At 38.4% G+C, this 127061-nt stretch overlaps 11 protein-coding genes, 2 long non-coding RNA genes and 1 other non-coding gene across 30 annotated transcripts; 9 read left to right on the top strand and 5 right to left on the bottom strand.

The window, feature by feature from the left end:
* Positions 1-12431: 12431 nt before the first annotated feature.
* On the bottom strand, positions 12432-16394 carry LOC121976590 (splicing factor-like protein 1). Of its 2 annotated transcripts, XM_042528814.1 has the most exons (3): positions 16244-16394; positions 16049-16140; positions 12432-15491 (listed from the first exon to the last, which is right to left on the bottom strand). In XM_042528814.1, the coding sequence occupies exon 3, from the start codon at positions 15429-15431 to the stop codon at positions 13134-13136; it is 2298 nt and encodes a 765-aa protein (XP_042384748.1). In that variant the 5' UTR covers positions 15432-15491; positions 16049-16140; positions 16244-16394; the 3' UTR covers positions 12432-13133. The 2 variants fall into 2 exon arrangements, with proteins under 2 accessions (XP_042384748.1, XP_042384749.1); XM_042528815.1 differs by lacking the exon at positions 16049-16140.
* Positions 16395-36145: 19751 nt separating this feature from the next.
* On the top strand, positions 36146-46542 carry LOC121976589. 3 transcript variants are annotated; one of them, XM_042528811.1, is made up of 8 exons: positions 36147-36346; positions 37079-37192; positions 38173-38298; positions 38417-38460; positions 39591-42650; positions 43613-43717; positions 43822-43996; positions 46191-46542. In XM_042528811.1, the coding sequence occupies exons 3-8, from the start codon at positions 38185-38187 to the stop codon at positions 46383-46385; spliced, it is 3693 nt and encodes a 1230-aa protein (XP_042384745.1). In that variant the 5' UTR covers positions 36147-36346; positions 37079-37192; positions 38173-38184; the 3' UTR covers positions 46386-46542. The 3 variants fall into 3 exon arrangements, with proteins under 3 accessions (XP_042384746.1, XP_042384745.1, XP_042384747.1); XM_042528812.1 differs by lacking the exon at positions 37079-37192 and having other exon boundaries at positions 36146-36346; XM_042528813.1 differs by lacking the exons at positions 36147-36346; positions 37079-37192 and adding an exon at positions 36638-36659.
* A 1108-nt stretch (positions 46543-47650) lies between these two features.
* Positions 47651-51552, bottom strand: LOC121976588 (protein EARLY-RESPONSIVE TO DEHYDRATION 7, chloroplastic-like). Its single transcript, XM_042528810.1, has 4 exons — positions 50446-51552; positions 50112-50278; positions 48956-49040; positions 47651-48180 (listed from the first exon to the last, which is right to left on the bottom strand). Exons 1-4 carry the CDS (start codon positions 51420-51422, stop codon positions 47991-47993), a joined length of 1419 nt encoding a protein of 472 aa, XP_042384744.1. The 5' UTR covers positions 51423-51552; the 3' UTR covers positions 47651-47990.
* Positions 51553-55771: 4219 nt separating this feature from the next.
* On the top strand, positions 55772-58577 carry LOC121976587. The gene is made up of 5 exons (XR_006110661.1): positions 55772-55999; positions 57151-57272; positions 57705-57784; positions 57870-58125; positions 58322-58577. It is a non-coding gene; the product is annotated as an uncharacterized LOC121976587 (long non-coding RNA).
* A 598-nt stretch (positions 58578-59175) lies between these two features.
* On the top strand, positions 59176-70273 carry LOC121976586. Of its 4 annotated transcripts, none has more exons than XR_006110658.1 (6): positions 59176-59620; positions 65471-65552; positions 65655-65846; positions 65979-66114; positions 66612-69598; positions 69711-70273. It is a non-coding gene; the product is annotated as an uncharacterized LOC121976586 (long non-coding RNA). The 4 variants fall into 4 exon arrangements; XR_006110659.1 differs by having other exon boundaries at positions 65655-65861; XR_006110657.1 differs by having other exon boundaries at positions 65979-69598.
* A 3285-nt stretch (positions 70274-73558) lies between these two features.
* Positions 73559-74385, top strand: LOC121976585 (mitochondrial import receptor subunit TOM9-2-like). Its single transcript, XM_042528808.1, has 2 exons — positions 73559-74080; positions 74188-74385. The coding sequence occupies exon 1, from the start codon at positions 73715-73717 to the stop codon at positions 74024-74026; it is 312 nt and encodes a 103-aa protein (XP_042384742.1). The 5' UTR covers positions 73559-73714; the 3' UTR covers positions 74027-74080; positions 74188-74385.
* A 379-nt stretch (positions 74386-74764) lies between these two features.
* Positions 74765-76743, bottom strand: LOC121976583 (pentatricopeptide repeat-containing protein At3g12770-like). Its single transcript, XM_042528806.1, has 2 exons — positions 74914-76743; positions 74765-74833 (listed from the first exon to the last, which is right to left on the bottom strand). Exons 1-2 carry the CDS (start codon positions 76355-76357, stop codon positions 74784-74786), a joined length of 1494 nt encoding a protein of 497 aa, XP_042384740.1. The 5' UTR covers positions 76358-76743; the 3' UTR covers positions 74765-74783.
* A 5-nt stretch (positions 76744-76748) lies between these two features.
* Positions 76749-77530, top strand: LOC121976584 (cyclin-dependent protein kinase inhibitor SMR1-like). The gene has a single exon (XM_042528807.1). The coding sequence runs from the start codon at positions 76931-76933 to the stop codon at positions 77360-77362; it is 432 nt and encodes a 143-aa protein (XP_042384741.1). The 5' UTR covers positions 76749-76930; the 3' UTR covers positions 77363-77530.
* A 4868-nt stretch (positions 77531-82398) lies between these two features.
* LOC121976582 (OVARIAN TUMOR DOMAIN-containing deubiquitinating enzyme 12-like) lies at positions 82399-91104 on the top strand. 3 transcript variants are annotated; one of them, XM_042528804.1, is made up of 13 exons: positions 82399-82541; positions 83673-83767; positions 83841-83948; positions 84034-84123; positions 84211-84377; positions 85711-85784; positions 87396-87450; positions 89605-89679; positions 89759-89832; positions 89944-89992; positions 90363-90447; positions 90609-90668; positions 90857-91104. In XM_042528804.1, exons 2-13 carry the CDS (start codon positions 83701-83703, stop codon positions 90916-90918), a joined length of 966 nt encoding a protein of 321 aa, XP_042384738.1. In that variant the 5' UTR covers positions 82399-82541; positions 83673-83700; the 3' UTR covers positions 90919-91104. The 3 variants fall into 3 exon arrangements, with proteins under 3 accessions (XP_042384738.1, XP_042384737.1, XP_042384739.1); XM_042528803.1 differs by having other exon boundaries at positions 84025-84123; XM_042528805.1 differs by having other exon boundaries at positions 82430-82541; positions 83673-83948.
* Positions 88320-88393, top strand: LOC121978979. The gene has a single exon (XR_006111284.1). It is a non-coding gene; the product is annotated as a small nucleolar RNA R12 (small nucleolar RNA).
* Positions 91105-97650: 6546 nt separating the features above from the next.
* Positions 97651-101013, top strand: LOC121976581 (U-box domain-containing protein 12-like). Of its 2 annotated transcripts, XM_042528801.1 has the most exons (5): positions 97651-98045; positions 98223-98339; positions 99240-99653; positions 99759-100377; positions 100444-101013. In XM_042528801.1, the coding sequence occupies exons 1-5, from the start codon at positions 97743-97745 to the stop codon at positions 100842-100844; spliced, it is 1854 nt and encodes a 617-aa protein (XP_042384735.1). In that variant the 5' UTR covers positions 97651-97742; the 3' UTR covers positions 100845-101013. The 2 variants fall into 2 exon arrangements, with proteins under 2 accessions (XP_042384735.1, XP_042384734.1); XM_042528800.1 differs by having other exon boundaries at positions 97652-98045; positions 99759-101013.
* A 932-nt stretch (positions 101014-101945) lies between these two features.
* On the top strand, positions 101946-104922 carry LOC121976579 (SHUGOSHIN 2-like). The gene is made up of 13 exons (XM_042528798.1): positions 101946-102266; positions 102401-102603; positions 102719-102756; positions 102861-102990; positions 103071-103094; positions 103237-103305; positions 103372-103422; positions 103497-103596; positions 103687-103747; positions 103825-104056; positions 104134-104233; positions 104324-104384; positions 104464-104922. The coding sequence occupies exons 1-13, from the start codon at positions 102215-102217 to the stop codon at positions 104783-104785; spliced, it is 1443 nt and encodes a 480-aa protein (XP_042384732.1). The 5' UTR covers positions 101946-102214; the 3' UTR covers positions 104786-104922.
* Positions 104923-105220: 298 nt separating this feature from the next.
* On the bottom strand, positions 105221-108732 carry LOC121976580 (hydroxyethylthiazole kinase-like). The gene is made up of 2 exons (XM_042528799.1): positions 108230-108732; positions 105221-105826 (listed from the first exon to the last, which is right to left on the bottom strand). Exons 1-2 carry the CDS (start codon positions 108695-108697, stop codon positions 105434-105436), a joined length of 861 nt encoding a protein of 286 aa, XP_042384733.1. The 5' UTR covers positions 108698-108732; the 3' UTR covers positions 105221-105433.
* Positions 108733-109826: 1094 nt separating this feature from the next.
* Positions 109827-121560, bottom strand: LOC121976578 (protein transport protein SEC16A homolog). 8 transcript variants are annotated; one of them, XM_042528797.1, is made up of 15 exons: positions 121384-121560; positions 120846-121316; positions 119320-120768; positions 118883-119206; positions 116821-116946; positions 116608-116730; positions 116265-116426; positions 113142-113267; positions 112923-113057; positions 112051-112178; positions 111875-111986; positions 111465-111788; positions 111212-111328; positions 110780-111108; positions 109827-110690 (listed from the first exon to the last, which is right to left on the bottom strand). In XM_042528797.1, exons 2-15 carry the CDS (start codon positions 120927-120929, stop codon positions 110102-110104), a joined length of 4128 nt encoding a protein of 1375 aa, XP_042384731.1. In that variant the 5' UTR covers positions 120930-121316; positions 121384-121560; the 3' UTR covers positions 109827-110101. The 8 variants fall into 8 exon arrangements, with proteins under 8 accessions (XP_042384731.1, XP_042384730.1, XP_042384724.1 ...); XM_042528796.1 differs by having other exon boundaries at positions 119320-120761; XM_042528790.1 differs by having other exon boundaries at positions 119320-121077; positions 121155-121316.
* Between the last annotated feature and the right edge of the window lie 5501 nt (positions 121561-127061).

Genomic DNA, 127061 nt, shown 5'->3' with positions numbered 1-127061 from the left:
ATCTGATAATTTTAAAATGAAAGATTTTGATGAAACATCTTTTATTTTAGGCATACAAATCTGTCGTGATCATTCAAGAGGCATTCTTAGACTTTCACAACATGTCTATCTTGCAAAGATGCTTATAAGATATGACATGCAGAATTGTATACCTGGTGACTCACATGTGTCAAGAGGTTACAAGTTTAGCTGGCAACAGTGTCCATGACTTGAACTTCAAATAAAGAAGATGGAACAATTCTCATATGCATAAGTAGTGGGAAATCTTATGTATGCACAAGTTTTACTCGACCAAATAAAGTATTTGTAGTGATGATTTAGGTAGATATCTAAGCAGCCTAGAACTGTCATTCTCATCCGTCGGTGTATTCTTTCACAGTTCCTTGTCCCTCAGAAGCACCGAGCCCATCAACTCGATTCTCATGACATCCTTCTCGCTTATTGCATCTTCTGTTCGACTTCTTGTATTCTTAAATCCCTACACACTTAGACACAAGGCATCAAAATACAAAATCTAACTTAACTTGGTTGATCACATCAAAACTCATCCAGGGTACTTATAATCTCCTTTTTTTTTATGTGCATCAACTCAAGTTAAGTTAAAGTTAAACCAAAATAATAAAACAATTATAATCAAAATATATTTGTAATTATTACAAAAAATTGCAATCAATTCAATAAAAAAACTATTAAATTTTATACCTCCCCCCTTTAACTTATTCCCTAATTTCTCTCCCTTTGATGATATAAAAAATATATTAGGAAAAATACAAAAAAAGGTTAGAAAAATATTAGAACTTTTCTAGGGGGTTTAAACAGAATTTTTAGTTATATATATTTTTACTAAAATGATTTTTTTTAAAAAAATAATTTGTATCAAATAATCCATAGTTTAGCAAAAATAATTTAAAAATTATTTTAAAGTTCTAAAAATCTTGAAAATTTTTGTCAATAACAATCATAAGCATTTGAACCATAATAAATATTTTCAATAAAAATAATCATTTTGGAAATTAACTGAATAAAAATAGAGTTTGTTATCTAAAAATCTTGCTAATTTTTATTAGTATTCAAAATATAACAATTTTTAACTGAAAAATTAGTTATCTCAAAATTAATTTTCTAAAAATTTTAAATTTTAAAATTATATTTTTTGATAAAAAAATACATAAAAAATTATATGATAGTCATAAAATCTCAAAAAAAATTAATCTAATGAAAACTATAACTCATTACACAGAAAATTGAGTTTTTCAAAAATTAATTTTTAAAATATTTTAAAATTCATTGTTTGAAAGAAAATTCACAAAAAAGTTATATAAGAGTGAAAAATTTTGAAAATTTTTATACTAACAGATAATCTATTTGTACATCAAAGAAAAATTAAACTAAGAATCATACAGAAGGTATCCAAAAATATTTATTTTTTGATAAATCAATATAATTCAAATTTCTTACAAAAAAACTAATATGACAAGATGGATTTTGGAACAAAATATAAATTTCTACCTACCGAATGTATTAAATATTTTCTAGGAATATAATTTTTAGACACTTTTGCTATTTGGCCCCTATGATACCTTAAATACAACTAAGTCCTCCAGTATTTTTAGAATATGAAATTCATGAGAAATTAAAATTTAGACATGCAGAGTCCTTTTTCAATAATTCAATTTTCTCGTTTAGTTTTGCATTTTCATGCTTAACTTTTTAAAATTTCTACTAGGGAAGCAAAGTTCTTTTTTTGACTTTGAATATTTGACCTAGTTTTGTATAGAGATTTACTTAACATTTTTATACACTCATATAGTTGATTGGAAGGAAGGTTACGTACCTTACTCACCGTGTCGGGCTCGTAGGTAGATGCTCCCCCTTCATCATTGATCACTTTCGAAGTGGCTTTGTCTTCTTCAGGAAGGTATTCGACTATTAGTGTTGTTCCTATAATATCTTCGGTCATGGAGTCTTCTTAAAATGAATCAATATCCATCGAGAAGTCAGATTCTGCCTCTTTTGGTTCTTTGTAGAGTTCCAAGAAATTTTATCGAAGTTCTTTGGCAGATTCATAGGCACCGATTCTCTCAAGTTCTTGAGCAGGTAGCACACTCAGAAGATGGAACTCAGTCTTACCATTTGCCATAAATTCGTCATGCTGCTTGTTAGTCCAACAATGCTCCTCAAGTTCATTTCCATCTTTGCTTTTAGATACTTCAAAACCTTATTTAATTGCTAATAAAATATTGAAATCAGTTTTGTAAAATACCTCCATACGGCCCTTCCAAAATGTGAAATCTCCCTCGAACACTGGTGGGCAGATGCTAGATCCGACCATCTTTCTTTTACTTTAGCTAGAGGTTAGTTCTTCTAAAGTCGTTAGGGTTTAATACCACTTGTAGGTATGGTAAGGCCTGTAGGATTGAAACGTACGTGGGAAGGGGGGTGAATCATGTGATTTTAAAAAACTTGTTCTTTCTCGGTTTTAAAAACTGAGTTCGTAGCGGAATTAAATAAAATGTGAGAAAACAAAAGCATACGAAGAGTTACTTAGTTTGGAGCCTTTAGCAACTCCTACTCCAAGACCGACGATCCCTCAACACATATGGATGAGCAATCCACTATAAACCTCTTTTAGAACCACTGGAAGAGGGAATCGAGTACAATAGAATAATAAGGACAAGTGTAACAAACTACACTTTCCTTTGTGCAATAATCAAGGATAAAAGGAAATTTCTTTACCCAACACTTGTAGATTATCGAAATGATCTCGGTGTCAGGCATCTTTTCAGTAGTAGTAGGGCGTAGCAGTGTCACAGCACAATGGAAGAACGAAGTTGGAGAAGCTAGAATTTGAAGGATCGTGTATACGAGTTGTGTTTCAAGAGGTGGTCGAACAGTCCTTTTAAAAGAGGACTAGAGGTGCCTCCAATGCCACGCCTTCAACCTAAAAATATATCTCTAAAAATATGGCTCTTATCATCAGCGAAGTTTTCTGTCTTATCCAACCGAAGGTGCCTTCAAAGCTCTCCGAAGCATCTTCATCACCAAGCTCCAAGGTGCCTTCCTTCGCACGAAAGGCACCTCTGTGGCCTTCTGCTCTGGGCCTTTGACCAATGCTTCCAAGGCGCCTCCAACAGCACAGGAGACACCTTGAGCACTATTCACCAGAGGTTTCTTGATCATTTTGCTCCTACAAACTATGTTAGTTCAACAAGAAAATATCTAACTTGCAAAATATAGTTAGTACAATTATAAAATAATAGTATTAATTAGACCCTGTCTTCCTGAGACCAGGATCTAGTCACGGTCTTAATTTAGGTTTCCAAAATGGACTTAAATTGGACATGTGCCTAAAATCCCTAATTGAGACTCGTCCTCACTACAACACTCACCTCCAGTGACTTACCTTACTTACCATGTAGAATCGCTTGATTCTGCCTTAGTCCATTAGGTCTTCTTGTCAATTGCCAGATCCGCAGACCCAATTGGACTTCGACCAGCTGTCAGGTTCCGCAGTCGGACTTCTTGCCAGATATCGGGTCACTCCTTGACCTATCTAGACTTCTACACCAGCTATTATGTCCTCCTGACCTAGCTGAATTTCAATCTGGTGTTAGACCAGTTAAGTCCTGCACACTTAGTAGAAAGGTTAGATCACAATACATCTAACTTTAATTTATTTATCATTTATCGAAACATAGATTTAAATATTGGTGCCAACTGCACCAACAATCTTTCCTTTTTTGATGCAATGATAACCTAGGTTAAAGGTAGAAAAATAATGCAACAAGAAATAGCAAAAAATGATTTAAGAGAAATCATTTTGAGAGTTAAGTCTTTTTCAAAATTTCTTAGTTTTATTACTTTTTCTTACTTAAACCCGTACTCTTCTCCTTTTACATTCATAAAAAAATATGCATATAAGCATACCAAAAGTATGAAATGTGTAAATAAACCAGTAAATTTTTAAAACACTAAAGTTTTATAAGGGAAGGGTGAAAGACTTTAAGAAAATTTTTAAAGTATTTTTCAAAATAATTTTGAAGCTATTAAGGGGTTTTTCAAGTTTTTAAAATAATTTGCAAAATGCATTTTAAAGTATTTTTTAAAAAAAAATTGCAAAACATTTTCAAGTATTTTTCAAAAATATTTAAAAAGTAATCACGTTTATAAAAAGGTGCTTTTCAAAAGCATTTTTAGAAAATTTGTAAGTATTTTGTAAAATAATTTTCAAAGAAATTAAGCAATTTAGATTTGAAAATATTTTCAAAATATTTTTAAAAATGAAATTTGATAAAGTTAAAAATTGTGAAAAAAATATTTTTCAAGGGTTTTTCAAAGCAATTTTGAAGCAAGTTTTCAAATAAGCTTTTCAAATATCTTTAAGGATTTTTTGCAAGTTGTTTTCAAAGTGTTTTCAAAACAGATTTCAGATCCTCCCCCTTAATCTGATATTACTTTAAAAATAATAATTATCTAAAAATTATCCTTAAATGTCTAACCTTTAGTTACTAGCTAACTATTAGAAGATAGTAGCGTTCACTTGGTTAGTCAAGTTAAGTACATGTATCCAGTTAGTTATCTACTAAGAAGCACTACTTAACTTGATCACTGTATTTTTATATTTTTTTGCCTAGATTTATGTTAATGCACTAATATAAGCATATGAAGTTCAAGCAAAAGGCCTACGTATCTCACGTCATTCTAAGCTTTTGGATGCACAATCAAGGTAGACCTGGTATGTTTGTGAGATGCTCGTTATCTAGATCTATATAATCATACTTTTCTAGGGGTTTGTCCTAAACTAAGGCCAAAATATATTTTGAAACACTAGGGAAATAGAAATATTTAAAGGAATAAAAAAATAAGAGTAGCCTAGAATTTACAAATCACTTGAAATTTTATTTGATAATAAGAGTCCTAGTCTATTATGCACATTCCTAGTCTTCTTTATAAGTTACTAAATTCATATTCCGGCAGTAGTTTAGTAAAGATGTCAGCCAGATTTGACTTAGACTCAAGATAGTTGTGTTTAATATCTTCTTTGACGACGTGATCTCTAATAAAGTGATGTTTAATTTCAATATATATTTGGTTCTTTAATGATGTACTGGATTCTTAGTTAGGTTAATTGAACTTAGATTATCAATAAAGATTTTTATATTTTTATATTCTAAGTTAAAGTCTTTTAATACGTGTATCATCTATAATAATTGTATTACACACTCGCTTATTGCTATGTATTCTGCTTCAGTAGTAGATAACGCAATATAATATTATTTTCTACTAAACCAGCTAACTAGTAATGGTCCAAGTAGTTGACATCCATCACTTGTACTTTTCTGATCTAATTTACAGTCGATATAATCTGAGTCAGAGTAACTTATCAGTTCAAAATTAGGTGTTCTAGGATACCAAATTCCCACATTTGGTGTGTCTTTCAAGTATCTAAAGATTCTTTTTACATTAGTTAGGTGTGATTCTTTAACACAAGTTTGGTATCTAGCACATATACTAACTGCAATAAAATATCAGGTCAACTTGCAGTTAAGTATAAGAGGTTGCCTATGATACTCCTATAATATTTTAGATTTACTAGTTTTCTATTTAGATCACTATCTAAAGTTGTGTTAGTTGCCATTGATATTTTTATTTCTTTAGAATTTTCCATTCTAATTTTTTTTAAGTAATTCTTTTGTGCATTTTTTTTATAGATATAATTTCTTTCATTTATTTGTTTAATTTGTAAACCTAAGAAAAATTTTAGTTTACCCACTAGACTCATTTTAAATTTTTGTTCCATTAAGGTCATAAATTCTTGCAAAAATTTTGAATTTGTTGAACCAAAAATAATATGGTCTACATATACTTGGACTATAAAAATATCATGGTTAAGTGATTTTATAAATAGAGTTGGATCAATTCAACCTTGGTTGAATCCTTTGAAAATTAGATAGGATCTTAACCTTTCATACCAGGACCTAGGTGCTTGTTTAAAATCATATAATACTTTCTTTAGTTTAAACACATGGTCAGGATAATCTAAACTTTCAAACCCATGTGATTAACCTATATATACTTTTTTTTTATTAGCCCATTTAAAAAAGTGGATTTAACACCCATTTGATAAAATTTAAATCCTTTATGAGCTGCAAAGCTACGTGACATCCTAATGCATTCAAGTCTAATTACTGGGGCATAAGTTTCATCATAGTCAAGTCTCTCTACTTGACTGAATTCTTTAGCTACTAATCTAGCTTTATTTCTAATAATTTCCCCATTTTTATTTAATTTGTTCATAAATACCCATTTTGTCTCAATAAATTTATTGCCTATGGGTAAGGATACTAAATCTCATACTTTATTTCTTTCAAATTGGGTCAGTTCTTCCTGTATGGCTATAATCCAGTCTGGGTCAAGTAGAGATTCTTCTATTATTTTGGATGCAATCTTAGAGATTAAGGATATCTGACTTAGGGTTCTCATTGACGATCTAGTTTGAACTCTTAGGTCTGGGTCACATATTATTTGTTCAGCTGGGTGGGTCTAAGCTAACTCTTATTGTTCTAGATTCAATTTATCTTTGTTCATTTTCTTGTGGTTTATTACTTATGTATACACAAGAGATCTCATTCCAAGTATTGAAAATGCTACAACAAACCAAGAAAAAAAAAATATTTTTTTTATTATTATTATCAGGCTATAGAACTTGATCTTGAAGTTAACGGACTCTCACTTAATCCAAGAACAGTCATGAAAGGTAGAGTATAACAGTATAGCATGCCATCGGTATAAAATCTGAATCCATTCAGGGAGATCTCTTCTGAGTCCTCTCTGCGGCCAAAATGAAGGACTTATTCTATTTTAAAGTCGATCTCTTTAGTGTGATGATCAAGGGATTTGTTGCAGTCCTCTAACATTCAAGTTAGTCGCCAATGTTAGAATGCTAGCTAAAGATTAGGTAAATACTAATATTTTAATTTTAGTTTCCTGTTATCATGATTTTATTAGTTTCACTTCGGTCTAACTTTGACCGGACAAAGACTAAGTCTTCGGTTGAGCTTCCCATTGACAGACTTTTTTACCCAATACTGATCAAAATAACATGATTGCATACTTTTTACCAATCATCTCTTCTTCAAATAGCTCTGATTAACTTTCAGATGAGCAATAAGTGAAAGTCCAAGTCCAAGTCCAAGTATAAAATTCAGACCAACTTTTAAACAATGATCTTACTACGTTTAAGATCTTCTAAAATTCAGTCCAAGTCCAAGTATTAACTAAGCAAAATTATTGTTAGACAATACGCAGATCTTAAACTTTTTTTTTGTCTTCAATGCCTTGCTGTAACAGAATAAAGAAAACAGAAACCATGAGTTTTGTTTTTATCATGAAACAAAGATCAAGTAATATAGGTCCCTAGTATACTTTGTCATGTATCATCTTTCACTACATCCATTTCTGTTTGATCCAACTCATCTAACCCATCTTGGATGAACGGTCCAAATCGCTCCAAGGTTTGATCATCTCGTTTAGCCCTAGATTTGAGCCCAAATGATCTGATGTGATCGGGTTCATGATCCTTTTGATACCTACAAAGAATATATCAACTATTAGCATCAAATACCATGATTGTAGGCTAATTTATAATTAAATCCAAGATCAAATGTAATTATGAAATGTAATGTAAATATGAATTCAATCTATGAGAAGATCATTAAAAACTTGCATTATGAATCAAGATAATGTAGCAAAATCATGGTTATCACTTACCTTTCCTCCGAGATTCGTGAGTCTGGTGATGAGTTCCTTTATTCTTGCATGGAGGTGTGTGATAGCTTCGCTTTCTTCTAACTAGAGGTTGCTAATTTGGTTCCAGAGCAGGTTCCATCTCACTAGTTTTGCCTCCGAGGTACGTCCGTGTAGTTCCAAAAATTTCTCCAGAGCTCCTTAGATGACTCATAGGCTCCAATCCGGTTGACTTCTTGTGACAGTAAGATGCTCAGCAGATGGAACTCTGTTTTTCTATTTGCCACGAAGTCAGCTTGTTCCTTCTTCATCCATTGGTATTCTTCTTTACCTTCAGGTGCTACAAAACCAAATTTCATTATTAAAAGTAAATCAAAATCTATTTTAAAGAAAACCTCCATCCTTTTCTTCTAACTCGCGAATTCCTCCTCGAACTTTGGTGGGTAGATGTTCGATCCAGCCATCTCTTGTGCTTCATTCGATGATTAGTCCTCCTGAAGTTGTTGGGCTGTAATACCACTTATTGGTCCCTTTTGTGACCAGTTAGAGAGGGTGAATAGCGTGCACAATAAAAAGATTAAAAAAAACCTTCCTCGAACTTTTACAATTTTATTAAATCAAACACTTGCATAAGAAAACAAGAAACTAAATGAAGAAAGAAAGAGATACAAAGGATTTACTTGGTTACAACTAGGGAGGTTGTTAATCCAAGGAAGATGAAAGCTCACTGATGTTTCTTTTAGGCAGAGAAGTCTCTTACAGTATTTAAAGCACTCAAAATTCAAAGCTAGACAAAAGAAATCGTTTACAAGTATTATGTCTAAGCTTCTAGGACCAGGGTTGTATTTATAACCCTGGTAGGGGTACCTAGAAGGGTTTCAGGTGCCTGAGAGGGGATAAACTTTTATCCCCGTCACAATGGAACATGCCATGTGGCGTTCTGGATAATTTTCTACTCCGGGTGCCCGGAAGGGTTCCGGGCGCCCCGGACCAAAAAATCAGCTTTTGTTGATTTTTCGGTCCCGATCTTCCGCTCCATTTCCACTCATCTTGGTCCGGGTCTTCCGCTCTAGCTCCACTCACAATGATCTGGGTCTTCCACTCTGGCTCTGCTAGCTTGGGTGATCTCGGCCATCCAAAATAGGGGTCACCTAAACCCAACTTCCGGCCTTCTCGAGCAATCTTCCGCTCCAGCTTCTAGTCCCTCGGAAATGTCATGGGTCTCATTCTTGTCCACCTGCGTACTCTTCCACAGTAACTCGTACCTCGGATGCACCGAGCCCGTCGTCTCTCTCCCGTACCATCCTTCTCAGTAGTTGCGTATTTCGCTCGACTTTCTGTTCTCCTAAGTTCCTGCACACTTAGACATAGAGGTTAAATACCAACAGGATCTAACCTGACTTAGTTGATCACATCAAACTACCTTGGGGTACTTACACTTTTAAATCTTATTTTTTGGTTGAAATTGAATTGAAATTATTAAGCAAGAATGAGCATAGTGATGTTTAAGAGGAATACTTTTGAACAGTGATACCATGAAAAGGATTGTGAGTGTTCTTGACTAAGATGGTAGCCCGGTGAGTCAACAAAAGCTAGTAACTATAGTGAAGGGAAGTCCTACAACTCTGGTGATGAAGAGAACTTTAAGGATCCCTGCAACACTTCAGCCGAAGGCTAGAATGGGTGTCAAGGTTGACTACTTTGACACTCAAATTAACACAAGCGCTAGTTGGAGGGAAAATAGAGAAAACAGTAGAGAAGGGTTTGGATGCGTATATGCGTGTGTACTTGTGCCCACTGAGATGAGCCTCCATTTATACCTTGGCCCACGTTCGCATCATGGGTTGCCACATAAATCCTCACTCCACTATCCACGTCCCTCATACTTTCACATTCTCTGCTTATCTCAGAACCCACGTAAATCTTGAGGAGCTCTCGCAAATGTAGGATCGGAGGAGTTGGGAGACGAGAGTGATCGAGTTGAGGGAGCCAGTGAACCAAACCGGAGGTAGTTAGGTGAATCAGATTGGAGGAGTTTGTGGCACAAGGTGAGGGAGCCCGGGTGATCAGGACTAGAGGGACCAAGCTCAACTGGGGTAGAGTTTTCAAACTTCGACTTAGTTTTGTCTTGACTCAATCCAATCTTTTCAACTTACACCTTGGCTTGACTTTTGACAGAGAGACTTGACTTCTGACTTGACCTTACCATGTGGAGGCTTTACTATCTGCCACATTATAAGCCTCCCCATTGAGTTTATTCAAAGGAGGTTCGAGTGTGACTAATTGGACTAAAGTGTTGTTTCACCCACCTGTCGACTTGAACATTAGGGTTGATGTGGCCGAGTCACTTCACCACCATATCGTTGGATGACTCAAGAAATCTACGAGTTATGCATCATTAAAACTGATGATACGCGACATCGCATATCAAGGTTATGATCGGCTTATCACATCCGACCATCGATGTTACTGTGGTATGCCATTGACACATGTTGAGGTCATGCCGAGAGATCGGAGACAGTTGAGATTTTGTAGATCCAGAAGGCTGATCTGACAGTGGATCTGACTAATCTGCCTTGCTACCTTCGGATCAGACGACTAAAATTTTGCAATGCAACTTTATTAGGGTTGGTGACAGAAGAATGTTGTCGCATTCGACATCTTCTTCACTCTCTTATTCTCTTTGGTGATTCACAGTGTAAGTCTTCATTCCTGTACGCTTACTTATCTCATTGCCTTTCATTTCCATTTCTTCTTATCTCAAGTCTAGCCATGGCCTCCAAAAGCCCCTCCACTTTCTGGTATGAATCCATAGTATCCGATTTTAATAGAGGCGATTGGGACCAATTGCGATTTGAGATACCTACCGACCACCATCTTGTCATCCCAAATTCTCTTGACCAACCAACTTCATCACCTTCTTTGAGATTCAACTGTTAGGCGGCCTTCGATTTTCCATCCCGGGCTTCTTTTTTCAAGATCTCCTAGTACTTTCATATTCCTCTCCAGCAATTGGCTCATAACTCTTTTCGATTACTCTACAAGGTAGTCATCATATTTTACCTGTATGGAGTGCCCCTCACACCCTATGTCTTTCATTATTTCTTATATCCAAAGAAAGTGGAGGTCGGGGTCTTTAACTTCATGACAAGACCTTCTTGTAGCTTCTTAAGGAAGATCCTAACCTGACACAAGGGATGGAAGTCTCATTACGTATTTGTCCAACCTCTCACCCCTTTCATGAGGCCAACTGATTTAGAAATGCGAGTCCCCTAGGTCCATCAATGGATTTGGATTAAAATTCACTGATGGATTTAGAGAACTCCTATTGGACTCATTCCAACTCATGTAGGTTTCTGTAGTGTCCAGGAATCTAAATATGTCCTCTATTATCATCTTAAAGGAATGTTAATATTGCTCAAAAGGTTTAGAAAGTTACAAACTTTGTGCAAATTGGCACAGGGCTATAACTTTATGTAGGAAATTGAGGATTAGGATTGCTCATCATATTTACCTTCTACATAGTCCACATTTCATCTCATTATAAAATTTTAGAAATTCAAATCCCTTTGGTTTATAAATGGGTTTCAGTCAAAACTTATTGATGGATCTAGAGAGCTCCGATCGGATTCATTCTGAGTTATGTAGGTTTATGCAGTGCCCAAAAGTCTAAATATACCGTCCATTATCATCTTAAAGGAATCTCAACATTGCTCAAAAGGCTTATAAAGTTTTAGGCTTTGTGCCAATTGGCACAGGCCTATTACTTTGTGTAGAATGCTCAACTCTAGGATTTCTTACCATATTATCCCTTCTACGTATTTCACACTTCCATTTCATTATAAAATTTCAGAAATTTGAGTCTCTTAGGTCCATTAATAGGTTTCGATCAAAACTCATTGATAGACCTAGAGAGCCTTGATCGGACTCATTCTTACTCTTATGGATTTATTAGGTGAATCTGAGTCCAAATATAAGCTCTCATTTACTCTTTTAAATCTTTCCCGACGGTGCTTAAAATGATTTGAAATCTTCATAACACTGTGGTACTGGTTTCTAAAGATTAGCACCACAGTGTGATCAGAACCAATAATATAATGCTAGTTTCTGAAAACTAGCATCATTATGGTGTTGATATTTGAAAACTAGCACTACTGTGGTGTCGATCTTCAAAAACCAGCACCAACGTCTATTCGAGTTGACACATGACCATAATTTTACATGTCTTAGGACCAATATTGGACAGCATATATACTTTCTACACATTAACCTCTCCCATCTTATTTTAAGTTTTAGAAAATTCAAGTCCCCTAGATTCATCAATGGATTTCAATCAAAACTCATTAATGAACTTAGAGAGCTCCAATTTGACTCATTCTAACTCATGTAAGTTTTTGTAGTACCAAGCCGTCCAAATATGTCCTCTATTATCATTATAAAGGATTCTCAATATTGCTCAAAAGGTTTAGAAAGTTTCATATTTTGTACATAAGGGTAAAATTGAAAATAGATGCACTTTTGATCATTCTAAAAATTAGGTGTGTTTTCTTTTTTTAAGGTAAAATTAAACTTAAAGTACGCCCTTTAAAAAATTACCAGTATATCTATATAGACACAAAAGGCCTCCTTCACTAAGGATCTAGTGAATATTAAAAGGTATCTAGCCTGAATAACTTTTTTTTTTGTTATGAATAACAAAGGGATTCATCCACGTTTTTTTAAAAAGAAATGTACAGCTATCTTTTCTCTCTCAATACACACCCACACACAATCTCTCTTCCACTCAAGATCTATGAAGAGCTTCTTCCATGTAGCATGCACGAAGTTTAAGGCATACAATTTGACATAATTGTAAGCTAAAGGGGGAGACATCTAGTCAAATTGCTTCAATCTATGTTTAAATCTTTCATTTGCCTAATTCTTCCAAAAAAAAAAATTAACAGCAAGTCAATAACTAGCTAGAAAGCAAGCAACATGCACGTTGCTACCAAAAGAAGGGCATCGGATATGGTTGTTTTCTCCCTAAACCAAGAAATGGCAGGCATCTCTCAAACCAACAGGATTACAATAGAGCACCATGGATGATTTTAGAGGATTAGTCTTTTCCATCCGTTCTCATGTCCAATATACTCATCATTGTGCAAACAACATTATTGAGTTGATCATATTGAGATAAGCTTAAACAGACAATCACAAGCTTGTGTTGCCTTTGCTTCCAGGGAACTGGGTGCTCATGGTGGTGGAGGGATTAAGTTTATTTCACGAGTCAATGCTCTTTAGATAACCAGGAAACTGCTTGAGTTCTCTCATCTCGGCCATAGCATGAGGAGTCACAGGGGTTGGTATATTTTTCAATGAGATACCAGTAGCTGATTGGGAAGGTCCAGTTAAAACATGGTATTGTGATGCAAGACTGTTTTTTTGGAGGGAAAGATGGTGTGCACTTCACGCATAGATCCAGGAAGATCAGGCCAGTTAATAACACTAGGTTCTCCTTGGGAAATAGCTGCAGGAGGATAACTGGGTACATCAACCTTAGACAAAAAATTGATTTTCAGAGGTAAAGATGCATTAGTTTCAGGAAACATAGATGCAGGAGGACCTTGTGTGTTCAAAGGATCAAGCTTTTCCTGAGAAATGGTTGCAATTGGATAGCTTAGTAAATTGACATTTGGTATAAAGCTATGTTTTGGAGGAAAAGACACATGAGATCTGGGACTAATAGACACTGGAGGACCTACTGATCTCATAACAACAGTTTGTCCCTGAGAAATAGCTGTGGTTGAATAGCTCAGTAAATCTGCATACGATGGAAAGTTGGTTTTTAGCGGGAGAGATGCATGAGACTTAGGAAGAACAGATACTGTAGGATCAGTCCTTATAACACTAGATACACATTGGGAAATGGTTGCAGCTGGATAGCTTGGTAAATTAGCATGTGACCTATAGCTGCTTTTTGGAGAACAAGATGCATGACATTTGGGAAGAAGAGATCCTAGAGGAGCTATCCAGCTCGCCGCACTAGGTCCTCCCTGAGAACTGGCTGTGATTGGATTGTCTAGCAGCTTGTTAAAATTTGTGTTGACCTCTGGTAAAACACTTGTGTTGGTATTAGATGGTCCAACAGCAACCCTGACTGAAAGACTCTTTCCGTTGATCCTATACCCATTCATTCGGGTCATAGCTGCAGCAGCGCAGGCAGGATCAGTGTAGTGGACAAAACCATACCCCTTGCTTAAACCTGTGGTCTTATCTTTGATCACTGTTGCTTTGGATATGCATCCAAATGGCAAAAAGAGTTCTATTAGTTTATCTTCATTCACAGAGTGGGGAAGATAGCCTACAAATAGATTTGATAAACCATTCTCTTCTGAAGGCTTGTTGTCTGAACATGCCAAAGCATTGGATTGTTGATTGCCTATCAAGATTGGAATGGAACTAGGAATTGGGGGATGGATAAAAGGGGGAACTCCAATACAGCCTGCATCACCTAGGAAATTTTCACTTTTGCTTGTTCCAGGATTTGAAGCAGACAAGGGACAAGATGTAGTAGAATGCCCAGCTTGTCCACAGATGTCACACAGATGTGTTGTCTTTTGATCCTTTCCGTCAATTCTACGCTTATCCTTCATTTCTGCAAGCAGCCTCAAATTATCCATCTTCTGTTCATTCTTTGAGTCTTCCACAGGAACTAGCAACTTTTCTACAATCTTAACTGCAGCGTTGAGTGACAACTCTGTATGTGCCTCTATGTAGACATGCAAATCCTCATCCTTATCTGCCTCTGTCCTGATCTCATTATATCTCGAGGCTCTTCCTTCTCTAACAGAACCTTTACCTCTCATTGAAATCTTGGCTCCTGTTTCCATCTCCATTTTTTTTCTTGTGCTCCCCATGGGACCAATTAAAAGTCCAAGAAAATTGTAGTCAGGGTATTCTTTTTCTGGTATATAGATCTTCTTGTTAAATTTTTTAGAAAGAAAACTAAATGTAGGATTCTTCTTAATCAGCCGTGAAATGATCAGCTGTCGACTCTTAATGAGTTTTTTCCACACTTTGCTCTTACTTTGAAGCATTTGCTTATCTAAATCTTTGGGAAGAAGTAGGTTGTTGACGGGTACAAGATCATTCAACTTCTGGTTTATTTCAAGAAGCTGAGAGTTCAACTCCTCAATTTCTGGATCGGCAGAAGTAGCACCCGCAAAAACTTTGACAAAATTGGTAAAGTTTAGAAGATCCAGTGATCTTGATACAAGATCCTCATTAGACCATCTTGTCTTCCGTCTTTTAACTTTAGCAGCAGGATGATTATCGAGTAGCACATCATAGTCTTTATCCCATCTGCTGTGCCTTTCATTATCATAACTTCCCCTGTTCCCTTTTTCATAAGATAGCATCTCTAAATGTGACTCCTCGTTGAGTTTCTGCATCTTTTCCAAATTATCTAGGGTATTGTCCATTGATCTTATCCTCTTCTTGGAAAAGGAAAGGTTAGAGCCCATCTTATGCTTCTCATCAGCACCCTCTGCAGAAGTTTTAGGCTCAAATCTTTCTTGGTCGTAATCTTCAATGTGTAGCTCAATGTGTTCATCCTCCATCCCTTCTTCTTTATCACTCTCATTCTTTTCATCAGTTTCTGTGTCAATATACAAGTTACCATCATCTGTACCGATCTGACTTCCCATACTCGTGCTGGCTTTCAGAAGTTGCAGATCCTTTCTTAAAGCACCAACATAATAGAATGCCTGTCAAAATTAATCATGAATGTCAAAGCCATATTCTAACTCTACATATCAAGTTCTACATATTAAGTAAAGAACAAACACATTTACTGTATATCAGGAGACAAAAACAAACACACTACACTAATCAAGTAATCAATTTAGCTTGCACGCTGATTCAAACTAAACTTTACTAATTTTTTAGATCATAGACTACTCCATCATATCCTCCGCGTTTCTTCAACGAGAAACCTTAGACTTGTACCAATCTCAAGTAAAAGAGAAACAGTGTACATCTATACGGTGTTTGGCGCTAATGCAGTAAAACAGTTAGCATACTGAAATGGAAACAAAAGAAAAGATAAAGAGCTACGAAATGGAAAATATTAGTTCCCTTCAGAAATCAAATTACATGTAATCAATATAGTTTACTTACTGATTAGAAACAATATCCATCTATATAGATTTTTGCGCTAATTGAAATGGAGGCGAAAGCAAGGAAGAGATAAAGAGCTATGAAGCGGAAGATACTAGTTCTCTCTAGAAATCAAATAACAATGTGCCATAATCAGTTGCCGCACCTAAAAACAGTTTTTTCCCCCTTCTTCGACTGATTTGTACCAGCATCCGTAACGATGAATCGCCAAGAGCGATCAGCCGGCCGAGAAAAGCCCTAGAAACCGAGCGAGCAGCAAAAAGAAACGGAAAATACTTCAAGCAATCTTCGTAATCTATGCCAGAATAGTGCTGAACAAGCAAGAAGGAAAGCTAATTACTTCAATCGAAAGCTCTCCGCCTCCAGGATTCGCTCATCCCTCCATGAACCGGCAATAGCGCCCGGCCGAGTCGAGGCGATCGATGCGGCTGCTTCAACGTTAGGGCATCATCGGGGTTTGGATTTTTGGTTTAAATAAAAAATTTGATTCCAAAGTTAAGAACTAGGGGGCGCTTGGTACCTTGGTATATATTTGGTAATGAGAATGATAATATATTTTGATTGAGAGGTTAATGGTAATTGAAATAATTAGTAGATTAACAGTGCTTGGTATAGATATTAGTATGAATATTATTCTGATTAATGTTATTTGGTTTGACTTAAATTATGGAATGAGAATCAATTAAAATTTTCATTTTACAGTGAAATATAAAAATAATCACGAGTCATAGACAGAACCATTTTATTAAAAAAACGTAATATTGTAGCAACAACTCTGTCAATAGTCTTGCATAATCAAAACATCTACCACAATATCAAAAATGATAGAAGAAAAAAAGTATTCATCAAATTCAACGACATCACAAACACGTTATTCCAAGCAACTGAGTATAAAATCTTCAACTTTAGAGGGATTCAAACTGAACAATAACTCAACCTTCACAGGATATTTACAAATTACTTGAGCAACCTTGTATTTGTTCTTACCAACAAAACCATACTTATCCAACATCTCAAAAACTTGTGGCATTTTTGAGAATTTACCTTGAACCCAAGATGACATTGACTCAAAGTGTGAGCTAACAGTTTGCATAAATCCCTCAACCTAAGCACCAAGTAACTTAAAGTTAGAATCGACATTTTGCACAGCTGAAATCTTTGCCCTCTTCGAAACTTTTTGAACTTTGTCAACGGATGATTTCTTTTTCTCCTTAGAGTGAGATCATGAATACACTCCTGAGGATCATGGCTCATGAATTTATGGATCAAGTTATGAAGCAAGCAACAGGCAATGATAATACGAACTTGGGTTTGCATTGGAAAAATGAATGGGAAGCTAAGATTTTCCAACGACCCTTCAACACTCCAAAACACCTCTCAATAGCATTCCTTGTTCAAGAGTGCTTCATATTAAAATATTCTTCGGCTATCTCGGGACGACAACCTTCCCATTCATTGAGGTGATACCTATGCCCTTGATAAGGTGCGAGAAATCCATCTTAGTTGCAATATCTAGCATTGACCAAATAATAACAGCCTAAACTAAGGATACTAGTTAAATTAATAAATGCAAGTATTCCGGAAATCTGAAACTCTGTCATAATTCCAACTTCAAATAAAAAGTATTTGTTATTTACCTTGGGGGACTTTAAGACCCGATGATCTACTGATGGTATCACGAAATACCCAACCATCATGGGCGGAACCTTCCCACTCAGGTAACACATATGAATTGCATTTGTAGGCAACACACTCCTAACACATTTGTTGCAATCTCCCCTTTCTTGTGCAATAACGTTGATTTTCTTCTTTAGGGGGTGTCACTTGGATAAAAGTACCATCTAAAGCACCTAAGCAACCCTATAATAATTTTTAATTATAAGAATTATATAATGAAGAATTATAAGCAATTAAAAAATACTTACGTTAAATGGTTTCCATCTATCTTCTTCGTAGTCATCGCGTATCGGTTCAGGTTTCTTGAGCAATATGTTGTGCAGTTGTAAAATTGCTCGAAGATATAGATTGAAATGACGACTCACTGTCTCCCGACTTCATTTAAAAAAGGAGACTCATCATTCAATTTTTTTTTATGATGTGCCAATACGTAGACAAATAAGGTCACAATTTCATCAATGGTGGCATTTTTTGTGGCTTTTAAACCTCCAACATCTTGAACCATATCACACAATTGTTGGTGCAATCAACCTCTAGGGGTTCGATGTTTGACAATATGACCAAGGGTTGACCCAAACATGACTTGATATTTAGGAGAGAGAGAGAAGTCTAGTCAGGACTAGATGACTAGCAAAGGTAAGTCCTAACCAAAGGTTAGGCAAAGTGGAAGTCCCGGTGAGTGAAGTCGAGCCATGGTGAGTGAAGCTAGGTGATGGAAGTCCCGGTAAGTGAAGCAGGACCCTAGTGAGTGAAGTTAGGTGGTGGAAGTCCCGGTGAGTGAAGTCGGGCCCTAGTGAGTGAAGCTAGATGAAGGAAGTCCTAGTGAGTGAAGTCGGACCCTAATGAGTGAAGTTAGGTGGAGGAAGTCCTGGTGAGTGAAGTCAGGCTCTAGTGAGTGGAGCTAGATGGATGAAGTCCTGGTGAGTGAAGCTAGGCACTGGGAGTCCTAGTGAGTGAAGTTAGGCAATCCTAGAGAGGTAACTCTAGGTTTACTGTACTATTTTTTATCTACTGTGCTAACTCAGTGTTGCTAGGTCGACGGGCTGACCGGGTAGCTGGCATAAAGTCCAGACGGGTCGACAGGCTGACCGGACGTCTGGCAGGTAAGTTGAGGTAAGTCACTGGAGAGAAGTAACTGTGAGGATGCGCTCCCGGGAAGGGAACTTAGGCGCCGATTCAACTTAGAACCATTTCGGAACTCTAAGTTGAGATCCTAACTAGATTCCGGTCTCGGTGAGACGGAATCTAATTACTATTCTTTTTTAACTGTGCTAACACTTTGTTTTGTAAAGTAGGTTTGCATTTTTCCTTGGACTAACGTGTTCTTGCAGATTGCTGGAAAACAGAGGTCCGGGCGCCTGAAAGGGATCCGGGCGCTCGGAGTGCAAACTTTATCCCTGTCGCACGTCACCAAGTGGAGCACTTTGGTTGGCCGAGCTACGTGATACTCCAGGCACCCGGAAGGGATCCGAGCTCCCGAAGCCTCCTATATAAGGAGGATGCACCCTGGAGCAAAGAATCAACTCACGACTATATCTTCTAACGCTTGTGATTCTGCGCTGTGCTCCTGCGACGAAGCTTCTCCAACAACGCGCTAATTTCTTCTTCCTTACTGGTTGTCGGTATTTCATTTATTTTAGCGTTTCTGTACTTCAAATTTTGTAATCATCTTTTCGAACTGCTAGTGGATTGCCCAACGAAAGCACTTGACGAGTGCGGGCTTTGGAGTAGGAGTCGACCAAGGCTCCGAACCAAGTAAAACGATTTTTGTTAGCGTTGTGATTCTACTTTTCCGCTGCTTACTCTACGATAACTTTTTTTGATCGATATTCACCCCTCCCCTCCTCTATCGAATTTCATGATCCAACAAGTGGTATCAGAGCAGGTACCACTCTGAATTGGTGCAACCACCAATCGAGCAAGGGGGGTTCTTTTTAAAAGTAAAATAGATATCGTTTGGGTTTAAAAAATATCCTTACGCCTTTCGTTTTTTCTCTCCAAAACCGTGTTTGAAAATTTTATTTTTATCTTTTCACCATTGGTCGGTATTAGTGAAATATCGTATTCTCAAAAATCTGTAATAATATTTTTTAAAAAATATTTTATTATCTTTTTTAAAAATAAATAAATATTTTCCCCCACGCATATTTCTTTATCTCCCGCATTGCTTACCCCAAGACCAATCTTGGAAATTGTTTCTTATCTATTTTGTTTGCATATACCAATGTCTATTAAAAAAGGACAGAGCATCCAGAACCACCACCATATGATCAAGAAGATTTCAACTACTGGAGGCGAGGAATGAAATGTTTCTTAGGAAGTCTGAATTTTGATAATTGACTGATATTGAGAAAATCTTCTCAGGACTTAGAATTGAACGAAAATGTAAGTAAACTTATTTTTAATATTTTACCTAACAATGTTTTATGCAGACTAGAAAAGTACAAGAATGCATATGAGCTTTGGACCCAGTTGATCAAGCTTCACGAGGAGCCGATGAAACTAGAGGATCAAGTCGAACTAGAGTTCGGATCTGAGTCCGAATCCTCAGAGTCATCTCAGAATCAGACCAAATAAGCTTTATAGCCTTAATGGCACAAGAAGAGGTGGAAGGATCTGAATCAGAGTTAGAACAAAGTCAGAATTCGAATCTGAATTGACGGTGGACAAGGAGGAGAATCCTAACAAGGATTCTAAAGGTAAATTTGAAAATTCAAAATTTAAATATCATTTAATATGTTTTAAATGCAGTGAAAGAGACATTACAAAAGTAAATGCCCCACCTATAAGACTCGAACAACACAACCAAAGGTAAAGGAGAAGTAGACACCTAAAGTTCAAAAAAGGAAGGAGCAGATTTAATGCTTTAATTGCAAAAAGATAGATCACTACAAACTTCAATGCCCAGAAAGAAGACCCAAGGATCCAGGAGGAACAAAGGTTAGTAAGTTTACTATACACGACAATCCAATTTTTTCTACACATATTAGTAAATTAGATAATTATCATTACTTTAGGTTGGATTTATCTCAACAATTAGATATGCATGCTGAACCAAATAAATTAACTAATAAAAATCTAAACAATAATTTAGAATATAATTCTTTAATCTTTAAAATTTCATATTCAAGGTTTAGAAAATTAGAAAACAAATCAATCTTTTGAAAAATAAAATTTATAAATAAGAACAGATAATTAAATCATTAAATCTAGACTTGAATTATAAGTCTAAACCAAATCTAAGATATAATCAAGTATCTTTTGATTATGAAATTAATCAATAGATATAATTCAAACAATTTAATCAATTTAAATTTTAAATTAATAAAAACTTAAACATGAAATACACTCATTTAAAGAAGGGCAATTTGACCAATTTAATTAATTCAAAATTAAATTAAAACTTAAATTGACTTAAAAATAAAACTTAAATTGAATTAAAATTAAAACTTAAAGCTTAAATTTAAATTAAAAATTAAACATTAAATCTTAACTAAAACCAATCTTAATTATACAAAAATATTAAAAGAAAAATCAATAATTTAGGAGGATACTTCAGAATAATTTGCACCTCCAAAACTAATTTACCCGATAGGGTAACCAAAAACTAACCTACCCGGCAGGGTAATTAGGACTAATTTAAAAAGGGACAATAGTTTAACTTGACCTATGGTACTGGTGAAGTTTTGGATGATAGTACGTTAGGGAAACTATGTCTATGCATGTCTAGGAAGATATTGCTTCGACCTGGTGCATTTGACTTAGTGAAACTAACCGAAGGTACCCCTTACAGATCCTAACTAGTTGAACCAAAGTTTTGCACTAAATTCAGTGGATAGGACTATTTGGAAAACCTCAAAGGCATGGTTATTCTAATGATGTTCAAGTGACTCACCATAGCGCAGAAGTTTATCCAGAGAATACCTATTTGTTGAATCCAAAACTAAACCTGAATCTAACACAAAGTTAAACCAAACCCTGAAACTGAATCTAACTCATCTCACAAAAATTATAGGTTTCCCTGATTGAAAATCTAGATCGGGTGAGATGACTAAGGACTTCGAATCGAATCAAACCAAATTGAATCGAATCGAACCAAATTAAATCTAATAAAATCTAACTAAAATTGAATTAAAATTAAACTAAATCAAATTGAAAGTTCAATTTCAAATTATTTTAAAATTAACTTATTTTAAAAATTAACTTTAACTTTAAAAAAAATTATCTTAAAAATCATCTTAAAAATTATTTTAAAAATTATCATAAAAATCATCTTAAAAATTATTTTAAAAATTATCCTAAAAATTATCTTAAAAATTATTTTAAAAAATAACTTAAATTTTTTAAAAAAAATATTATCTTAAAAATTATTTTAAATATTATTTTAAAATTTATTTTAAAAATTATTTTATTTTAAAAAATATTTAAAAAATTATCTTAAAAATTAAATTTAATTTAAAATTATTTTAAAAATTATCTTAAAAGTTATTTCAAAAATTATTTTTAAAATTAATTTAACTTAAAAATTAGTTTAATCGAAAAGGTATTTTAAAAAATTATAAAATTAACTTAAAAGTATATTATATAAATTATTTAAAAAATTAAATTAAATTTAAAAACTATTTTAAAAATTATTTTTAGTTTAACTTAAAAACTATATTAAAAATTATTTTAAACTAACTTAATCAAAACAAAAACAAAAATTAAAAATCAAACTTAAAAACAACTTAACTAAAAATTAAATTAAATTTAATTTAATTTAATTTAAAATTTACTAAATTAAATTAAATTAAAATAATTAAATTATGTTAAACTTAAAACTTAAATTAAGTTAAAAATTAATTAAATTTTTTTTAATCTACTAATTTGTTAACTTTGTTTTTAAAAAAACCTAAATAAATTTAACTTCGAATCAATACTGACTTCAAACTTAATTAATCCTACTTAAATTAAACAAAAAAATGAAATAAATATTATGACTAAGAATGTCATTAAATTAACTCAATCAATTAATACAAAATTTAAGTTGTTTTAATCAAATAAGTATTAAATTGAGTTAATAAAAAATTATTGCATTTAACTTGAAACTTAAATGAAAATTATAATAAGGATGTAGAATTAATACTTATGAAAATAGTATACTAAACATTAGTGTTATTGATCCCAATCTCTTTAACACACTTACGTAGACACATGTGCTAAAGCCTTGAAATTGACTTCAGGGGGAATGTTGACTTTAGGAGGAGTGTTGATTTCAGGGGCAGTGTTAACGTTAGGGGAGGTGCTTTTGAAATCTTTTGACAAATTATTTTTATAAATTTTTTTTGAAAAACCCTCTCACACTTTATTTGAAAAATATTCTTAAAATATTTTCAAAACTTTTTTAATCATTTTGAAAACTATTTTACAAATTACTTTCTAATTTGTTTATATAAAAAAAAACACTCTATGTTTTTCAAAAATTATTTTGAATTAACATATTTTGAAAAATTATTTTGTTATTTAGCAAACATTTTAAAACTTAAGTTGACAATATCTTCTTAAAAGGTTTTGGTGCACAATCACTTTTAAATTTTTTTTATTGGAAAATATTTTGAAAACTCACCTTCAAACTTTGTGTTCTTTTAATTTGGATCAACCGCCTAGACACATAGGAAGTTTTACTTGTGGTTAACAAGAAATCCTAAGAATGTGTCAAGTTAAGGGGGAACTCTAATTGAAAGACTAAAAGTAATCTTTAAAAATTACTTTTGCAAATCTTTGAAACTAAGTTTGAAAAATTATTTTCATAATATTTTACAAAATTTCTCTTTGCTTTACAATTTTTTGTGAAAACACATTGAAAAATAGTTTGAAAATGCACTATCAAAAGGTTACTTAAACTTTCAAAAGTTATTAATTGTGAAAACTCACTTTTGTCACTTAGAAAATTTGTTTAAAAGTTACTTAGAAGTTTTTTTTTAAGCCTTAATTTTAAAAATTCTCTTTACTTAAGTTTTCTTTGATGTTTACTTAGAAATTTTTTCCTCAGTCATTTTAAAATATACGTTGAAAGATATTTTTGCAAAAACTTTGGAAAGTTTTTCACACATTGTTGGTGCAAAACCTAATAGAAACTAACCTTAAGTTCATATCCTTTAAATGTGTGCCAAAGGGGGAGAGTGATATCTTAAGTTAGAAAATTCTTAAGTTAGAAAAGTTAAAACATTCCTAAACTCTCTCAAACTTTTTCAAATTTCTTAAATCTTGAGAATTAACCCTTAAAGACCCAAGCCTAACTTAAGAAAATTATCAAACATCAAAAAGGGAGGAGATTATTGGTGCAATCGACTTCTAGGGTTTCGATGTTTGATAATATGACCAAAGGTTGACCCAAATAGGACTTGATGTTTGGGAGAGAGAGAGAAGACTATTCAGGACTAAATGGACTAGCAAAGGTTGTTGGAACCCCAAGGTTGTTTTGGTGTGATCAACATGTTAGCGGAAGATTGCTCGGAGAGCAAGAGACGCAGCTAGCGAGAAGGTCGACGACCGAGGGACGTAGACTGCGGATGAGTACGCTGGCGGACGAGAAGGAAACACGCGGCAATTTCGAGGGACGAGAAGCCGGAGGGAAGCCCGCTCGAGAAGACCGGAAGTTGGGTTCGGGTGAGCCCTTTTCCGGATGGCAAAGATCACCCAAGTGAGCGGATCCTGAGGAGAAGAACCGGACCGAGGCGGGACTGAACCAGATAAGAGGTCCCGGACGAAAAAGTCAACGGCTGTTGACTTTGGGCTCCGGGGCACCCAGAACAGTCCGGGGCGCCCGGAGCAGCCCGGGGCGCCCGGAACCCTTCCGGGCGCCCGGACCCAGTATTTTCGCCAAATCGAGTCAAAACTCGATCTGAACGTTGGGGGATAAGATTTATCCCCCCCAGGGCGCCCGAAACCCTTCCAGGCACCCCGACCAAGGCTATAAATATAGCCTTGGTCCAGAAGCTTTTCAAAAAATCAGAACTCACGCTTTTCTTTCAAACACTTGTACGCTTTCTGTAGTTAGCTTCTATTGTGCGCTTCAACTTTGTAAGAGGCTTCTTCGCCTGAAGGAGAAATTCTAGTGCGATCATCTTTCTTGGATTAACAACCTTCCCGGTTGTAACCAAGTCAAAACCTGGTGCCTCGTTTTCTGTTTTGATCTTAGTTTATTGCTTTGATTATTTTTACAAGTGTCAGTTTAAGAGTTCGAGAAGGGTTGGTTTGTGTTTTGATTTCTGCAGGGCTATTCAACCCCCCTTCTAGCCGGCCCAACGGTCCTACAAGTGGTATCAGAGCCAAGACGCTTCAGGAGGACTAACCGCCGAACGAAGCAACGCGATGACCGGACCAAGCATCCACCCGCAGAAATATGAAGGGGACTTCGCTACCTGGAAAAAACTGATGCAGGTATTTCTTACTACAGATATTGAATTATTTTTAACAATGAAATTTGTCTTTGAAGCTCCAGAGGACAAGGAAATAGATAAATGGACAAAAAAGGAGCAGGCTGACTTCGTGGCGAACGGCAAAGCAGAGTACCATCTGCTAAGTGTCCTTCCGCCTCAAGAAGTCAACATGATCGGTAAATATAACTCCGCAAAGGAACTTTGGGAGAAGTTCCTCGAGCTGCATGAAGGTACGTCCGAAGCCAAGCTCGCTAGACGAGATCTGCTTCGCAATCAGCTCACCAGCCTGCGACTTGGGGAAGACGAGACAGTCGTACATCTGCACTCCAGAATAAAAGAAATCATCACCGGACTCACGAATCTCGGAGAAGAGGTAAGTAACCGAGATTCGCTCAGGTACGCTTTAAATTCCTTCCCTAGAAATTCAAAATGGGCATCACTAGTAGATACATTTTACATTTCTAAAGATTTAGAAAAGACTTCATTAGAAGAATTCTTTTCAACATTTGAAGTGCATGAGTCAAGATGTGCAGGAATGAAGGAGCCTAAAAACAACGTCGCCCTCAAAGCCTCAAGAGACGAACCAGAATCTGAATCCTCTCTCGACGACGAGGAAATGGTAATGATGGTAAGAAGATTCAAGAAACTTTGTAAATCCAGATCTACTAACCATCCGCAGGGAAAGAAGAGAAGAACGATCCGCTGCTACCACTGCGACGAAGAAGGGAACGTCAAGGACAACTGCCCCAAGCTGAAGAACAAGGACAAGGAGAAGGGTAAGAAGTCTATCCAAAAGCGAAAAGCCCTAAAGGCGACGTGAGACGATACATCGTCCGAATCGAAAGTCGAAGCTTTCTCCGGACTCGCACTGATGGCGAGTCATCAAGACGACGACTGCTATTCAAGCTCTTCCGAAATGAGCATTGAGAGCATCGATGAAGGGGGAGACACGTCAGAAGAAAGCAGCAGCTCAGGGGGAGAAACGGACAACGAGATCGACAAGGTAAGTCAGGTACGATCTCTTCCTCCCGATAAAATGTTTAAATTCGTTAAACTTTTAACAAAAGATTGCTGCAAGTTAGAAAGTGAAAATAAAAATTTAAAAGTAATTCTAGCTAAATCTTGTCCCTTAGAAGAATTAGATAAATTAAAACTAGCAAATGAACAATTGAAACTTGAAAATGATGATTTGAAAATTCAAGTAGATAACTTGAAAAACTATGCATGTTCATCTAAAACTAATTTTAGAAGATTTAATAATTTAAATTGGTACTTTAAATATCACCCGAGACAAATTAAGAATATTTCAAGAAAATATATCCCTAAAAATTTTTTGGTTAATCCAGTAGGTTGGAACCTATATTGGGTTCCGAAGTCATGCTTAAATTAATTTTAAAATTAAAATTAGCGCTTTAAGTGAGAAAATTAAACAAAGAATTTCTTTATGAGGCTTTGTCAAGGAAGTGGTTGTTGCTCCAATAACCAAGAAGGCCTAGTGCCTCGCCACGACCTGGAAGCCAAAATATTGAAATAAATGTTTAATTAACTTACTAATAAAGCATTAATACAAGAATTTATTAGTGCTTTAAAAAGGATTTTTCAAAATATTTTATTTCAATTTAGAAATTTTTTAATTGACTTAGTCATTTGTTTTAAAAAAAATATATGCTTAAATATTCTCAAAAATCATTCTTTCTTAAGTTAAAAGATTTTCTGAAATTAGAAATTTATGCTCAAATTACTTAGAAATTTTTTCCTAAATCAGAAACTTAGAAAAAAATTTTTAAGTTAGAAATATTTCTCAAAATAATTCTTGCAAAAAGCTTAAAATTATTTTTATGAATTTATTTTAAATATTTTTTCAAATTTACTAAATCTTTAATCCTTAGATTATTTTTCTTGGAACCCCATTTTTTGTGATCAAAGGGGGAGAAGGGAAAGTATAAGTCTAGGGGGAGGTAGATAGATTTAATTTTTTCTATCTTTTTGTACTTAAATTGCATATTAAGTTAAGTTACTTAATTTTATTTAAAGTCTATTTTACCCTATCTTAACTTGGGTTGATCACACCAAAAAGGGGGAGATTGTTGGAACCCCAAGGTTATTTTGGTGTGATCAACATGTTAAGTTAGGTCCTGTGTGTCTCTAACCTTGTGTCTAAGTGTGCAGGAGCTTAGGAACACAGGTAGTCGAGCGGAAGACGCAGCTAGCGAGAAGGACGGCAGTCCGAGGGACGAGGTGCTGCGGAAGAGTACTCCGGCGGACGAGAAGGAAGCGCGCGGTGGTTCCGAGGGACGAAAGCCGGAGCGGAAGATTGCTCGGAGAGCAAGAGACGCAGCTAGCGAGAAGATCGACGACCGAGGGACGTAGACTGCGGATGAGTACGCTGGCGGACGAGAAGGAAACACGCGGCAATTCCGAGGGACAAGAAGCCGGAGGGAAGCCCACTCGAGAAGACCGGAAGTTGGGTTCGGGTGAGCCCTTTTCCGGATGGCAAAGATCACCCAAGTGAGCGGATCCGGAGGAGAAGAACCGGACCGAGGCGGGATTGAACCAGATAAGAGGTCCCGGACGAAAAAGTCAACGACTGTTGACTTTGGGCTCTGGGGCGCTCGGAACAGTCCGGGGCGCCCGGAGCAGCCCGGGGCGCCCGGAGCAGCCCGGGGCGCCCGGAGCCCTTCCGGGCGCCCGGAACCCTTCCGGGCGCTCGGACCCAGTATTTTCGCCAGATCGAGTCAAAACTCGATCTGAACGTTGGGGGATAAGATTTATCCCCCCAGGGCACCCGGAACCCTTCCAGGCGCCCCGACCAAGGCTATAAATATAACCTTGGTCCAGAAGCTTTTCAAAAAATCAGAACTCACGCTTTTCTTTCAAACACTTGTACGCTTTCTGTAGTTAGCTTCTATTGTGCGCTTCAACTTTGTAAGATGCTTCTCCGCCTGAAGGAGAAATTCTAGTGCGATCATCTTTCTTGGATTAACAACCTTCCCGGTTGTAACCAAGTCAAAACCTGGTGCCTCGTTTTCTGTTCTGATCTTAGTTTATTGCTTTGATTATTTTTACAAGTGTCAGTTTAAGAGTTCGAGAAGGGTTGGTTTGTATTTTGATTTCTGCAGGGCTATTCAACCCCCCCTTCTAGCCGGCCCAACGGTCCTACAAAGGTAAGTCATAACCAAAGGTTAGGCAAAGTGAAAGTCCCGGCGAGTGAAGTCGGGCGCTAGTGAATGAAGCTAGGTGGTGGAAGTCCCGGTGAATGAAGTCGGGCCCTAGTGAGTGAAGCTAGGTGGAGGAAGTCCTAGTGAGTGAAGTCGGGCCCTAGTGAGTGAAGCTAGGTGGAGGAAGTCCTGGTGAGTAAAGCCAGACCCTAGTGAGTGAAGCTAGGTGGATGAAGTCATAGTGAGTGAAGCCAGGCAATGGAAGTCCTAGTGAGTGAAGCTAGGCAATGGAAGTCCTAGTGAGTGAAGCTAGGCAATGCTAGGGAGGTAACCCTAGGTTTACTATACTATTTTTATCTACTGTGCTAACTCTGTGTTGCTAGGTCGACGGGCTGACCGGGTAGTTGGCACAAAGTCCAGACGGGTCAACGGACTGACCGGACATCAGATAGATAAGTTGAGGTAAGTCACTAGAGGAGAGTGGTTGTGAGGACGTGTTCCCGGGAAGGGAACTTAGGCGTCGATCTAACTTAGAACCATTTCGGAACTCTAAGTTGAGATCCTGACTAGATTCCAGTCTTGGCGAGACGGAATCTAATTATTATTCTTTTTTAACTGTGCTAACACTTTATTTTGCAAGGTAGATTTGCATTTTATCTTGGACTAACTTTTTCTTACAAGTTGCTGGAAAATAGAGGTCTGAGCGCTCGGAAGGGATCCGGGCGTCCGGAGTGCAAACTTTATCCCCGTCTCACATCGCCACGTGGAACACTCTGGTTGGTCGAGCTACGTCACACTCCAGACGCTCGGAAGGGATTCGGGCACCCGGAGCCTCCTATATAAGGAGGATGCGCCCTGGAGCAAAGAATCAACTCACGACTACATCTTCTTACGCTTGCGATTCTGCGCTGTGCTCCTGCGACGAAGCTTTTCCGACAACGCGCTGATTTCTTCTTCCTTACTTGTTGTCGGTATTTTATTTATTTTAGCGTTTCTATACTTCAAATTTTGTAATCATCTTTTCGAACTGCTAGTGGATTGCCCAACGAAAGCACTCGACGAGTGCGGGTCTTAGAGTAGAAGTCGACCAAGGCTCCGAACCAAGTAAAACAGTTCTTGTTAGTGTTGTGATTCTACTTTTCCACTGCTTACTCTATGATAACTTTTTTCGATCGATATTCACCCCCCCTATCGACTTTCATGATCCAACAACAATATCCTGAATGTTCTCCTATCCATTCAAAGTTCACTAATACTTATTTCATCGCTCTCTTTTGTAAGGTTGAATATCCATTTTACACGTGCAATTGATTTGTCCTCCCTACTTTTTATTTGACAAATCCTACTTTGACGATATGCAAGTATTGCAATTTGATAAAGTATGGCAACCAAACAACCCATGAGCATTCCATACATATTCCACAAAGTGCATAATAATCTACGTCTTCTATAGTTTAACAGTGGTCGTGCCATGTTTATTTACATCATATAACAACTAATGTCACTAATAATAAGTCAGAACTGAAACCATACATGAATAAATATCAAACAGCTCATGCATACAAGAATAAATATGGAACCAAATCATAACAATGCTCAACATTTCAGATAAAAACATATAACCTCATTGACTCATGTCTCCTACCTAGAAAATTGGGTTTAAACAGTGGCTTATGTTAAACCAAGGTATAGAAAAGTGGTATAAATTTAGGCCATAATTAAATAGTTTGTATGTTTTTTTCTTTTTCTTCTGTGATTTCTTTACTTTTTTGCATTATTAGAATTTACTGGATTATGTATTTATAATTCTTGGTCTAAATTTGTTCACCACTGTCCTAAATATCAGGCCTTAGAAATTCAATTGAAATGATCTATTTCACAAAGGCAATTAGAAATCAAATAAAGAGAAGAGAACTTCTTGTCCATTTGTTCATCAGGAATAGGCAAGTACTGTGAAACATTGATTCATCGTCGTAGATTACTAGAAGCAAGAGTATGTTATCTAATGCTTTCTCAAATAGATCCATAGATGGATCTTTCAATCCTAATGCTTTATCCGAATTATCAGTATTTATCAAATTTCTTTCTTATATAACTGAACATTATCAGATCAAATGGCAAAGGTAGTTTAAGGTAGCCTATTTGTATGAATTGTGAACATACCAGACAACGAAAGCACTTACACTTTTTAAAAAAAGAAGCAACTATTATTTATTTGTCAACAACTACTTTTGAAGGCTAGACAACTCCACTGTAACAACCAAACAATGCACCTATCAATAAGAGCAACTTTAGAATATTCAGTTAAAAAGATTTTTGCAGTAAAAGCATAAGCAATGAAGAAAATTAACTAATTGTTAAATATGACATAGAGAAAAGAAACTTGCCACAACTTACAAGGGTTGGCTGAGAGGAAGAGGCGTGGGCGGCCGAGCAGGAGGAGGAGGAGGAGGAGGAGAGGGGGGTCGGCCGAGCAGAAGGGGGAGAAGAAAGGGGGTGGCCAAGAGGTAGAGGCGTGGGTGGCCGGGGAAGAAGAAGCACGAGCCAGCGGTCAGTTGGGGAAGCAGGGTCGTGAGTGGGGGGGGGGGGGGGGGGCAACTACCGGGGAAACAGACCCGCGGGCAGGGTTGGGGAAGAAGAAGCGCAGGCGGCCGGTCGGCCGACCGGGGAAACAGAGTCGTGGGCGGGGTTGGGGAAGAAGAAGCGCGGGTGGGGTCGGAGAAGAAGAAGCACCGACGATCGGGCGAGCATCCCGGGAAGCAGAATCGTGGGTGGGTCGACAAACGGAGCAGAGACTCGGCGGCGAGCGAGGAAGAAAGGCGCTGAGATGAAACACGAAAAGCAAAAGAAAAGAAAAAGAAGGAAAAACTCGGAGGAGAGGGGCTAGGCCGTCTAAAAAAACCACACAAATAGGGAGGAATGAGTTTAACGATAACCTAGGGGGTGGGTTATGAAATTAGGGGTATCAAATCCATATTTTGATTCTGATTCCCATCTACCAAACATCAAGAATGGGAATGAAACAAATTTCATTCCTATTCCAGCATCCTAAACCCATCTACCAAGTGTAGGGACCTTTGTGCCCGTTAGAGGGGGGTGAATAGCGGCTCGTCGCGCTTGCGTCGGTTTGCTTCGTCTTAATAATGTGCAGCGGAATACAAAGAGACAAATACTCACAACGTTAACAACTAGGATTTACTTGGTATCCGCCTCAAAATGAGGTGATTAATCCAAGGATCCACACACGACATGCTATCTCCACTATGAAACACTCCTTCTCGATCGCAGCCGGAGGCGGAGAAGCTTCGTACAAACTCACACACAACACAAACACAAATACAAGAAGAAACCCTAGGAATACAAGTGAATACCCTTTCTTCTTGCTACTTGTTGTTGTCTCTTGAACCTTGAAGATGCTCCTCAAGTGCCTTCAAGAACTGGCGTGAGTGTTGGAGAAATCGCCGTGAGAATCGCTGTAAGCTCGCAGGAGAAGAACGCAAAGTTCTGCGGAGAAAACGCTCCGCCCAGGCTTTAAACAATGCTCCCAATCGATCCAATCCATCCCCAATCGATTGTCATGTCAGCACCACTCCATCGCGGTCGTCCATCACCTGCATCCTGCCCAACGGTCGAATCCCAATTGATCGATCGATCGATTGGGAACATCTGAATCGATCGGTGGATCGATTCAGAAGCTTTCTGTGTTCTCACAATCGCGCGAGAACTCCCCTGCCCAATCTATCGGTTGATCGATCGGCAGCTCCCAATCGATTGACCGATTGATTGGGAAAGCCTCTCCTTCGCAGCACACTTCAATCGATCAGCTGATCGATTGGACCCTGGTTCAATCGATTGCCCGATCGATTGACCAGCCTGGACTTGACTCAAACTCAAGTCCAAAGTCTCTAACCCAACTTCCGGTCAACCGTGACTTGTTGAATCTCCATGCCTAGTATTTGGCCACACCCGACCAACCTTGAACTAGCTTTCTAGCCTCCTCCATCAACCTTACGTCCCTCGGATATCTCCCCATCCTTCACGCCCTGCCTTCAAGAGCTTCTTTCGGCCTCATCCTAGTTGTCGAGTTCTTCTTGCCAAGTCACACTAGGACTTACCTTGTCAAGACCACATGCATGGACTTACACTCTTTGCCAAGATCACACTTAGACTTTCCAATTATCTGGCTCCTCACCAAGACTTTCCAATTGCCTGGCTCCGCGCCAGGACTTTCTTATGCCTAGCTCCTCACTAGGACTTTCTCGTTGCCTGGCTCCTCACCAGGACTTTCCCCTGCCTAGCTCCTCACTAGGACTTTACTACTACCTAACTTCCAGTTAGGACTTCCAAACGCCTAACCTCCAGTTATGACTTACCCAATCAAGTCTCCTGTCATCCCTGACTTACTTGACTTGTCTTCTTATCAACCTGGTCAACCCTTTGACCATCTCCATAACCGGACGATTGCTCCAGCAATCTCCTTATATTGTCAATCTCCTTATATTGTCAAACATCAAAACTCAAATCCCGACTCAAGCTTGACTCAACTCAAGCTTAGTCAAATTGGTCAAACTTGACCACAGGGAATTGCCCCAACACCAAGCACTTCCTAAATTTTTATGACCCATTGATATTTAGCCTTTTATCTATATATATTTACCGTAGCAATACCCCGTCAGAATTAAAGAAATCACAAATTTATCCCTCTAGTAGAGGCAGAGTGTAATCGAACTAAGATAAGCCAAATAGTAAGAGACTTGAGTTAGGGCTCGGTTCGTTATCTCTAAGCTAGAGCTCAGCTCGAGTTTGATTCGAGTTTTAGTTCTTAAGCTCGAGCTCGACTCGTAATAAAATTAAATACCTCGAGTTCGGTTCGAAAAAAGCTTTTTTAAAATTTAAACGAACTTAGTTCGAGCTCGTTTAAGATAATTAGCTATAATAATTAATAAATATTATTATATTTATTATTTATATGATATTTAATTTTTTTATATATAAAATAAGATAAATGTGCCTCTTATCGAACACATTCACAAGCCTCTAAATGAACATGTTCACAAACTCATGAACCAAATACTGTTAAGCTTGAACTTGGCTCGATAATATTTTCAAGCTCGAAATTAGGCTCGAGCTCAGCTTGTTATCTTAATCGAACGAACTTTTTTTTTTAGCCAAGACCCAAAGAGCTTGCAAGTGGCATGTCTTGACTCATTTACACCTCTAAGTACAGTATGCATGCATTATCTCTCTCTTCTGACACATACATGTATCTGATACATACATTACCTCCTACATAATTATAGTAGCTACAGTTTCATAGTCGTTACAGCTATAATTATTTTTCATGTTGTACAACAACAGTTTCATAGCTGCTATAACTATAATTGTTTCTCATGTTGTAGTAGCTATAATTGCATAGCTGCTATAATTACTACAAACCTATAGTTGCTATTATTGTGTAGTAAACTTCCAAAGACCATAACTTTGACTTAAATATCAGAATGCGACGTTTTTTTTAATTATAGATTTTTGAATGAACTTCGATCTAAAAAAAATATCGTCTCATTATGATATCCGAGTCAAAAGTTATGACATCTAAGGAATGATACCATACCCGACCTTATGTGAGAGACCGTGGGTGACATATGATGTGAGGGATTTGATGTGGTCAAAATCCAATTTTTTATCCAAATATTATAATGAGACGATCTTTTTTTTTAATCAAAGCTCGTTTAAAGATCTATAATTAAAAAAAAATATCTCATTCTGATATCCAAGTTAAAAGTTATGGTCTTAGGAAGTTTAATATACTGTTGTAGCAGTTATAGGTTCGTAGTAGTTATAGCAGCTACGCAACTATAATTGCTACAATATGAAAAACAATTATAGTTGTAACAACTATGAAAGTGTAGCTACTATAATTGCGTAGGAGGTAATGCATGTGTAAGATACATGTATGTGTCAGAAGAGAGAAACAATTAGAGCTGTCAATTTGGGTTGAATATGTCGGATTGGCTCGTCCCGCCAAATAATTTAAGTGAATTCGGTTGAAATTTTATCAACCCAAGTCAATCGCAGCCGACTTACCTATGCTCACGACAGGCTTGGGTTGACCCGTAGGTTGAGAAACACATGTAAGTCAAGTTTTATGTCAATTTATTATCTTTCTTTATAATAATTTTGAAATAGAATAGTATTTTTCATCAAACATGAGTACTTATTTGTATCCATTTATATTTAAAATACCTGTTTATGAATTTATTTGATTGATGAAATATTTCTAAAGTGAAACATTGAAGATATGAATTTTTTTTTTATTATTTTTTAAAAATTTTAATGGGTCTGTGGGGTTAGCCCGCCTAACTCACAACATGCCTTAGATTGGATTAGGTCAGAGATTTCATAACCCGTCAAGATGATAGACCGGTCTATCTCGCCCGACCACGGGTTAGCTCGTCTAATAGCTCTAGAGACAATACATGCATACTATACAAGAGAGACATATATATAATTTCTTTAATTCTGACGATGCACTACTACGCTAAAAAAATATTAAAAAAGATGATGGGGCGTGACTATAGTGAAATCGTGCACTCGTCATGCAAGAATCGTCAAACATGGTGTGTGTATATATATATAATAATAGTGGGCTTATACATTTATTTTTTAGGTTTATCATTGGTATCTCCTCAGTATATCTATAATAACTCTTGATGTGCAGGTGATGTGAAAAAAAAAAAAAATCTGTTTTTTATTTACCATTGGATGCCCTTATTAGTTATGTTTAACGCCTTTTTTTGCAAAATGATCCCCCAGTTTCTATTTGAGAAAATTCCACTTTAGCCCAAAATTTGTTAAACTTCAGAAATCATCCTTAATTTTGTTTCTACTTTTGATCTAAAGAACAATTATTGTTTTACTATTAGAATCAAAGAACCATTATTATGTCCATTTAATGTTAAAATCTATTCAATTAAATTAATTGAGTTTGGTGCCACTAAACCATCAAAGCTTCTTTTTAAAACATTTGATTTTTTGTTTTTGTGGTACACAAATTATTTTAATTAATATTTTAATCACATATTGATTTAAAAATCAATTTCAATAACTTGCACAAGGTTTCTTTTATTATTTTTAAATTTAAAATATTTCTTTTAAAATATAAAATAATCTGAATATTTGATATTATGCATTTATTAGACAGGGAAATTTATTTTATCTACACTGATGAACGGACGTGTTTAAAATTATAAAATTTTTAAAAGACATAATTAACTGTTAGATTTTTTCTTAAAAATATATTTATTTTTAATTTTATCCTTCCAATCGACTACTGTGTCACAAGCTAAGTTAAAGAAAATGTTGGTTTTTAAAATTCACTATGTTATGCTGTTCTTGAACAGAAAGGGTAAAATAAAAATAAAAATATATATTTTTAAAAATTTTGAAAATTAATTGTATTGTTTGAAAATTAATAATTTTAGTTTATTTTCATAAATTGTGCAGTGTTTTAACTTGGGATGATTATTGGATTAATCCAATATATAAATTAATTGAATTAATCAAAAACTAATTTAATATTTGTTAATTGAATCGAATTGAATTAAAATTTTAATAAAATCAAATTTAAAATTTATTATTTCAATTAACACAATTAGCTCAATTTATTTAAAAAATAATTTAAAAATTTATATTAAATTAATATTAAATTTCTGAATTAACTGAATTAATCGAAACCGATTTTTACTTTTCCTTTGCTAAATTTACTCTTACTACTGATTCTACCCGTAGGTTTACCTCAGATCATTGTCTGTGGTGGGGCCATATAAAGTGGCGTCGACGTAGGTCCAATTGTAACGTAGGTATCATTTGAGTAATAGTAAACGGGTGAGTTTAGTGATACTCGTTCACTGTCATCCCCTGTGTCCCTTTGAAGTTTGTTCCCTTATAATATCCGCTACTATTCGTCTTTTCCGGGAATCGGCGATCGCGGAACTGCGCCTAAATCGCTCGAGAAGAAGGTAAAACTTTTCGTTCTCTTTCGAAGGTCGTTCGTGATCTCTTGATCGCCGAATCAATCGCCGGAAGCGCAGCTTCGGAGGGAGGGAGGGAGGGAGGGAGGGGCGGGGAGTCATCGGAGGATCGGCCCTCGGGAAGGAGAAGTGCGGCCCGTCGGGTTCGCGCTCCGAGGTATCGTCCTCGCTCTCTTTCCTTTGTCATGGTTTTAATATGGGTTATCCTGCCGAGTATTCCGGCTTTCCTCTGCGCTAATTTCGGTGATGCTTTTCCTATGTGCGGTTCGATGATTCCGATTGCTACTGTTCTTAGTAAAGTCGCACAGCCTGTCCGGGGCTGTCTTTGTTTCTCTTTTTCCTTCTTTTTCTCCGTGTTTCCGTCTCTTTCTACGGAGATTGGAGATGGTTTGTGCTCGCCACGCTGCTTTGTTTGCTGGGCGGATGATTGCCGTGAAGTTGTCTATGGATGTCGTCATCGAGTGTGCACCGTAATTATTTCGATCTGCTCACTTATATGCCCTTCTATTGATTGTTTGACGGATGAACCTTCGATCTATTCAGGCGTTTTTTGGGCAATACGATTAGTGGACTGCTTTTGACTATGGTACTAGGGGAAAGGTTGTGTGGTTGACACGATTGATTCTGACGTTCCTTCTCCAAATTGAATCGGAGTTTTGCTTTAAAAAATATTTCTTTTGATTTTTGCATCTAATCTTCTTTTATTTAAAATTTGGAAAGATGAGTGTCTTAGATGCGGTTATAGGCAAATTTCATCTGCACTGGACTGAGGATAAAGATAAAACATTCTTCTTCAAAGTCCTTGTTGTTTCCCTTTTATGTTACATCAAAAGTAGGGAAGGTACTCCGTTTGGAAGATAATTCTTTCCAGTGTAATTTGGTTGTGCAGATTCACATCCTTCTCCTGCAGGCCTGTGTTTTCTGGAAGTACATCGGATCCTAGGTTCTGCCCGATTTATTATTGATCCGTCCATTTGATGTGGGACAATGTGATGGATAAGAGGTCTTCTGAGGACATGATTTCATCTTTTCAAGGATTTCTTTTTTCAAAAAATCTTCACATTGCATGTTATGATTCGTCTTAATTGAATGTTTCTTTTTTTTACTCATTAAAAGCCATCTCAAGTTTTTCACTGTTTGAATTCGTAGTTACATATTGTTAGTGCAATTCATACATTATCAGCCACGTCAAGGATTATTTGCTAACCAACTAATTCCAATCTGCATTCTATCATATTTCACTCTTCAAGAGATTTTGTTCTGGTTATTTCTTCTAACTTGATTGATATGTTAATGTAATATATTATTTCCCTGCTTATTCCTTGTATGTTGTGCTTTAGATTTCATCTAATTGCTCTCCTTATCCTTGTGTGTTGAGCCTTAGATTCATCTAATTGCTCTCCTTAGAATTCATCTGATTGTCTTGATTTATTATTCTCAATTTGAAAGAATTGTCTGTCTACATAGCTGTTGAAATAGTTATGTACAATCATCTCAAACATTCTAGTTTTTTTTTTCATTGTTTCAGAAGGAATATGTGTTAAAGTATTATGTGTTCATTGAACATTTAGGTTTGATAATCTATTGTGCATGCATTCATTGGAATTTTTCAAAAACAATGTATTTTTTTCGATTTGTGGTTCTTGAAGACACGTCTCATTAGTGCCTTTCACAGATATGTTCCAATGAGCTTGTCTATCTTTCTATTGGATGAATCTTTATGTACTTCCAGTGTTTTATTTAATAGGAAAGATATATTAGGCCAATGAATTAAAATGGAAATCCAACACTATTTTTTGCTGGATATTGTGCTTAAAAAAGCAATAAAGGATTATAAGGTGGTATATTTCCTTTTTCTTCAACGAAAAGATATGCTACTTAGATGCTCCTTTTCTTGCTTCATTTGCGAGTGAATTTCAAAACTGTCATATGGTCCATGTATTTTGTCACTGTGCATTGATTTATTAATTTTTACATATATAGGCATAGCTGGCAATGCCTAATGGACATGGGAGGAGAAATAGTGTTATTGAAAAGTTTGCATATGGGAGAAATACTACATTATCAAGGAGATTAGTAGATCGGATCAATAGCCACACGTGTCCAAAAGTAAATGACTTTTTTCATGGAATACGGAAGCTGATTATCTGAAAGCATGTGCTCATGTAGTAAATTTCTGCTAATGTATAAATACTTTTTCTACTAATGTATAAATACTTTTCTCCAGGATCTTCAACCACTTGGACTTGCCCCATCGGGTTCTGAACTAAGGTAGTCTTTTTTTTCTTATTTATTTTTGACCAGCTTAGCAATTTTCAAGATGTAGTCATTACAATTTTGCAGTTAGCTTTTTGTTTTTATTTGTTCTTTCTAAAATTTCTCTCAGAAGTTCTTTGCCATTTTATTCTCCCAAATTTCAGATGTCCTTTGCAATATTAATAATATTATTTATTTTATCCTCTGGGTTAGGGTGTAGGATGTAGGCTGATGTCTAGTAATAGTGGCTAAAGAGAATTCTGATACTTTGCATTTACTTCATGCTAATATATAAACTGGCAGCATGGTTGGATATACTGGAGCATGTAACTAACTATCATTCTTAAGCGGAACTGACATTGATTTTTTTGCTAGAATTCGTTTTCAGATACATACATAATTGAATTTTTTTCTTCTTTCAGGTGTCTCTTTTCTCTCCTCTCCTCTTCTCTGAACTCCTCTCCCCTTTTCCCTCTCTTTGCTTCTTCCTACTTTCCATTTTCCCATTTTTCCTCTTCTTCTACATTCCTCTTGTCTAACTCATGATATACCGGTTCGACATTAACTGTGGAAACAATGGCTTCATAGACAATGGTAGCAAAAAAAAGGTGGAATCCGCCACCCTAGCGACCCCACATGGTCGGCCACAATGGCTCAATTCTTCTGCAGTAACCAAGTGGAAAACAGAGATAAATTTTTTGACTGATTGCGCTTCCAGCTGAACATTGTGGCTAACTGAGTCCTTGAGTTTGAGAGGGCCTTTCCAGAATATACTTAAATTGGTGTTTGGCAGTCGTACAACAATATTATCTTTGACAAGGAGCTTTTTCTAGGAAGGAATTACTTGATTTTTGTGACTCTATCATTTTTGTTTTTCATTTTTGTACCACTGCTTACTTTTGGTTCATTGCAGTTAAAATGGTATGTGCTACTCTCTTGAGCAAAATAAGGTGCATACACGGTCTAGCTAACTTACTTGATGGAGAACTTGTGTTGTGTTTTCTCAAATATCTTGAATGATTGTGCCTGCACTAGTCTATGTTCGACTGTTCTGTTTTTATTTTTTATTTATATTTATCGGGTTTATTTATTTATTTGCATTTTCTCCTATTCCATAATGCGATCTATCTTTTGTTATTTGTTAGGGTTCCTTTATACACAGTCCTCTTTGTCAGTACTGATGCGTTCAGGAAGGCATCAAATTTTCCTTCCTTTTTGACAGACACTACTGTTCACAGAAAACTTGATTTAGCTTCCCCCTCTAATATGGATGGCCACAGGCCATCATCTCCAAGACTGTTAATAGTTGATCTTCAGGCTGCAAATACAGAATTTTCAAGGTCTATTTCCTCTTGCATTTCCAGTGAAGCAAGTAGTTCAGGCCTAAGCACGAAGAACTTGTCCAGTTCTCTAACCAGTTCAAGTACTCTTTCTTGCCGCTTTACATCGGGTAACTCTTCCACTTCAATATGTGATAACACAAATGAAGTTGGTTCAGACTTCATGGTTAATGACTTTCCAAAGGTGGATAAGAGAGTTAAAAGAAATTCAAGAAGAAAAGGCAAAAAGAAGGGGAAGCAGTATAAACGAGTTGCATCTAGGAAGGTTTCAATCGAGTCAAGTGTTCAATGCAATGGAAACATTTATAGTGCTTCTGCTTCTGAAACATCCACCCCTAGTTCTATTTATTCTTCAAAGAAACATCTCTCAGATAATAATTTGTCGGATGAGGCCACACCACATAATTTATTGGGAAGTGGCATTATTCTAGATAAGGATAATAATGAGTTTGTAATCTGTCCCAATTTGTCATCATGTACATCATACAGCCCTGAGATGGATGATACTGAAATAGTACCTTCACCTGAAAGATTTGCGGGTGACGAAATAGGTTGCGACACCACCACTTCTCTTAATTCATCCTGTATAACTGATGATGCAGAAGCAGTACTTCCTTTTACCTCTGATGGGAGCACAAGAGAAGATCATTGTAAAGAAAACAACATTCGTGATGGTAATCCCTCAAGCATTCCAATTAGTAAAACTTTGAAATGTTGGAATAGTGACATCGATGAGAACTCAAGTGATGATGCTTTAATGCAATTACCTTTGAAAGAGGAACTTAGACCAAGTTCTTCAGAGAGCAAAATAGTTTCACCTTTTGAAGAGATTGCTTGTGGCACCTTGACTGACAATACAACTGCAGGTTTATGTGATTTGGATGCAGGTTTATGTGATTTGGATGCTGAAATATCAAAAGATTGTTATAGAAATGACACATATTTGCCCAATGACGATCTTGATACTTGTAACTGTACTGAAAGAGCTGATTGCAGCAACCAGGCTGGCTGTAGCAATGGCTTCCATGTAGTTGTATCGGGGAGACGAGGTAGAAGAGCTAGAAGAGCTATCAATAATAGTGGTTTGAATGGAGGTAATAGATCTATTGATGCAAATATACATAATCATGGGGGCAAAGATAACTATTGCTCTATGTGGCAGAAGGTTCAGAAGTTTGAAAAGGGCTGTTCTAAGCCTAATAGTGTCAATGTTTTGTCTCCACACAAAGATATATCAACAAAGGATAATAGGATGAAAACAAAAGGCAACAAATTCATTGGGCCAAGGCAACAACAAAGTGGACTAACCTACAAATACCCTTGTTCAGATGCAAATTCTACAATAGAGGGAACCCAAGTTGTTTCTAGAGGGTCTAAGACAGCTAAAATTCTTCCAAAGTCCACAGTTGGAAATTCTGGTAATGGTGTAAAAAGCAAATCTACTTCAATTGTCAAACATGCAAAGCATAGTCATTGGAGTGGACCTTACACTGCTAGAACCGACTCACCCAATGTCCAAAAGCATCATTTCCAGCCAAAAGAAGGCCCACAGAAGGCACCACTTGTACATCTTAACAACCAAAATAATTCAGAAGTAAAGTCACCACGTAATAAATTTTCTGGAAGAAGTTTATCTAACTTGACAGATAGTGATCTGCCAGAAATAGAGAAGGAAATGCAGTTTCGCATGGAGGAGGAAAAAGAGTCAGAAAATGTATGTGATGGAGTGTTTCATAGTGAATTCAGCTATATTCCGACCACATCAAATCAGTTTAGTGTAGGGCACATTCAAGCTAGTTCTGGAAGTGATACCAAATTGTTCTCCAGGGACACACTAGGTCCCTCCAATGCAAGTACTGAAGGCCAAGAATTCGGAAAGCTTGATTTTGGTGGTCACAAAGAATCAAACAATTTGAGCACCATTAGAACTCCAATGCAGAAGTGGGTCCCAGTGGGGAGGAGAGATTCATCTGTTTCAGATGCGGGCACTTTAGACTGCATAAAGATTTTGGTCAACAATAAGGAACTTCATCACCCTGAAGTTGTTGAAATGGATGATTTAGTACCAAATAGTTCACCATCATTGGGTAAGGCTATAGAGTTCTCATATCCTAGAGCTACTGAATCGACTAACAACTTGAATTGCAACCATCATTCAACTGAAGTTCTTGATTCATTTGCTGGGATTGATTGTCAAACACCTGAGATGAAAGACAAGAAATTTCTTGGATCTGAAACTGATTTAGAAAAGATAATAATAGCTGTCAATGATGCCTGTAAATTGCAAACTGCAGTAGAAGACACTCAACTAATGACTGGTAGTATGGTCGCTGACTTTGAAAATTTTCTTTTTTCTGCTTCACCGGTTATTAGACAATCAGAACCTGGCAGAACTTGCAATAGTTGTAAGAAAGAACAACGGATATCTGGTTCTTTATGCTGGCACCATTTTTCTGACATCTCCTTAGAGAAGATTTGGCAGTGGTATGAAGAACCTGGTTGCTTTGGGTTGGAAGTGAAAGCACATGAAAATTGCAATTCTAGAAGGCTGCAAAATAGTGATGTGGAATTTACAACCTATTTTGTGCCTTATCTCTCTGCTGTGCAACTATTTACTATGTCTATGGGTAGCATAAATCGTGATCTAAATTCTCAAGTGGATAACACAGAGAATTCTTCTCATTCTTTTGGTTCTCTTCCAATATTTTCCATGTTACTGCCAAAACCATGTGACAATGCAGATATATCCTTGTCAGAGTTGTCATCCTCTGAAGATTTCTCTGATAAAATTCAGGATCAGGAGGAACTCATATTTGAATATTTTGAATCTGACCAACCTCCTAGGCGTCAGCCATTATTTGAGAAGTTAGTGATGTTCTTGGTTTTTTTCTCACTTAGCTGATCAATCTTATTATAAATCTTTTCTGCTTTTAGAAAAGCTTCCTGCAACTATTTCTCCTTGCAATAACACCCTGGAAACTATGAAGCCGGATTCCAATCATCATGCGACTGGTTAAAATATTATGCTTCAAAATTTGTCAAATTACAACCCTAACTTTACAAAAATACTGTATTTGAACTAGGTGTGACATTGTTTTGGAATTGCATGAATCTAATTTTGGTGAAGAATCTTGTTTCTCAAGGTGACCATTTTCGTCATCTTTCCAAAAGATGCTTGAACATTAAATCATTGAATCTGACCAGGATTTGTTTAACTTCATCTGGGTTTGTATATAGGCATGACTTTATACTCGTCAACAAAATGCACCATGTATAATTTAAGAATGACTGAAAGTAGTGGTTGTTATGTTCAGTTAATCTATAGAACATTTACTTGCTGCAAAGCTGCGTTTGGATAACTGATTGATAAATCATCTGTCCTCTAGTTTTATACCATTTTAGGTTGTCTATGGTCTGTTTTGTAACTATTCCATTAATTCCATGGGAGGGTGTCAGTTTGTTGTTTACTATTGCAGGACATGTTTGAAATGGATATATGGTTATTTTCAACCTGAAATTTCGTAGGCATGATTGATAAGTAATATGTTTATTATGATGTAATTATGCGAAAACTGTATCAGGACAGATTATTGAATACAGGAAGACATTGACCCATGGATATTAACATAATGCCATAAACTAACAGATATACATTCTTTTTGTGGATCTAACTATAATTATCATACATTTCCATATTCATAAATATGCAGTTGGCTCTGTAGGAGATACTGTTTAGTTACTCCCTAATTTTAGTCTTCAAGCGCATGTGCTATATTTAATATTTGCATGATTCTTTTTCCTGAGGCTCTTTCTTTAACTTAACACAGGATCAAAGAATTGGTGACTCTGGGTAAGTTATCTGATAGACGCGTATTTGGAGATCCATTAAAGCTGGAATCTACTAAGCTGCAAGATCTTCATCCTGCTTCTTGGTTTGTCCGAAACAATTATTTTTATATACTTTAACTAGATTTACCAAAGTTTGTGAAATTTTATTCAGGTTAGTATTAATCTGAAGATGCCCTTTTCTTTTCAGGTACTCTGTTGCATGGTACCCTATATATCGTATACCTGAAGCAAATTTTCGTGCTTCTTTTTTAACTTATCACTCGCTTGGAAATTTTGTTTGTCGAAGTAATCCAGAATGTGTTTCTGATGCTTCTAATACTCTGATTTCTCCAGTTGTAGGTCTCCAGACATATAATGATAAGGTACATCTGGTCTTGTTTATATTTTGACCTTGTACTTGTGCAAGATTTCTCTTGTTGATTTAGAAATGAGAACCTGACTTTCTTTTAGATGTCCTCTAGAGTGTTATGCCATTAGTTTGAATTGCTTCATGATTAACCTTCCAAAGCACAGTTTTGACCTACCTTTTCTTAAAGTAGAGCTATTCAAGGAGATTGTCACACACTACTAGGGTCGATCCATCGAATGATAGACTTCACGTGGTGCACGTGATCTGAAGTATTGCTAGACCAAAAAAAAAACATCACTGGTTGACATATGCCAATCAAGAAATAGATCAGCCATGATTATCTAGCTGGATCAGCTCAATAAACATTCTGAAACTAAAAAAAAAGAAACTAGGAAAATAAGGGCATATGAGCAGAATAATACAAGGCTAAATGAATATAGGTAAAATAAGGTTCAATAAACATGGAGGTTTGCAAATAATGCATCATAAAGACCAAATAAATGTTAAAAGGGAAATATGATCTACTGCAACAATCCTCTCAGCATGGTATACACAAATGAAGTGCAATAACAGAAGATACCACATGAGAAAATTTGGTCAAGGTGGTAAGAGGCTGAATTTAAAAGCCTAATTGAATACCGTCAATGCGGGGTGTCATGTCTACCCTTAATCCAAGTGCTTAATTTTAGGCATACAAAAGAGGACCAAGTATAACATTAAAGTGAACAATGTAGCTACCACGATGCCAACCTTGTGAGACTTCTTGGGCAAAACCTGATGCAGCAGGTAATCACCTGTCCAGAAGTTTCTATTGCTCCTAAACCCACTTTTCTTTACTTGCATTCAGTGAGTGAACCTATTGAAATAAAGCATGTTATGATGTCAAGGTACTCAAAGTTTAAGCTATATTTTTTTATTTATTATCAATGTAGCATGGGTTCTAGACTTTTGATGCCGCCAAATAATGCCATACAACAGAGTTATCATTGTGTTAAATTGTCAGTAAACAATACAGATGTGGCACTATATATCTTTTTGGAAATTAATGGAAGACAATAGGATATGCTGGTTAGGTCCGGTCCCTTGTTAACCAAGTACTCAGGTTTGTTATAAAATGGATTAGGTTTGCCTTCCAGTAAAGTCTGGATCCAGTTGGATTAAACTCAGACATGATTCTTGTCAACAGATATATCAAATTAAATTGAGTGCTCATTGTACTTGACATGTGGGATCTTGCATCCTCTGTCCTATACTCATCTATTTCTAGATAATTGTATTTTTACCTGACTAGTTCCAGTACCGTGTAAGCACAGAAGTATACCTAATTATCACAGAAGTATGGTATACTCCAATTTAAATAGCAGTTTCCTATCCTTAATGGCTAATTCATTGATACCCTACATTGCTTTTTTCTTGGGGCATTTTTCTGAAATGATGTGGCACATCCCTGTCCCATTTCTTGTTAAATTTTTCTGTTCCTATTGCCATGGCAATTTTGGCAGGTCGAAATGGCCAATATGACCCACCCATGAATCTTCTTCGTCAGGGGAACCATCAACATATTTGACTGAAGCATACTCTTAAATTGTGCACATTCCCCTTGTCCTCACATACCATCCTTCTTAATCTCCTGTTCTTAACATTATCTACATAGGTTCTGGCAATGTCTTGTTATGGAGGTGAAGTTGTCATACAACGACTCAGATTGACAGAAATGTCAACTAGGGTCCTTGCAACTCCATTAGGTATGATCCTTTTGAAGTGATGGGTAGTTGTAACCATTGGCTCAGTGATCATCTCAATGTCCTTGATCAGTATTGTATTTCTTTGCTGCTAAACATCCCATGTTTGATGATCAATTTCATCATCGAAAACCAATGTTCAACACCAGTTTCTGGAGCCCACCTGTGCAAATTTCTTCTCTCATTTGGAGATGTTCATTTCTATTCTCCGGTTTTTAACATAATTCATCCACTGCTTTTTGGCAAATGCCTTAATAGCTAGTCAGGTTGGCAAAATTCAGAACTGTGAATATAGCTGTCTTCTTTTTGGTCATTATCCGATAGCATTTCATCATCATTGTTTAACGTTGTTCTGAACAATCTTATGCTGGATCACATTTGTGCGAAAATATCTTATCTCTCTCACTTATCTTGGCTTATTGTCTTACAAATCTCTTCTAACTGGCCATGCATGGTTCAATGCAGGGAGAGAATTGGTTTCAACCAAGGGACATGGGCCCAAATTTTAGGTCTGAGTTCAATATCTCAGGATTGATAAAAGAGAGATTGAGGACACTGAAGAAAACTGCATCCGTGATGTCTAAGACTGCAGTAGCAAAAGGCAATAATAGATCTGTGAACCAGCACCCAGACTACGATTTTTTCGTATCACGGAGTTGATAGAGGGTCAAGGTAGTAGTCTTTGATAGTCCTGCAACAACGGTAGAGAAAGTTAACACATGTTTTCTTTTGTAAGTTTTTCTTCCTTCATCCAACTTGGGCAGGTTCTTGGCTTGCTTTTGTTCTTCAGTCTTCGGTAAGAATTGCATTTTAGTTATGTGCTTATTGCAGCCTTGTCACTCGGTTTGATTAGTAGATGTTGCATTATGCTCTGGTTCTAAACGCTTTTAACTGTTACTGCCATTCCTAAAACAGATTATGGATTTGTTTGAACTTGCTGATCCTTCGTTTGAAAAAACCACATGATACTATATTTGATAGGCTATCTCAGGAAATAGGGTGTGTAAGGAACTAGGATAATCATCAGCCTGGTATGGTCAAATTATACTAAATATAGAAATTTGTGACTCTCATGATCTAGTTCGGGTCTCGGATGGAAAAGTTAGCTAGATAAGTTCCGGTTCGAAGGATTTTGTTTCAAAATGCAAGTATGGCTAATGAGAACTAGGTAAGCCTTCAACATGTTAAGGTGGCAATAGTAAGTTGATCCTTAGAAATTGTCCAGATCAGTTGGCAAGCCCAACCAACTTGGTCTGTGTTAACCCATCTATCTTGATCGACTTGATTAGCAACCATCCTTCTCGTCTTAACTGCCCATCTGTTTGTCCCAAGGGCAGAGTGTTATAGTTAGGTCATAGATGAAAGATCTAGGGTTCAAGATTTAATAACTTTATATTATGGGAAAAAAAAATCCTTACTGAATAGTTGATCTGAGAATATTGATTGTCAAAATAAATCTCTATATGTACTTTCTCAATTTAGTTGGTAGGACATTCATCTAAGTATTCGCGGTTCGATCCTAGATATAATGTATTTGTATGAATTTTTTTTCCAAATGAGAGACACAATAAAAGGATGTTGAATTTCTAGACAAATCGTTGCATGCACTTCTTGATTTATTCTGATGGCTGATGAAAAATTTTTGTGAAACCGAACTGATCACATCCAGAGATAGTTAATAAGACTAATTAAGATTATTATTATTTTTATTTTATTCTAACATTCAATGAAAAACTTCGGTGGGAACTGATTGCTTCAAATTCAACTTAATTATTTTTTTAACTGCCCATCTGCACAAACATTAGTGATCAATTCGTCAAAATTGGTTGATCAACCAAATCTGTCCAACCCAATAGTTATTGTAAAGGTTAGCGGGTCAATATATATGCTTTCAAAAAATAAATTTAAAAACATGAATTCTGAAATAATAATAAAAAAGAATCATAGTTTCAATTAATATTTCAAGTTCATTTTTCCGGCTAAATGCACCATACTAGACAACAATATCATACAAGTGATTCTTGTCCTAGCACATGCATGCGATACCTAAATCTCGTTGTAACATATACATGTGACACATAAATCTTGGTTTTGGTAGTTAATATCGACACACGCAAAAGGCCCAAAAACGAAACAACAAATAAAATAGAACACGACCATCACCAACACAAAACCAGCTCGTCAAACCATGGCCAAGAAAGTGAACATCTCGAAAGCGCCATTGCAGGACATTTTCATACCGAATGAAACATGACAGCTCTCTCGTCATTTACCCTTGCTCGTTCTCGCTTCGTTTGCAGCGGCCTTGAGGCCAGACTTGGCTAGCGTTGATGGCTTCATGACGCTCTTAGGATTAAGTGCCTTCCGGATTTTGAAGACTGCCCATGCGGTTCCTAAAGCATGCCCTGCAGCTCCAAGGCCGTCATGTGTGATTTCAGCTGCTTGATCACCATATCTAAAATACCAAGATTCGATAGATAATGAATGACCAAGTAAACTTACAAGAGTCTATCAAAAATGTGTCAAGAACCAAAGGACATGTCGGTGTAGGCAACTTTGATGTTAAAGATGTTTCATACTCATTAGTTCCGCATTGACAAACATCCAAAGAGTGTGTCCTCTTAAATGACTAATCATTTTGGACTGAAATGTGCTCATGATGTGTAGGCAATATAACAGTAGACATGTTGGGGTTAGTAAAATGAAGTTATATAGTGTCGTAACTCATGGTATTAGTAAAATGAAATTGATTCATAACAAGTTTTTCAGTCTACTTGAATTTATCCTAATGGCATGGAAATGAAGTCAACTCGTAATACATTTTTTGGTCCACTTGAATCTAGTATTAACAATGTTTCAGTGACAATAAATGCCGGTCTCCAACTTTCAAAAAGAAAAACACATTAACAATGTTAATAAGATGAAGTGATATGTAAATGGTTTTCTAGTCTACTTGGATTTATCCTACTAACTTGGGCATGCTCAACATATGGTATCAATTTATGTATCCAACACCTCTTTTTTCTTCAAGTTCGTACATTCAGAGTACTAGAATGGCCTAAGATACAGTTGACAAACTCATGCTATGGTAAACTAACAGCAAACTGTGTATCAAAAGAAACTCTACATCCCTAAATCTTAACACAAGGAACAAAAAGACAGATGATAAGATATCTAAGTGAAATTGAAAGTTAAGAAAGCTAACCAATGATTAATATATAAGCTGATACCTGTGTGACACAAGTCCAGTTGTCACAACTGAAGATGTTTGCCAAACATTGCTGCCGGCCAATTCCACAGCATCACAAATTTTCCCTATCGACATATAAATACCAGGACAATACGAGTTAATTTGGTTGGCATAAACAGAGAATTGAGCCATGAGGAAGCCTATAACCTTTGAAGTTAGGCCTTAGTAGTGGACGATTGACAAGACATTATAAACTTGTAAGCATTATTATGCGTAATTGGTGTGATAAAATCAAAGAACCACTACAAAATTTACCGTTTTAATAGTTGACCGCATGTTAAAAATCTTATCCATCATATAGACTGTCTTGTTTCAGTGGTATTTGTGCTAGTAATGTAAAAGAAACCTTCTGCCACAATAAAATCTAATTGTACTACTGCACCTTATCATAGTGCAGTATCTGAGAATTTGATTAAGTGGAAGATAGACCAGGTAATATATAAAAGATTGTTGTTTAGCATTCCTGTTATACTTTGTCCGAAGGGAAAAAGAAACAATGCATTAGACGATCCTATGGAAACAGTTCTCACAAAATCCAGTGGAAATTGGGAAGGCTCACAAATAGAAAAAAACTTATCAGTTAACAAAAAATCACACTCTAGAATTCTTGTGTTAGGAAGACTCAGAGTGAGTCATGGCTAGATGACACTGGAAGAAATCAATCAAATATTCTTCTACAAATCAACACACTAAAGACTGCTAACTTGTTATCAAACCTCATACTGGTGTCAGTTGATATATCATGGCTAGATTGGCAATTTACTGTGACATACTCGTATAGCATAGAAGTAACCTACGATTAAAAAAAAAACTAATCCGATAATCTTGTATTGCTAAGGTAAATGGACATTGCATCCAATTTTCTTGGATGGTAATACTAGCAACCACATTGTGTGCTACAATAAGGGTACACATTCTTTTTTGACAAGAAGATCCGTGTAAAAGAAACAAAGAACATTGATGGAAAAAATGACGATCCAAATGAATACAATATGCTAATCAAGCTAAGAAACAAAACAGCAGCAAGCAACAATTATTAGTTCTAACTATGAGCTGTTTAACATGCTACAGGTTAAATCATTAAACTGAGCTAGAAAATCAAGCAAGCAAATAGAGAAGTAAAAATAGAATCATACCAAAACCATCTAGAGATGCAAGGACGACTTCCCCGGGCAAAAGTCCAAAGAACTTCTTGCCTACTTTTGAATTTACAACAGAGCTCGTGACGAAACCAGAAACCTTCACAACTCCAGAGAGAACTCCAGTAGCAACTTTCTCTGACATTTTTGTGACCCTCTTCGCCCTGGAGGAAGATAGACACATCAGTAAGTGTTTGAGGCCAGGTAAAACACCGTTGCACAATGAAATGAAATGTGGTTAATGGAGTGTGATTTGGTGAGAATCAATTAGAAGAGGTATATTATCGTAAGTTTCCCCCTAAAATAGCAGAAATGAAACAGCAAGCTTAACCTTTTCATCCTCTTCAAGGCGTCTTTGCTGATCTCTGCGGGTTTTGAACCTGGTTCTATTCTTCTCTTCAGAAGATTCTCTCCCCACTTGAGCCGATCAACCGTAACGTCCCCGCACCACAATATGCCCTTGATGAGCTGCGTGGAACCCTTGGCGATCATATTCGCGACCGAGCTGCTATACTCCTCCACGTTCGGCGCGACGGTCGTCCAGTACGCCGCTGATCGCTCCTCCAACATCTGCTTCTTCGGCCCCATCCCCTCCTCCGGCGTCACTTCCTTGGTCACCGACCCATCCAGCACCTCTGCCGAAGGCAGATCCCTGCCCTTGACTTCAATCCTTTGCACGGAAAAGCTACTGTAGGCCTGGAGGTGGCGGTCGAGCTCCTCGAGGAGGCCCTCCTGACCCTTGGCAACGAAGGTGAGGCCATAATTAAGCAGATCACAGCCGCTGCCGTCGTCTTGGTCTCCGACGGAGGTCGGGGGGACGCGGAGGGAGAAGAAGTAGTGGGAGTCGTCGAGCTTGACGGTGGCCTCATCGCGAGCGAGGGGCCACTGGACGAGGCCGTCGCCGACGCGGGCGAGGACGGCGAGGTCGTTGTCGCCCTGGCGGAGGCGGGCGAGGGAGAAGTCACCGGCAGCGAGTTCGACGCTGCGGTGGGGGTCGATGAGGTGGAGGAGCGCGCCGGGGATGCGGATGATGGTTTCCTCGACGGGAGGCGGAAGGAGAGTCTGCTTGTCGTCGTCGACGCCATCGCCGTGGGAGGTATCGGGGAAGAGGTTCTCGACGAGATCGGACATGTCGAGCGAAGGGTAGAGGGAAGGGGCGGAGGGGGGAGGGGAGGGAGTGGGACTGGAAGGGGAGTCGAGGGAGGGATAGAGGGAGTGTTTGGAGGAGGAGGGGAAAGGGGAGTGGATTTGGGGATTGGAGTCGTCAGTGATTTTAGGGTAAAGCGGCGACGGCTTCTGGGAATCCATGGCGGCCTTGGGGCGTTTGGGAGAAGGTGGGTGGCAATAAAAGCAGCGGCGGAGACTTTGCAGAGAAGGCAAGTAGATGGGGATACGCGTTGAGACAGCGTCGAGAAGCTGGTCGAGAGGGATGGCACGGAAGAGCGGCGATTTGTATAAATTTTATAAGGCCTAACCGACATGGATTTTAGTTTTTTCTCTCTCTCTCTTTATTTTTGCTATTGGACTTAAATTATGCCATTTTTATTAGGAAAAAATATCATTAATTATTTAAATTTTCGAAAGTGCGCTGCTCTTTTAAAAAATATCCGATTGTATAAATGGCTAAAATTGATTAAAACAAAAAGGGGTAAAAGTCAGGAGGATAATTGTCACAAGTCACAAGAGTTTTCATTTATGGTCAAATTTTTTTTTTTAAATTATATATTTTTTATATTGTTATAACTGCTACACAATCTGTTACATAATATTATAATATAATATTAATTAAAAATAAATTATATATATTATAACAATTATAATTTTTATCGACCATAATTGATAAGTGTTATTAGTAATGTTTATATTGTAATTTATAATTGGTGCAATATAATATTATTAGTATTACTTATTTATTTATTTTTAATTAATATCTCATGTACGCTGAAGTAAGGATGCTAATTTCATCTAAATTTGATGGAAAATTCGATATCTTATCCGAATGGAAGAGGATATGGAGGGACTATTAATGGTATGGAGACAGAGGATATAGAATCCGACTTGAACCTGACCCATTGTCATCCCTATGCTGAAGTGATCCATATGATTCCACACATATTTTTAATTAATCATCAAAATAAATCAAAAAAATATTTATAACCACTAATCTATTATTTTAAGATTAATCGTTCGTTAAAAAATATCAGTTAATTCATAAAAATAATATTAGTGTTAATTAGAATGGAACTAGGTATGCTGTAGCAAGTACAACGGTTATGATAACGAAGAAAAAATAAGGATTATTTTAAAAATATACTAAAATGGGAAAGAGATGTTATTTTGATAATAAATAAAAAAAATGATGCTCTGTTATTAATCTATAAAAAGATTTTCTACGGTTGGTCCGTTCGCTCTTGTTTTCGAGCAGCGCAGGCTGTGGAAATCGAGCAGAAAAATGAGGACTCGAGAAGCGAAGATCTCAGCGCATCTCCAGTCCAAAATTTTTAAAGAGATTTGTAAAATAAAAAGATTGAAGAAGCCAGATTTGCATTTTATATTTTGAAGAAAAATCATTAATTTTGCATGTAATTCTCATGTTCAAAATTTTTTTTTTTCCATTTTCGACATGTAAAATATTACTTATTTCAACTCCCTAATGTAAATATTAATACCTAAATTGTCTCTCAAATTTTTTAGGTACAAAAAGTTCAAAATTGAATACAAAAAGTCTAAAAATGAGTATAATTCTTCTTAAAGTCAGTATTTTATATTAAAAATCGAGTATATTTTTTATCAAAATTGTCCTTTCCGTTTTAAAAAAAAAGAGACTTTGTTAATTTGTCTTTTTATTCAGTCATCAACACGTATCTCATCTTCTTTTTCATAGGAAAATGTTCACCCGATCGAAAGAGTGTGAGACAAGAAAAAACTGACAAGTACATTGAAATATTTTTTTTAAACAAAATATGAGAATAATAGAAAATAATAGGATGATGGATAAAATATGGATACTCAAAACTCAGATGAATACAAGGATAGATATGAAAGTTAAATAACTGATAGATATAGGATAGATACGAATATAGATATAATAAATAAGGATACGAACAAAAAATATAAAAATTTATTTAAATCTTAAATATTGTCATTGTTGACTTTTAGAATATTGATGTAGCATCATCATTGGAATTAAAAAAATCTTTCGTAGAACTCTAAGGACATCTTCAATTGTTAAAGCTCTAAATAAATTTCTTTTATAATTTCAATATATCATGTCAATATTCTAAAACCTAATTAAAACATCACAATGGTTAAAGTTTAAAATGAATTTTTTTTATGATATAATTCATAATATATAGTTGCATGACTCCATGTATATATATCAATTTAATAAAAAAAAATTTAAATTTTTATTACTGCTCTTGAAGTAAACTTCAAATCTCATATCTACAATGATTTAAATTTTTTTATTTAACTTTTTTATTTTAAAAACCTCTCGTAAATATGCTCTAATCAAGATGCCCTCGGAAGGCAGCGCACCCGAATACAACAACATGGAACTCAGAGCCATGGGAGCAGCTTTGGATGAAGTGTTGCAGTTCTAGGCGCTGCCTCTGAAGTAATTCTTAATTCACAGGTTTTATTTTACTCTTTTCTTCCTATCATAACAGTAAGCTTTACTAAATACCAAATTTATTTTAAATTTTACATTTTACTTAAAAATATATATATATACAACTATTCTATCCATTTTATTTTTAAAAATAATATCTTTCTAAATTTTAAAAATAAAATATATTCATTAAATATTAAAATATTATTTAATTTAAGATAGATATAAAAGAACAAATTGAATAATATTAGATAGAAAGAGAAAAAATAATAATAAGAAAGAGAAAAAAATAATAAATTATAAAAATAAAATAAATTATAAAAAGTTGATATATTATACAGTGAAAATGAATATTTAAATTTAATAAAATTAATTTTTCTATCTTTAATTTTAAATAGAGAATCTGGTACGTATACTGGAACAGCTTATATTGTTGCAGCCTTTTCGCATTGTAATGGGAGTATTCTTAGGAGGGGCTTAAGTCTACTTCGAGCATGAGATTTTATGCTTCTACTCCACTTTCAAACAGTATTGGTGCCAACGATAATAGGAGCTTGGGACTAGAGTACATTGCCTCAAAGTTATTGACAGAAAGTGTGGATACAAACTGAATTGATGCAGGAGAAAAAAGGGCTTTGCAGAGGTTCAAAGACTCATGAAGAGCTCTAATATGACTAAACTTACTGGTTTATAGTTTTGAAATATGATGGTGTTTGTACAACCAGTTTAGTACTCAAACTGGGCCAGATCGTTTGCTGGTTTCAAGTTTGCAATGAGTAGGAAGTGTAAATTTATCATCTATCAACCTGTGTAAACTTAGAAATTTAATGCATTTATAAATTTAACACTATTTTCTTCTTAGAGCTTGCGGTGCCAATGCAATTCATCAATCAATCTCCCCTTCACATTTGCTTTTTATAGAAGGCCCAATGGAGATCTCAAAGGAGCAGATGAAGACTGTTTAAATTGTCATCCGATGAAGTTGGCAGCCATGAATACATTGACAGTTCTTCTTCATCGTCCATTCCTCTATTCTATGGGTGAAGATAAATAAATATTGTTTCTCTATTCAATCTGTGTTTGTTTCTTATCCTCAGTCAAACTGTGTATCCTGGAGAATTCCTTTGGCTGTGTTTTTGTCGCTGTAAACAATCTTCTCTTACTTCTATTTGTTTTCCTATTGCACATTTAGGATTCCCTTTAGTACATATAACCATTCATTCTGAATCCATTTTCAAAAAAACTTAAAAGCTAGTCAGTCAATATATTGATCAGCAATGTATTAAATTGCTAATTCATCACAATTCAAGCGAGTGAAACATACAAATGATTCAAGAAACCAAACTATGTTCCGATGAACAACATTTTCATACTGCTATTGCCGCAACAATTTCAATAAACAAACAGTTTCAACTCCAAAGACATCAGATTGCATCGATCAAACACTTGAAAAGACATAAAACTCCATATAACATTTTGTCAAGCATGGATATCACAAGTATAATGTAGGATGAGACTAGTTTGCAACCAATTTCTAGAAGAAATAATTACATTTTTCTCATGGGAATTTTATCAAATAACACAAGTATATTGTAGGATGAAACTAGTTCAAGTTTGCAACCAACTTTCCTCATGGGAATTTTATCAAACAAGTGAAATGCAAATTCAAAAGTATCTATGATGAAGGAAAACTAAGATGAGACCTGAGGAGATGGAGGCTTCTTCAAGGAGCAAGAAGATTTGAACGCCTCGATCTGCGCCTGGCACTTGACGTAATCGCCCTTGTTTTCCTCCAAGCACTTCTTCAGCGCCTCCACATCGCAAGGAGACGGCCTCTTGGAATCGCTTGAGAGCTTGTCATCCCTGCTGCGATCCATATCGGCCGTCCTCCATCAACTCCCTTTGTGTTCTTATACGACGAAAGTCGGGTCGGATTTAACCAGGTGATCCGCGATTCCCGCTAATAATAAGTTATTATTAGTCGGTTCAGTTTTGTCAGTGGGGATTTAGTCGGGTTCGGATTTATAGATAACCCGTATCGTGTATCCGAAATCTATTAGGGTTTAGAAAAACGAACACGGTGCTTCTCCGGTTCCCCTTCCCTCTCCGCTGCCGTCTACTCCTCCGCTTTCCTCCGACAGCGCCTCCTCCCTCCGTTTGCATCAACGTCGAGCCGACCAGTTTACAAGGCCTACAACCTCTGGTGAAGCTCGTAGTACGTGCATCCCCTCATCCTCTCTTCTGCGTGCGTCTAAGATCATAGGAGGAAGGAGAGGTGTGTTTTCTAACCTAGTTTACATGATACAAACTACAAAGTCGTTTTTTTGGTGTTCTCCTATTTATACTGCCGCTCACATCTCCTCTTCGTCTTCCTCGAGAATACTCCGATGATCGCCGCTTTTCTAAGTTTTCCATCGAAGTTTTCTCTCACCTCCTTCCTATCACCTAGATTCTCCATTCGGCGGCGCACTTATTATCTGTGTGCTGATCTCCCGGTTCTGCGTCGACCAGTCGTCGCCTGCGTCCGCTTCGTATCGATCGATCCGTCAGCGTTACCAGTTGTCTGGGTTCGGACACGTTGAGGTTCTGGTAGATAATGGCCAGATTCGTCAGCGTTAACAGTCGTCGTATATCTGAAATCTATTAGGGTTTAGAAACACGAATACAGGGAGTTTCTCCGGTTCTACCGCTCCCTCTGCCGCCGTCTACTCCTTGTCATTCCTCCTACAGCACCTCCCTCTATTGGCAAAAACGTCGTGTCGACCAGTTTCCAGGGCCGTCCAACCGCTGGTGAAGCTTGTAGTAGGTGCATCTCCTCATCCTCATCTCTGTGCGCAGCTCCTGCAGCCTAACGCTGAAACGTCTAAGATCATAGGAGGGAGGACGGAGGAGGCGTGTTTTCTAACTACATAATTTGATAATACAAAGTCCATGTGATAAAAGATTCATAAACAAACTAAAAAGCATCATCAGCTTGTTCTATACTGGGGCGATGGTGTCTTCTAGTGGTTCTCACCTTCAAGCTTGTATTTGGTGCGGTCTGGATTGGCCTGTATACTTTTATTTGTTTAGACTATATTACTGCCTCGCTAACTATTATTTCTGTGTTTTTGTAAGGTAATTTTCCCTCTCATTGAATCTTAGATAGACATTTTTCCTTCTATTGAACAAAAAAAAATGTGGTGTTGTTTAATACTTATCTATTTCTTTTGTTTAATTCATAATATCATTGTTACCTAAAATGATAATGCTTCACTATTCAAATCAATATAACTAAGGTAGGTTTGAGTAGGGGCTATCGTTGCTTGTGCTTAATTATGTTTTTCCTTTACAATCCCTAATTGGTGTACTAACAGACAAATCAGGCTCTTTATTTGGATAATTAAGATGCTACTGTCTAATACAGTGATGCCATAATCTGAGCAGGTCCTGACACATTATCGAGGGACTAAGAAGGGTCTTTGAGTTTATAAGAAAATAGGATGGGTACCGAACCAAAAGCCAACAAGACACCTAAAGTGGTGAAACTTGACAAAGCACTGAAATTGGTAATGCATTTCGATATTGCCTTTGTTTATCATTAGGTTTATTTCTTAAGTTGTGATGCTTTGTCAATATTCAGTTTATTGTTAGTTGTTAAAATATTAGTGTGATATTTTGAGGCATGGACCAAGCTCTGAAGACTAATAAATGAGATATAGGATCTTGAAAAATAATGTATATCCACATATTTTAATAACCATCTGCAAACATATCTCTATTCTGTTGTGATAAGTAAAAATATTGAACTCCATGATTCCATTAATTGCCTACTTGTTTCCCTTGTTACATTCTGGTTTGCATGTGAGCATATCACTCACACGACCTTTGTTTTTTTTTATATTATTCTTTTTCTTGTCTTTTGGATTATTAAAAATTGAGAAAGCTTAATCTAGAACTATGGGAAACCATATAGATTCTAACGGAGATGTGGATTTCAGGCTGAAACATGGGTTAATAATATGACCACATCAGCAGGCCATGAACAGAGCGAAGTAGAATTTGAGGGTCGACCTTCAAGGTGCCTTGAATGTTGCACAGTTATGCTTATTATTTGTCGGACACTATGTCAGTATGAGACTTGGTTGATTAATATGCTTGTGTAGATTGGGTCTGGGAGCTAAACTCGCACCAAAAGCTAAAGTAGCAGTTTCAGTCGATCAAGCAGAGAGGAGATTGCTTGGGAAGTTAAACTCTAAGAAGAAATTGTCTTCGGAAAATGTAGAGAACAATACCTCAGTTAAAGAGAATGTGTCCAGTGAGGAGGATGAACCGGAGAGCAGAACAAGAGCTTTTGTCAAAAAAAGATCGATACCACTTCCAGCAACTTTACAGTCTACCAAGAAGAGAAGATGACGCATGGTAACTCCTCATCTAGTCACTCATCCATTTCGGATCCTTTTGGAGATTTGCACTTGATGTTAGGCTATTTGTTGCTTTTGTTGTTTGATCGAATGTGGTGTCATTCTCCTAAAAGTATGTCATTTTTATGCACTTATCGTTCTTGTTGCTTTCATTTACTGATTTGAGTTCGCATTCTATGCTTTGTATTTTGCAGTTTGGAGACCAACTAATGGGGAAAAAACGAGTAAAAACTTCCTACTGTGTCATCTTGCAAGCTTGCAGAGGTACCGCCGTGGCATGGGCATAATTTGTGTGTAAAGTTTTTTTGCACTTTATTTATCTTAAAACAAATGATTAATCAGGTCTAACGTCGAATCTGGGGCGAAACTTTGTTTATCTTAAGAAGTTTAGGGTTGTTGCACACTGATCTATAATATTCTGTGATTGCTTTCGCAAATTTGTTTGGTAAATTGGAGTTGCTAATGGATTGTCCGCTTAAGTGGAGGAATAAGACGAATGGGATCAAATTCACTTAATGGGGATGGTTAAATATAATTCCTTCAAAGGTCACGGCCTCTCTGCAGCTATTTATTTTTTATGCTTAATCTATGATCAAATACTTAGATTGGATCAAAGTTCCTTTCCAATCATTGTACATAAATGCCTTGCTTATGTTACATATTTTATGAAAATGCTGTTTATTAAGTCATTTGATTCGATGAATCAGTTTGAAGGATAAAAAAAGTATCAACTCCATATGTTTTTTTGATAAGTAATCATCGTGTCTAAATGTCTTATCATTTTTGATAAGTAGTCATCATCTACTCTTTGATTATTATTTTTTAAAAAATAGCTTGCATTTTAAAAAAATAAAATTAAGCTATTAATAATTTTTAAAAAATTAAACATTTTTTTTTAAAAAAATACCATAGTTGTTTTCTTAACCAAGAATTTAATTCCAAAGCACAAATGATGGATATTTTAACTCCTAAAAAAATCATATACAACATTAGCATCTACTAGTCAATATCATAAGAAAATTGTTTAATTTTATGACCATTCGTGCGAACGCATTAAGGAACAATCAGCGGCTAATTGCCTACACTTTGTGCGATCTCTCTCTCTCTCTCACTCTCTCTCTTTGTTTTCTTTTCTTTTTTTTGTCAATTTTTTTTTTTCACTTCTCCAATTTATACTCCCGCTCACATCCGTCTTCTTCGAGAATGCTCCGTTGATCGCCGCTTTTCTAGGTTTCACCTCGAACTTCTCTCACATCGTCCCTATCCCCTCGATGCTCCGTTCGGCACCGCCCTCGTCTTCTGTATGCTGATCTCCCGGTTGTGCATAGACCAGGCATCGTCTGCCTCCGCTTCGCTCCATATCGATCGATTCGTTCCGTTAGTGTTACCCGTCGTCTGGGTTCGGACACGTTGAGATTCTCGTAAATACTGGTCAGATCGTCGTTTTATGACCCTCGGAATCGCCTCTATCGTTTCTGGGATCGTTGAATTCGGTAAGCGACTGAGTTCCTGTCGTTCGTTTTGAAGAAATTTACTTGAAATATTAAAATTAGTTATGCCATTTTATCACTATATGCTGTTAGATGTCGGATTCATATACGGGTGCCAAATTGGATTGCTAGTTTGTGGCCAATGCGCTGGTTGTGTTTGATGCATCCTTTGTTGGTTGTTACTAATTTCATGGCTTCTGTTGATATGGATCTTTAAATATCCATTAACCTGATATTTTTAGTTGGCTATAACTATAAGCTGAATCTAGTAGACTTTGGATGTTATCTAGGCTATCTAGTTGCCTTAGAATGTTAAGGGTGCGTTTGGTTTGCGTGTTTTCCATTTTCATTTTTCTGAAAAATGCGCGTTTTTTAGAAAATAGAAAATGACTTTTAAACATTCTCTATTTTTCCAAGAAATGCTATCTATTTTTTTAGAAAACGGATATGGAAAATACAAAACAAACATCATTTTTTAGAAACGTGCATTTTCCATAAAATGAAAATGGAAAACACACAAATCAAACACACCCTAATTTTCTAGAGATTTCAATTTTTTGAATCGTACCTGTGATGTAAGAGAACACTGGTATGACAACTTCCAAGTTTCTTATGAGATTTCCGTTATGACCCATGATGGTTGAGATAGGTAATATTCCCCTTTTTGACCTTATGATCGTTTAATGTTTGCATATATGATGTGTATATTTATGTTTGATAGATATTGGAATTTATGATATTTATGATCGGTCTCTAACAAGTTAATTGGGAATGTTGGAGAAACCCAATATTATCAATTGAATACCATTGTCTAAGTCCCAATTAAACAACTTTCAAAATTTTTTAGCTCCATGCTCCACTCGCAATTCTCTAACCCTTGAGCATCATACAATCTCCATAAGTTCCATGTCCACATGCTCTATGAGCTCCACTTTGTCCTTGCCTCTGATTTACAATTTCCACAATTACCACATCTACAAGTACCATGAGTTGCACTTGATTCATGTGTAGGTGCAGTGGAGGCCGGCAAGAGGGGGGTGAATTGCTGAAATCAAAAACAAACTATACCCTCCTCGGATTTCAACTAAAAAAAAAAGCAGCAGTAAAATAATAGCAACTAAATTAAGGAGACAGAAAATAAATCAACAACAGAATTTAACCTGGTTATAACCAAGAGGGTTGTTAATCCAGGACGATGAAAAGCGCACTAACAAAAATCTCCTTCTCTGAAGGCGGAGAAGCCTTTTACACTTTTGGAAGCTCACTAGTTGCTTAGGAATTGCTTGAGTTGTATTGAATTCCTAGCTCCAGGGGCTTTTAAATAGCCTCTGGAAATCTGATCTCGAGGGTCCAAGGCGCCTCCAAGGGGTGAGCGGATAAAACTTTATCCGCAGCTTGAAATGGTCAGTTTGACCTGTTGAAGGCGCCTTCAACAAAGCTAAAGGCGCCTTCAAGCTGGAGGCGCCTCCAAGCTGGCAGCTCGAATTCCAACTTGCTTTCTTCAGCTTCCGACGCTCCGTTCTTTTGAGTGATTTCGGGCAACCGAAATAGGGCTCACCCGAACTCAATTCCCGGCCTTCTCCTCGAGCAGGCTTCCGTCCGGCTTCTCGTCCCTCGAACGCCGCGCACGTTCTTCTCGCTCCACCGGAGTACTCTTCCGCAGCTCTCTCGTCCTTCGGACGTACCGAGCCCGTCAGCTCCCTTCCCGTGCCATCCTTCTCGCTAGCTGCGTCTTCCGCTCGACTTCCTGTGCTCCTAAGCTCCTGCACACTCAGACACAGGGATCAAAAATAGTTTAGAAAAATAATTTTAAAGAAACAGACACAAAAAAATAATTTTAAAGAAAAATTACTAAACTAACATATTTAAGCATAAATTTGCAATAAATAAAATTGCAACACAGTTTAGAAATTTTTTTTAATTTTTAATTTTCCTAACTCCCCCTAAACTTGTACCTTTCTCTCCCCCTTTGATCACAGCAAAAATAGAGTACCAATAATAGAGAATATTAAACAAAATATTAAGGTAGAAAAAATTCTGAGTAAAAATTTCTAAGTTAAATTGGATTTAGAAAAATTTTCTAAGCAAAAATAAATTTTTAGAATTTTACAAAAAAAATTTCTAAGTTAAACTGAATTTTCCAAAAAAAATTTTTAAGTCATTTAATTAAAAAAAATTCTAAGTAAACTAAATTTTTGAATGTTCTAAAAAAAATTTTAAAATGAAGTTTTTTAGAATTTCTCCAGGAAAAAATTTCCAACAAAAAAAAAAATTTAAGTTAGAATTTTCAAGAAAAATTTCTAAGTAAAAGAAATTTTGGTTTATTTAAAAAATGTTTGATAAACTTTCAAAGCATTATTTAATTCTAGTTTTTAATGCTTTTTCAGAAAGTTAATTAAACATTTTATTTCAATATTTCAGCTTCCAGGTCATGGCGAGGCACTAGGCTTTCTTGGTTATTGGAGCAACAACCACTTCCTTAGACAAAGCTTCCATAAAGAATTTCAATGTTTAATTTTCTCACTGTAAGCTTTTAATTAAAAGTGAAATTTAACCTAACAAAGATTTTGGAACCCAATAAAGGTTCCTTTCTGCAGGGTTGGTCAAAAACTTGGGCACTTTTCTAAGTTGACCCTGGTGTTTTCTAATGTACCAATTTAATTTTCCATAAGTTCTTAATTTTGATTTAGGAAATTTATTTAAGCATGCATCAGATTTCAATTTTTCAATTTCTAATTTTAATTTATCATTTTCTGATTTTATATTATCGTACATCTCAAGTGGGCATGCTTTTGCTAATTTCTTTTTCAATTCTTTATTTTCTTTTTCTAATTCGAATAAGTCTTTAGAAAGCGATTTAATAAATCGAAAAGACTGAGTCGGGGTTAGATTTCGTACCTGACTTACCTGACTCGGTGAGGTTCCCCCTTCACTGCAGCTTTCCTCTTCTGATGTTCCTCCCCCTTCATCGATGCTCATCTCTGAGCTAGACGTTTCTTCTGGCTGATGGTTGGCCATCAGTGCTCTTCCCGAGAATTCTTCGACTTCTGATTCGGAGGATGAGTCTGACCAAGTGGCCTTTAGGTTCTTGTGTTTGGAGGAATCTGTTTTCTTGTACTTGGTCTTCGTCTTCTCCTTTTGCTTGCTTTTCAATTTCGGGCAGTCATCCTTGATGTGCCCTTCTTCGTTGCAGTTGTAGCAACGAGTCGTTTTTCTTTTTCTCTCATGCCTCTACGATCTAAATTTGTTAGATTTAAAAAATTTATTGAAGCGTCTTACCAGTAGTGCCGCTTCTGATTCGTCAACCGAGGCTTCGAAGTCAGAACTGTTCATTTTTGCCTTTAAGGCAATGTTCTGACTGGTCTTTTCTACTCCATTGGACTCTGAAACTCGAGATTCGTGAAGTTCAAAAGTGGAAAACAATTGTTCTAAAGTACTTACCTCGAGGTCCTTAGAGATGTAGTACGCATCTACTAAGGAGGCCCACTTTGGAGTTCTGGGGAAGGCGTTGAGCGCGTACCGGATAGAGTCCCGGTTCGTTACCTCTTCTCCAAGATTGGTTAGTTGCGTGATCAGCTCTTTGATCCTTGCTTGGAGCTGTGCTACCTTCTCGCCTTGGTTCATCCGGAGGTTCGTCAACTGATTCCGGAGGATGTCGCGCCTCGCTAGCTTCGCTTCGGAGGTACCTTCGTGGAGCTCTAGGAATTTTTCCCAGAGATCTTTCGTAGAGTCGTAGCTTCCGATTCGATTTACCTCCTGAGGTGGCAGTACACTAAGTAGATGGAACTCAGCCTTTCCGTTGGCGACGAAATCGGCTTGCTCCTTCTTGCTTCATGTGTTTTCTTCTTTATCTTTCGGCGATGCAAAACCATATTTCATTGTAATAAGAATATCAAAATCCGTTTTAAAAAATACCTCCATTTTGCGCTTCCATGTGGCGAAGTCTCCGTCGAACTTTGGGGGATGGATGTTTGCTCCGGCCATCGTCTTGATCGTAGTGCTTCAGTTGGCGGTTAGTCCTTCTGAGGTGATCAGACTCTGATACCAATTGTAGGTGCAGCGGAGGCCGGCAAGAGGAGGGTGAATTGCTGAAATCAAAAACAAACTATACCTTCCTTGGATTTCAACTAAAAAAAAAAGCAGCAGTAAAATAATAGCAACTAAATTAAGGAGACAGAAAATAAATCAGAAACAGAATTTAACCTGGTTACAACCAAGAGGGTTGTTAATCCAGGGCGATAAAAAGCGCACTAACAAAAATCTCCTTCTCTGAAGGCGGAGAAGTCTTTTACACTTTTGGAAGCTCACTAGTTGCTTAGGAATTGCTTACAGTATTGATTGCTTGAGTTGTCATGAATTCCTAGCTCCACGGGCCTTTAAATAGCCTCTGGAAATCTGATCTCGAAGGTCCAAGGCGCCTCCAATAGGGGTCCAAGGCGCCTCCAAGTGGTGAGCGGATAAAACTTTATCCGCAGCTCGAAACGGTCAGTTTGACCTGTTGAAGGCGCCTTCAACAAGGCTGAAGGCGCCTTCAAGCCCAACCGGAATAGGGCTCACCTGAACCCAATTCCCGACTTTCTCCTTGAGCAAGCTTCCGTCCGGCTTCTTGTCCCTCAAACGCCGCGCACATTCTTCTCGCTCCACCAGAGTACTCTTCCGCAGCTCTCTCGTCCTTCAAACGCACCGAGTCCGTCGGCTCCCTTCCCGTGCTGTCCTTCTTGCTAGCTGCGTCTTCCGCTCGACTTCCTGTGCTCCTAAGCTCCTGCACACTCAGACACAAGAATCAAACACAAAACAGGACCTAACCAACTTGGTTGATCACATCAAAACTACCACGGGGTTCAACATCATGTCTCTAATCTTCATTATTATCATGTGCACTATCCAAGTACTTGTACACTTGGTATACGTATCAAAAAATAAAATACATTTAACTTAAAACCACATTGCCAACACATCATATTGGTCTAATCCAGACACCAACACCCAAGTAACATAGGTGACAATGTTAGAGTATTGATAAGTATGATAATATGTATTGATAAATTGGAACACTATTAAGAGAAGAGAGTTTTTTTTTTTAACAAAACTATGTATTCTTTTTTGTGGTCCAAGGTCTGAGGGCGTTTTTTTTTCTTAACATTTTTGCTGGCTGAATCATTTGTTGGGCTAATAGATGGTATTCTTTTATTTTTCATGAGTAAAATTAATTAAATGTTAAAATAAATTAGTCAACACAGTTTTAAAAAATTCAGAAGAGGCTGTAATTATATTGGGTTATGTTATGATATTATTAGTATGAATTGTCTGACTTGATTATTTGGATGGGCTAGGTGGTAGTTCTAAAGCTCTATAGGATTTATGAATTGCTATGATTAATTTTATACATTATATGTTAGATTAAATACTTTTTCATATGGATTGCTTATTTTTTTATTTATAGTTTGTACAGCTTTTATTTGATTTTTTTGGTACTTGTTAATGTAGGATTCACTTTTTAAATATGGACAGTGTATGCACCAATGTTTCACATTTTCTGCCATGACTTGACTATTCAACACATGCATCTGTTTTTGAAAACATTAATTCCAATTTGTCTTCATACGTCCATCTAGCTTTGTATCACACTGCTGGGATTTGTTTGCTGAACAAGATTTGTTTATTTAGTGTTTGTTTGACTTTTTGGTGGGTAAATATTTTTTTTTCTCAGGCTGTGTTGATTAATTAGATTCTTGGACTTCATTGGTCTAAGTATAATTGTATTCTTTTATGACCAGAAGGGTAAAAAACAAATCTTGCTAAGATTTGTGTTTTTGTTACCAAATATATGAGCTTGTGATATCATTTAATCAGATGAAGCCAGATAAGGAAGGGCAGGATTCACCTAGCACTTTCATCAGACAAGTAATTGGGAAGGATCCATTGTCTAGAACTGGTGATCATCTGGTCCAATGGTTAAATATACTCTGTTCATAATACCAGCACTAATGTTTTTGGTTTCAAACTCCTTAAGGTTTAAAGTTGAAAAATTGTGCAGGTGGAAAGCAGATCCCTTTTGAACTATGGAAGGGTGAGCCTACTGATGTGAATGAGGCTAAGGAACCTAGTTGTTCTTCAAATGACAATGAATATGCATTTAAGGGAACAAAAGCATCATCTGAACAAATGCAAGCACTTAGATTTCCTGAAGCTATTTTAGCCTTTGCTCAAGCTGCTGCAAGAGCGAATGGTGAGTCTGAAAAATGTATGTCAACTCTCTAAAACAGGTATTTGGGATGTAACTAGGAGTAGGTTTTGAAGTCTGGCAAAAACAAAGAGTTTGGTCCCAAGTTAATAAATGTGCATTTTCTTCTTTTGCCAGATATTCCAGGATGGCCTTTTCTTTCATCACCTAAGGTTCAGTTTCAGAAGTGTGAAAAATGTTCTAGAGTGTTCTGCTCTACATAAGTTATAGAAGGCACATACTTGTGCATAGGCGCTCCCTAAACATTGATAAGGTCTTTATCCTTTGAACTTCTTTATTTTAAGTTGCATCTTCATTTTAAATTTTAGTTTATCTACTTTAGTAGGACAATAGACGTCCATTCCTTTTTCCTTTATGAGCTTAAGATATGTACATAAGTACAAGACCTGCTCTGGTGATACCATTATGTGAATAAAATCTTTCTTCTCTGGTTTCCCTGTTGTTCGAAATTATAAATTACAACTGTATTTGAATTACAACCCACAGTATTTTATAAGTTCGCATCACTTTTTCCAAAGGTGCCTGTTATTTGCCTGAGTAAATTGTTCAATTTTTCACTATTCTTCCTGCCTTATTTTGTGGACATACTAGAAATGGACACGTGATCCCTATACTTTAAGGTTTGAACTTCATTGAAGAAAAAAAAAAATCTATATTCTCATCAACTTTAAATGATTATGCTATTTATATATTTTTATGGCTATTTCCTCACTTGATTTCATTTGGGTAACTATTCCTTGGCATTTGTAGGATTTTCTGAAGAATAGGGATTGTCTGGCCAACATGTTTGTGGCGTGAAGGTAATCAGGTCGGCTTTGTACTTCTTCAGGTCCAGCTGAGGTGGTAGTCCGACCTGCCACTGGGTTTGAAAGCTTGGCCGCTCAGGGAGTCTTGGGTAGAAGAAGTACTCCTTCCAGTGTTTATTTGAAGTGGGCATCTTTTCAAAAAATACCAAACCGATCCGAGACTGAAAGAGATAAGTTCCTAGCTCGGATTGCTTGGGGTAGTAGAAGTAATGAAAGACTTGCGGGGTTAAAGGGATGTTGTGCAACCGGAATAGGATGACAACGCCGCACAGCAGATGAAAGGAGTTCGGGACGAGTTCGGGACGAGTTGTGGAAGAGGGACGCAAAAGTAATTACAAACTTCAATAATAAAGGGGTGAATGGGAAACCGCAGGTCGGCCATAAACTGGCCTCGGAACAAGCAGAAGGTGTCGGTCGGCGGGTAATTTGGTTGATCGGTCGAAGAAGCCAAAATCACCTCATGATTATAAGGAATTTCAAAGGTGTTCCTAAGGGATTCAGCGTCACCCTTATCGAACCTGGTCTCCATGGTGGAGTACCAGAGCCTAGTTGAGGGATCCGACGGCTGTGAAGAACTGGCCATTGCCGGAGAAAGGGGAGAAAACAAGAAGTTCCGCCGAAAGGTTGTCGGAGAAACACAAAACATACGTCGGGCAGGGACGTGGGACAAGAGGAACAAGACTGCTAAAGATTAAACGGCAGGAAGGGTCAAAAAGGCTTACAGAAAGAGGTTGTCGGGGAAGAAGACGAACGGTTGCCGAAGCACTGGTCGCGCAAAGTCGCCAGCAGTTGTTGAGAAGGAAGATGCAAAGTGAAGACAGAGGCGGTGCTGCGGCTTTATAAAGATCAGCTCGGCCGACTAGAGCCGTCGGATCTAGGTCACGGGAACCGAAACACAAATCCAGCCGTCGAATTCAAACCACCAAACATCACATCAGTAGCTGTCACCTCAAACGTGCTAGAACTGCGGCGGCGACACGTGGCATACTCCTACAAGATAGCATTTAATGGGTGACATTATTAGGCGTGGGTGCGTGCTCGGCCTTAATGGAGGAGATTTGTACGAATTCCAAGGAGATTCGGGCTATGTCAACATTTGACCGTGCGGTCCGGGCCCATCCAAAGACACCGAAGGAAAAACCTCCCAAGTGCAAGCCATTGGATCACCGTGCGGTCCAGAAGATCAGTCTTGCACGGACTGGTCGGGGTCCAACTAGCAACATGGTCGATCGGCCAACCGATCTCCAGACTACTTGTCCAGTCAGTCGGACTTGCAACCTCCTTCGACTAGACTTGAGGGGGAGGCACGTGATCCGGGGGTAAGGTGGGGCCCCGCCCCGTAGGAGGTCAACACCACGTGGAAGGTCAAAGTCAATGCAGTCAACGCCCCCGGGCTAGCGTCCGACCGGGCGACCCCATCAACCGATCAGGACCCCTCCTTGGCCGGTCCGACGTTATCACAGCTCGGTCTCGCACCGAGCTTCCGACGCTCAAAGACCCAGCATCACCAAAGCAAGCGGCGAGTGGCTGGGCATGTGCCGAGCGACTGGCCATGTGCTAGGCGGACATCCGGATCAGCCAAAGATCGGATCACAGCCAGCGAAGCGGAAACACGACCCGGCAAGCCTAGACAGTGGAAGTAGCCGAACGGTCACCCCGCTCGGCCTAGACAGCGGAAGTAGCTGAGCGGTCCACTAGCAGGCAAAAGCATGATCGACTGATATCCTCCTCGAGACCCGTGCCGCCGACAAACAGCATGGTCGGCGGCATGATCATGCATGATCCGGCAGAGAATCGTACGACGGAAGCTTCTGTCAGGATATGCTCGGATCATTGAGGTATGGCGTCAGAGGTACTTTTTCTGACATGTCCTTTCAGGGAAGACTTTGAGAAGCGTGCACGCTCGCTCCCGGGGTCCTATATAAGGAGCCCCAAGCTTCGTATGCATAATCTCTACTGTAGCTACAGCTACGCTGTCATTTTGCTTCCCCGTTTCTTCTATATCCCGGTGTCTGACTTGAGCGTCGGAGGATCATCGCCGAGGAACCCTTCCCTGGCCTGGCACTGACGCCTTATGGTTGCAGGTCCCGCCAACCAGGAGTTCATCAGCGCTCAACAGGAGCGCCACGCCCCCAGCTGCCATCGCCTCGACTCTCGGATAGGATCACTGAAAAAAAATGATTCCCCTCATTCAGATTTCAATACTACAAAGAGAGAAAATGAAGACCATCATCCTGTGGAACTTAATGAATCTCTAGGCCCTACTGCAGCAATTGATGTTAGAATGGATACCGAAGTTGCTGATTGTAATATTGTTCAAGATCAGATGAATGATGAATCCCAGGCATTCTTTTTTGACCCAGTATAAATCAAAAAGAACCATTCGAAATGGGCATACAGTTCAGTTCCCTGGAGCAAAACCTTCAGTTTCAATGAGGTATGGCCCTTACAAGGACCTGAAGGCCACCTCATCGGCCTCCAATAAGATTTGGACACAGAAAAATAAACATGAAGAGGCACCATATGACAGAATTGATAGGATTCATCAAGATCAGTCAGTCAATCCTGATAGTTCTGAAGTTATAATTGGCTCTATTCTTGTAGCACTTGGAAGTGGCGATGGAACTAGAAGTAAGCCAGACAAGCTTCATGCTAAACAGCACAATATGAAGCCCCCAAACGGGATGCTGTGGAAACCTGCGGGTCTCCATGATAACAGGAGTGGTACGAGCAGTGTGTCTAATACAAGGAAAGAAAACTTGTCTCCACGTGAAGAATTCACCGATCCAGTTCCTGCTGATTAGACCAATTTCTCTCCGGATGGGAGGATGGACAGTACTTCTGAGGCACAGCAGGATTTTTTGATGGTGCAACCAAGTACTGGACCAATTTTATTCTCAAGCAAAATTGCAGATTCTTTTCTCGCACAGCGTAAGAGTCTTTCCCCCACTAATTAATGCTGTTCTTTTCTACTCGGCAATATCTTAATTAACTAGGCTCGATGATGCATCTTAAACTTGATTTACCTTTATTTTTTATGCAGGATGGAAGGAGGCTATTGTAGCCAATCATGTGAGGCTAGTTTTACCATTTGAAGTTGAAGTATCTGATGATTATGATACTGCTGAAAACGGCCACTACGAGATGATGCCTGAAAAACCATGTGCATCAAATGGCATGGAGAAAGGGTACGATAGTTTTGTAGGTGGCAGATCCTGTAGCACAGAGAAAGCGTCACGTAGAGCAGGCTCAATCGAGCCTTCAAATTCTTCCAAGCACAAATTTAAAACTAAGCCTGAAAAGGATAGCAAACTAAAATATGTTCCAAAACAAACACACAACGCCATGGGTGAGTGACTAGATGAGGTGGAAAATTAGTTTAGTGTCATTGTAAAATGTAGGCTACGTGCAGAAGCTGCAGTTTTATCAGAGTTCTTCTGTTCATTTCACACTGATGGTGAATCCAAATTCTTGAAGTATCTTTGCTCCGGTATGTCACTATTGCCTTTTCCTTGTTAATCTAGAACACTTGGCTGCAATTTGTTATGTCGCCAAGTCGATAATTCTGCACGTTTAAGGTAATTCAAAGCTTTATCATAATAAAACATTCTGATCTTTCATAATTATTAATGTTCGTTTATGTTGGATTCTTCCATTTCTTTTACCCTCTTGATCGACTGCAATCTGAAACGTCGAAGGGAATCCAAATAATATGATGCTGTTACATAGGAATTCGTGAAAGGTTCTCTTCGTATATTTTCATATGAGAGCATCTGAGAGCATGATGACTCTGCTTGTTGACGCAATTGGTATCTGATTGCTCCAAATTTTAATAGGTCTTGGGTTAATTTTTAATAGATGTAAAATATTTTATTGGGTGTTTAATCTTCTCTATACAAAATGATTGCTGTGTTAGAGTAAAATATCCCCCTTTCTTCGTGATTTACCTCTTTTTATTTTAATGTGGGGTTGATATGACCGACCTTTTGTATAGGGGAGTTTAAGCACTTAACAAGGTATTTTGCATAGGAGAGACTAAGCAGCCATGCGATCTCAAGTAAGCCCCATTTTATTTTATTGTAATTGTAATTGTAATGGATTTGAGTTTTTAAGGCCCATTATTCCTCCTCCATCTTTGTCTATTGGGTGTTTTAGAACTTTTTTAGAACTCAATAATATAAGTTGTTGATCCGGTAGTAAGAATAGGGGACCCCGTCCTATGGAGTCAACGTCACGTGGAAGTCAAAGTGGCAGTTGTCCATCCGGGGAGGGTTGGGTCCGACCGACCGACCGACCGACCGTCCGGTGGAATCGAACGTCCGGAGATGGATGGGTCCGACCGATCGGCCGACCACCTGGTGTTCGGCTGATGGTTAAAGGCGCCTTGTCAAAATCAGGGTTCCGGCGCTCAGTGGAGAGGGTCGTAGGGTCGAGCGGACTGCACGCTCGGCCAAAGCCATAAAGTAACGTACTGCTAATAGTCTCCACAAAGCACGTGATGGAGAATCTCCCCCAAGTAAACCATCGCATATGTCCGGCCTGATGTTGAGGGAACCGTCCGGCCGGACGACAGATATGGAGCAGGGAGAGAAGGACAAGGAACATCTTCTGACAGCTGTCATGCTCTAGGACTAGGCCGTACTCCAAACCTTATGACAGGGGGTTCCGCTGTCCCATCGAAGACGTGCTTGGACTGTAGCAGTATGGGGTCAGGTCTTTACTGGGGTATGGGCTAAGGACACGTGTACACCTTGGTATGTGTGCACCCGTTTCTCCACATCCCTATATAAAGCCTCTCATCCTTCGCCTGAGGTACGTTTTTGACGAGTTTTGGAGCTCTTGAGCTTCGCCTGACTTGAGCGTCGGAGGGTCGCCGCCGGGAACCCCTTCCCGGCCCGACTTCTGTGCAAGTTCGCCGGAGCTTCGTGCTACCAGTCGAAGATCTACGTCAACAGTCGAAAAGTGCCCCGTGCTCAGCGTCCGTTGATTCAGCTTGCGGACAGGATCAGTTGTAATTATATCAATAATCTAATATTATTGACACGGCAAGAACACTTGCGCGCTATTATAATAACATAAAATTGATTTGTAGATTTTGTGTAGAACTTTTCCATTCTCTTTGTTTCCATTAACTGGAAATCACTCATATGATCATATCAAACTTTATTTGTGAATACACTATTTGATCACATCAAAGTTTATTCACCTTGAATTCGACTTTCTCAATGGTAAATAAGGAAACCAATACTTATATGACTTTCAATGGTTCATGGATACAAATAGTCATGGGTCCACAACTTTTTATAATTCAGGACGATGCTCGTCCTTTATTCTGGGCATACCCTTAATAGCCTCATATCATGATCAACTCCTTAATCATAGAACGTCAAAACTAATTTTGATTAACACCCAATGAATCATGGTAAGAGTATCTAACAGTATCACTCTATGATTCCCTACGTATAACTGAATAGTGTATGTAAGAACCAGTCGATTATGGTAACATACAATCCGGTCCCTTCATATCATATATTCCAATCAAATCTATCATCATTAGTACATCGAGGGTTGTTTATTGATTCGACAACTATATGGTATATCTTATAGTGATATAATATGTGCAATTAGGAAACTCATTTCCTAAAGCATACCTTATAGTATTACATAGGATATCCACACCTGTGGATGTATGGTGCATCTCCGACTATAATACACTGACTCTTATATGTTTCATTACTACACCTCATCCCTAGGGCGTAGCGCAAACGGTGGATGCATGACATCTCTAGCGTAATGGTTAGGGGTCGATTCTCAAGAACTGACAATCTAAGGTTTACCCCACCATGCCCCTAACGTCCGTGTACCTGTATTTATCTTCTTCCATATCCATGGAGTCGACATTAGGGAGTCGTTGATGTAGCGGATCTACATTTTTTCCATTACTACACCCAATCTCATCATTTGATGACTCTAATAGAGTCGGTAAATGAGTCAAAGTATAGCCCAACATATAGTCTCAGTGTTGTCTCGAGTCATAAGGATTACTAGTATACTATTACAACCAAAGACTTATCTACTCGATAAATGATAATCACTTGGAAAGTCGTGAGAGATGTTCTATGAACTCATCGTATGATTACCTATCTGTATGCTTAAACATCTCTATATCCTTACCAATGAAACGTGGTATACTACATCACAGATGCTAGCCTTTAGCTTGAGCGACATTTATCTTTATTTATTAGGTGATTCAATTGACTAAGAACAAATTTAGAATATACAATGGATATTGATATATTTCATGATGATCATTATATGTATCATCACATTTCACTATAGTATATTCAAAGATTTTATCTATACATCTAGTATGAGTATAAAGATAAAATAAATATAAAATTAAATTAAATTATATTAAAATAAAAAAAAATTATTTACAAAAATCAATAAAATCCTAATCAACAGTTGATTTTATAAGACACCTACTCTAACAATCATATAACCCTTTACAGGGGAGAGATCAATTACTCATGCGACACTTTACATTAAGGAGATCAAGCGCCAACAATACATGAATTTAAATAACTCATTTTAAGTCAATAATATTTTTTATGTAAATTTTACTTTCACAAATTTAACGATACCTTATTTTTCTGGAAAAAATTACAATTTTGGTATAAATAAAAACGGTATGCTGGAGGGAACATCTTTTGTACATTTACCCAGTCAGAGGCGCATTTTGGAAATTCTAAAGATGTAGAATATATTTGGAAAAGTTACAAACTTTGAAGTCTAATAATAAAGAGGGGCTATGTTGAGAAGTATAGTAGTATACCTTCAAAAGGGGGGCTATTTTGAGAAGTATAGTAGTATACCTTCAAAAGGGGGCCTAGTTTGAGAAATTTTGAAACTAGTTGACGTTTTCTGAGCATATCCAAACGTGGTCGGTGGTTCCGTAAATTTCCTAGTATAAGGATACAAATCCACCTTGTTAAGGGTTAGCCTCGCCTTCCCTCCGCTTCGAGCCGCCTTTCATTCGCTCTCAAAATGGCGTCTTCTTCCTCCTCAGCGCCGGGCGGCAGCGGCAGCGGCGATGGCGATGGAGTTCTGTCCCGCATATCGAGATCGGTGTCGCAGTCTGCGATCGTCGCGCGAGGCAGAGACGCCGCCGCTGAGGCCTCCACCGTAGCCAAGAAGCTCCTCCGCAGCACTGGAAAGGCCGCGTGGATAGCAGGAACGACATTCCTCGTGCTCGTCGTCCCCCTCATCATCGAGATGGACCGAGAGCAGCAGATCAACGATCTGGAGATGCAGCAGTCCGCCCTCCTCGGCGCCCCCCCGGCGACTCTGCCTTCCTAAAAGGGCACGCCTGAGACAGAAGCGATCCAACCCCACGCTTCGATTGGCTTTAAGGTAGTCGGATTTTGTTTGATGAACCACAAATACTTCAGTTTTCTTTCATGTTGATTTGAATCATGTTTTGGATTTCACGGAGGGTGATCCCATTTGGTTGTTTTCAGTGACTCCTTCTGACGAACGTAGATTTAGGGTAAAAGATAGATGAACTTTGATGCTATCCTCCGATTGCCTAAACAATTGATCTTGATTGGTGATCTGTTAATAATTAGCATTTGGGCGTCCTGTATTGTGCGGCAGTGAGTATATTGTTAGCTGAATTCTTTGCTCATCAAGAATAGAAGTGTTATTCTTAACAGATATGCAATCTGCTAGTTTATCTTGCCCTTTTTGTGATTAACTTGCTCTTTTGTACCATCATTCTTCTTCCATTACAGTTTTTATGACTTAAAAAACTGTCTTTGTTTTCAGATAGTGATTGATGCTGGATTTTTTTTTTTTTTGGTTACTTTGAACAAGTTCTTGGCATCCAAAACTTCTGCTGGAGTTTTTGATAGTGCTTGGATTCATTTTATTTTACTTCGAATCATCTTCTCTCAAAGAGGAGAAAGTCGTTCCGCAAAGCCAATATCTCGACTGTTTGAATATTGTCGTCGAATTGAACTAACGGTCATCGCTGTAGATGTCTGTGAACTCTAGCTTCATGTAGTACTTTAGAAGGCAATGCTTGCAGCAACCATTAAAAGATATTTGAGTCTTCTTATTGAGAAGGCATGGCCAAAAGATGCAGACATTCCAACACAAGGATATCTGATTCAGAGTAACAATCAAGATCATTTATAATAGGATTGATGAATGTTTATTCATAGCATCTAACAATTAGCGGATACCGTTTACTTGGGGATTCACAGCATCTCCTTGATAGAAAATCTGCAATTTCCCGTCCGCATCAAGCCAACTGCACCCTGGTTTCTTCACCATGCCCAGTTTTCTCATCTTTGTTCTCAACTTGGCCACACAGTCCAATTGGCCAAGTGCTTCATGTATTCCGCAAAGAGCCACATAGTTGCTAGCATTCCTCTCCTCTAGTTCAAATAATCTTGACGAGGCGATCTCTCCGACCTTTATATTTCTGTGCATCACACAAGCACCTAATAGTGCTCCCCAAACACTAGAAGTTGGCTCCATGGGCATTGTCTGAATAATATCTAGAGCTTCTTTGATCCTTCCTGAACGACCAATAAGGTCCACTAGACACGCATAGTGCTCGACTCCAGGCTCCACGCTGTGAACATCTTGCATGGATTCAAAGATCCTCATTCCCTGGCTCACAAGTCCAGAGTGGCTGCAACTGGACAGGATCGAAGTGAATGTTATACGATTTGGCTTCATTCCTCGCTCTAGCATTTCTTGATACAGTCTCAGTGACTCGTAGCCGTCACCATGGGCACCGTAGCAAGAGATCAAAGTCGACCATGTAACCAAATTTTGCCGGCTCATTCTTGAGAAAACTTTCTGTGCATCACCCACACAGCCGCACTTAGCATACATATCAATCAGAGAATTGCCGATCGTGACATCGCAGTCAAACAACAAACACCGAGTAGCTCTACCGTGAACTTCCTTCCCTCTTCTCAAGTCTCCTTCCCTAGCACATGCACTCAAGATGCTTGGAATGGCCATGAAATCCTCCTCGACCTCGCATTTTGACCTACGGCGATAAAGGGCCAGTGCTTCCGCTGAACATCCAAGCCTTGCATAACCTGAGACAATAGAATTCCACGTAGCACTGTCCCTGCGAGGCATTGTTTCAAACAAGTAGCGAGCATCATCCAAGAGCCCACATTTCGCGTACATATCCATAATGGAGCCCCGGACGATGAAACAACCTTCGTGCCCGAGGCATATGGCCCAGTTGTGGAATGCCATGCCTCGAAAGTGATCTCTGACGGCGGCACAGACCTTGAAGAGAGATGGAAGCGTGAAGTGATCGGGAAGAAGGCCGGAGCGGAGAAGACTGCGGGGAAGAGAGAGGACCCCGAGTTGGTCGGCGAGGGGGCCCATTTGGGCGTAGGAGGAGAGGAGGATGTTCCAGGAATGCATGTTCCGTTGCGGCATCCGGTCGAACACCATGCGGGCGAGGTGGATGCCAGAGCAGCGGGCGTACATGAGGACGAGGTCGGTCTCGAGCGTGACGTGGGGGAGAAAGCCACGGGCGACGACCTGCGCGTGGGCTTCTCGCCCATCGCGCAGGCTCGACGAGGAAGCACTCTTTCTCAAGCACGACGAGAGGAAGGTCGACGACAGGCCGTCGGCGAGGCAACGGCGTGGCATCCCTGATTGTGGTGTGGATACCAGCCACAGAGAATATCGCTAATAAATTAAAATTTTGAATTAATTGAATAAAATTTCTGAATTAAATTATTTTTTACTCGCAGCACCATAACATAACAGCTCCCCACAAAAATACACCAGCAGAAGTAAACCAGAGCTGATTCCCTTTAATTAATTCCCTCCCCGTCAAGCAAATAGGCGGTGCATTTATCGCCCCCAACAGCATCCAATGCCTAGTCCATTTAGCCCTGGGCCCCACTTCTGCTCAAGGTATCCTATGAGCCGCCTTTCCCTGTTTACTTCTACAGCACCAGCAGACACAAATACACCACCAAAAAGCTTCCTAAATATTTATCCAGCTAATTCCATCAAAAGGGGCCCTCCATCTTGTTTCGGGTCCGATAAGACGCAGATACATAAAAGAATATGCTTTCCGAGCACACCCCCCATCGCTTTGCCTCCCTTCCCTGTCGCCTTAGAAAGTTAGAATCAATAGAAGATGAGATACCTTCTTCGGATGGTCCCTCACACCATCTGCGTCCATCCATACAAAAGTAAAAAATCCTCCGTATAATGCCCGACGAAGTAACTATATGTGCTCTTGAACATAGATTGGTGTTTCATTTGTTGCTGTGCGTCATGTCAGACGCCTCTGCAGAGTTGAGGCCCATCCAACTGACTGGCTCCCCTCCGCTAAGAGAAGAGCTGCAGGAGGTCAACGAAGGAGCACCGGAGGATGCTGATCCCCACCACTGCTGCCGCACGCCGACGTCGGAAGAGAGCAAGCTACCGCCGGCGCCGCCGAACTGCCCGCCAGCGCCGAGGAAGCGGAAATGGAGGAGGCGGCGGCGGAGGCCCCCTCCGCCTCCACCGCCGCCGGAGCTCATCGCGGCGGAGACCCGACAGCTGGAGCAGCTGTTCAAGCGGAGAGATCGCGAGGTCGACGAGCCGACGACGACACAGGCCAAGGGGAAGAAGGTTCGAGATTCTGACCATGGCAGTTAAATTAATTAACTATACTACGATCTGCATGGGGTTGTTGTCGATTACGCTTACCTTTTCTTTTAATTTGTTTCAAAATATATATATCTGTATCTATACAGATGGTAGGAGATTTTTTCTCAGAATTGTGATCGATTTAATTATCAGAACTATTCCGTAGCTTCGACTTGATTCAGATCAATTTTAAAAGTTCTTGAAATGATGCATCATATGAGCTATAGCTATCTATCTCTCTATATTGTTGCTGTTTCAAGAAGGTGGGATGTTTTGGCCGCATGCATTAAGGTCTCCATCCAAACTCGACGTACTTCATACGTCTGTCTCGTTTAATTAATTTGCAAAAAAAAAATACATTTTTAAGACGGGTGAATTAGTCAATAGCAAAAAAATATAACAAACCTATCTGTTACGTGCAATAATGTTTCGTGTCACATCCACGTGCATGAGAGAGTCGTTAGCTTTTGGTGAAGTAGGGAGCAAAGTAAGTAAGTAACTAGTAAAACAGTTAAAAGTTGGTCAGTAATCAGTTTAATGGATTTAGAACAAAACTATTTATTTTCACTGTTTTTTGTGCGAAATAAAAAAAAACAAGTTCATTTAATGATATTTAGAGAACCCACGTCCATTTTAATGCGGGGATGTTATAATACTTAATTAATATGGACGGTGTTCTACTGTTCTCATACTTATACATAAATCAATGTTCAATATATTTATTTATTTAATATCACATAAAAATAAAATTAAATGAGTGAACCAGATAATCATAAATAATAAAGGTTAATGGTAAAATAAATTTGAGTGGGTTAATATAAGACAGATATTAATATAATAGTACGTGACAAGTCAATTCTTTGTTTTTTTTGGAAGATATTACATAGATTAACGTTCAAATCCATAGGGATGGAGGCATGCACCGTAATTAAAAGGCGGAAGAAAATGTAAAACGAAGATTTACCAAATGACACATGTAAAATCGGGAAATTCTTAAATCGTGCACCATACTGACTAAAGAGCTAAAGAGCGCACTGCTTTAGGAGCACTTCCCGTTCTACGTACCCATCTTACCAACACTAGATTTCAGTTCCCTACTACCAAAGCATCCAGGCCCATTCAAAATATTAAATATAAAAATTATTTCTATCTCAAATCCCTCTCTTTTCCGATCTTTTATGGAAAGTAAATCTCTCTAGTCTCTCTTCTTTCTTCTATTTATATAACTCAAATTTATTTTTATAATATAACTATTAAAATCAAAACCAAAATTTGACATTAAATCTATTTTTTATAAACTCTCATGTAGTTGTAAATTTATAGAAATCCAAATAATTTAGATCCATTAGTGTTTCGATTAAAATTTACTAATCGACTTAAAGAACTTCAATTGTACTCATTTTAAGTCTTGCGAGTTTTTGAATTGTCAAAGAGTCTAAATGTGTCATCTGTTACTATTTTTGTACTTCCCTAGTAGTGCTAAGGAGAAAAATAAGTCTTTCAGGCCTTTAAAAGGCATTTAAGGATTTTTTTTGGTATGAAATTGGGATGTTATGGATTAACCCTGTAACAAATCATAGATCTTTGAACAAGCTTCATTTTGACTCCTGAAATGTCCTAAAACTCATCCCGAGTTAAAAAGTTATGACCCTTACAAACAAAACCTCTGGACCACAATTTGAGAAGAAGCTCGAAAATAGTTATGGAAGATATATTTGGATTTCTTGTAACTTTAAAAATACATAGGATTTGAAATGAGAGCAATTTGAGTTCTATAGGTTAATCAGTGAGTTTTGACCGAAACTCACTAATGTACCTAGGCTATTTGGATTTCTATAGACTTGCATGCATCCTATAGGATTGAATGAAAATAAGATAAATATAATTTTAAACTTTGGTTATGATAAAGGAACATTATATGGCCATGGTGTGGGAAGGCCAAGCCCAATTTGGTTCTAGTTTGCTCTAAGATCATATCCGATATAGTCTTGATCTCTAGGAGACTAGACCCAAACATTATAGTTGAAAGTTAGTATATACTGGAGTACATCTGGAGAGCTCAAAATAAGTAATGGAGGATATTTTTATATCCCTTGCAATCTTAGAAATCAGCACGACCTTAAATAAATGTAATATGAGCTCTCTACATCGATCGATGGATGTTAACTGAAACTCATTGATGAATCTAAGATATTTGAATTTCTATAAATTTATATTTATCTAATAAGATTGAGTGAGAGGAATATAGATATTATGTCAAATTTTGATTCTGATCAAGAAACACTTAGTGTGAGGAAACTAAACTAAACTTGGCCTTGATCTTCTCTCATATCATATCCAACTATTATCCTAGTCTCCAGGAGACCAGACTCACATAAATAATTTTTATATTTAATCTTTTTAATATGAGTCGGATGCTCAGGAATTATTAGAAGTATGAATTGAAATCTACAGTTGATCTAAGAAGCATAGAATAAAAAGGGCGTCCAAAGCCGTGCACTCGTTAGTGATTCTTAAATATGGTGTGCGATTTAAAAAATTTCCATGCGCTATTTGATAAATCACTCAATGTAAATGTATTATTATTATTATTATTATCGTCGTCGTGGTAAAACTTAAAAGGCGGAGGATTCGCCGGCGTGGACGAGGGTGTGGATCCCTCGTCCATATATTATAAACGACAGCGTTGCAGGGAATCCGAGGGGAGGGAAGCAACGAAAGGCCTTTTTCTTACGCTCCGTGTACCCGTCGAGCTAGAGTGTATGAGGACCGTTACTGCTAGATTCCTGACGAGTCCACGAGGAGGGTAGCCAGGGACGAGTCTGTATTTTGGTGGTGGCAAATTCCGCTTGCAGACAAGCGGACGATGGAGGATTAGGTACAATAATTTCAGGTTGAGATGCTGCAAATTATACAAAATTATTCATTTAAATTGCAATGAGAACTAGTTTCCATTTTCATACACCGATTATCACTAATCTGCTTACGCACGATCGAACTTAGGTTGATGTAAGAATTGACGAACTCGAACTCAAAACTAGTTATTTTTGACTTTTACAAACTCAAAACTGAAGACTTTTGGGATGAGTACATATAAATAAAGAATCAATTAACAAATCACCATGACAAAACCTACGTTAGCTCGACTTAACTTCAACTAAATCACCTCCGATTCCGATGATATTTTGCTTAATTCCGTCCCTTGACTCCCTTCTAACCTACAAGTGAAAAAAGTTAAAGATTCTGAAACCAATTGAAGGCCAGCAAAAATAAAATGGACCAAAAATGCATGAAGTATTTGGGGAAAATCCTCTGGGCCGATATTAGGCCGCGATTCTATCCGCACCATTAGTGAATGAAATCAATAATGCTTCGTAGAATGAAGATTAGATCAACAGTGAACACAAACTAATGGCAAGTTTATTAAATCTGAGATAAGCAAGAACACGAGTGTTCTCAGGTATGATGATCCTCCAACGGCAATGGAATACGTCATTGAACAGGTGTAGTAGATTAGTTAAGTATTAAACTGTGTGCGATCCAATTGAGTGGCTTTGATTGCTGTGTCGCGCGCTTTCAGCAGGGCTTTACGACGAGGAAGTCCTCGTCTTTCTCCAACCTCGCCATGGCCCCTGCTTCCAAGGTGAGCTCGACGTCGATGCTCGGACCGCCTTCTCTGCCCGGGTACTGGTACACGATGCCGTCGAACTTGTTGTTGGCGCCGCTGCGGACGCGCTCCGGCTCGCCGAAGCCGAAATCCGCATCGCAGACCTTGAACCTGGGCGAGCTTCCCGCCGCCAGGCAGTTCATGCCGGTGTCGCTGCAGTAGAATAGCTTCGGCGCCGCCTCGTACACTTCCGATCGCTTCTTGATCTCCTCCGCATTGTGCGCCTCGATCACCTGCTGACAAATGACTTCATTTTTTTAAAGACAAAATGCTTCCAGATTTTGACGCGAGAACAGAGGAATCTATTTAGAAATACCTGTCGCAGCATTCCGGCATTGATGAGGCTTTTTGCGGTTGGCAGAGTGGAGCATTGAAGAGGGCTACAGAGAAAGTAATTCGAGGTTTAATGCCTCGCAAGTTGTTGCGAGACTAGATCTCTTAGTCAAAAAGTAGATCAGAAAATGAATTATTCATAATTACGGTTGGATCATAACTATAATTAAAATTAAATCCATATTCTTCGGTCTGCAAGACATGACACTCATACTCACCCTTGTTGCCATTGCCATTGGGACTGAGTAATTAATTTAAAATTAAATCCATGAAATCGATTTAATTGAATAATTTTTTTTTTCTAAATTAAAATTTCTATTTGATTTTAACTTTTAAGGAATTTGAGAATATGTATTTGCTCATTACTATTCAAAACTTTGAAAACATGATTATCATGTAAAATGAGAAGTTGAATATTATCTCCCATTCAAATTCCTAATAATAATTACAGAAGTAAAATAAAATAAATCGAGTTATTTGGTTCAATAGAATTAAGAATTTTAAAATCGAATCAAATTAATCAAAATAATTAATATTTTTTTAAAAAAAATAAATTTCTAAAATAATCAAATTAAACTTCAAAATTACGAAATGATTAATTCCAATTTTTACAAACCCCTAATAATTATTGGCATATCGTTCCCTGCACGTCACCAACACTCCCATATCATTAATGAGACAAAGAAAGTGGAGTAAAAACTAGGCGAGAAGAATTTAGTGAAAACGCCTATAAATTAACGATACATATTGCTGACCCATCTCCCCACGTCTATTCTTTATAAGGTTAAGTGCCGATTCCAACTTTGATTTGTACTCTGTCTGTGTTTTCCGCCGTCTGATCCAATCAATGGGCGTGCCCACGTCGGATCCTACTCATCGGCCAGCCCATCGGTTCAAACATTGGACCGGCTCCAACTCCCACCCCGACCCGGTACGGTAACGGCCGCCAGAAACGACGGTGTGGCGCTTCGGGCCGGCAGCCTCGAGTCATTCGGGACGTACACGTGGCTCTCCCCGTGAGCGGAGATCGCGGATTATAAAAGAGTGGGGGGAGCGAAGAAAGAGGAACCTCCTGCCCGGCGATTCCCCAGTCGTCGGTGGCGCTTGGACGACGACTTGCCTTATGAAGTCCATTTGAGTTCGTGTGGGGGGAGATTTTACCCTTTTGGGGGGTTCGTCTTCGTTGAGGTAAGTGTTCCCGAGTAGGTTGCCTTGGTCGTGGTTGATGGTTGAAATTTATTGAGGATTATCCTATCCTATTGATGGTTTCGTGGATCAATCTGTAGCTTGCTTTTCCATATTAAGATGCTAGAGTAGTTGGATGCGGATTTTGATTTCCTTGGCTATAATTGGATCTTTTTAAGGGTGAGAATTGGAATTCGTACAAGTATTGCTCCGTTCTCATTTGCAAGATTTTTGTTTTGGGAGAATATTTGGAGTTTCTTATCTGTGGTTATCTTCTAATTGTACTGCAATTTCGGCAACAGATTGGACAGTTCTTTTCTTTTCAAGTTTTCGTCCTTGAACTTCTTCTATTAGGATCCATTTCACTTGAGAACAACAGAAGGTTTAGAACTTAGGATCAGATGTGAGATCACATACGACCCTCAGGATTCGGTTTTAAGCAATTGTTCGTTCCTTGACTTCAATTCCGTGTTTGCTCGTTCTTTCGTTGCTTTGATGTAAAGAAAAATAAAGGAAAGCAGTGATGGAGACTTTTTAACTAGCTGTTTTCTGGAAAATAAACTATCAGATTTTCTGCTGGCTTCTCTTATTTATTTATTTTTACACTGAACATCCCAAGTCATATATTAGCTGAGAAAAAGTTTAACAACTCTTTAATCAGGATACCAATTTAAGTGCAATGCAGTTCTGATCTTGTTTCAGATAATAACAATATAAACTTCAAAGTAATTACATCTAACGCTTTTGCATTTGTGTCTCTGTGTGTGCACAAATGCTTAGGATGGTATTGCTACTCATTGTTCAATTTTGTCATTTGAAAGATTGATTTTTTCAACTGATTGATTCAATAAATATATAAATGCCAAATATTTCACATCATTCTGCTGCACGCCATTCTTATGATGGTTGTGCATGTGTTGTTTAATGGACATATGCCAAGAATGTCAAACACTTATGTTAAGATGCATGGTGCAGCTGCACGTTGATCTATAACTATGGTTGTGTTGGTCATGTTAAAAGGCATATGGTTCTGCTTTCCTTTTCTCCCCTAAATGTATGGTATAAATTGTCTTATTACTTCTTGTTTTTGTTCAATTTGAAATGGTTTAATATTTCTGTTTTCTTTTATTATAGTGCTTCACATGCAAGGGATGACTCTTTTATGTTAGAGAAATGCAACCTACGACTGTTGAAGCATTCTTCTAATGCAACAAATAACCCTGGGAAGGGTAATTTAATTCCCTTTGCTTGCACACAGTTGCCTTAATACATCAATGGCTGCTTATGAGAATGATTCTGAAGCTTATCAGTGGGATTTTGGTATCTTTGACCCATTACCAAACCCTCCATACTATGGAAGTGGAGCTGACCAGGAAACTACCTTTTATTCAAACTATTGTGTTAGAGAAGGTACGTTGATAATCCATGCTAGTGTTGGCATGATCCTCGTTTGTGTGCCTCCACTAAGACCGATTTTCTCAACTAGTTCATTCAGATACATCCAGAACTGCATGTGAAGAGCATATGCCTGAATCTGTTTTCACACAAAATCTGTTTGGGCCATATACAAGAGAGTATAACTCAGGTGTCAGTGAATTACATTCTTTCTTTTATGTATAAATGGTGTCCTGCAATTTTTATGTTACTTAAGAACTTCTGCTCATAAATATAGTGGCTGAGGATGGATGGGAAGTTAACGATGAAACTGGACCCTCTACTTTATGTTCTAGTCCTGGAGGCTACTCTTGTAGGAGAGAGTTTTCAATGAAAATATCAGATGAATATTCTGTTGTTGACGGAGAAGTTGGGAGAAGGTTAAATCAGATGCATCCAATCCCTGTAAGTTGCAGATATTCAAGTTTGTTTATTTGCTATCCTGATAGATACCATGTAAAAAATGCATTTCATATTCATGTTTATTTAATTTAATACTCTTGGCAAATTACACAGTTTTAGACGCCAATTTTTATGTACTATTTTAATATGATGATAAATGTACAATTTGAGAATACCAATAGTCAAACTAATAGTGTTGTTCATGGCAATGTTTATATTTCTTTAATTTGGTACTACAATTAAAATATTAAGGTAAGCTTTGTTTTACTTGTAATGCTAGAAGTGAATCAATTAGAGTGGAAGGTGTAAGGGGTACAGAAAAAGAGACAAAGAAAATATTAGTCATGGTAGTAAAAGAAAATGATCTAATTAAGCTGAATATTATTAATGATTTGATCTTAACCTCAGCGAGGGATAAGATTCATGTAGCTGAACCCAAATAGTTGGGACAAAGATGCTAGATGACGACAACATCATATTACTGACGACATGAACTTAATTGATCTTAGTTGTGGTATAATTTTCATGTGGCCAACATGTGACATATAACTTGTTGTTCACTTGCTCTAGTATTGTAATATAATAAATGTGATTATTCCATGTGAGAATGGTACACAACTATTAATGATTGCCTTGTAGTAAGGTTAGCAAGGGCGGAGCCACCTTTTGGCCTACCTGGGCTATAGCCCGGGGGCTTGATGTCGATGAGGGGGAGGAGCGACTGAATTTTCTATGGGAAAAAGAAAAAATATGTGAGAAAGAGAGGAAGTTAGCCTGGGTAAAAAAGAGACGAAGTAGCCCGGAGGCTTTTTTTGTCCGATCAACCCAGGGGCTACAAATTTTCTGGCTCCGCCATTGAAGGTTAGAATGTTGGAATCACTCGCTTATATGTTAGGAATCAATATCTTTCCTTAGGGGCATACAATCCTAATGAGGATTAGTTAATTTGATATAGATTGAGATGTAAGATGCTACTTGAAACTAATGTGCTTTACATGAAGAACCATCCCAAGCTAAATTAGTACGTGTACATGTAAAGGACATATAACTAGCCGTCAAGCTCATAATGATAGTTTCAGGTAGTGGGTCTAATTTGTTCCACATCAGATGTCTGGCTAGACTTTGAGCAGTTGAGTTACAATTCATTAGAAGATTATTTCTTTTTGATGTGGGTATAATGGATGTTGCTTGCTAGTGAAACACAACCTCTCTTTCATGAGTCTAGGCACATAGCAGATACTACTGGATATCTATGTCTTACTTTTTCTATGGAAAAAATCTAGTGTTTCAATATTAACTAAAAGGACATTGCATTATCATTGCTTGGTTTCTGCAGCATGTTCCTCGAATAAATGGAGATATTCCTTCTTTTGACGAAGCTACTTCTGATCATCAAAGGCTCCTAGAGAGGTACATCTCTTTTGGATTATTTATTTTTAGTGAGATCAATGGGATAATTTTAGTACAATGTCCACTCTTTCCTAGAGTAGAAATAACATTCAATAAAACAACTTGTTTATACCTTGAGGTTGGCTTTAGTAATGCCTTTTTTGTTAGGTTGAAATATGGATAACTTAATGCAACAGAAGACACATCTGGTATTTGAATCCTTGATATCCAATGACACAACCTAGATAATACTCGTGTTCCAGCCTCTTCTTTCTTGAAATTAAGATTAAATGTCTAGAGTTCTACATTTCTGAAGAGTGAACTTCTGGTTCTAATCAAGTCCTGGAATTTAATACATTGTTGATTTATGGGATATTTCTCTGATCCTTGTTAATTTTCTCAAAGGTTATGGTCATCCCAATAGAAACCATGTCAAAGCCTTGATTGTTGTTACTCAGGTGTTTTCAGTAGTAAATTCACTTGGGAAGTAAAGAAACTTGCCTGACTTGTTTTTCTCTCACTATAGTTCCATTGTGGAAGAAAACATTCTGATTGAGATGGTCTGCTTCTTGAAAGGGAAAGAAAGCAATGGAAATTAGAAATTAAAAAAACAAAATCTACATTCAATGCTTGAGATGGTGTTTGACTAGTTTCACATGCTAGTACAGATGCTCCTGTTAACCGTGGATGCTGATGTTGGAGCAAATTTAGAAATTAAAAAAAAAAAATCACATTCAATGCTTGAGGTGTTTGACTAGTTTCACTTGCTAGTATATTTGCTCCTGTTAACCATGGATGCTGATGTTGGAGCCCAAGGATTTGTCATTGGGATATCATGTGTTCGATTGCTAAGTGCATGGTTGGTTTTTGTATATGTGTATTTATTTAGACTATCAAGCTTTTCTTACTTACCTGTTAGTTGGGAAGGAATAAAATAAAACTCATGGATTTTCTCTTTCATTATTATTATTATTATTATTATTTTAATTTTATCTCAATACACCTTTCAATCATTTTCAGATCGCTTTTTGAGGAGGTAGGACCAATAAAAGTTTCTTTTTTGATTCAATTTGTTCCCCTGACCTGTAGGAATTGATAGCAATGCAAATCCCCCTATTTGCACAATTTGGCTCAATTACTAGAGTGATATATTATTTTTTCATCTTCCAATGAAAAATCATGGTGTAATGTGTATTCCATTTTGTTCTGCAGATTGGATACTAGATGTAATAAATAAAAATGGCTATGACGCATGATAAGTAACGTGTTTATTGTTTTTAGGCTAACCTTTTTATTAACTGAACTTGAAGTACCTAGAAATAGTTTGTGACCAGTAAAACAGTAACAAATAGTTTCACGTAACAAATTCATATTGCTGTTGTCTTTGTCTTCAGCTGATGTTATCCAAGTCCAACAACCATGAGTCTCCATTAGTAACTAATAAGAGTACAAATTATCTGCTTAACCCCCTGAAAGTATGAAAAGTATATCTTCCAATTGTATTAACTATATTTTCAACATACAAATTGACAAGACAAGTAACAATGATTATAACCAAGGTTACTATATAGATGTCAAGTTAAGCCATCCTGAACTTCCTCCATATGAATGTCAGGGTTTCCTTATTTTCAGGTTGCGATTGTATGACTTAATTGAACGCAAAGTCCAAGGAGATGGTAACTGTCAGGTTCATTTTCTCTTCTATATAAAGCCAAATTACTTTGTCCATACTGTACATGCTAGTAGCACTTGTGACCCCCATCCCACTTTGACATGGGCATAGTTGATTGCTGAATAAGTTTGCCAATTGAATTATGTTCAATGTCATGATGATTCTTGTTGATTTGCAGATCGACTGTTTACTTCTCCATTTACTTCTGTTATTTTTTTTAGATGCTTGCATGATGTGAATACTTTCATTTTTTCTGAGGGAAGTTAGTGAGGGAATTCCTTACTAAGGTATAATTTTTTGGTTTTACTAAAGGTTTAGCTGAACAAGACAATATCAATGCCAAATGACATTAACACAGCTTCACTTCTCTGCTCAATTGTGGATAAATTAACTTTCATCTTATTAACATGGGTTGGGGGGAGTATACTGTTGATTGATTCCTCATAAACTACCTTCACGTCCACACAAGAGCGAGTGAGTAGATGGAGAGAGAAAAAGAGTGATCACAATATCATCCAACAAGTGGTAAGGGTTTGGTGATTAGATTTCCAGAGCAATAATCATATGACTAATGAATGATTGTTATCTAGAGGCGCAGGCAAAAGATGTAATATTTTCTTGTGCTGACTTAATTTTAATCTTTGGTTCACAAATAGAACAGCAATTTTTGCCCATATTGACCAACCTAACAAGATCTGGTACCATGTTCCCGCCAATATATGTTACTAACAACAAACAAATTTATTCAAGTGGTATGAGTGAACTTCAATACTTGAATTGGTTCTTCTACTCTGTGCTTGGATGCTCTGGTATTCTATTCTCCTATCTATCACATGTAAAATTCTTTTGGGAGTACCATGCCTAACACTTGATTCCCAGATTATTTTTGGATGATGATAAAAATCAATAAGATTCCTTTGATTTCAATGAAATTACAACTAACTACTTTTGCACATAAAGACTATCAGGAGCTGTAATTCTGGACATCTCATGCTTCTCAAGATCTTGTCAGGCAGAATAATCATAGAAAGGATTGCCTGCTGCTGCCCCTTCTCACATTAAACACCTGCGAAGAAGTCGGCCACAATGAGGGAGGTTACAATTGCATTGTGATAGGTGTTACTGGTACACTGATTTGTCTTGCAAGCAAGATTGCACAGCCAAAGAGGAGCTGCTGATCTCTTCAGATCGCAGTTGGTTGCATAGATGCTCACAAAAAGGAACCAACTAACACAACAACCTCATGCCAAAATTGCAGACGAAAGAAACTTGTGAAGAGAAGGGAACACTTTTTGAGTAAGTGGTTTTCCGTTCTCTCATATGAGATTTGCTAGCTCAGTCAAACTAATTTGTTCCCAATCAAAAAATTCTGCCATGGATGACGTCTTGGGTAGTCTTTAAGACCTAGGAATGTTCTGCACTGCTAATTTTGTTGAACGAAGTGGTCATGTCAAAGCTTGCAAAGAGGAGTCAAGTTATGGAGATAGCCTCATGAGGAATCTGGACCTACAAGAAATTCACAGAGAGATGGGACCAGACCATGTGAGGTCATTCACAAGAAGAAAAAGAAGATTAAGTTGATATCTCTCTAGTTAGGTGTGGGTTCTGAGTCCGGTTAGTTTATGGAGTGTCACTAAGTTTCAGGGATTAATGCGTAAAAGATGCTCACATTTACAAAGTGGAGGCATACTCTTGATTACAATATATTCGTTTTCCTTTAACGAGCTCAACTGCCTTTTCTTCTCCATCCTTATATTGATACTGACAAGCATGATAGATTTCAGCCTGTAGTTTTGATGTTAACATATACAGATGAAGAAACTAGACTTTTGCTTTTTAGATTTTTTTTTAAACACAAGTAACAAATATCTTCTGTTTTTCCTTTATTTGGTGCGAATATGTTTTCCCCAATGCAGAAATTTCAATTCTACATTTGCAAATATGCTAAAGGATCTATAGGGTTCTGCACTGATATACAGAACCATTTTATGAAAATACAGAACCATTCATGCCAAGCTGACATGATTAGATTAACTGGATTTAGACAGAGAACCACTTATAACAAAAATGGTCATAGTTTTAAATTTGCTTGTTCTACTTTTCATATTTTATCTTTATTAGTTTCTTAGAAAAAAATAAACTGACACATTAAAGTGCATGCTTCTTCAGTTCCGAGCACTTTCTGACCAATTATATCAAACATCTGAACATCATGAGTTTGTCAGGCAGCAAGTTGTTGAACAGGTTGATTTTTCAGTCAGTCTTCAATAGCTTCCTTCCACTTTCGACATGCTCCATTAGCACCTTGTTCTTTTCTTTTCAGCTAAAATCTCATCCTGAGATCTACGATGGGTATGTTCCAATGACATATAGTGACTACGTCAAAAAGATTTCACAGTATGTACCTTTTATTGAGATTATTTACCTTCATTCGAGGCCTTTCCCTAGAAACACCATATTTTCTCTATATTATGATCCCAATGACTTGGTTGTTTCCCTTGTTATCAGAAGCGGCGAGTGGGGTGATCACGTGACATTACAAGCTGCTGCAGATTCAGTATACGACTCTCTTCTTTGCTTTCAATTTTGTATTCGGGTTGCTTACAATTTATCAGTTATAGGGTTATTTCCAGTAGGATACTTTGTTTATTATTGGATGAATGAAAAATATAGATGTCAATAATGGAAAAGAGAAGAAATTTCTTCAAAGTTCAAATTTAATGCCTGTCCCCTAGTTGATATTAGTCACATTTGAATTGTTTCTTCAAGAAATTAATGCCTGTCCCCTGTTTGTATTACCGATATTTCTTGTGTGTGATTTGTACATTTTTTTTATTATATGTTTTTCTTTTTATTGCTTAAACTGAATCTAGTTCTTGTACTTCTCAAATCTTAATAGTTTTCTTAATGGCCGACTTGTTTGGCAGTATGGAGTTAAAATTTTTGTCATGACATCATTCAAGGATACTTGCTATATTGAGATTCTGCCCAGCATCGAGAAATCAAAGCGAGGTACGATACAAATGACTGATTGCAGTTATATATTCTACCTAGATACAGTCCCCCTCGACAGGATGAAACTCAGATCTCTAAATATAACTTCGAGTCTAATATGCTTTCTTGTTTTCTGTTTCTGAAATGGAGCCGTGATGAAATTTCTGTTATTCGTGCAGTCATCTTCTTAAGCTTTTGGGCTGAGGTGCACTACAACTCAATTTATCTGGAAGAGCAAGGTAAAATATTATACTCTCAGTCTCATTGCTACACTTATGTATGAACAACAGGAAAATAGAAGGTAAAAGTAGTAACGAATTGTGTATGCACCAGTGCGAAGAAGAAGAAATGTCGGAAATAAGATGAATTTGAATTTGTTCATGAAACACTTGTTCTTTGTTTCAATTGTTCTCTTTTGCTTGTTCAGATCTCCCTACTGCAGACACAAAAAAGAAGAAAAGGTGGTGGCAGTTGGGAAACAAATATTGAGGCCATTGATCATTATTCAGAGTTCCAGCTCAAATTAGCATCCGATATTGACTCAAGCAAATTGTATATTAAACAATATCAATTTAAATTTCTCTTCAATCTTTCCAACTACAAGAAATATGTTAAATATAGATGAATAATAAATATTTTCATCTGAAGTAATAAATCAAGAGAGTTTTTAGGTCACAGTTCCTTTTTAGTTTCCATGCTACTATACAACAAAATGCAAGTTTGCTGATCATTTATAGATATTTGCTTGGCAGAATAACAAAAATCACTGCATTTGGCAGAGAAATTGTCGGGGAATTCAAGTGAATTTTTCCATTAATTATGGATGGTTAATCATACATTTCTGTGCATCAAAGCTGTTCAGCTCGTTAAATAAAATGTTAAAGAAGTTGACTTAGTTTATGATTTGTTCAACTCAAAGGGATAGCAAAATCAACGGGAACAAGCTCAACAAAATCTGAAGGGAAGACAAAGTCAACTCACCTGCTACTTAAAATATTAATTAATCTTACTATTTTAAAATAAATCTGATCTACTAATTAATTTTGATGAATTTAAAATAAAATTATGTTAATATTTTTTTATACTGAAAATAATTGTAAAACGTATTAGTAATTTTTTTGTGATAGTATGATATCTTAAGATTGATAATATTGTGAGCGAGAAGATTATAAAAATATCTTCGGTCGACGATGTTAGAAAGTATATCTTTTTCGATTTTTAGCTAAGCGATGTTAGAAAGTATATCTTTTTTGATTTTTGGCTAAAGATCAAGTGTAGTATATATTTTTATTAGTTTAATATTTAATATAAAAAATTAAATTTTTATAAGAGAGCACTTATTAGTAGCAATGTTTTGAAAATCGGACCGATTACTGAACTGGTGAGATGATCGAGTCGAAGTTTTTAAGGTTTGATCGGTCGAACTGATGGTTCAACCGTTATATATATATATATATAATTAAAAATCATGCTTTAATCCTGATTTAACTTGCGGTTTTGACCAATTTTAAGCGGTTTTGACCGGTGTTCTTGTCGGTAATCTGGGAAGACGGAACTGCCGGAACAACGTGTTTGGAATATTGATCGCATCTTCATGACCTGGATGGTGAGCAGCTGTCTTCTGTGTTGACCAAGTCGTCCGATGTCCTTTGGTCAACACTACCTACAGCCAGCGACCAGGTCACCGCGATCCCTGGTACGTCGATGCTCGAGGCGGGTCCCACGAATGTATAAGCAATCGAATAATAATATAACAGCAAGATGAACGAATAATGAGTACGGGAACACACCCTGGCCCTGAGGGGCACTCTCGGATGGATCGGTAAGCTGATCGCGGTGCTGATCGAGTCGTCACGACCCTGAAAGACAGATGAATGTGCCAGCTGAGGCGTTAGATCTGACTGTAGGGAGCTGAGCGTGACCTGGATCCGACAAACAACATGCCAACTGAGAGACAATAGTGGCATGCCGACCGAGAGATGACGTCAGCACGCAGGCCGGGATACAATATCGACACACAGGCCGAACACACCACAACGACGCGGAGACCGAAACAGATAAATACTGTGGAGGCTAAGAACTCGGGCGGCGGATGCTCGGAGGGCGAAGACCATGGATGAGGCGGCAACGACAGTCGCTAGGGGCAGCGACAGTGGTATCAGCCAATGGGGTCGGCTGCGACAACTGCGACAGCCGTTGGGGGGTGGCGTTAGCGACTGCTGGAGGCATCGACGGTCGCTGGAAGAGGTGGCGGCGGCCGCTGTAAGAGGTGGCAGCAGCCACTGTAGGTGGCGGATGTTGGAGCTGTTGATCGCTGGGGGTGATGTCCGAAGAGCAACGGCTGGTGAAGACGGCGATGCCGTCGGCGTACATCGGGAAGGAAAGACACCAGCGACCTACCGGAGGCTCCGGAGGTCGCTGGAGGAGGCATCGGTGCCCGTTAGGGGTGGGGCGCATGCTGGTGACGAAGCTTGCCGGCTGTGGCATGTGGAGGCGGCTGCAACGCGTGGAGGCAGCTACAACGCCTGGAGGCCGCGGTGACGCCCGCTGGAGGAGGCAGCGGCAGCGTCAAGAAAGCCGGAGGCGACGAGGCGGCAGAGGTATGCGTTGGCCAGAAGAGGGGGAGTGACGGTGGGCGTGGAGGAGGAGACCCCCCTCTCGCGTGCGAGGCTGGCGGCGGCCAAAAATCGCCTCCTCCCCCCCCCATTTCCTTCACAATGAATAGTGCCCCTTAAAAAACCAAACCCTTAATATGCCAAATGATGAAAATACCCTCCCTTCCACTTGTGCTCATCTCATCCCCGCATCACAAGCCTCTCCTTCAAGTCTAGTCGAAGGAGGTGCGAGTCCGACTGACTGAATAGTCTATCGTCAAAGCTGAATCATTCCGGAGTGCAGAATCAAATAGTTGAACCCATCATGTGATGTCTCACGAGCGGTTGCTATGGAAATGGTGTCATGCGAGAGATGGTAGCGATGTCGAGCGAACTACGAGAAATAATACCAAGTCAATAACCGGGTTGATGCTGAGCGAACGGTAAAACATCAAGCGAGTGACGAGTAAAATGATAGTCGACCGAGCGACACACGGGATGATGAGCAGGCTGAGCGGACGGGCGATGCCGAGCGCGCGATCGCGAAGATGTCGACCGGGCGATCGGAAGCATGTTGATCGGGTGGATAGATGTTGGGCGGATGATGCTGAGCGCGTGACCGCGAAGATGCCGACCGGGCGATTGGAAGAATGTCGATCGGGTGGATAAACGCCGGACGGACAATGCCGAGCGTGCGACCGCGAAGATGTTGACCGAGCGATCAGAAAAATGGAAATTGAGCCCCGAAAAATGTCGATCGGATGACCGTAAAATGTGATCGGACGATCTCGAAATGTCGACATGGTGACCGTAAAGTGCCGATCTGACAACCACCAGGATGTCGAGCGAAACAAACACGTGGCCAAGTGAACGATCGGGCAAAGGATCAAGCGCCCACCAAAGTGTCGATCGAGCGACGAAAAATAGTGTCGAGCGGCTGCCAGGCAAGCTCTCGGCAGAACGCCAAGTGAGCGCATAGGCGAATACCGAGCGAGCGATGAAGCAATGCCGGGCGGAAGTGGAGCTCAAAAACGGAGCGGAAGTATAGCCCACAAAATCACATGCGCACGAAAACGAAAGTCGTGAGTCGAGCGAGCGCATCGCCTGCGAACTAAACGAGAGTATAGCCCATAAATCGAAAGCGCGCACAAGCAAAAGTCGTTAGCCAAGCGGGTGCATCGCTCGTGATCTGAACGGAGGTATAGCACGGGAATCGAAGATGCACATATGCAAAAGTCGTGAGCTAAGCGGGCACAGAGCCTATGAGATATTCTGGCCCGAAACCAGTGGAGATACTCTTGTTCACGACCATTAGAGATAGCTCGACTCCAAACGGGGAGATAAGCTGCTCTGATATGCTCTGTGACCAATGAAGACATCTCGACCCCGAATGGGGGAGATATGAGATCCGATGAGCTGGTCCGAGACCAGTCAAGATCACTCGACCCCCGAACGGGGGAGATAGAATATCTAATATGCTGGTCCGCGACCAGTGAAGACCGCTCGACCCCGAACGGGAGAGATTGAAGATCCGATATGTGACGATCGCTCGATCCCGAATGGGGGAGATAGAAGATCCGATATGTGATGATCGCTCGACCCCGAATGGGGGAGATAGAAGATCCGATATGTGATGATCGCTCAACCCCGAACGGGGGAGATAGAAGATCCGATAAAGACTGGTCCGTGACCAGTGAAGACCGCTCGACCCCGAACGGGGGGAGATATGAGATCTGATATGCTGGTCCGAGACCTGTGAAGGTCACTCGACTCCGAACGGGGGAGATAAAATGCTCTGATAAGTTGGTCGGTGAAGACACGAGTTTAAGGTCGTCGTTCGATCGTCGGTGGAGACCTGGTTTAACATCGCCGCTCGATGGTCTTCTAAGGCGAGGGTTTTAGGTTGCCGCTCGACTGTCGGTGGAGGCCTGGGTTTAACGTCGCTGCTCGATAGTCTTCACAGGGGTTTATAGTCGCCGCTTGATGGTCTTCACAGGGGTTTATAGTCGCCGCTTGACTCTGGAGTTTATAGTTGCCGCTCGACTCTGGGGTTTATAGTCGCCGATCGATTTCTAGAGCCTGTGACTCTAATATAATATAATCCCGGCCGATCGGGGCAGGAGTCTTCGTAAATACAATCCCGCCCGATTGGCGCGGGAGTCCTCGCAAATACAATCTCGACCGATCGGCGCAGAAGTCTTCGTAAATACAATCCCGGCCGATCGGTGTGGGAGTCTTCGTAAATACAATCCCGCCCGATCGGCGCGGGAGTCTTTGCAAATTTAATCCCGGCCGATCAGCGCGAGAGTCTTCGTAAATACAATCCCGGCCGATCGACGCGGGAGTCTTCGGCAATGAGCCTGTGGCTCTAGTATGATAGAAACCCGACCGATTGGCACGGGAGTCCTTGCTCGGAAAACTATGATAGGTTCTATGACCGAAAGAAAATATAACGGAAAAATTGACCTGCCGATCAGCAGAGGATCTGACTCAACATCTCGACTCCCGAATACCCGTGGAGTGAGGAGAATATGATATACTCGTCGAAACCCATCAAGGTCATGAATATGGCAGCATTTTTCCCCGTCGTCCATTTTCACGTTCCAGATCAGGTGCGTTCCCACATACGACGACAAATATGTTCCTGTTGGGAATCTGGGAAGACAGAACTGTCGAAACGACGTGTCTGGAATATTGACCGCATCTTCATGACCCGGATGGTGAGTTGTCTTCTGTGTTGACCAAGTCGTCCGATGTCCTCTGGTCAACACTACCTGCAGCCAGCGATCGGGTCGCCTCGATCGTTGGTACCCCAATGCTCGAGGCGGGTCCCACGAATGTATAAGCAATCGAATAATAATATAACAACAAGATGAACGAATAATGAGTACGAGAACATACCCTGGCCTCGGGGGGCGCCCTCGGATGGATCGGTGAGTTTATCGCGGTGCTGATCGAGTTGTCACGACCCTGAAAGACATATGAATGTGACAGCTAAGGCGTCGGATCTGACTGCAGGGAGCCGAGCGTGACCTGGATCCGGTAAACAACATGTCGGCTGAGAGACAATAGCGGCACACCGACCGAGAGATGATGTTTGCACACAGGCCGGGATACAATATCGGCACATAGGCCGAACACACCACAACGACGCAGGCTGAAATAGATAAATACTGTAGAGGCTAAGAACTTGGGCGGCGATTGCTCAGAGGGCGAAGACCATGGATGAGGCGGCAAGGGTAGCCACTAGGGGCAGCGACAGTGGTATCAGCCAATGGGGCCGGCTGCGACAACGGCGACAGCTGTTGGGGGGCGGCGTCAGCGACTGCTGGAGGCATCGACGGTCGCTGGAAGAGGTGGCGGTGGCCGCTGTAAGAGGTGGCAGCAACCACTGTAGGTGGCGGATGTTGGATGCTGGAGTTGTTGACTGCTGGGGGTGATGTCCGGAGAGCATCGACTGATGAAGACGGCGATGTCGTCGGCGTACAGCGGGAAGGAAAGACACCAGCGGCCTATCGGAGATGCCGGAGGCCGCTGGAGGAGGCATCGGTGCCCGTTGGGGGCGGCGGTGCGCGTTGGCTCCCGAGCCTACCGGCTGTGGCGCATGGAGGCGGCTGCAGCGCGTGGAGGCAGCTACAATGCGGGGAGGCCGTGGTGACACCCATTGGAGGAGGCAACGATAGCGTCAAGAAAGCCGGAGGCAACGATAGCGTCAAGAAAGCCGGAGGCAGCGAGGCGGCAGAGGTATACGTCGGCCAGAAGAAGGGGAGTGACGAGGGGGGGGGGGGGGCGTGGAGAAGGAGACCCCCCTCTCGCGTGCAAAGCTGGCGGCACCCAAAAATCGCCCCTGCTCACAATGAACAGTGCCCCTTAAAAAACCAATCCCTTAATATGCCAAATGACAAAAATACCCTCCCTTCCACTTGTGCTCATCTCATCCTCGCATCAACCGATTTTGACCGATTTTTTTTTATTTTTCGACTTTAATGATTGATCGGACCGGATCAAGAGCCAGTTCGCGGTTCAATCGGTTGAACCGGGCGATCTAGTCTGATTTTCTCAACACTAGTTAGTAGTTTGCTATTGGAGTTCTCGAGCGTCATCCTTGTGTTGTAATATTACATGAATTTAATTGTTCAATTTTTCACTATTTTTTCATACCACTATATAAATACCCAATATAAGTTCGTCAATAACACCTTCAACATCGAGAGTCATAATTAGTCGAAGAACATACTATATTAATACATGGTGAGGACCATATTAACGATTGATGAAATCTTTTTTTTAGTCGGTATAATCATATTTTTTTTCCTTAATTCATTATTTTATGAATTTCTCAAAAAATAGATTCGCCCAAAATCTTAAAATCTATCTGTATTATATTACACATATAACGGGTACGTGCTGACCGGTATATAATTCATTTTATGAGATTATATTGAAGTATTTAATTATTTTAATATTAATAATAGTTTTTAAAAAGTTATTAAAAGTCCTTAAAAGGAGACACGTAAAGGTTAAGAGGCCCAGGAATATTTTAGTCTCGAGGTGCAAATTGTAATATGTTGAAGTTCAGGGGTGAAATCAAAATAAAACTGCGGTAAAGTGGAAAAGCGTTGGGGTTCAGTTTACTTTTTTACGTCTGTAGTTCGAGCTGCTCTCCCGATCTGAGAGTTTCCTCTTCTTTCTACCTTGATCCCGTTGCGATCGGGATATATGGGGTCGACAGAGGAGGGTCCGGAGATCAGCGGAGGCGTCGATGGAGTGGCGGTGGTGGAAGCCCTATCGGGAGTAGTGGAGGAGGTGACGGCGCTGCCCGAGAATCGCGGGCCATTGCGACGGATGAGCTTCGACCTGGCGCAGCGAGTGAAGCTTCTTGCCCCGCTCTTCGACGAGCTGAGGGACGACGCCGGATCGATCCGTCCGGACGAACTTCGCGGCCTGGAATCGCTTCGCGTGGCCCTCGTGGAAGCGAAAGAGATCCTTCGGTTAGTCAACGCGGGGAGCAGGCTCTATCAGGTAATTGGTTCCAATATATTTCTCCAATTTCTCTTGGTTTGTTCTCAATTATCTTGATTCCTTATAGGTATTATTTTATACGGGATAGATTTTGATGCTGTAAATGTTTGCTCTATTTTTTCCCAGATTCACTTCGAAAGAAATTTTCTTGATTTCTTCTTGATTGATTCTCTCCAGGTTCTAAGATCGTCAAAATTTGAAATCTCCTTTCAAATGGCAACTGAATCTATTGAAAAGGCAATCAATGAGATATGCTTGGACAATCTTAACATTCCGCTTGAAGTTAAAGAACAGGTAATATATGAGCTGCCGTGAATTTAGTTATTTTATTTGAACTCACAAAACCATGGACTTTGTGTCTTGAAAAAAAAAATCCTGGACTTTGTCAACCCTCGTGTATCATGTTGTTGCATACTGGAAATTCTTAATATTGTTTGGTTCCACCATTATTCTAGAAACTGTTAGGACTATGGTCATAATCTAATACCTGTTTGTCCTCACGCCAAGGTGGATCATGTTAGAACTGCAAACTAACAACGCAGAGTAAATAGGCAAATTTCCAAACAAACAAACAAAAATTCTAAAGTTGTATCTCTGCAAAATGAATCTCACTTTAAACCATTGCATTTGCTAAGCAATGGCTAAAGAAGTTCTTATCCACCTGCCCATTTTCGGAGTTTGTCCCAATCTACTCAATCACAAATCAATCCGAAGAAACTTGAATTCGTTATACGGGCTTTGTGTATAGAGTTTCTATGTCTGTTAATAGTTTTATGTTTATCTTCTATTTATAATGTTGCAGTTTACCATTTCAAATTTAAATTGGCAAACTTGGTTCATCACTTGAAACCACCATGAAACACAAAATCACTATCACCTGATCATCATTGTGGCAAAACAATGTAAATAAATGATCTAATTTCCATCACCAACAAAAGCAGGAAAAATGGGTTCTGTATCTCACTCATTTCAGGAATATTTCTTTTTGTACTGCAAATTGTATTTAAAGATGGGGTAAGTCGCCTGAATTATATCATTAATGATGAATAGATATTTATGTGTTTTACTGCTTAGCCTTGCCTACCATTGTGAAAGAGTTCGGAGAGTGATTACCAGAAGTTGAAGTATTTCCCTCATTTAATCATCTATGGATGAACATGATTTTTTGTTTTGTTTTTGTTTTGTCATTTGCAGATTGAACTTTTGCATTCCCATCTTCATAGAGCAAAAGAAACTGTGGAATTGCCTGATCTGCAACTGCACAGAGATTTAAGTTGGGCACTGAATGAAAATTATAGTGATATTAGTGTCATCAAAAGAATATCAGAAAAGCTTCAACTAAAAAATAAGAATGACATCATCAAGGAGTCAGTCGCTCTAAATGAAATGGTCATTTCAAGCGATGGAGAGCCTGATGTCTCACTGGATGACATGTCCTTATTGCTGAAGAAGATTAACGATTGTGTACTATCAGAAAACTTAGCTTCTGCTAGCATGGATAGGAAGACAAGCTTTTCCAAACACAGATCACCAGTGATCCCAGATGATTTTCGGTGTCCAATGTCGCTTGAACTGATGAAGGATCCTGTCATTATATCCTCAGGACTGGTAATCGAGAAAATAACATACTGTTCTACTTTCTTGTATTATCCTAATATGTTTTTCTTTGAAAGATAAAGTAAAGGCATCCTTGTAATGTGAGTATTTCTGCAGACGTATGAGAGATCTTACATCCAGAAATGGCTTGAAAATGGACACAAGACCTGCCCCAAGACACAACAACCTCTATCTCACACTATTCTCACCCCCAATTTCATCTTGAAGAGCTTAATAGTGCAGTGGTGTGATGCCAATGGCATTGAATTGAACAAAAAGCACAGTAAACCAGAAAACAATTCTGATTGTAACCAGGCTGGGATCAAGGCACTAATGTCTAAGTTGGCAAATGGCAGCCAAGAAGAGCAAAGAGCAGCTGCTGGTGAACTCCGATTGCTTGCAAAGAGAAATGCTGATAACAGAATATGTATTGCTGAAGCTGGTGCAATCCCCTTACTTATACAACTCCTTTCATCTCCAGATCCAAGAACGCAGGAGCATGCAGTTACGGCACTCCTTAACCTTTCCATAAACGATGATAACAAACATATTATTGTGAAAGAGAAAGCAATACCAAAGATAGTGGAAGTCCTGCAAAGTGAGACTATGGAAGCAAGAGAGAATGCTGCGGCTACTCTATTTAGTTTGTCAGTTGTAGATTCAAACAAAATCCTGATAGGGGAAGCTGGGGCGATTCCTCTACTTATTTCCCTGCTATGTGAAGGAAGTCCAAGAGGTAAGAAAGATGCTGCTACTGCAATTTTCAACCTCTGCATTTACAATGGTAACAAACTTATCGCAGTGAAAGCTGGCATTGTTGACCATTTGATCACTATGCTGGTCGATCCTACACTGGGTATGATTGATGAAACATTAGCTATACTGGCAATCCTTTCAAATAATCAAGATGGTAAGACGGCAATTGCAAGTTCTCACCCTATTCCTCTCCTGGTGAAACTAATGAAAAGTGGATCATCACGGGTTCGCGAGAGTGCAGCTGCATTGATGTATTCGCTTTGTAGTGGAGTTGAGCAGAACCTCAAGGTTGCGAAGGAGGTGGGTGCGGAAGAAGCACTCAAAGAACTTCTTGAGACTGGCACGGAAAGGGCCAAGAGAAAAGCTGGAAGTCTTCTAGCTCTGATGCACCAGGGGGCTGAGCCTTCCGAGATTGCTTATACATGTGTCGAACAAAATGCTGCTTAGAATGCTGTTATACTCGTTTAGTACGTAATAATACTTCGTAGTTTCCGTATGTATATATGTTCAGTGATCTGATACCATATTTTTATACCTCCTGAGAAATCAGGAGAAGTTTTAGTCGGATGCCTAGATTGGAGAGTTTACTACTAATAAACTGGGAGCACTTTGTTTAGAATGTGTTCTTTGTGTGTATCTTGTTTCAAGGAGTTGCATTTCATTATTGTGTTCTTTGGGTGAAGAATGATGAAAGTTTCATCGTTTGGAAGAGTTTTCCTTCCTAATAAAGAATTAATTGAATGTTTTTATCCATTAATGGAAGGTTGACTTCTTTATCAATGGGTTTGACTTTAAACAAATCCTCATTAAATAAACCTAAAAGAGAAATTAAGCCATCCTCTTTAAATAAACCTAAAAGAAAAAGTATCTATGGTATAAGATCATAATGCTCATCCTAAATAGTTTAGTATCGTCGACCTCAGCTTAATATAGGTAGATAAGGCCGGCTTAATATAGGTGTGATTTGGCTTAATATAGGTAGATAAATTATGAAGGATTGTCGTCTCGGCTTAGTATAGGTAGATAAATTATGAAGAAAAGTAGCACAGGTAGGGAGTGAGGGTTATCTAATAAGAAAAATAATATGCACAAGGAAAAAAACTCAATGAAAACCTAAAGGATAGACACATAAAGTGATGGGGTCCACAAAAAGTGAAATGGTGGGCCATGACTTTATGTGTCTATCCTTGAGGTTTTCATTGAGTTTTTTTCTTTGTGCATATCATTGCTCATCTAATAATAGTAGCGCATGTAGGTAGTAAGATAATCTGTATGCACCAAGTTGTGGAAGCCAGATTCCTTGGTCAACAAAAAGTGGATCAAGAGATGAATCACTTGTAATTACGATCGAATTGTGATAGCGATCCGGCTACAATTGGTTACAATCCCTCTCTAGATTTATCGTCCTTAGGTTTTAATTTGAGTCTCGTTCCGATCCAAACTATAATTTAGAGGGCGATAAACATAGGAAAGAATCACAATCAATCGCGGCCAAATCACTAACATGATCTGACCGTGAGGTCAGAGAAAACCGACCGGCCCAATAAAGAGAGGCCCAAATCAAATGCAGCTGGAGGACGCAGAAAGAAGGGGCGCGATTGGGGTCGATTTCAAAAAGGACGGCCGGAGCTCTGCCTCTTCATCGAGGCGAAGCCGCCGAGCGCATCCTCCGCCCTCCTCCTTCTTCCCTGTTCCTCTTATCTCTCCGTTGAGCACAGATCTCTGCCCTTATTCTGTGTCTCTTGCATAGTAGAAGAGTGGAGGAGAGTAAAGGGGGTGTTTTTTTTCTTGTTTTTTTTTCCCTTCTCCGATCTTCTATGGACGGTGGCGACCGTCCTCGCTTGCTAATCAACCACGCGGGCGCCACAGGTATCCTTTTCAAAGCTCTCTTCTATGCTACCGCCATGAACCCTTGGTCATTTTGTGGGGTTGTTCCTCGGATTACACCTAGTAGGAGGGTTAGGGTTTTGGTTTCCTTGGATAACGCATCTGTTTGATTGTAGACGCGAAGACTGAACTGGAAAAGAAGCAGAAGAGGCATTCGACGGTCAACAATCAGTCAAGGAAGGGGTTGTCGGATATCTCCAACACCATGGGTTCTGACGGAAATGGAAATGGCCGCCCATCCCAAACTGATGGGGATAAAGAAAACATAAAGCTGATGCCTTCTCCAAGATTCAAGGACCACGTCGCTCAGTTGGTGACGGTACTCCACTTTATCTCTTCGCTTTCGTTCCTTTGTTTCTCCTTCTGCTCTTGAGCAAAGCAATGTATTTTCTTTTTGTACACCTTTTGATCTGACGAATTGGTTCTAATTACAGGAAAATAATGCTTTGTTGAAGGCGGTAGCAGAACGGAAGTCAGCAAATTTCTCTTAAATTATTTTGACTAACTTGTGAAATTTGGGTCCAACTATGGTTCAAGTATTTTGAGTACTTTGGTTGGCTTGTTTGTTGTTTGCAGTGAGATGATACGGTTGACCAACATAGAGCTGCAGAAACGCAGCATCCAGTGCCAGAAACTTGAGCTCCAATTGCAGAAAGCCAATCAACAAAACTGGGAACTTGCAAGAGCTAACTCTCAGATGCTAGGGGTATGCTACCTGTCCATATACTTTGTCATCATCCAATCTGATAGTCCTCGGTTATAACTTGTTTGGTTATCTTGGTGCAGGAGCTTAACTTAGGAAAAGACAGAGTGAGTATTATACTTCACCTCTTTAGTTGAATTTGGAAATTCAAAATTCCTTTTTTATGACAAAAAAATGTGTCATGCAAGGCATGTTAGTTGAGCTTTCTTAGGTATGCATTATCTTAAAGTTGTCCATCTTGTTATGTAGCTAAAACAATTGCAACATGAGCTTGGTTGTGCAAGATCAACCATTCAATTGAAGTATTTGGAGATTGAGGTACTTCACACACCAACATATATATTCCAGACAATATTCTTCTAATTGGCATGATTTTTGTTTTAGGAGAGAGAGAAGTCAAAAAAGAAAGAATCTCATCAGAATGCCAGTACCAAGGTACATATTGAATTAATTTTGTTTCTTTAATCTGATTCTTTCTGATTTATCTTCTTTCAAATTGGCACGCAAAGGAGGGAGGAACTGATCACGATGAAGCTGCTAAAGGTGCATGTCATACAACAATAGAAAAGAAGATCTGCAACACAAATAAGCGCAAGTTAAAAGCACAATGTAATATCTTGGTGTTAGACATTCTAAACTAAATGTGATTGTATGCAACTCGAAAACATTTGGTTATCCAACATTTACACCTCCCTGCAGCTTTAGGCACAACTAGCCTGACCCAATCAGTACAATCAGAAGAACAGGTGGATGGAAGAAGGTAATTTATGGTATACCTTTGGTTGTTTTTTTTTCTTTTCCGCTTCAGTAATGTCGAAACTGTTTATGTTAGCACAGGAGGTCCTTGCGAAGAAGATCAGTTCATTCTACTCCTGAATCACAGCAACCTGTGGAGAGTTTGCATGATGTCAAGGATATTGAAATTGGTGTTCAGTCAATAACTGAACTATCATATTATGAAACTGTTGAGCTGGACTCTTCCGGTTCACAAGGTCATACTGATCAAGTAAAGAAGGAAGAAGCGGATTTGAGTGGCTTGCCACATTTTTCGAATGAAGAACATACCAAGGTACATATTGAATTCATTTTGTTTCTTTGACAATCTGATTCTTTCTGATTTATCTTCTTTCAAATTGGCACACAAAGGAGGGAGGAATTGATCACGATGAAGCTGCTAAAGGTGCATGTCATACAACAATAGAAAAGAAGATCTGCAACACAAATAAGCGCAAGTTAAAAGCACAATGTAATATCTTGCTGTTAGACATTCTAAACTAAATGTGATTGTATGCAACTTGAAAACATTTGGTTATCTAACATTTACACCTCCTTGCAGCTTTAGTCACTACTAGCCTGACCCAATCAGTACAATTAGAAGAAAAGGTAGATGGAAGAAGGTAATTTATGGTATACCTTTGGTTGTTTTTTTTTTTCTTTTCTGCTTCAGTAATGTTGAAACTGTTTATGTTAGCACAGGAGGTCCTTACGAAGGTTAGTTCATTCTACTCCTGAATCACAGCAACCTGTGGAGAGTTTGCATGATGTCAAGGATATTGAAATTGGTGTTCAGTCAATAACTGAACTATCGCATAATGAAATTGTTGAGCTGGACTCTTCCAGTTCACAAGGTCATACTGATCAAGTAAAGAAGGAAGACGAGGATTTGAGTGGCTTGCTACACTTTTCCAATGAAGAACATGGGAGATCTTCAGTTGGAAGACCACTGAGAAGGGCAGCTAAGAAGGTCGCTTCTTATAAGGAAATGTCACGTAAATTTAAAATGCGTAGAGAGGAATGAGGTCTGACGGTGTTAAACTTCCATTTAGCCACGCCCACAATGAGATAAGTGGGATATCTTGGCAGTTACTATTCACGGTCTCACTTTACATGTTCAGTGTGTGCTTACGAAGATTTGAACTGAGTTTTTAGCCCCTACAGTTGGTATTTTAGCTAGTTATTTGTTACTACTTTTTGATATGTTTGTTGGGTTTGAGCAAGAGATTTGAGCAGAAATGGCAACAGAGCTCCTCTGATAACACAGCATGGAAGGAGCTTTCTTGTGATATGCCGTATTGCTTGTCTTTTGAAGGCCAGAGGCCAAACTGACTGCAGTTTTAGCTTGCTGATTTTAATTACTTTTGTCAGGTTAATCTCAATTTTTATATATGGTGTATTGTGTTGTATTACACAAGGTTATATTAATAACGTGCTAAAAAATAAAAACACCTACACCTTGTGAACAATAAATGTACATATTAACTCTCTTATCTAAAAATTATTGTGAATACATTAAGCTTAGTGTATATATTACTTTGATATGCAATGCGTCGTTCGACCCGCAAAACTAATATCTCAACTAAGTTTGTGAATACATTAACCTTCTTACATAGGAGTAGAGGCTGCAACAATCCCATGCAAAGATGAAGGATACGGTGCTTGCTATCTTTTACGATACAACAGAGATTTGAGCTCCGGAAAGAACTGCGTTCGCGTCAAGACCATGAAGAGAATCGATCATATGGACTCGCAGGGAGGCTGGCCCCCTTGCCATTTCGAAACCCAGCTCTGCTGCTAATCCGAAGACAGAGAGAGCGCAAGCAGTGGCTTCCAAAGGATTTGATGGCTCAACTGCAACAAAAGCTGCAATCAGAGCTGTGACAGTGCATCCGGTTGCTGTTATCTTCTGCAACATGGCCACTCCATTCTTTGCAGCTATAACTTTCTTCCCATCAGTTATGTAGTCAGTGGCTCCAGATACTGCAACAATGGAGCCACTCCTGAATGCCAGTGACTTGGCAGATTCTAGAGCGTCCAGTGATTCGTGGGAGCTGTCGACACCCTGCTTGCCAGGTTTTGTAAGACATGAGAAGTGATCCGAAAAAAAAAAAAAAAAAAATTAGAAATTTTATGTGGTTTAACCAGCACTTGATGTAAAATGAAAACCTAGAAGAAAGACAATATTGAGGTAAAGCTTCTAGAAGGAAGACAGTAGTTTGCTATAGAATTGAGCCGTTGTTATGGTTTGAAAATGCTGTGTGTCAGTCAACACAAGTGAAACATCTAGTTTCATGCATCAACTGACACATGAAACCTACTTGAAACCTCAAGGCTGTGGTAAAGGGCATCCTGTGACACACATGAGCAATTTCTAGTTCTGCCAGCTATTTCACAAGCGATGGCAATATTTGCGACAACTTCCACTAGTGGTGAGTTCATGAGTAATTCAGCACCAGAGTTTATGCAAGTGATGACACCTTTTGAGAGCAATTGCAAGGACAAATAGGGGTTTCTGCAAGGTATGCAGATTCCCTCTCCCCTTTCCTCCTACAATCCCCTTCCTCGTACTATCCAATGCTATCCTCCTACCCGCTGTCAGCATGCCCGGCACAGCATGACACCGTATTGTTTGATTCAGGGACTGAAACCTGGTATTTCAAATCTTGACCATAATTATGTAGCAGGTGAACTATCACACCTTCCATTTCCCTCGAATAATGAACTGTCCCTTTCATAACCTAACTCCAACAAGAAAGTCTCATATCATGGACCAAGGTGCAGAAGGACCTCTAGGATCTAGTTATGAATTATTCGATTTTCCCTTTTAACTGTAGTCCATGGCGAAGAGCACCTTATAAAGGTAAAAGCTTAAAAAGAAGCATATCCCATCCTTCCTAAACAAAACAAAACAAAAAGGTCAAATATGCGCCATCTTCCTAATCCTAGGAATTCTGTCAAATCCTTTCTAGCCACCTGGAATGCTAAATTGTTGGACAAACCAGGTTACCATTTAAGGAGACTTCATTAGAGACAATAATAAAATGAGGTCTTATGTGCTAGTCTAAGTATATTAGCTTTTGCAAGCTAAAATAAAAATAATCATGTGGCTAATCAAGTTCTTATTGCTGTGTCAAATTTCCCAAGTAAGAAAACAATGAATCTCTTATAGACTATCAGTGGAGATGGCAGAAACATAAGCAGAAATAGGTTGTAGGATAATTCTTTCACAAGAAGCAACTAATTTAATCACAGAAACATATGATAAGATCACTAATTTTCCTAACTAAACATAAAGTACCCACTGTCTCTTGTTTGATATGCAGTCATTGTTAAGATAGAATTAGAAATGCTATGCACAATTGCATTCTATCTTTTGTGGGGAATGACAAATATTTGTTGAATAGTATCGAGCATAGATGAGTGAAAATCTAGGAAAATCTTCATACCGTGGATTTTATGTATTATAACACCAAATTATAGAGCACCATAGTTAGAAGTTTAACTTAAGATGCTAAGAGGCAACTGACAAAGACAATAACTCAATGACACACATTATAACACGAAGTTTGAATAAAGTTTAAACAGATACAAAAATGGAATTTTCCATCTTAGGATCCTCTCTAGAATGCATAACTCACACATAAGAATTTCTAATAAGGTCAGCTACAAATACCTATATAGAGTTGCATAAATATCATGAAAAGTATTGTGAAATGAGGCTAATTTAATTGGTCAATGTCTTAGTATTGAGTGAATAGAAGATACCAAAACATATATAGATGTAAGAATCGAGTTACTAAAAGAAATAGCAAGAACCAAAAAAATATGAATTAACCAACTATATTGACTCCTATTGTACAGTATTATTTTTCTCTTATTTAGAACATATGTTGATCTTCCAATGATGCATGATAAAATAAAACACACCTTAATGGAGCACAATTTCCATGATTTCAATCTAGATTTAGGATCTTATGATCCTATATCAAGAATTTGCTTAGACAATCAGGATCCTTAACAGAATCTGACATGGACTGGGATAATGTGTTTGTGATCATAGGTTCATTGTTCCTAGAAAATATCTCAATCTTGATAAATTTAGATTGATGAAATATATCTATTCATCAAAGTCAAACAAGATTCTAAATAGAATCCGAATTGGACAAATCAGTAAGAGACATACCAAATGTAACAGCCAGCAAAATAGTGCATACAGATCATTCCAAGCTTAAAATTTATTGTGCTCCGACTACTATGTAACCAAAAAGGGCAACAAAATTGCCCTTTGAAGAACATTTGCATATTCGTTGCACGAAAAGGGCATATTGATCATCACATATTCTTTAGTCTTCGATTTATTCTTATTTAAAAATCAGGTATTTGTGTACCAGATGATCGGATAGTTATCATGCAACAAAATTCGATACCACAGTTAAATTAATACAAGCAAAGGCGAGAAATTTACCTTCGAATCCCGATTCCTGCACGCACGGCAGAGGGCAATGATCTCGGAGGGGTTCCCTCGGATCACAGTCGGCCCAAGGGCCACCAGGCCGAGGCACGCCTCCATCCGGAAGTCGGAAGCGGACACGGCAACAGGATCGAGCACCCAGGGGCGCCCGGCGCGAGAAGCGGCTGCAGCCGCGGCCTGCATGGAAGGGAGCCAGCCGTCGGAGAGAGTGCCGATGTTGACGCAGAGAGCGTCGACCCGCGGTGTTAAGTCCTCGATCTCGCGGAGGGAGTGGACCATGGCTGGCGAAGCGCCGGCAGCCAGGAGTGCGTTGGCCATCAGATCCATGGAGACGAAGTTAGTGATGCACTGGACGAGCGGCGCGCGCGATCGTACTCTCTCTAAGAACCCCCACGCCCGCCCGCCCCAACCCGCCGCCGAACTGGCGATCTCCACCGCCGATGCTTCCGCCTCCCCCGCCATTGCGGAAGGCCGCCCGAGCCTTATTTTTGTTTTCTATTTTTAGAGTTAGGGATCCGCTATTGATTTATTTATAGGATTTTTTTTTTTTTTTTTAACTGGATATCCCATTTAGTCGGGTTAGGATGGTAAACAAGTCCAACAGAGTTGTAAGGTATTAAGCGAGTCAAATTAATCCGAATCTAAAATGAATTAAGAAAATAATTTTTTAAATTTAATTTGATTTATCTTTTAGCTTAATTTAAATTTGACTTTCAGTTTGTCCCGTTTAAATAATAGTGAGTTCTTAATTAAACTTATTTAATTATTTAAAATTTTTACTTATTTAATTTGAGTTTGATAATTTAAATATATTTTTTATTTATTATTTAGCATATTGATAAAAATTTTATTAATGAACATAGTTAATTTTATTTTTATTTTTTTACTAAAAAATATATAATAAATTATATGATTTCGTGAACATTGTTACGGATGTTTAAATTTGTTTATTTAATTGATCTTGTGTGTATTGAATAAATATAAACAAACTTTTACTAATCCAAGCACTAAATTTATTGATGAATGTTCAAGTCATTTACAATACTAAATTTATTCCACCTATCAAGTAAATTCAAGTGTAATGACTTTTGAGCAATCAAATATCATCAATAGTTCAATTGTCATAGGTACGTCTGGCGGGGAAATTGAACCCTAATTACTTTTAAAATGACAATCCAACATTACCAATAATCTAATCGGATGTGGTGATCCAACATCATTAATAGTTTAATCATCGTAGATATACTTTTGCGTGGAAATTGAATCCTAAGTGTTTGGAAATGCCCTCGTTTATCCTTAGGCGACATTGATCATAATTTGATAATTTTTTATAATTAACCATAATCAATTTTTTTTTTTTATGATTGTCCAAAGAATATTTGATTTATTTACCACTCTAAATATTAAATTTAATACTCCAACCTCACACAAATATTAATATTCTGTTTTAAAGAATGTCTTTCGAAAATATTGGAAGGTTAAACTCTAAATAACGGTGCAAAATACAAAATTTGCCTCCCCTACACCTGCTCTTGAGTCAATCAAGCTTTTATCCACTAAATGAAAGTCAATACACATGACTCTTCAGAAAAAAAAAGAAAAGATCAACCGCCTTTTTGTTCATATATTTCTCTTATGCAAAAACCGTATGAGATCGATAAATCAACAAATCATCTGTACATGGCGCCCACATGCTTCCATGTAGAAGGATGCCACTATATGTATGACATTAAGGCCTCCCTGGCCTCAGAAGTTTAGAAAGACTGTAGTTGTTGCGACGATAGATTTCTGGTTAGCGCCCTCCTCGTAATCCAACACCAACATCATGTAGGTTTGATGGGAAACTCATGCTCATGCAGCGATGGATCAGAGTTCAATCTGTTGTAGGTCGTCCGAGAGAGAAGCATCATTCTGCTGCAAGGTTGATGAGCTGCCAATTGGGCTGGCTGGCATACTGCGAGTGGGTGAGAACATTGTAGGACCCTGCCATGGCCTCCTGCCTGTTGTAGTTTGATTGAGTAGCTCATAATTCCCACTCCAGGATGTGGCTCTCGATATGGCCAAGGAAGAAGCAGCTCCAGAGTCTGTGTTCCCAAGATGTGCAATGCTGCTCGAGCTCAGGAACCGGGGAATGGAGGATGAAGCTGGTGGGGAAAAGGATGCTGCTCTCGTTGCAGATTCAGGTGGATCTTCGCCAGTGGAAGGAATGGAGGATGAAGCTGGTGGGGAAAAGGATGCTTCTCTTGTCACAGGTGGATCTTCGCCAGTGGTACTAGTGGAATCTTGGTTGCTTTCGCTTGCTGTATCAGTCGGCCTTTCCTCGTTGGATGGTGGTGAGGCGGGCATGAAAAACTTTGTGCTGACCAATGGTTTTGTTGACGGAAGTGCAGGTGACTGGAAAGGTTTTGTGAAGGGGCCACCGCCGCCGCTGCCCTTGTTGAATGTATCCACATATCTAAGGAATGTCAAATTTTTTGTTAACATCCCTAGAACAAACAAAATACATAGAAGGAAAACATACAAATAAGGAAGATAAGAGTCGACCTGGACCGAATGCCCACTTTGCCGTGTGCTGAGAACTGATTTTGGCTGGGTGGAATTGGTGGTATTGCAGATTTCTGTTTCGATGGAGCCAAAGGTTCAGCTGCTGGTCCTTCCTTATCGCCAACACTTACTGGCTTGAAAGTATCATCGATGATGCTTTCACTCTTGAAAGTATTACTGATCTTGTAATCCAGCATACCATTCTGGAATGATTTTGCTGTTGGAGGTGGGGGAAGGGCAGCTTCCTCTGCCGGAGGATCAGCTCCTTCCTCCACCCATCTCTTAAGCTTTTCATCGTAATAGAACTTGTTCCTTTCGCCCAGTTTTGCCTTTGCATTGTGGGAAGCATATGTTAAACCGAGAGCAAAGGAGAGGGGTGTCGGAAGAAGAATATATATGAAATAAGCAGTCATATTATGTCGATGAAAATACCTGTTGATGTGATCTCGACACCCATCCCATGGTTTTCTGTAGAAGTTGTGAGCCAATGCGTCCAAAGCGCGAGCCACCAGATGTTGCCTTGCTCTGTGCACCGTCTGAGCTCGAATCCTTTGATAATATTCCAACAAAGACAGTAAAAAGCCGATTAATATTCCCATTTTAAAAAGAAATCAACTACTAAAAAAGGAATTGGCTTTCCTAACAAGATGACTGATTTTCAACAGAGAAAAGGAAGAAATAGTACCTGTTTTGGGATTTGTCCAAACACAGGTTCTGAAACACTTCTATTATGCCTAATTTTACTAGTATTATTACTTGACCATTCAGTCATGGTCTCCACTGATGCTGATGGAACTAAAGAATATGATGTTTCCATAGCCATTGTTGACTGGCTATTTGATACTTTAGGGGCAACTGAATATGATGTTTCTTTATCATTTACATTCCCCGGTGGCAATGGTGGAAGAGGTGCTGCTGGTGCACCAATCATGCGATGAATAGATCTATCAAAGGTGGTAAACAACTTTCCAACTAGATTCCCAGGAGCCAAGCTTGAACCATAACCACCCTGGACAAATACAGTAAAAAGATATAAGGGCAATGCAAAAATGTAGGCTCTGCAGGTTGTAGACAAGCTTCCCATATTAAAATTACCTGTTGGTGAATACGCAGTCTATCCTCTAAAGAGGATAACACTGACTTCCAAATTTCAAGCTCGGAAGTACGAGCAGAACTCTTCAGCAATTTTGAAGCAGATTGACAGTACCTAAGTTGATCTAAACATGTAAAGGAAGAAGGATGGCAGAGAAAAACAAACTCTTATGACTCACTTCAATGAATCAGGGATCTTCCCAACTTCAGCGAGCATGTGGGCATAAATTATCTTGTATGGCTGGAAAGGTAGTAGGATAAACTGGGAATTTCCTTGCACCTTTGAATATTCATAAAGTTCTGTTCGCTGTACAGAGGATTTTCCCATAGTTAATTGGTTTTAGAAATTCACATATAGGTCCTGGAGGCAGGAGCTAGACCACATAAAGTTAATTTTCAATCGACACTAAGGAATAAAAGTTCGCATAGACATGTAAATGAAAAAAAAAACATGGTCAATACAACTATTAACTACTTTATGCCTTTGAAGAATTACCAAATTATCATAGAAATTTAAAATTTTCAGCTAATAACTACACATCAGAAAGGACTAACCAGTGAAATAAACACAAAGTAATGCTTCCCAGCTAAATTTGGAAAGAAAAAGGAAATGTTAAATTGGAAATTCAGTTCAGTGGACTTTCTATCATCCAAGCATAGCTTGTAACAGTAGACCAAAAGAAACCAAACATGTCCCTGTAAATGCTTGTTGGTTGTTCATAAACACCTACATTCATATTATCAACTGTTAATGAAATGAAAGTAAAACTCAATCCTACACAGATCAAGAATTTTCGGCAAGAGTTCTGAAACCATAAAGTTGTTCTCTTGCTACCAAAATTTGCTATTTTCATTATGTTCAATTCTCAAAGATAGTCAACACCACCTAGTGGGATAAGGCTTGGTCATGATGGTTGTTGTTGTCGCCAATTCTCAAAAGATTAGGTAAGGCAAGCGAAATGACCACAATCAAACACACATGCAAACACTGATAAATTACAAAAGCATTTATAAATATTACCAAAAACATAAAAAGACACAAAAAAAAAACCTGAATAGCATCAGCTGAAGCATATGTCCTTGGATACTTCAAGTGATCTGCACCAATAAGACAGAGTCTTGCACTGTCCGAATATGGTTCAATATTTGCTTCAGCAACCAAGTAACAAGTGTGAGCAGCAGTTACCTGCAGTAATATTAATTGAGAAAGTTAACCCAAAATAAATGGCCTAAAGAATCAGATAAAAACAAATGGCAAAAGGGTGCCAACCTCTCCTTTGTCTTTCCACAGACAATCCCCAAGATGAATAATTACCAATTCATCATCTTTTGTTCTGTTTGCAGTTACAATTGCTAAATTTTCTTGCCACTCATCCAACATACCACTGGATTTAACCTGTCAATCATTTGAGAAGTCAATGAGGTCGAAAACTGAACTCTAAATATATTCAGATGAATTTCAGATTACACATTGACAGCGAACTAATATTATCAAACAAACAATTACTTCAAAAAGAGAAAAACTCTTGGCAATTAACGTTTCAACAGAATTGTGTTTAACTTAATGTTGACAAACTGACATGCATCCCAAAGAGATCAAAGGAGAATGGGTCACTAACAAACTAGAATTGAGACAGAATTTGCTGCTAGCCAATTCTTGGGTAATATGCAGAAAATGAGAAACTATATATAAATTGTTTATATGGCAATTATGGGATTAAAATGCCAACACAATGAGCAACCCTTGTGCTAATTCGAACAATGTAATTTGATCAATGATTAGACCCGCAACCTTTTTCTTTGTACTTTAAGTTGTTATGTACATAACTGCGATGAAATCATATGTGCCTGAAATAAGAGATGATGGTACATAAATTTGCATTTAATAAGATGACATAAAGTGGTTCAAAAATGAAGTTCATAGGAATGACGGTCAAGATTTGCTACTAAAAGGAGATGGTAGAAAAGTGAAAATGAAATAGATATTAGCAAAACTAAGGGTAGGGGTAATATCAGATACCCTTCACTCACCAAACAGGGGCACACTTAATCCAATGCCTTGAATGTATGGAAATTCATCTACTTCCACTGATTCCTCAAAGCATATAGCATTGAAAAGGTAAAAGGAGAAAAATAAAAGTGGCACCTTTAGTAAGTCATAGTATGAAACTGCTTAAAAGGGGAAAATGTTTATGCTTTTCATATGGAAATGAAGAGAATTGACAAGCTTAGTTATTAGGAAGGATCTGAATACTTGACAGAATATACGAAAGTAGCACCTAATCATTGAGTCATTGAAGTTAGTCATTAGGTTATTAGTGTTAGTTATATGTGTTGTGAGCTTAATTCCACATTGGATCTTTCAGTCAGGGTTGTGGATGATACTCATTCCCAATGTGGTTCAACCAATCATCCATCAAAGCTTGCAGGGATAAATATGAATAACCTACTGCACGGGCCATTGTCACTCAATCAACCTGTACCTCTGCTCTAGCTCCATGATCATTACTTTTAGTTTAATCAAGTATGAACAATTTGAGGACTGACTTCATAATGCCCCTAGTTCATCATAATTTCTCGCCGCTACTTCCACTTCTACTATTAGTTTTGTGATAAAACACAAGGCTTTGTGCTTGCTGGATTTGTCGATTCTTCTCATGAAAAGTAGCCATAAGTTTTTCCCATTCTTCAACTTTACCTGTCTCCCTTGTTGATGGTTCACATATCCTTATTAAACGATAAGGTTCTTTATATTCTTGGCATGTCCCATAAACTTATTATTCATTTGAACCCTTTGAAGATCTGTGAATTGTTTTGTCACCTTTGATCTCCTTAACTCTATATTTCAGGATCTACAAAGTCAACAACCAGTGGTGTTTACAAGTCTGATGGAGTCTGCTACCACATTGATTAATTCCTTACATTTTATCAACATTAACAACACCTCATCTCAATGGCATTGTTGCCATGATCATCCATTAGTGTCCAACACAAAAGAATTGTGATTTGCCATCCTGGACCAGGTTCTATTGAAAGCTGTGTGAGCTTGGCAAGTTCCATCATGTATTTTTTCATTCTAATAATTATAAAACTAGTTCTCCCTTTGATCTAGCTAATTCTAATAATTGTTGTCCAAGTATGATTTCCAGTAGTAATGCTTGCACATGATATAGAATTGTGAATTTTACTTACAAAAGAAAACATTCTAAATCCCAGTCTTCAACTATTTACATCCAATGAGAAACCTCAAGTTATGGCTATCTATGACATTGTTTCCCAATCAATACAATTTCCGAGTCCTCAATAATCATAATTGTGCTTTACTCCTTTTCACTTATCATACTAACTCCATGGAGCACAAAAACCAACATGCAAGCTCAAATCAATATCAAAGTGGAATACATTACCCAAGACTAGTGCAGGGTATAGATTGATCCTTCCAGGTGATTTCTGATAGCTGATTACCAGCAGCAAAAGATATTATTTTCAGAAGTGCAACTTTATTATCATCCTCATAATTATTTGTTGTAAATTTTATATGCATTCTAGAAAATTTTGTCATAATTAAACTAGTGGTTGAAGTGGTTAACAAAATTATTCCAGATTTAACTGGTTAAACCAACCCCATAATTTGACAGATGTAGTGTCAACACGACAATATTTTTTCAGTTCAAAGTTAAGAAATTGAAAAACCAAAAAAAAAGAAGAAGAAAATTCCATATTTTGGTTGTGAATTGTATTTTATTGGGATTGTTATGTTTGATAAACTTTCCAATTTTTGTCGTCTACTTCCCATTTAGATTTGAGCAGGTTAAACAATCCTAAGTAGCTGATTGGGTTTAGTTTTGTAAACTTTGATTTAAGAAAGGAATAAAGTGATACACACTAGAACGAGGGTATGCTTGATATTCATATAAATGATATTCTTACATCCATTCTCACCATACAATGGCACGGAGATTGCTGGTGGCCTTTATTTATTTATTTTTACCAAAATAGGTGATATGGAATCATCCACAACCTTATTGCTCTTGATCCTGTCACCCTCAATCCCATTGTTAGTGACAAACTGAAAATCATTGTAAAAGAGAACATGAAGAAAGAGTGTGAATAGAAATTAACTAATTACTGCAGGACTAACAAATGTTTGAATCATGTAAAAGGTACACTGGTACAGTTACCATAGTTGCTAAAAGAAGTCAACAATCATGAAACTAACATAGGCCCTTGCCACAACAATCACATTCATTTGATTGATTAGAGATTAACTTTCAATTTCAGCCAAGAGTGAATTCATACCAGGCAAAAGCATACTTTTAACTTGAAGTGAAAAAACACAGGAAACTTCATTTGAAATGATAACTAGAAGTTAAGTATTTTGAGTTTAAATCACCTCTGCCGACTGTATAGGTAAAGCCATAGATAAGAAATTAACTGCGTTGTCTGCAGAAAATACATCTGCAGGCTGCCCAGCAATAAGAAGACATAGTGATCGTAAAGGTGAACCAAATGCAAATTGATGTTGTGCCATCTTCTTCACTGTGTCAACATAAAACTGTACCCATCTTTTATGAGAAACAGAGTTAATAAAGAATCTTCCATTTATAACTAGTCACGTGAAAAAAGAATCTTCAATTTATAATCATTTGAACATGAAAAAAGGAATTATCTAAAATTGAATCAAAATCAAGTAAATTAGTTCTTTAATCACACAGAAAAGAACACAGTACACAAACCTTGTCTCCAAGCTGTGCAGCAAGAACAAGAGCAAGGCCCCACAACTGACCTACTTGTGCAGATTGGAGAGCCTCCTTCCTTTTACCAGAAACAAGAAGGCTTTGTACCCTAGCGGCAGTTGCCTGAAAGAAATGTGCAGAATATAGACTTCTACCAGCAGTTCATTAGAGTATTAGACTATATAAATAAAACCTTGAATGAATTCACAATACCTGAAGTTGACTTTCTGGTGGAATATTATTCAAACAATGAGCATAGGAACCATAACCTCCAAAAGGACTACTAATTTTAGAGGAAGCAAAAAGTTTACATACTGCCTCTTCTGGACCATTTAAATCCTACAAGAGAGAGAATGATAATTTTAGAAATAACAAGAAAAATGCAAAAATTTGAAGAATTCAAAAATCAAAATCATTAGGAAGTATGTTTGTGTTCCTAAAGGGTGATTATTCTTTGTTAGTTCTTGCTTAAAAAGTATGCAACTGTGCATGCTTCAAATCTGAACAGACAGACAAACTGCATAAAAACAGCTCTGTACAGAAGGAACAGATGATGACAAATATTTAAAGCCACTGAGAGATGCCAATCTTATTGGAGACCTCTATTATGTTATCATCTATTTGCCTATAAAAAAACATTCACTACACAAATGTCTTATTTTTTGTGCAATTCAAAGTAGCTTTGAACATCCTACCATACAAATGTATCCCAAATATATTATAATTACAAGCAGATTATGTCAGCTGAAGTCTTTAAACCATGAATTCAGATGCACTGCATCATCATTAACTCATGAGCAAGCTAGCTGTCTGATAGTCTTCTGTGTGTTACTACTAATTTAGAAGTGATTGCAATCACAGAACATTTATTCTACCTTCCAGATAAGCCAGGTTAACAACAGTGGATTGTGTAAATTAGTTCATGCAATGCAAGACCTGACCGCCCCCTTAGCTGGTAAATCCAAAGCTGCATTCAGCAATTATGCAAAAGGAAAAGGAGATACTATCTTAAACCAGAAGAAAAATGAACTAGCAATGTTTTTTTAGAGAATATGCAAATTAAGTGTGATTTTTTTTAACAGAATACTTTTGAAGTGTCACATAAGAGGTTGTGAGCCCCTATTTCTCCTTTGTCATAGAGAAATAGAGTCATTTCAGCTTGTGACAAAAAAAGTGCACAGAATCTGTTCAAGATAGTATTAAGCTCATGCAGATGAAGAAAACCCTTATCATTAATAAGAGAGGATTCATAAACATCTTTCTAAATTACTTTATGAAACTCATGTATGACTCCAATTTCTGAGGCAGACAATAGAATCTAAGTGAAGGATCTTACTTCACAGTGATGATTTTGAGTTAACAATCAACTTCTTCGTCATCTCCACAATGAAGCTTTGCATTATGAATTTCTATTCTCATATTTAGGCTACCTATATTATTCTTGATTTTTTTTGGTAACACTATGCGCTTAAAAAGTGGAAATGACAACTATTAAACATTTCAAGATTAGTGAGCACAACCTAGAAGCCAAATAAGTAAAGTTTTTTTGAATAACCTGATTAACCTAAACCACCAAAAACAGTAAAAGCTATAGGTACTCTGGTTACTCTAAAGAGAAGTCAAAGAATCTTACAACCTGTTGATCAATTTGTAATCCAAACATCTAGAGATTAGGAATTTGCCTAAGAAGACTGAGAACAATTTTTTCTTGTTCCATAAACAAAATGCTAGAAAGAGAAAAGTAGCAGCATTAGGAAAATTAGTCATAATGATGCCTCTATATTCCTACATTTATGTTGTTCATAAGATTGAGCAACACTGATGACTATCAGCCCGAACCTACTCAATCTTTGTTGATGATTTCATTTGCTATAACACTTAATTCTAATCAAATTACCATATGATGTCATGTTAAACTGCGTACAATTAAACTTAACATGCTGGAGAACATAACATACCAAAAGACGATGGAGAAAAAGAATTGTCATGTTAAAAAGAAATTACATTCAATCATGTTCATGAAATAGGATGGTTGAAAAGAAGTCATTATTATCTGGACATTAGATGTCCAACAGAGACTAAGACAATTCCACAAAAATGACTCCAACGTTATGATGATATTCAGAACATATGGGTTACGAAAGAAATACAAAACAAGACTTTACAGTGAAGGCCTGTGAAATATAAGGAATATATTGTAGGAAAAAAAACATATAGCTGTAACAAGAAAGAAGATGAATAATATGTTTTAATATGACAATAATGTTATAAAAACCTCTAGTGATAGATCAGATCCAAAAGGAGATCGAAGTTTGCCATAATGCTGCAATGATATTCGGAGCAATGAAAGAAGCAACTTCAAAAATTTCCCTTTGTGGAATTCCATAACAGGACCATCATAGCTCAAGATTCTCTCATCTAACCATTTATTTATATCCTTTGTAGAAGCACTCCCTCCAACAAGGGGACCGGGAAATTTTTGCTTGTACAAAGAATGGAAGTAATCCAACACGGTGCCAGAAACAAAATTGGACGCATCAAGTTCATTCTTCACAACCTCAGATAAGTTAAGAATAGAGATTGCACCAGCAGGATATTCCTTCCAGAAGAAATAGAATAAAAAATCAGTTTCAGAGCACACACAGAAATAGATGTACAAAAGTAGAACAACTAAAATACATCCACAACCAATCCCAAAATTTTGGAGCTCACCTGAATTCCATAGTCTAAATTTGTTCGAGAAGAGTTGCTATTTTTAGTAACTACAAGCTTCCCACCAAACCCAAAAGAAACCAAAGCATGTGCAGGACGCCCAGCTGATGATCTGCCTTCATCAGGAGCATGAGAAAACATGGAATAAGAATCCTTTGTATCTTGAAATGAAGGCTGTCGAAAGTCAACTGAGTTATGATTGCCTAAAAAGCTGTTGGATATACTTTGTTGCATACTATGTGGCAGATTTTGAAGATAAACTGGATGTGTACTTTCTTCATTGGCAGAGTTGTATTGCATAATTGCCCCATTGGTCAAGCCAAAACCATGATTCACCATTGGTTTGAATGTCTGAAGAGCCGTGTCATTATCTGCACGAGTTATTGTAGCAGTGCTTGGTTTATAAAAGCTCTGCATCTGCTGGTTATGAGAAAATCTATTTTCACTAATTTGTTTCGCCTGCAGCATGTTCTGCTGATGAGAGTAGCTGCTTGATAGATCAGCCCCGTGCCAAAACTCTTGGCTCCCTAGGGATATATCAGTCCTTTGATCAGGTCGACCAACTTCATCATATACACTATAGCTCCCTTCTGAGAAGCCAGCTGAAGCAATAGCCTCATTCTGAACTACATTTGGTATTTTTGTAGTCTGAGTGTATGACTCCAGGGTATACCACTGTTGGGTGTTGGTATCATAATACCACCCTGGATACTGAGGATCAAAGACCATATTAGGAGGAAATTCCATGTTCTCCTGATAAACAATGTTCCAATTGTAAGTTGTAGCAGTATTAGCTGATGTACTTTCTTCAGCTATGGTCTCCAGGGCTGACTGCGAAATCTGCTGAAGATATAGATCTTCTGAACTACCCAAGTTAGCAGCAGCTTCTGCATTGTCATTAAAATTTCCCTGTGAAACTACTCCTGAAGTATAGTTATCTTGTGTAATTACGTTTTCATTATAGCCATCCAACTGATACCATTGCCCAGTGATTGAATCATACTTCCAACCAGGGTAAAGTCTCTCCCAGTATTGTGCATCTACACCACCTGTGTTCTGATCAATAACTGAACTGAAAAGCTGTGACTCTTGATTATTCTGGGAATTTGTGTGTGTGTCCACGTTTTTAACTTGATTTTCCACATGGAGAAAATTAAAATCAGCATTTGAATTCAATTTGTCAGATGGATTGACATTCTCAACAAAGAAATCTGAAGAAGTTTCCAACCCAACATTGTCAGACTGTTGTGTGCCAAGACTGAAGGCACTCCACTGAACCTGCTTTATACACGTTCCCCTAGATCCAGCATTATTAGTTGGCGATGTGCTTTGCATTGCAGTCTCAAGAATGCTCGCAGAAGAACTTTCTGATGTGGCTACCTTGTCTGGTGAATAATTCACAGTGGGACTATCATGAGAAGCCAAATAATCTTCTGGATAACCTGCAAGCTGCAATGTTTCACTTTTTTGTGGACCATTTGATTCTGAAATTAATCCAGCATCATCAGGATCATCCACAAACGTACCAGTATCATCAAGACTGAGGTTAGATAAATCTCTCGCGATTTCTTTGGAACGAATATGAGATCCATTCCCACCAAAATCTCCATCCACTAGATTATTGAAGAAATCATGGTCGTCGTCAGTCTGATCTACCACATGAGAAGGAGAGGAAGATGCCATTTGATCCTCGACAAAGCAAAGCTATCGAAGTAAAGTTCGCTCCTTTTTTCTCCTACCGCTGGCAGAGCAATTTTCCTGATCCACCGAACAACCGACTTAGTTCCAGCCGAATTATCCCTTACCGAATCAAACCTACGAAAAAACAAGCTAACAGAAGATCAAAGTCCGTGACTGCAGCTTCAATTCGAGAGAAAATTGCATACAGAACCCTAGCGGATCTCCAACCGTATCCCAAAATCCGGCTTCTCAATCAACACTAGAATTCAGGTATCCACGACACGCAGGATCGAGGAATTTCCCCCACCTCCATACACCTAACGATGTTGAAAGATGCAAATTATAAGCGGAACAATGAATTGGCCTTCAGAACTTATAACTCACCGGACAAGACGACCGAATCGTAGAGGAATCAGGTGCGCACAGATCTGAGAGGAGAGAAGTGAAAAGAGAACGAAACCTCGATTGCGATCCAACCGACGTCACACAATCCCACCTTGCGCTCGCCGTTTCTTCCCCGGGTCCAAACTTTTTCTTTTTCCTCTCGATTTGTTTGTTTTCCTCCCTTTTCTCTGTTTTTTTTTTTTTTTTAAATTTTCCTTAATATTTTATTTCTTTTTCGCCGAACTGTTCGTTGACAAGAATAGAGGGTGAGAAAATGTTAATTAAATCGAATAGATGAATTAAACTAAATTGAATTATTTTGAAATTTCAATTCAGTTCGATTTCGAATTTAAAATTTCTTATACAATTAAACTAAATAAATACAAATAAATAAACTAATTGACTATGTAAAGTCTATAAAACCCCTAACTAATTGTAAATCTCCCATAAATTTAATTTTTAAGTTCAGTTTTTATTTAAAAATTTGATAAGTTTAATTAGTTAAAAAAATTAATTTATTTGCTTATATATTCTGATCCAGATTTGGATGTTCAAGTGGAATTTGGAGCATTCCAAAAAATAGAAAATCCAACTACGAGGAGACAAGTAGTCTGATACAAGATTGTTCTAGTATATTTCACCTCTTTTTTTGAGTAAAGAAATTTTTATACAAGTTGAAATATATCTCTTAGTTATTGAAGTCATATATCCTTTGATTTGTTGTTTACAATTGATGCGACAAGGTGAAACTACTCTTGGCTGAAGTCCTAGCGGTGATCATGTGATGAAAGGTGAAATTACTCGCCCCCAGCGCTCCCGTCGCACCCGACCTAAGGTCATCACAAGGGAGGTAAATCACAGCATCCTGAGCTAGCATGTGACAGGTGGGGTGAGTTGCACAGGAACCGGAGATTTACACCCCGACTACCCTGAGTTTTGACCCCGCGATCTTATGTGATAAACATCTCATCACATATCAATTCGGATGACCTATGGAGTCAGTCCTAGTGGTGATCATGATCATAGTTATGATTGTACACATGAGCATATGTTTTCTATTCTGAAAGTGGATCACGAATAGTGTACCTATATCCATCTCAGAGAGATATTATTCGAACCCTAGTTTTATACTAGAGTTGAAGCTATTAGTTCAATCGTTGGGGAACACCCATAGCTGACCTTTAGTTTGTATATAAGATTGGGAGGTTTCAATTTCTCAATTTTGTGGATTAGTCATGTTGACACCATCAAGTGCAGTGTTGATATCAGATAAAGCGTAACGGTTGTCTTTTGAATTTTGATAGCCATGTCTTTGCAGTTGATCTGCATGTATTACAGATGATTAAATTCGATATTATTCTAGGTATAGATTGATTGTCCGAGCACCATGCTACCGTCGATTGTCGAGCAAAGGTGGTGACATTTAAATCTTCAAATCAGCCTTCATGGGAATTTGTTAGGATAAGCGATTGAGAGATATCTATTATCTCAGCTCTCCAGATTCAACAGTTGTTGGTTCAAGAATGTGAAGGATATTTCCTATATTTAGTGAGTTCTGATGTGGGTAATGTTGGAACCCCAAGGTTATTTTGGTGTGATCAACAAGTTAAGGTAGGTCCTGTTTGTTTTAACCTTGTGTCTAAGTATGCAGGAGCTTAGGAACACAGGTAGTCGAGCGGAAGACGCAGCTAGCGAGAAGAACGGGTGATGCGGAAGAGTACACCGACGGACGAGAATGAAGCGTGCGGTGGTTCCGAGGGACGAAAGCTGGAGGGGAAGATTGCTCCGGGAGCAAGAGACGCAGCTAGCAAGAAGGATGGCACGCGGTGCGTCCGAGGGACGAAGACTGCGGATGAGTACGCTGGCGGACGAGAAGGAAACACGCAGCGATTCCGAGGGACGAGAAGCCGGAGGGAAGCTCGCTCGAGAAGACCGGAAGTTGGGTTCGGGTGAGCCCTTTTTCGGATGGCAGAGATCACCCAAGCAAGCGGATCCGGAATAGAGACCCGGACCGAGCCGAACCAAACCGGAGCAGTGGTCCCCGGATGAAAAAGTCAACGTTGGTTGACTTTGGGCTCCGGGGCGCCCGGAACAGCCCGGGGTGCCCGGACCCTAATTTTGACCAGGATCGCGATTTACACGATCTAAACGTTGGAGATAAAGTTTTATCCCCCCCAGGGCGCCCGGAACCCCTTCCAAGCGCCCCGACCAAAGCTATAAATATAGCCTTGGTCCAGAAGTTTTTCATCGGTTCAGAAATTGTAACAACACTTGTGTGCTTCCACTGCTTTGATTAGCTTCTTTCTTTTTGTGCCTACACTGCTGTAAACGAGGCTTCTCCGCCTGAAGGAGTTCTTAGTGCAACCATCTTCCTTGGATTAACAACCTCCCCGGTTGTAACCAAGTCAAATCCGGTGCCTCGTTTTTATGCTTTATTTTCCGCTTAATCTATTTTTCAAGTGTTAGCTTAATTGTTCGAGAAAGGGTTGAATTTTATTCAGGGCTATCCAACCCCCCTTCTAGCCGGCCCAACGGTCCTACAAGTGGTATCAGAGCCGAGGCGCTTCAGGAGGACTAACCGCCGAACGAAGCAACGCGATGGCCGGACCAAGCATCCACCCACCGAAATATGAAGGGGACTTCGCTACCTGGAAAAAACTGATGCAGGTATTTCTTACAACAGATATTGAATTATTTTTAACAATGAAATTTGGCTTTGAAGCTCTAGAGGACAAGGAAATAGATAAATGGACAAAAAAGGAACAGGCCGACTTCGTGGCGAACGACAAAGCAGAGTACTATCTGCTAAGCGTTCTTCCGCTTCAAGAAGTCAACAGGATCGGTAAATACAACTCCGCAAAGGAACTTTGGGAGAAGTTCCTTGAGCTGCACGAAGGGACGTCCGAAGCCAAGCTCGCTAAAAGAGATCTGCTTCGCAATCAGCTCACCAGCCTGCGACTTGGGGAAGACGAGACAGTCGCACATCTGCACTCAAGAATAAAAGAAATCATCACCGGACTCACGAATCTCGGAGAAAAGGTAAGTAACCGAGATTCGCTCAGGTACGCGTTAAATTCATTTCCAAGAAATTTAAAATGGGCATCACTAGTAGATGCTTTTTACATTTCTAAGGACTTAGAAAAAATTTCATTAGAAGAATTTTTTTCAACATTTGAAGTCCATGAGTCAAGATGTGCAGGAATGAAGGAGCCCAAGAACAACGTTGCCCTCAAATCTTCGAGAGACGAACCTGAGTCGGAATCCTCTCTCGACGACGAGGAAATGGTAATGATGATAAGAAGATTCAAGAAACTTTGTAAATCTAGATCTACTAACCCTCCGCAGGGGAAGAAGAAAAGGACGACCGCTGCTACCACTGCGACGAAGAAGGGCACGTCAAGGACAACTGCCACAAGCTGAAAAACAAAGACAAGGAGAAGGGTAAGAAGCCTATCCAGAAAAGAAAGGCCCTGAAGGCGACGTGGGACGATACGTCGTCCGAATCGGAAGTCGAAGCATTCTCCGGACTCGCACTGATGGCGAGTCATCAAGACGACGACTGCGATTCAAGCTCTTCTGAAATGAGCATCGATGAAGGGGGAGACACGTCGGAAGAAAGCAGTAGTTCAGGGGGAGAAACGGACAACGAGATCGAAAAGGTAAGTCATGTGCGATCTCTTCCTCCCAATAAAATGTTTAAGTTTGTTAAACTTTTAACAAAAGACTGCTGCAAATTAGAAAGTGAAAATAAAAATTTAAAAGTAATTCTAGCTAAGTCTTGTCCCTTAGAATAATTAGATAAATTAAAATTAAAAAATGAAAAATTGGAATTAGAAAATCAAAATTTGAAAATTCAAATAGATAACTTAAAAAATTATGCATGTTCATCTAAAACTAATGTTAGAAGATTTAATAATTTAAATTGGTACTTTAAATATCACCCTGGACAAATTAGGAACATTTCAAGAAAAAATATCCCCAAATATTTTTTGGTTAATCCAGTAGGTTGGAACCTATATTGGGTTCCTAAATCATGCTTAAACTAAATTTTAAAATTAAAATTAGTGCTTTAAGTGAGAAAATTAAATAAAGAATTTCTTTATGAGGCTTTGTCAAGGAAGTGGTTGTTGCTCCAATAACCAAGAAGGCCTAGTGCCTCGCCACGACCTGGAAGCCAAAATATTGAAATAAATGTTTAATTAACTTACTAATGAAGCATTAATTAGTGCTTTAAAAAGGTTATTCAAAATATTTTATTTCAATTTTGAAATTTACTTATTTTTTTTTAACTGCCTAAGTCATTTGCTTTAAAAAACTGTGCTTAAAAATTCTCAAAAATTTAAGTTAGAATTTTTTTAATTTTGTTACTTAGAATTTTTTATTAGAAAAACTGTCAAATCATTTTCTCCTAAGTTAAAATTTTTTTTTCTGAAACTTAGAATTTTTTTTTAAATTTCTTAAAAACTTAAAACTTTTCTAGAAATATTTTTTTTTCAAGTCTTTAACCCTTAGATTATTTTTCTTGGAACCCCATTTTTTTGTGATTAAAGGGGGAGAAGAGAAAGTATAAGTCTAGGGGGAGGTAGATAGATTTAATTTTTTCTATCTTTTTTCACTTAAATTACAAATTAAGTTAATTTACCTAATTCTATTTTAACCCTAGCTTAACTTGGGTTGATCACACCAAAAAGGGAGAGATCGTTGGAACCCCAAGGTTGTTTTGGTGTGATCAACAAGTTAAGGTAGGTCATGTTTGTTTTAACCTTGTGTCTAAGTATGCAGGAGCTTAGGAACACAGGTAGTCGAGAGGAAGAAGCAGCTAGCGAGAAGGACGGGTGCTGCGGAAGAGTACACCGGCGGACGAGAAGGAAGCGTGCGGTGGTTCCGAGGGACGAAAGCTGGAGCGGAAGATTGCTCCGGGAGCAAGAGACGCAGCTAGCGAGAAGGACGGCACGTGGTGCGTCCGAGGGACGAAGACTGCGGATGAGTACGCCGGCGGACGAGAAGGAAACACGCAGCGATTCCGAGGGACGAGAAGCCGGAGGGAAGCTCGCTCGAGAAGACCGGAAGTTAGGTTCGGGTGAGCCATTTTTCGGATGGCAAAGATCACCCAAGCAAGCGGATCCGGAGTAGAAGACCCGGACCGAGCCGAACCAAACCGGAGCAGTGGTCCCCGGATGAAAAAGTCAACATTGGTTGACTTTGGGCTCCGGGGCGCCCGGAACAGTTCGGGGCGCCCGGAACCCTTTCGGGCGCCCGGACCCTGATTTTGACCAGGATCGCGATTTACGCGATCTGAACGTTGGGGATAAAATTTTATCCCCCCCAGGGCGCCCGGAACCCCTTCCAGGCGCCCCGACCAAGGCTATAAATATAGCCTTGGTCCAGAAGCTTTTCATCGGTTCAGAAATTGTAAGAACACTTGTGTGCTTCCACTGCTTTGATTAGCTTCTTTGTTTTTGTACCTACACTGCTGTAAACGAGGCTTCTCCGCCTGAAAGAGTTCTTAGTGCAACCATCTTCCTTGGATTAACAACCTCCCCGGTTGTAACCAAGTCAAATCCGGTGCCTCGTTTTTATGCTTTATTTTCTGCTTAATCTATTTTTCAAGTGTTAGCTTAATTGTTCGAGAAAGGGTTGTATTTTATTCAGGGCTATTCAACCCCCCTTCTAGCCGG

This window comes from Zingiber officinale, chromosome 4B (genome assembly GCF_018446385.1).
Source record: "Zingiber officinale cultivar Zhangliang chromosome 4B, Zo_v1.1, whole genome shotgun sequence".
In the NCBI taxonomy this organism is placed as follows: Eukaryota; Viridiplantae; Streptophyta; class Magnoliopsida; order Zingiberales; family Zingiberaceae; genus Zingiber; species Zingiber officinale.
The sequence above is the reverse complement of the archived record's forward strand: the minus strand, read 5'-3'. Positions and strand labels throughout refer to the sequence as shown.

Coding starts and splice junctions, on each gene's coding strand:
- LOC121976581 (XM_042528800.1), top strand. CDS start 97,743: ATGGGGTCGACAGAGGAGGGTCCGGAGATCAGCGGAGGCGTCGATGGA. Junction 98,340..99,239: donor CGCTTGAAGTTAAAGAACAG/GTAATATATGAG, acceptor TGTCATTTGCAG/ATTGAACTTTTGCATTCCCA. Junction 99,654..99,758: donor TCATTATATCCTCAGGACTG/GTAATCGAGAAA, acceptor GTATTTCTGCAG/ACGTATGAGAGATCTTACAT.
- LOC121976584 (XM_042528807.1), top strand. CDS start 76,931: ATGCCCGACGAAGTAACTATATGTGCTCTTGAACATAGATTGGTGTTT.
- LOC121976578 (XM_042528789.1), bottom strand. CDS start 121,002: ATGGCATCTTCCTCTCCTTCTCATGTGGTAGATCAGACTGACGACGAC. Junction 112,179..112,922: donor CTTCAGCTGATGCTATTCAG/GTTTTTTTTTTG, acceptor TCCTCTGTACAG/CGAACAGAACTTTATGAATA. Junction 111,329..111,464: donor TTGGACAAATCCCAAAACAG/GTACTATTTCTT, acceptor ATATTATCAAAG/GATTCGAGCTCAGACGGTGC.
- LOC121976588 (XM_042528810.1), bottom strand. CDS start 51,422: ATGGATTCCCAGAAGCCGTCGCCGCTTTACCCTAAAATCACTGACGAC. Junction 49,041..50,111: donor TGCATCTCTAGATGGTTTTG/GTATGATTCTAT, acceptor ATATGTCGATAG/GGAAAATTTGTGATGCTGTG. Junction 48,181..48,955: donor ACTGGACTTGTGTCACACAG/GTATCAGCTTAT, acceptor TTGGTATTTTAG/ATATGGTGATCAAGCAGCTG.
- LOC121976589 (XM_042528812.1), top strand. CDS start 38,185: ATGCCTAATGGACATGGGAGGAGAAATAGTGTTATTGAAAAGTTTGCA. Junction 38,299..38,416: donor ATAGCCACACGTGTCCAAAA/GTAAATGACTTT, acceptor ACTTTTCTCCAG/GATCTTCAACCACTTGGACT. Junction 43,997..46,190: donor TCCAGACATATAATGATAAG/GTACATCTGGTC, acceptor GGTTCAATGCAG/GGAGAGAATTGGTTTCAACC.
- LOC121976582 (XM_042528803.1), top strand. CDS start 83,701: ATGTTAGAGAAATGCAACCTACGACTGTTGAAGCATTCTTCTAATGCA. Junction 84,124..84,210: donor TACAAGAGAGTATAACTCAG/GTGTCAGTGAAT, acceptor TCATAAATATAG/TGGCTGAGGATGGATGGGAA. Junction 89,680..89,758: donor GGCAGCAAGTTGTTGAACAG/GTTGATTTTTCA, acceptor TTTTCTTTTCAG/CTAAAATCTCATCCTGAGAT.
- LOC121976583 (XM_042528806.1), bottom strand. CDS start 76,357: ATGCCACGCCGTTGCCTCGCCGACGGCCTGTCGTCGACCTTCCTCTCG. Junction 74,834..74,913: donor TGTGAATCCCCAAGTAAACG/GTATCCGCTAAT, acceptor ACTCTGAATCAG/ATATCCTTGTGTTGGAATGT.
- LOC121976579 (XM_042528798.1), top strand. CDS start 102,215: ATGGACGGTGGCGACCGTCCTCGCTTGCTAATCAACCACGCGGGCGCC. Junction 102,604..102,718: donor ACGTCGCTCAGTTGGTGACG/GTACTCCACTTT, acceptor TTCTAATTACAG/GAAAATAATGCTTTGTTGAA. Junction 104,234..104,323: donor GCGCAAGTTAAAAGCACAAT/GTAATATCTTGC, acceptor ACCTCCTTGCAG/CTTTAGTCACTACTAGCCTG.
- LOC121976590 (XM_042528814.1), bottom strand. CDS start 15,431: ATGGGAAGTCAGATCGGTACAGATGATGGTAACTTGTATATTGACACA.
- LOC121976580 (XM_042528799.1), bottom strand. CDS start 108,697: ATGGCGGGGGAGGCGGAAGCATCGGCGGTGGAGATCGCCAGTTCGGCG. Junction 105,827..108,229: donor GCAGGAATCGGGATTCGAAG/GTAAATTTCTCG, acceptor CCTGGCAAGCAG/GGTGTCGACAGCTCCCACGA.
- LOC121976585 (XM_042528808.1), top strand. CDS start 73,715: ATGGCGTCTTCTTCCTCCTCAGCGCCGGGCGGCAGCGGCAGCGGCGAT.